Consider the following 105,321-nt stretch of genomic DNA (forward strand, 5'->3'; position numbering starts at 1 on the left):
ATGTATATGTGCTCATAATATTTTAAAATTTAAAAACATTTTAAATTACGTAACATTTTTAGACTTACAGTAAAGTTGCAAAGACAGGATAGTTTCATAAACAATTTCTCTCATTTACTAACATGTTATGCTATTATATGATCCTCATTATGGTTCATGGTTCATGAAGCAACACTGTGTATCAGCTAGAGCCCATATTTCCCCAGGTCCCCTTAGATTTTTCTTATCCTGGATCTCACCAAAGGAATGGCATTACATTTAACTTGCACCTTTTGAGCATGGTTGAAGAGAGACAGTGTCTCTTCCCAGATTTCCATTGGTTTTAATAACATTAGCAGTTTTGATAAGTGCTGGTCAAGAATCCTATAGAATGTCATTGGGGTTTGAGTAATTTTTTGCATTTTAAGTGTTGCTAGAGACTTATGATTGTTGTTTTTCAAGCATCTTCCCCCCCCCAAAACATATGAATAGAATATATACCATAACATGTGCTTATAAAGCTGCAGTTTCTATCAAAAACAAACTCAGAATCATTATAGGCATGCCATTCTACCATTCAGAGTTATCTTTCTTCCTTCCTTCCTTCCTTTGTGTTTTTTTTTTCTTTTTAATTTTTCAAGACAGGGTTTCACTGTATAGCCTTGGTTGTCCTGGACTCACTTTGTAGACCAGGTTGGCACCGAACTCACAGAGATCCACCTGCCTCTGACTCCCTGGATGCTGGAATTACAGGCGTGTGCCACCAGGCTGGCTTCAGAGTTAAGGGGAAAGAAGGAGGGAGGGGGGAGGCTGGGAGGGAGAGAGCTCCAGCGGGAACCCCCACAGAGCTCAGAAAGCAATCCTAATTTGTAAACTACAAATCACTGAAAACGAGGCAGGATCAACCACACACCCCAATCCGAACCCCCAATTCTGACTGAAGGAAGCCAATACCCAAGACAGTCCCAGTCACCTTTATATGAAGCTGTGGCTCAATCATCAGCAGCAATAAAAAAAATGTTCAACTAATTTCCTGTGGTTTCTAATAATTTTAAAAGTCTAAACCAGAACAATAATCAAACTCTCTCTCTGTCTCTGTCTCTGTCTCTGTCTCTCTCTCTCTCTTCCTCTCTTTCCCTCTCCCTCTCCCCCTCCCGCCCCCCGAAAGGAGTAAAGCTCAAATTCAGGAACAGAAATAAGTTTGATTTGCAATGACTGGTACCACAGGAGTGTTCTAGAAGAACTGCCATGGACTTAAGTAAATCAGACTGTACAAGTTATAGACTGAGTTGGTCAAAACACCTTTTCAAAGTCTGCTCTATTATTACCATGAGAATGAAGTTCCTAAGCCCTTAAATGCTAGCAACTTTGGAGCACGCCCAACAATACCAGCAGCAGTGGAAATGGCAAATTATTAGCTCAACAAGAAAAGACAATACTCAGTATAGCCTTGGAGCTCAAAAATTAAATAGTGGCATTGGAATACAGACAGGCCAGAAGGTGTGTTCTGCGAACAGAGAGGTACTCACCGTACTGGCCAGTTCTAGATAGCTTCCGCCTGGAGAGGTGCCAAGATGCAGGGACTGTGTGAGAAGCTTGTGGAACACAGCCTGCTGAGGCCAACAGCTTCCGCCACACTCCAGCAGCTTCTGGAGGGGCAGCTGGCTCTGCAAGTCGGGGCTCTGGAGGTCCCTGGCACCAGAATCGTACTCCCAGCTCTCCCTGGCTGCTGACAAGAGATGGAGGGAAAAATAAAAAGACATTTCTTTCATTAGCCTGTGGGTGGTCAATAAGCAATGATTTGAAACCTCTGAGTTTTCCCAGTGCCAGCATCTCAAAACACATGTGGCTCCCAGGCTGCCTGCTAAGCGCTTTCCCTTTCAGATCGACACACGGGAAGTATGAAGATGAAAGCAATTTTAAATGAAGAATTCGGAAATAGTTATGCAATGAATATGCACACCCTCCCCAACACTAAAGTGGAGTGTGTGTGTGTGTGTGTGTGTGTGTGTGTGTGTGTGTGAGAGAGAGAGAGAGAGAGAGAGAGAGAGAGAGAGAGAGAGAGAGAGAGAGAGAGAGAGAGAGAGAGAGAGACGCACAGGAGAGCAAGTAAGAAAAGAAATCCAGACCAAAGCCACATCTGTCTGTGATTTGCACTTGGTTATTGTGTTGGCCTTCATGCTTGCTGGTGATCCTGAGGAAGAAGAAGGAAGCAAGAGAGAAGACAGAAGGCACAGACATGTTCGCATCATGTCACCTGGAGGAAGCTGGGCTGTGTCCATGTTGGACGCAGCCATGCAGCTGAGTTCAGGACACTAGACTGAACAAACTAGCAAGGCTCACTTCCTGGTCTCCTCATGAGCCCCTTGGGGTGCGGTTCTCCATGCCCTTTGCCTTCTGGTAGGGTTCAAGTGGGATCAGCACTGTGGAAGCCACGCAGTGCAGATGGTAGAGCTGCAAGATGAAAGATGCCTAGATCTCCGAATCATCATCTCTTATGGGGAGTGGTCTGCTTACCCTAAATGCCCTGTGTGTTTACTTCATGTGAACAGGCACTCAGCTTCCATTGCAGTGGCTCTCAACCTTCCTAACATTGCGAGCCTTTAATACCGTACCTCATATTATGGCGATGCCCCATCCATAAAATTATTTCCGTTCTTACTTTACAACTGTAGTTTTGCTACTGTTATGCATCATGATATACATGTCTGTGTTTTCTGATGGTCCTTGGCAGCCCCTGTGAAAAGTTTGTTTGACCCTTAGAGGGGTCATGACCCACAGCTTGAGAACTGCTATTCTATTGTGTTTGATTTACCTTATCTTTTGATGTGTTGGTTAGCGGACTTAAGTATTACCCCATTACAACAGATTAGAATCGAGTTGTACTAATGACTGTAATACAATGCAAAAGTGTAATGAAAAGTTGATCTAGAGGAGGAGCTAAAATCCTCAGCTCCCGTTGTTGCATTTGCAAGATTTGTTTGTTTGTTTTTCAAGATGGGGTTTCTCTGTGTAGCCTTGACTGTCATGGACTCACTTTGTAGACCTTGATGGCCTCAAACACATAGAGATCTTCCTGCCTCTGCCTTCTAAATGTTGGGATTAAAGGCATGTGCCACCATGCCCGGCTGCGTTGGTTAGAAAAGTTAGGCTAGGAGAAAAGCCTGCTTCCTCATATTGTTCACTCCAGAACAGAAGTCTCTTTCAGGTACATGTGGTAAGTGGAACCTGAGTTACATGCGTCTATCTTAGCTGCCAAGGAGGCTGGGAAAATGTTATAGGGAAGTAGGACTTTGTTAGGTAAGTCAGTTTTAAACAGAGGAAGAGTGCTCAAAGTTTTGGGTGGTAGACACGTGACCAAAGTTGACACAGGCACAGTAGAGGTGCTGGGGATTCAGGAGGAGCATGCTGAACCCTGACTCTGGAGTTCTGCAATCTTTAATATAGGACTTTCATATAAATGAGATATTCTGAGACTTGAGTACAGTAATGTTCAGCAAACTACAAATTGTGTACTGAGGGTTCTGGCATGAACATATAATCTTCTTCTTCCACAAGTTTCATGCCGTGCTGTGTGACTAAATGCACTGTCCACTTTGTATCAAAAGCACAATCCTGCCACTGTGTTTGTTCAGGGTCTGTTTTACTTTGCCTGTCTTTTGGGTGATGGTGGTGCTGGGGTTTGTTCAGGGTCTGTTTTACCTTGCCTGTCCTTTGGGTGATGGTGGCGCTGGGGTTGAGCATAGAGCCTCCCAAGTCCTAGGTAAGGAATCCAGCACTGAGCTACATATCCAGTCTGCAATATCTGTTTTAGTAAACAGTCTATCATTTATTAATTTTTAAAGATCTTACTTATGTGCATGTATTTGCATGTATACATGCCTGCAGGTACCTTCAGAGGCCAGGAGAGGGCAGCAGATGCCCTGGAGCTGGAGTTACTGGCAGTTGTGAGCCACTCAACATGAGTGCCCAGAACCAGACTCTGGTACTCTGCAAGCGACAAGTGCTCTTAACCAAGCTACCTCTCTGGATCCCTATCAGTCATTTTACAAGGCAGGCTTTGCTTCGACACAGGTTTCAAAGCATCTGTCCCTCTTTCCTTCCCTTTCTCTTTAATCCTTTGTTAGTTGCCTGATTACCTTAAGGTTTTTACCATGGCCCAGCCAGCATCATGTGACAGGAAGACTCAGCAAGTTCAGAGTTGAAAAGTGGATCTCTTCTATGGGAGTGAATGTCAGATGGCCTTCACACGTGACACAGACGTGCACAGAGTTGGGCTTTCTCCTTAAATCTCCATTATCCCTAACACTGTGATATATCAAACATTTAATAAACATTTAGTGAACAGATTGCTGAATTATGCATGGCTGCAGTGCCCTGGGGCAAATGTGTATCACTTTAAAAATATCAAAATAAATTATACACACATTTGTTCCTTATGGCAACTGAGAGCCTCATTTTAAAATAAAGTGTAATAGTATTGGGATGAGCCAATCAAAGGAAGCATTAATTCTGCCATGCTGATAGGCCCCGGCACGGTTGCTAGCAGGTCTGTCCAACTGCTTAGCCATGCTTCAGATTCATCAGAAGTTCAAAAGGCCTTAATCACTCTTCCATAATCACTTCTGCTGAGGAGATGCTGAGCAACTCCGACTTCCTGCTGAGGGGCAAGTCAGTCATAGTGCATCCACACAACATAAAAGAGGACATATATGTAAAATACAGTAGACTGCTCCCATTACACCCTTCTCATCTATCCTCATTATTAGATCGTCTGTTAGATTTTCTTGGAGAAGAACTACCTCTCTCAAGACAAAACATGAGCCATATATTTGGGATGATTCCACTGAAAAACTTCCAAGGAAAAAGTATGATATCTGTCTTTCCAGCCTTTGCATCCATGGTGGTCCCTGATGGCTTGAGCCCCTTGCCAGCCCCCACTCAGCTCCTTTTTAACTTCTGCTGGTCCCCGTGCATCAAGAAAACAAAACAACAACAACAACAAAAAAGACTGAAGGTTCTCTCCCCCTTTCCTCATGGTCTTCTTTCTCTCTTCTTCCCTTCCTTTCTGTCGCCTGTCCCTAAACAGCTGAAAGAGATATTAATGCACTAATTCAATGCAAAATAAAAGTCTCCACTGTAAAGGGCTTGAGTTATGGCAAAAGGCTGAAATGGGGTTTAAGACATGGCTGGAGTGTTGGGAGTACTCCCTTCTTCTTCTACAACAGCATTAAGGAGGAGGTTTATTAGTTCACTCTTTCACATCTCATTGTCATTCTTTCTACAGTGTCAGGAGAAGAATCCTTTATTCTCTCTGCAATTTGTATTTGTGTATTGACATGAATCTTTTTCCGTCACAATAGCTACATTGATTCTCATGAGAAAGAGTTTGGTAAATGTACCATTAGGCTACAACAATCCAAGTTCTTAATATTTTAACATTTATCAGAACTGTTAGGTCAAGGAAATATATTGAGAAGGATTTTAGACTGGATTATATTCAATTGAGATGTTGGCCTAAGATGTCACATGGGAATCCCCAAACAAATCAGGCTATTGCCAAGACAGTCTGTTGCTCGTCCCAAACCTATAGTCAAGCCCTGTTGTTGAAAAGAACACCCACATTGAACACAGAAAGGTCAAGCTGGTGTCTACATCGACCCTTTATTCCTCTGAACTATGTTCTAGTGTCTTTGGTATAGAAGCCTTTATTCCTAGAACTATGTTTGGTGTCTTTGGTATGAGAAAGCACTCTGCAGGTTACCAAAAGAGACATGTAAAAACAACCCAGCCACAAACCCTTTGATCTACAATGCTGTCCTGCCCACAAATTATGCTAGGGCAATGGTGGCACAAAGCTTCTGGAAGTAGTCAACCAATTCTGATTGGATTTAAGAATCACTCCATAAGATGGACCGTATGCCCAACACTACTTAGGCGACCAAGAACCTAAGACTAGATAGCTCAGGGACCTAGGGTAAACCCAAATACTACTTGTCAAAAAAAGTTTTTTTAAAGTGACAAGAAAGCCAGGTGCAGTGGCACACACCTCTAATCCCAGCACTCAGGGAGGCAGAGGCAGGTGGATCTCTGTGAGTTCGACGCCAGCCTAGTCTACAAAGCAAGTCCAAGACAGCCAAGGCTACACTGAGAAACCCTGTCTAAGAAAATATACAACAACAAAAAAGTAACAATAGGAATGACACCTAATGATATTCTTCTATACTTATAGACCAGTGCCTTATTCAGCCACCGTCAGAGAACCTTCCTCCTACAGCAGATGGGAACACATAGAGAACAACAGCCAGACATTACCCACACACAGAGACCTTGGAACATAGCATTGAATGGGATGTCTCCATCAACTGCCTCAGAGCCTCAGGATCTTAGAACTCCTCTGGCAGAAAGAGTATAAGAGTCAGAGGGGATAGAGGACACCAGGAAAACAAGGCCCTGTATGTAAGTCAACATGATCAAAGCTCACGTGAACTCACAAAACCGAGGCAGCATGCACAGGGCCTGCATGGGTCTGCACTTGGTCCTCTGAGTATATTATTATGACTTCCAATTTAGTGAGGGTTTTTGTTTGTGTTTGTCTGTCTGACTCCTGAATGTAAGAATGAGCGAATGTAAGAATGTGCATTCTCTCGAGTTCTTTTCAGTTTGTTGGCTTGCCTTGTCCAACTTCAATGAGCTGGTTCTTCTTTTATCTTACTATGTTTTATTTTGTTATGCTTTGGCCTTACCTCTTAGAAGCTTGTTCTTTTTAAATGAAAGACAGAAGGGGAGTAGATCTGGAGGGGAGGGGAGGTAGGGAGGAACTTGGAGAAGCATAGCATGGAGAAACTGAAATCAGGATATATTGTAGGAGGGGGGGGGGAAGCCCATTTTCAATAAAAGAAGGAAAAGTATGATTTTAATATGATGTGGCTTGTGTTCTATGTTTACATATCAGGTCAGCTCAGGAGGAGAATGATACGAGGACAAATGAGCATTCTTGTATAAAATAACTCACAAGCCACTGGCCAGATAGAGTTAAATGGACCCACTCAACGCTGATGAGATCCATGTCATTCAGCATTACCAGGTGCCCAGAAGGCAAGAACCAGGATATGTAATGAGTAAATATGAAGTAAATACCGATTAGAATTCTTTGTGTTCTCTCAATTGTGATAGCATCTGAAGATTCTGAATCTTTCCCCTTTCTTTTCTTCTGTGTGCCAGGATCACTCCAGGGCCTTGCACTATCACTGAACTATGCACTGTCTCCCTTTCTTTTTTTTTTTTTAATAACATGTTTTTTGTACTAAGACTGACCTACCATTCAACATCTAGAATGAGTTGACAGACATTGTCCTTGGTTTGTTAAAGCAGCGGGGACACATTCTTTTGTTCATTCGTAGAAAAACTATTTAGAAGAATTTCATTCGGGCTTGGGAATTTTCCTATTCTTACAATATGTATATATTATAAAATTATAAGTTACTCTTCCTCCTGTCATGATACCCCAGATGTTGTCTCCCACAGGAGTAGAGAGAAAGAGATCAATAGAAGCCATCTGGGTCATCATGCTGTGCTGTTCCTTTTTGTCACACTCCCCAGTGAGGTAATAGCTACCATATTGGTGGGAGCAGTGGTCACGGTCATTATCAGAACAGACAACATCATAGCCTGGGTAGCTTAAACTGCAGATTTCTATTTTCTCACTGTTCTGGAGGCCGGTAGTTTTGGACTTAGTGCCAATATGGATGCCTTCTGATGAGGGCTTCCTGTTTCATAGATGCTCACCTTCCTGACATGTCCTTATATGGCCAGCACAGGACAAGGGCAGGGGACACCAAACCAAAGTTACACTCTATATTCATTTCTCCACCTAACTCTATTTACCCCCAAAGGCCTCATCTCCTAACAGTACGTGGGAGAATGGGGGTAGTGAATCATTCTACAAATGGGGGAGGTACAACACAAATGTTCAGGAATCTGACTGTATGGTTTCCCTGCATTGAGGTCCAGTGCCATCCCTGTGTATGCAAAACCAAAGGAAGCCATCTTACCTGCCAGGGCAACTCAACAATTCTCTGGTACTAGAGCTCTGTGCATTCTTTACAACAGTAAAATTGACTAATGAGTGTTAAAGTTAATCGAATGTGTAAACATTTTGTTAATCATAAAAGTGCAAGCATGGATATGTAGCTCAGTGGTGAAGTATGAGCTTAGCAATTAAACCCTGGGTTCAATCTCTGGAGGCCCTATTCCCTCAAAAAGCAAAAAAAGCAAGCATCCGTTTGGCTTGTTTATTAAATGCATCACTGGAAAAGCCCGGCTCTGGGAGAAAGCTGGAACAGAAAGAATGCCAAGTGCTGAGATGCTAGCACTGTTGGGACTTGGCAGATATAGGCTAGTACTTTAATCTCATCTTCAAAATGCCACCCAGGTTGGGCTCCAAGGCCTGCAATTATTGTGCTCATTCACCAAAGGCATTCTGCCACCTTCCCGGCACACCTCCGTGAACAAAGCTTTGGAAAGATCTACAATTCACCTTAAAGGCAGTAACAGCATCCTGACTACACACAAATCCCACTGCACAAGGATCCTCACACTATTTTAAAAATTATATATATATATACACACACATATTTATATATAAAATCTTACTTTGTCCTATATTATTCTGTCTATGAATAGAAATTATTTTTCCCAATTTTTGAGGGGGAGGGGCTTGGAATCATGATTAAAGAATTAAAGTTATGCCACGTGTAGTGGCCAATGACTTTAATCCCAGCACTCAGAGGCAGAGGTAGGTAGACCTCTTTGAGTTCAAGACTAGCCTGGTCGACATAGTGAGTTCCAGGACAGCTAGGGCTACATAGAGATATCCTGTCTGAAAGAAAGAAGGAAGGAAGGATGGAAGGGGTAAAAAGATATAGACTCAGGGTTTTTAAGTTACATGGCTTAAGGTCAAATGAGAACTTAACCAAGTTATTTAACCTTTGGGTCATTCTCCTTGTTTTTAAAATGAGGATTGCCAGAAATAAAATTAAAACACATGAAGAACCTAAGACAATATCTGTAAATGTTAGCAGTTGTGTGGTCACATTTGTTTGAGTCTGTTTTAAGCAACAGTGATCAGAGAGATGGGAGACATGCACTTGTTCAGCCCCGCAAGGGAGGTGTTATGATCACTAATTTCTAGGAAACAAAACCGCTGGCCCAAAGTTTCCAATGATGGTAAATACTAATATAAAGTGGAATAGCCCATTATGTCAGTGCCAATAGTTGCTTTACTCTGATTCTGGCATTTTAATATGCTAGCCTTAGGCTGGAGAGATAGCTCAGCAGGTAAAGGGCACTTGCCACCTAGCCTGATGATGTGAGTTCAATCCTTGCATCCCACCTGGTAGAAAGAGCTGACGCCTTCGGGTAGTCCTCTGACTCCCACACTTTCCCCTTCCCCTGCCCACTCATACACCAGATAAACAAATGTAAGTAAGAACTGGTCTTTGGGTCTGGGTTGGATAGGCTTTTCTTCCACATTCTCCTTCGGCAACTCTTACTGGAGAGGAAGTTCACTGGAACCCGAGGCTAGCTCAGCGAGGAACGTGCCCGGCCCCGTGATGGTGGCAGCTTAGAAGCTGAGTAGATATGATAGACATATTGGACCAGTGGCCAAGACCCCTCTGCTTTCCACCTCCTGTTCCTTCCTGTCCATCTTTCATATGAAGGCTTGCTTCTCTCATCCCAATGCAGGAAGAAGACAGTACAGGGTCTTAGGGACCTGATGCCTCTATTAACAATACCTCATGATGCTGACTTTGGTAGTGGTTGTTTATCTTTCAACTATGTGGATGGTTCAAAGAATATTGGTTCATTTATTACCTTCGGTGGCAAGAAAGGAAATCCTCTTTGCCAAATCCTAGAAGCAGCTACCCCTTTGAGTCGAGAGCTAACGCAAGCGGAAGAATTACATGAGAACACGAACAAATTGGCTTTTAGGTGTCAGGCTTTCTCCTTTCTTGTCATAGTACGCTTACTGTGTCTCAGTAGTACCACTGTCAACAGTAGCAGCGGGAAGGTGCTCAGTTCACTACAGAATCAACACAGACGTTGCTCATTTACTAAACTCAATCAACGCTTAGTACCAAATTCAGGATCCTGGTTCCCAGAAAGAGCACAGGCCTCCCTGGCCTCAAATTAGATGGCAAATACAGGCCAATTGTCTGAACATCTATGTCAGGGCCAGGGGGGGGGATAGATAAATATTGTTTATTTATTCTCTTCCAGAAAACAAAGACATAACTATAATTCAAAGCACTTGCTTTGCTCAGGGGACGGTTAGCAGTTTCACCTCTCGGGTGATAATTTAGTTGTCTTTGCTCTAGGCTAGGTTTATATGGTCACTCACTGGTGTCCTGTTCTGACCCTGTTTTGTCCTATGCATTCTTGCTAGGGGCAATGTCTTAGGTGTCAACATAACCGTGGAAATAGAGTGGAAGTTGTATTATTAGGAGCTGCAAGTCTTTCCCCTCCATCTCCCTCAAACTGCTAATGGGTGACTAGAAAGGGAAGCGAGGAAGTGCATTTTTCTTACTCAAGTGTGCTCATTACACCGTTGTCATCGTCAGCATTAGTGGATATTTTTTAATGCCCTGCTGTGCGCAAGCAAGTTCAACAGCCCTTGATGTGCTTCTCCCCAGGCCGGGGGGGGGGTGCTAATGGGGGGATTTCAGAGACAACTGAAGGGGCAGCTGCAATAAACACTTTGTAATTCTCCAGCTACAGCTTCTATTGTTCTCTTCTGCACCAAATGTAATACAAAAGGCGAAGCGTGTGCCTTCGGAGGTTAATAATTTAGTTATGAAAGTGCAGCTGAGACTAGCATCTCTTAACCTTCTACAAAACAATTAAAATAATACTTGGCAGCTTATTATCTTGGCTTGTCTAAACTAGATGAAGGAAGTAAACAGGAGGGTTGAGTCAGGGCTAAAGAATTCAGAGAAAACTTTAGGGAAAGAGTGTTTAAAAAAAAAAAAAAGAGGAGCCTAAAGCACAAAGAAGCGTTAATTGAGCTTTGCTGGAACGGTACCGAAGGCTTGGTCGCTTAGACCCCTGAAACGGCTTGGGAGATTACACATACACACGCACGTGCGCGCGCACACACACACACTACACACAAATTCAACATTTCTATTTATTTTGAAAAATTTGTCTTGTTGCTAGAATGTATATCTTTTAATTCAATTTCTCTTTCTTTTACAAAGACTGTAGACTGGGTATTAGCTAAGCCTTGGTGTCATTGCTTTTAACTACTGTTGATGGGAGGGTTTGAATAGGGACATGGCTCATCCAGGCTTGCTCGCCTGTGAAGAGAAGCATGCCGCACAAGCCCTGGCTGGCATGCCCAGAGGACCTGCCCTACTTCTTGGCTGAAACTAAGCCTAATCCTAATGGGAACTGCCAGGGAGGAAAATATGTAAATAGAAAAAAAAAATTCTTATTCCAGCTTTATAGCAAAAAGAAAAAATAAAAGGATATTATCCTTTATTCCTGAAAGGTTGGGGTTTTTTTTTTTTCATTTGCTTTCTTAATGTTATGGATTATATTACTTAATTATATATGATGTTAACCCACCTACATTTCCAGCAGTAAAGATGCATGGCATCTTGGGTATACACTACTGTTTATGATTTGCTGGTATTTATTTATAATTTTTATATCTCAGTTGAAAAGCAGAGATGGTTTGTGATTTTCCTCCCTCACAGAATCCTTATGAAGCTTGATTTTTTTCCTTTTTTTTTTTCCCCCCCAGAGACTGGGTCTCACTCTGGAGCTTTGGTTGTCTTGGAACTTACTATGTAGATCAAGCTAACCTCAATCCCAACAGAGATCCATCTGCCTCTTCCTCCAAGTGCCGGGACTAAAGGCACCATGAAGTTTTTAAACTAAGGTGTGTGTGTGTGTGTGTGTGTGTGTGTGTGTGTGTGTGTGTGTGTCTATATAAAAGTGCAATTACTTGTTTGTTGGGCATTAGGTAGATTACAGCATTGGAGCTGTCTGGGCCCAGAGTTTTCTGTGGGAAGATTTCTTTTAAATTGCTGCTACAATTTTATCATTAGTTACAGAATCTTCCAAATTTCATATTCTTTACTAAATCACTTTTATATTAATTTTCTGATACGGACACATGTTTCTTCTAAAGATTTAACAGTGTTTTCAGAGAGCTGCTCCCTTTTTGGTTCAGTCCTGTAGCATACACAGCTGCATCGCCTCTTTCTCCTGATACTGGCTAGGAAATTCCTGTCTTGGCCTCATGGCCTGCTTGCTAACAGTACACTTGGCTAGCTGGCACAGTCTTGACTCAACCATCCACGTGTGAGTAAGGAGCTGATGTCCTACGATTGCTATGCCTGTGCAGTCACATGGCAAAGGACCTCTGACTGGTCCAGAGTACATCTAACCAAAACTTCCAGACATTTCCAACAACTGTGCCCAGGAGCTTTGCAGTCCTAGTACGAAGTGCAGCCACTGTGGGATCCCTGTTTTCTCCTCCAGTCTTCTGCCTGGAGCAGACTCCTAGACTACACTCTGTAACAGATTGCCTGCTCATCAGTAACACTTTCCCATTCAGCCACCAGTTCTGGCTTTCTAGTGGTCACTCCCCGCTCCCTCCCTCACCTGCCCTTAACGGTGATGTGTGCTAGGCAGCATAGCATACTGTTACAGTCCCAGCTGCCTGGAAACTGAGGCAGGAGGGTTCAGGAGTCAGAGAACAGCCTGAGTAATTAGTGAGATGTTGCCCTCCCTAGACAGCAAGGAATTTATATCTTGTCTTTTCTTTCTTTTTTCTTTTCCTTTCTTTCTTTTTAATTTTATGTATTACTTATTCAGTATTCTGCCTGCATGTATGCCTACACACACACACACACACACACACACACACACACACACACACATATATGTATGTATGTATGTATTTGTTTCCTGTTCCTAGCACAGGTCCTACAGTCTTTGCACTTGAAATCTCAGGGCTGTCTGGCCAGCATAACCTAACCAGGGAGCCTAGGTTCCAGTGAGAGAAAGCCTTAGAAAACAAGACAGGCAATTCATAAGGGAAGACACCTGTGGTCTCCACACCACTGTGTACATGCCCACACAAGTGTACTTTCTGTGAACATACACAAATATGAAAAAAATCTAAGCTGAAAAAGTAGAAGGTCAAAAAGATTTAAAAGAGAAGCAACTGAATGGCTGAGATAAGGATATAATGAAATAATAATGAACTTAGCTCATCAAGCTTTGCAGCGCGCATCTTTACCCACTGAGCCATCCTTCCTGATGTACATTAGGATGCATACATCGAGAAGGATGCCTTTCTGTGCAAAGGGAATTACGACACATTTTGCTGATCTCTTTCCCTCTCTTTTGTATGTTTGCTCTCCCCAAACTACTATTTCAGTGATGCAGGTCCCATCCAGCCCCAGAGCCGTTCTTTACGCTGTCACCTGTGCTCTCCTCCTGTATCCTTTGCTCCTTCTTCTGGAGGACATTCTTGTGTTCATTTCTATCCTTCCCATTGCTTGCTGTCCGGCGTTGTGAGAAGTGGTACCTTTCGCGGTTCTGTCCTCTGTGGATATCATTTTGCTCAGCATACGCTACCTCAGGGCATTTGTCGTGCTCTTTCTGGGAGTCTCCACGTTCTTTCCTTTCCACTTCTCTTGGAGGAACTCGAAAGCTCTAAGATCATAGGTGTGCACCTGTGTGTGCCTGGGTGCGTGCATGTATGCATGCGTGCGAGCATGAGCATGGCACTGGGGATTAAATGACAGGTTTTATACTTGCTGGGCAATTGCCATACCCCTGAACTATATCCTCAGCCTTTTTTTTTTTTTTTAAACCATTTTATTTAGAGAGAGGGAGAGAGAGTTTCACTAAGCTGTAGGCTAGCCTTGAACTTGCAACCCTCCTACTTGGCCTCCTGAGTATAGAGGCCTGTGCCACTAAGTCCAGCTAGTGTGCATTTTTTTGTACTATGGTTTCCTACTTGACTCAGGTTAGGAAACACTGATCTTATATGAAATTAATGGTGTCAGCTCCCAGGCAACCAGAGTTACAGATAGTAGTGAGCTGCCCTTTGGTTGCTGGGAATCAAACCCAGAACCTCTGAAAGAGTAGCCAGTGCTCTTAAGCACTGAGACATCTCTCCAGCCTTTTAATGTTAATGTTAATTTAATTTAATTTATTTTTTAGATGAGAGAAAAATAGAAAAATATGATTTCATAGGCCTTTCCCCTTCCACCTTCTTCAGCCTTTTCCACAGCTCTCATTCTCCCTCTGCCTTCCTGTAAACGAAGGGGTTCTTTCTCTTCCTCATTTGAATCAGTTCCAGTAATAAAATTTGATCATTTTTTTGAACATACAAAATGAATAACTGATAAAGATAAATATGTTCTCTGATTTTATTTCTAATGTGTATTAGTGTTTTGCCTGCAAGTATGTGAGTGCACTGCATGTGTGCCTAGGGTCTGCAGAGTCCAGAAGAAGGCACCAGACCCCTAGAAGTGGAATGACAGATAATTCTGAGCCACTGTGTGGGCACTGGGAGCCAAACTCAGGTCCTCTGCAAGAGCAGCAGGTGCTCTTAAACACTTAGCCATCTTTACAGCCTTCTGTTATTTTGGATTAAAAATGAAGGACACATGTGTTTCTTGGAAATAAACCAGAGTAATGGACTGTGAGGATAAAACTTCCTTAACATTAAAAAAAACCCCACATGTTCTCTTAATGAAAGTAAACCTACAAGCATTTTCACGTTCATGATTATCCAAGCTGGGCTATCTGTGTGATCATGGGTTTAGAACTGTCCAATGGATTCTGCCCTGGAACCCAGCAGGAGACACTATTTCAGAAGAAACAGATAGGGGCCCACAAGTCCCTTCACAGCCCATGATTGTCTGTGCAAGCCCATTACAAGACAGCATTTTACATTATCTACGCCATCTTTCAAATCTTACAGTCTCTCTACTCCTCTGAGATGATCCCTGAGCCTTAGAGAGTGATATAAATGTCCTATTTGTGGCTGAGCACTCAACTGTCACTCTCAGTACCTTGAACATGCATGCCTTTTTTCCCCACTGCCACTAATTGCAAAGAGAAGCTTATCTGACTAAGGCTGAGACTGGCACTTATCAATGGGCATAAACATAAGTATTCAGAAGGAAGTTTGGTGTTGTAACAAGTTGGTTGGTCAGTAGTAAATTCCTCAGATAGAGCCAAAGAACTTCTTAGCCATGGGTTTTTGGTTGGGTTTACATTACCAGGCATGAATTCCCTCTTGTGGGGTGGGCCACATGTCCAAGCAGGCTGTGCCATTAGTACACTAATTTGAACATCTTACCTGGTAGCCCATTTTAGTTAATCAGGTTCACACAGCTGGGTAAGGCCATTGATAGCTTTTCTACCTACGCTGCATATATAGCACCTTTTGGCATTATGAAAATGAGGCAGCAGAAAGGAGACTCCCAACACAGTTTCAGCTTGATTTATCCAAAGTGTGCGGTGTCTATAAGCAAGTGGGTCATACTATCTAGTCTAGCTAGCAACCAAGAGCTGTGCCAACAGTCTTTAATGTTTGGGGATCCTTTGGGGTCTTCCTGGTCAATATCTCATAGAGAGACATCTCACACTTGGTGTTGAGATTTATTTTTTTTTTTTTTTTTTTTTAAGCATATGGCTTCTGAGAGAAGTATTAGCCAAACGATTCGGAGCACTTCTCTTCGAACTCTTTTCTTCCTTCCTTCCTTCCTTCCTTCCTTCCTTCCTTCCTTCCTTCCTTTCTTCCTTCCTTCCTTCCTTTCTGTTTTTCTTTCTATTGTGTGTATGTATGTGTACATACGTGTACATGCTACAGAACACACATGAACTTTACAGGGACAACTTGTAGAAGAAGATGGTTGTCTTCTACCGTGTGAATTCTTAAAAGTGAGCTGATGTTATTAGAATGGACGGCAAGAACCTTTGCCCACTGACGAATCTAGTCAGTCCCCGACTGTGACGCATAGTTCCATGTCAACTCAACAGAAGCTAGAGTTAGCTGAAAGGGAGGAACTTCAACTGAGAAAATGTCTCTACAAGATTAGGGCTGTGAGGGGGGGCCAAGCCCATTGAGAATGGGGCCATTCCTGGGCTGGCGGTCCTGGGTTCTATAAGAAAGCAGGCAGAGCAAGCCATGAAGAACAAGGCAATAAGCAGCAGCCCTCCATGGACTCTGCATCTGTTTCTACCTCCAGGTTCTTGTCCTGTTTGAGTTCCTGTCCTGGTTTCCACTAAAGTGAGACAGTGACGGAAGTGCAAACCAAATAAATTCTTTTCTCCTCAAGTGGCTTTGGTCATGGTGCTTTATTGTAGCACCAGTAATCCAAACTAAGAACACATATATATGTGTGCGCGCGCACCAGGCAGTGGTAGTGCATACCTTTAATCTCAGTACTCAAGAGTTCAAGGCCAGCCTGGTCTACAGAGTTAGTTCCAGGAAATCTAAGGCTACACAGAGAAACCCTGTCTTGAAAACTCCACCCCCCAAAAAAAGAGCTTATAAATTCGTATGTTTCAACATAGCTTTTCTACACGTCCTTGGTTTTGGTTCAATCTCCATGCAACAAGCCTCACCTTTCTCCTGCTATGGTTTAAGCCTCTCTATTATTATTCTCCCACCTCCACCCACTTTTACATCACATGTGGTTTACCATTTTCCCCTTATGACCTCTTTCTCATTCAACCCACCATGGTCCTTTCTAGTTTCCTGGCTTCTGTGAATACTTAGTACATCTTAAACATGGAAATATAACAACTTGAATTTGCATACAAGATAGGATATATAAGCATGTGTCTTTCTGGACCTAGCTCTCTCACTCACTATAATATTTGAGAATTCTCCCATCTTCCTAAAATTGCATTTTCCTTAAGTGCTGAAATGTGTATCAATATATTGGTTATATATCAATATATATTGATATTAATTGCATATACATATATACATCACATTCTCATCATTCATACATTAGATGAGAGCCGTCTAGGCTGACTGTATTTCTTAGCTATTATGAGGAGAACAGCATGGAGCATGAATGTGCAGCTGTCTCTACTGTAGCATACAGAGGCTGACATCTTTGGCTTTGGACTTCCCAAGCTTCCAGAGAAGTAGAGAATAAAATTCAATGGTCCATAAACTGCCCAATCTGTGATGTTTTTATGTCAGCCCAGACCACAATATAAAGGAAAATATAAGCAAAATAAAAACGATTTTTTTAAAAAAAAGTGTAATGTGCTAGAAAATTACAAATATTTTGAATGTTTCTTATTTTGCTATCAAAGCAACCAAATAGGTGACACTTAGGACTGTATTGACTCTTTAAGAGTCTCGGGCAATATTGCTAGAAATCTCTACATAGAAATCCCTAACACACACGCACGCACGCACGCACGCACGCGCATGCCAAGCAATTTTAAAGTCCTTAGTTCTTGAGTTTTGTTCACACAGCAAAAGATGTGGGGAGAAGGAATACAGCAGTGTGCTAGGAGAAAGACATCTATATTAGGAGCCAAGTCTGGTTCCTATTTTTGCCCTGTCCCTGCCTCCTACCATGACCTAGCAAATCCTCTTCAGGCCTCTGAACTACACTATGCAGAGAGTGAAACTCAAAGACCTTTAACAGAGCCTCTGGGATGTGATCTTGCAAACAAGGGCAAACGTTTATCAAAGTCTGAAGTCATATCCATCAAAGACGGACCTATAAATACTAAGAAAGAAACCATCGTGCTAATCTTTGCATGAAAATGTGGTCTAGAACTGGCAGATACGCATCTCTGAGAGGACACTTTCATGCACACGCAAGGTACCAGATTCAGTGACACTTGGGTACAAGCAAGAAATGTTCTCCTTGTCTCCGGAAAACTAACATAGATCATCTGCAAGCCATACAAAATTCTTGCAAAACAGCTCTGTCAATTTAACTGATTTAAGCACTAATCAGTTAATGCTCTTTCATCTGTATTCTCCAAAGAATCTGCAGCCCTCTTTCGGGAGATAAGAAGGAAGCAAAATAAAGCCTTCCCGAGGCTTAACGAGTAGATGGTGATTGGCAGACTCTTCAGAATGAATAATGGACAATAGAAACGTCTAGCCAAACCAAACAGCTTCTGTGAGCAGACCCAGCCTTTATCTCAGCCAGCGATCAGTTTTCCCTCCATGAAAAGCATCTAAAACTGTGCCAGGTTGTACAACTGCCACTGAAATTGGAACGGCTGATTCAACAACCCATAAAAAACAGTGACAGTTAATGAATTGCTTCAGTTAGATCAGGTCGGAGAGAGAAGATAGGTGAACTGTTTTATTGTGTTGCGTGTGGTCCAGAAGATCTCATCAACACAGCTAATCACCGGTGCCCTTCATGCCAGATTCACACCTGAGAGACACACACCTGGAGTCTCACGGCCCTTCCCACTCCTGCTGGTTAAAACAAACGCCACTAGGAAACAGCTAAAATAATAGAATCAAAAGGCAAGCAGGGGCGAAGCAATGAGAAACAGGCTGGAAAGGGGCAGAATGAAGCGAATTGTGGTAACAGTTTGTACCTGAGACATCATTTAAAAAGAATGTAGACTGCCACAAATAACATTAAATCGCACAGGAAAGCAACCTATAAGACAAATGTAAAATATTTGACATCTCAAGAAGCATTTGAGACTCCAGGGATCTCATAGCGCCTACTCAGCAGCTTTAAAAAAGAGATATGTTTTTTCCTTCTTATCTATTGCGCTATGATTTTCCTTGTTCGGCAGTGAACACAAAATAGAGAGCTACCCTGCATACCAGCAATGAAATTGGACATCACAAATAGGGAATCTAAAGCTCACAGTAGGCAACACTATTTTAAAATAAATAACTGAACGTGAATATACTGAAGACAAACTTTTCAGTAATTCTGATAAGTAACATGCATCTGACTCTTGGTTATTCTTATTTAGATGAGGTCAAAGTAATCTACTAGCATTACATCTATGAGATGACTGCACTTACATTTTAGTATATGGACTCAAGTACCAAGAAGCCACAAACCCTCAAATAATCAATGAAGGTAGGTTAGTGGGCCGGGACATGGGGGTGGGGAGGGGCAGGTGGAGTTTCCCGCTTTATTTCCCAAAATCTCTTAGTGTGTCTTCACGACAGGACTTAAACTAAGTCTAAATAAATTCGCTAGTCTAGTGCTCCATATTTTCTTTGGTTGTGAGAATAAAAATACCCAGTTTTAATGGCTGCTGCTGATCTTGCAGGTTATAAAAGCCTTATACTTTATTAAGGATATTGTCTTGAAACCTTTAATTATGCTCATATTTTGAAAGCAACGCTTGCCACTCATATGAATTACCTCTGGATAAATTGGATTCTTCTGTATTAATGTATTTGTACTTCATAATTGCTTCCCTATATATGTTGAGTGGGACACACACACACACACACACACACACCACTCACATGACTTAAAAATACTGCAACAGCTAAAAAAAAAAAAAGCCTTTGCTGGTTTTTTAGCAGTGTTTGGGCAGTCCCAAATTCTTTTTCCTCCTGACTCAGATGGGTTTTATAACTCATTGCCTGATACCAAAGCAATGCTGAGTTGAGCTCTACTGTCGAGATTCCTAATGGGCAAGTGATAAAGCAGAAGAGACATAAGCTTTGAAGCTTGTGCTTTTTGGGGATCCTTCAAGTCAGTGAGTGCATACTAATTTTTTCCACTAAAGCCCACCAAAGCCGAGAGTCAAGAAGTCTAAGAGATAAATGCAATCACCTCCAAACTAGATATTTCTTTTGAAGTCTCATGCCTTATCTTGAAAATTCACTTGAATTTTCAATTCTCCTGATATGTCAGCATTTGCTTTAATCCATTTTTGAAAGCAAAATACCAATGTGTGCAATTTTCAACCAAATCATCAGTTAACTCGCTGCTTGAGAAAATGAACATTTTCATCTTCCGGCTTTTAGAATTCTTCATCCTTAACCACTGCCAAGAGCCCCTACATGGCCCCAAGCTTTATTGTGAGGCACAGGAAACTTAATTGGTTACATCTCCTAGTAAATTCTTCTGAGTCTTTGCTGCTACGTGAGCATATCCCTTCATCTCTACATCCTTACGTTTCTTTGTAGTTACTTCCTGAATATTCACCCTGGCTTTACGTCTTCTCATAATCTTCATTACTTCTGACAGTGGTTCTGTCTTTTCTACTTTTTCACATCTTCTTGGCATCACCCGTTTCCCATGTGATGACTTTCTTTTAATGCTCTATCAGTTGTAGTCATATCTTTCTGTCTTGATGCCTACTAATTTCACAGACTTCTAAAGGGTAATTCTCATGTATATCATATTAACTGCTTAATAACAAGCCACTATAAAACTCAGTGACCTAAAAGAATAGCTAATCATTTGTCACAGTTCCCAGGCCACAAGTTTACACCAGTCTTCTGTAGGTGGTACTTTGGCCAGCCCCATCTGAGATCAATAATGCAATAATTCATATCCTGTAATGGTTTGACAGGTACTAGAGAGACTGAGAAGTCTGCACTCACAGGTTGGGGGTTGGGGTGGAGGGTGATGACTTTGTTCTCCCTGTTAGCTGAGCCTCTATCTTAGTTAGGGTTACTACTGCTGCGATGAATCACCATGACCAAAAGCAATTTGAAGGCAAAACAGGTTTGTTGGTTTGTTTGCTTTTGTTTTATTTTGGCTTATATATCCTGAGTCGGGGTCCAGTGGGGGAAGCCAAGGCAAGAACTCAAACCAGGTGGGAATCCAGAGGCAGGAGCTGATGCAGCCATGGAGGAGTGCTGCTTACTGGCTTGCCTCTGGGGCTTGCTCAATCTACTCTATAGCACTCAGGATCACCAGCCGAGGGGTGGTACCATCCACAATGTGCTGCCTGCCCCCAGCTCCGCCATCAATCAGTAATTAAGACAATGTCCCACAGGCTTGCCTACAGCCTGATGTTATGGAGGCATTTTCCCAATTGACATTTTTCCCCACTCTGACAATTCCAGCCTCTGTCAGGTTGACCTAAAACTAGCCAGCATAGCCTTTTTTTGTATGGATTTCTGTCACTTGTTAGTCTAGTTTAGTTAGACTAGACCACCACCAACCACTTCCTGGTGGTAGTCATGTTTCAAGAAATGGAAGAGAAAGCTGCTAAAAGTCTGAACCCTCAGCTCTAGCATGTGTAGAATTTCCCACAACTTATGATATTCTACTGGCAAAAGTATATGACAAGGCTAGCCTAGACTCAACAACAGAGGGAAAGGATTTCCTCTCTAGAGAAAAGATAATGTAAAATGCTCTGGGTGTGCTTTTCAACTAGCCACTGGCCACTGCAAGCCTGCTTTTGTCAACTAAGGAGAAAGTGTCGCAGTGAAGGTACTTATTAGATACTAGCTGAAGTGAAAGCAGTGTTATTATGTTTGATTTCATCTAGCCTGAGACTACAGCCTGAGAGTGAGAATAGATTTGGGGAGAAATTAATATTGAGCTATAAGTTGCACTCAAACTCATTTTTTTTTTCCTTTTACAGAGTTTGCCCAGACCCAAACATTAGATGCTTTTATTTTGAAAGAATATCTATAACTCACAGAGAGAGGCCTAGCTAGGTGAGAAGATGGCACATGGCCATAAGCTCAGCCATCAAGAGACATAGGCAGGAATTTCATAAATTTGAGGCCAGTTTGTGTTCCAATATTCTGTCTTAAAACAAAAAAACAACTGAACAAACCAAAACACACACACACACACACACACACACACACACACACACACATACACACACAATCTGTGCCTTGGTGGTTGACAGTAAATTATAAATGGTTGCTGTCTTAGTTTTCTATTACTGCATAGAGGCGCCATGACCATGACCATGGCAATTCTTATAAAGAAACGCATTTAATTGGGGCTTGCTTACAGTTTCAGAGGCTGAGTACATCATCGTCACTTTGGGAAGCATCATGGCATGTAGGCAAACATGGTGCTGGAGAAAGAACTAAGAGTTTTACATCTGGATCCTCAGGCAACAGGAAGAGAAAGTGACACTGGGCCTGGCTTGGGCATTTGAAAACCCAAAGCTCAAGGACAGTGACACACTTCCTCTAACAAGGCCACACCTCATGATCCTTCTCAAGTAGTGCCACTCCCTAGTGACCATGCATTCCTATGAGGGCCATTCCTATTCAAACCACCACAGCTGCAATCCCCAAACACTAGGTGTATAACTGTTAAACAGTCTTGTTTACTGATATTTGTAACCAGCGTTTGCCACTCTATGGGTTCTTCTTTCTTCCACCTTTCTCCGCCCCTTTTCTTCCACCCTTTCAACTCCCTAACATTAGATAAAAGAGAAAAAAAGAATAGAGAAGAAAGGAAAGAGATCCCCCAATAGAGTCAAGGGTCAGAAATGAAGCAACATTGTTGTAAGACTACTTCCTGCTGTGTTGAGTTCCTTGGGGGCAAGTTTGATCTTCGCCATCAGTCAGGATATCTAATTTCTTGTTGTTGTTGTCTCTTGTTTTAGCACGACTGCTAACAAACCACAACCAATCCCTTCTGAATGGCCAACAACCACCAACCCCACCTATGGGCCTCTAGCATTTTATACACCCTCTGAAAAATTCTCAGAATTCCAAATGTCACACAATTGCAGGAACTATCTGCAGCTGGTAAAACCATGCCTCTGCTACAGCATGAGGAAAATCATCGTCAGCAGCTTCAGAACAGGCCCACATCCCCACACCTGGGATTAAAATGAAAACAATCTTAGAATATTTCTATGTTTCTTTAAAAAAAAAAAATCAAAATTCCAAAATTCTCACTACAGATATTCCCATTTTTGCCTAACTACTCACTGACCACTTGTCAGGAGCAAAGCTTTTTGCTATTTTCCCGGAATTCATGATCTACTAGATAAGATAAAAACAGAAATTAATAATTGAACACAACACAATTCAAGATTACAATGCATGCACAGAATAGAATAAAAGCACAAAACCCATAAGATATCCACTTGTTCACTAGAAAACCTAGTAATTTAGTTATATGACATGCAAAACAGGTATCTTTCAGTTCCCTATTACATATGTATATACATCAGCACTATCCATCATTATTATAGTCTTTTGAGGATTGTGGGAGAACATATACAAAGAGGAGAAAGTAGGCTTTGTATTTACGGTCTTGCATTTACATTAAAAGGCCGTATGGTGAACACCTGTTATTTCTGCCTGCTCAGCATCCATTCTCCTTCAAATAGTGACAGGACCTTGGCTTCCTGGACCTTTTCTGCAACTCTCAGTCCATATGGTAACACATTACCCTACCAAAATTAATCACAGATTAATCATGCGATCTAAAGCCTGGCCAATCGCTTGACTGCATTCTTCTGGCTAGAGTAAGTTTCAAGTGTACTGTAGTTGGACTTAAGAAAGGCTAGTGAAACCAATTTCTAGTACTATTATGATAATGGTTTTGAAGAGAAAAATCATCTTTTCATGTTACTCCAGAATGGGTGCAAGCTTGGGTTTGCTAGAGGGCCATAACAAGGAGGTCAAGAAGATAGCCAACTCTGAGGGCGCAGGCTGAGCCACCAGATCATGAGTGTGTGATGGCATGTGAGCCTCTGAATGTAGCCATGTGGGGGTCCAGTTATCCAGATATAGATATGGCTAATTGTTTGTTGCTCACTTGGTGCTCAGAGGGGATGTAAATCACTTTTGACATTGATTTGTAGGCAGAATTTTACATTCTAGGCCAATTCAATTAGAATGAAAAATGCCTTCTTGTCTCAGACTGTTTTAGGAATTAGAAAAAAATTGAACTTATAAAAAAAACATGTACCTAGAAAAAAATAATGAATGGTAGGAGTAAAGTTCATCTGGAAAACTATGTCAAGACTAGATGGATATTTGTGGGGTGTGGATGATGGATAATTTGGGTTGTCAACTTCACTACTTCTGGAATCAGCTAAAACCCAAACAGCTGGTTATGCCCATTATGGATTTTCTTTATTGGAGGGGGTCTAGGAGGGAAGACCCACCCTAATCCTGGAACAGGCAATGCCATGACACCCACAATTATTGAAGACACCTCTGGTAGCATGGAGACCACCGGAAGCCAATGGATTGAAATGTTTGAAGAGCTTATCGTGGGGAACAAGGAACTTATTGACTATAAAACTTTTGACAATTTGTGTAAAATAAGGAAAATGACATGTTAGCTGGTTGTCTCGAGAAGCTCCAGATCAAATGGCAAATGAAAAGTATAAACTCAGTGAAAATACTAACCAGCTCCAGAGTCACATAAAGTCTAAAGGTTTCCAAGTATAACCTGGAAGAGAATCTTCTCGCCAGCATTCATAGAGCTCAAGTTGTGCAAAACCAAACTCAAGCTGGTAAGATTGGCAAAAATTCAAGTCTAAGCCACAAAGAGCACTGGTGGTTAAAGTGAAAGCACTGGTTGGTAAGGAAATAGGATCCCGTAACTTGAGATGGTGATGTGTGGGGGAGGACACCGAAGCTGAGGACTTAGAACTGTCCTATCCTGAAAGCTTATCTCACAGGAGGAAGTAGTCTCCATCCTTCACAGACAGAGGATGCCTCCACGATCCTCACTCACATCCTCTGCAATGTCTCCCTCTCCACCTTTGCCTGACAATCCTTCATTGTCTGTCAAAGTGGCAGTGACTTTCTGCGAAGGAGATGCCAGGTAGGACAATATTTATGTCGCCCATGCCTAGGAATAGCTGCCTCTAGACCTAAAACCAGACAGAAGGCAAAGAAGATGCCTAGAGGGGAGGTAGAACGTGTAGTCCACAAGATGGTGTGTTATACCACTAATGAGCTTAATAAATTTGTTAATCCACTCAAGCAGAAGTCTTGGGAATATGTGTGAGGATAGATTTCTTTTGTAAGGGTGTGAGATGATGGCGGGAGGAACATAAAACTGCATCAGGCAGAGTTTATTGAAAATGGCACAATAAAGATTCTAGGTTTACTTGGCAGCGCACAGTAAAAAAATAAAATAAAATAAAAAAAAGTATCAAAACTTTGGTTAGCTGAAACATTTGCCATAAGACAGCCTACTGAAAAGGAGCTGGAGATGCCTGGTATCTCTTAGCTTGGTATTGATGAAGGAGTCTTATGGCTCAGAGACACTGTGATGCCAAAGTGGGTATGCTGTGCAAAACCAAATCCTCCATAGCGGGAAAGCCTGGAAGGCATGCCCTTCACTAATGCTATAAGACACAAAATGGTGAGAGGGCACTGGCATACTCGGAGAGAGCTTTGTTGTCACTCTTTTCCTTGTGCCAGATCTTAAGATTGCAGATGGTGCTGCTCAATTGGATGTATTGAATACAATGGGTTTAATTGGGCCCCAGGGTAGCAGGGGCCAGGTGGCAGCAGTGAACAGCCACCTGGCAAGAGCAGGTACCACTATAGACAGCACAGACAAGGTAACCCGTGTGGGCCTTTGGTATTGGTTAACCTCTCCGGATGTTTTCACGAATGAAATAGATAAGCCTAGTAAGTGTTTGTTTGATCTCTGTAAGCAGAAAATTTCTCAAATAAAAAAATTTAAAGGGCTACATTGGATTCAATCTTAGCCTGAGAGTCAATTTCTAGACTTGAGCAAATTTGCAGATCCAGAGCCCCTTGAATGAAGGGATCCCTCTGAGAGACCTCACTGAAATACCTGAGATTTTTACAGTCAGCCTGTAGTGGAAGTTTGGGTGTCTTTAAAAATCTCGTTATGTTATATAAATACTTTTTTTTTTTTTTTTTGTATTTGTATTTTACTTTCTCCACACCTGTTAATGATGATTGCCTCATGCGGCTCTGAGAAGGGCGTGACCTTTGCCAGCTGAAGATAGCTTAATTCTGAAGACTCTGAGAGGGGATCAACACCAAGGTAAGGAGAGGAAAGGGAGTCTGAGGATGGAGAAGGCTGCTGCTGGTTCGTCCTGCTGCTGTGCTTACTGGTTAGCTGGACTGCCGGATATACTGGCTACAAAGATTGGAATTGCCTCGTGGAATTAAGTCTAAAGAGGTTGAAGTTCCCTTTTCCCTCTAACCTTTCTCTCCTACCTAGTGTTGGGGGTTGAAAGGAAGGTAGAGGTATAAGAAACCCCAATAAAGTAGACAACAAGTTTTCCTACATCAGTCTTTCTTCCATCGTTCCCCAGGGAGATCTACAGCCAAGGAGAAGGAAATCCACGTGGTATACAGAAAACTCACAGCTGTTTTTCATATGGCAGACCAGTCACTTTAATGTCAAATAAATGGGCTTGAACTAACATGAGTAGTCCTTGTATCTCCTCTCAAGAACCTGGGGGCCACACGCCTGCAATTTTTTGACACGTCCCCAGACAACAGTGCTCATATCTATCTTGGTCATCTAAGATTTTGTGTTAAAATTACTGGGAACTGGGATGGTGACGCACACTTATTGTACCAGCACTCACAGGCAAAAGTAGTTGATTCTCAATTACTTGGCAAGCTCAGTGATAGCCTGGGCTGCATGAGATTTCTGTCTAAAAACTGACATTGCTAGGGACCCAGAGAATTATCTCATTCATCAGACAACTTCTTGGTGTTCTTCACACCTTTGTTTTGTGGCTTAGAGCCTGATTCTGATTCCTCCTTTAAGGAAGGAGGAGCCTATTGTTAATCACCATAGGAACTCTCACTTATTGAGAGACTACTGTGAACAAGCACAGCTTTACAGATGGTAGCTTACTAAATTGCCCCAACTACACACACACACACACACACACACACACACACACACACACACACGATCTAACTTTAAGGTTAAGAAAGCCAAAAAAAAAAAAAAAAAAAAAAATCAGGATAATTAAGCACCCACCTGGAGTCCCACAGAAACTCAGTGGTGACCTGGTATCTTTCAAGTACATAACACAAGTCAATTGCTTAAAAGTCATCTGGGACACACAATAAATATTAGCAATTTTAACCATTTCTTATTGTCATTGCTGTAACTATCAAACTACACAGCTGATGTCTGCTGGTGATAAGGATTTAAAAATATTATTTTAAGATGATCTTAAATGGATATGAAAATGTATTAATTTCTAGTTGTTTAGGAATCTTAATTTTTCCCCAAAGCACATTTGAGCAGAGAGTTTTCTGTGTGTAAAAAAAAATCTACAGTCAATTGCGCTAGGGAACTGTGATGTATTATTTCTCTCCTGGAGAGTCCTGAGAAGCATTAGCACATTAAAAGCTCTGAAATATCTTGCAGGAGAGAAAACTATTAATCTGCTTTAACCCAAACTTTTCAAATTCTTTGACAAAGGAATTCTTTCTTCTCATAATATTTATGATCATCCCTTGAAATCACCGTTCCACAGAAAACACTCAGGATAAATGAATCTGTTGAAATTCCTCTTCCAAGTTGAGCATGTAATGTTTTGACAGTTCTTTTTCTGCCAACTCGACTCCCTGCATGGATGTGCTGTGAAATGTCAGAGCCGACAATAAAGTTTCTTTGGCAGTTAATCATGAAACTGAAGTTTTTTTCTTAGGCTTTTCTCATGACAGCCCAACATGCTTTCATTTTTCTTCATCTTTATAGCCACAGGTAAAATCCTTATGTTTTCCTACGATTCATGTTCAGGGCATTTTTTTTTTTTTTTTCAGCTCGGCTTACAGACTGTGTAAGTGCAGTCAGTGTCTCTCATTTTGTAATCTGAACACCATCGCTAGGACTGATGCAGCTCAGCGGTAGAGTACCTGCCCCAAACGTGTAGGATCCTGGGTTCAAACTGAAGCTCTGCAACTTAATTTCTCATGCTCATCTTTTTGTACAATTAAACTGCGTATTTGTCAGTGTCTGAAACTGTACACTGTGCTTCTGTTCATCCTTAAAGGAGCATGCTCACAGCGCAGCCTGAGCTCAGTCACTCATGTACCATCTCCGCATCAAGCATCTTCCCCAAGCCAGGGGCTCTTCTAAGTGTCTGTATTGCTGGGACAAAGAATTTGAAAACAATACATCGAGGGAGGCAAGGTTTATTTTGCCTCACAGTTTGAGGCTGCAGTCCATCATGGCAGTAAGTCGAGGCAGGGACTTGAGACAGCTAACCACACTGCCTCTGCAGTCAGGTAGCACAGAGATTAATGCTGGGGCTCTGAGCTCACTTTATCATTTTTATTAAATCCAGGATGACTCCAAGCCATGGAATGGTTCTAACCACATTCAGCCTTGTAAAAAGTCTCCCATAGACACACCTAGAGGCGTGTCCCCTGAAGAATCCTACATCCTATTAAATTGACAATCAATATGAACTGTCACAGTGCTGCAGGAGTATGGGAGCATAAGAGACAATCAAGTCCCTTAGTACTCTAATGGGAGTTTTATTGTATTCGGGGAAACAGGTAACTGCATGTTCAAGTAAACTCATACTGTAATGTTAGGTAAGGCTGTGCGCTGTGCAGCTCGTGGGCATGAAGAGTGAAAACATGAATGAGAGGAGGCAGCTTTAGCTAAAGAACGGCTGTCCTGAGGACCAGTCAGTAAGCTGAAGTCTGAGTAACAGGAAAAAGCCAGTCATGCTAAAAGAAGGTCACAGAAAACATGGATTTAGAACAGAGGCAGCTGGCTGAAAACCAGAGTAGAACATACAGTGCAAGTCAAGGGAGTCCCTGAGATCAACTCGGAGAAGCAAGCATGGGCCGGACTGTGGTAAGGACTTGGGTTTGTGGAGATGAGGAGGACACAGAACACATGATCTAAGTATGCTTTCATAAGGCTAAGAGACAACTATGACCCCAGAGCAGAGAAGAAAAGGTTGCGAGTAGGAAAGAAGAGAGTGGGAGGCACTTTAGGGTTTCTTTACTGGCACCTGTAGATATGGTGGTTATTTTGACAGCATGGTGCAGGAAAGCAAAGGTTCTGGATCTACTTTGGCAGAAGATTGGTGGCTGAGTTTGGCTCAGCAGTCAAGAGCACTTGCCATTCTTACAAAGCACCAGGTTCGATTCTCGGCACACACGTGGATGACTGTCACTTCGTTGGGCACCAGGCACACATGTGGCACACAGACATACATGCAGGTAAAACACTCATACACATGAAATGATAAAAATAAAATCTAAAAAGAAGGAGAGAAGAGTCAATGGGACTTTCGAGCTTAGCAAAGAGTCAGACAGTGACATTTCCTAAATTCAGCTATTTCCCTGGTAATGATACGTTTAAGAGGAGGCACTAGAGAAAGGATGTGTAGAAGGGAAATAAATTATTGTACTTTATTGTGTTAAGGTTGGGATGCCTACGAATGATGCAGGAATACATATGACCGTTACCTTTTTCTAGACCCCATGGAAATACATGCACAAATCTCTGGCACTAAAATGTACCTGTTTAGACCCATGAGGCCAAATGAGAGCATCTAGGGAGGCCATCACCAGATGCAGCCACACGGGCCTTCACAACTGTGACCTAAACGATTTATTTTTTTCTTTATAAAGCATCTTGTCTCAGTATTTCTCTAAAAGTACTGCACGATGGCCTAAGACGCTTGTAGTCAGCTGTCAGTACGAGCCAGCCATTGCTTCACATGGCCGCACACGTGTGTTAACTCCTGCTCCTGCGAACAATAATTGCCCCACCTTACACTTGAGCAAGAAGAGACACGGAGAGTTTAAGTGATTTGTAGAGCGTTATTTTGGCACTACAAATGACAAAAAGATTCACACTCAGACTCTGAGGCATCCATGACCAGAATAAAGTGGTAGTGGGCTTCACAACTTCTGGTTCTTACTCAATTCCTGACATGCATTACGATTCATCTCTTTTAAGTTACCTCTTCTCTTTCAGGAATATGAATTTATAACAAAGACTGAAAGAAAGTTATTTTCAGCTTTTCTCTTGGCTGAGCTAATCTTGTGAGCTGATAAAACCAATATGATGCTACCATCAGTTCTTTTCAAATTTCCCATTCAGAATTTGCATAAGCTTCTACTACAGACATATTAGAATAAATATTAGTCTGCTGTAGTGTTCTGATGCAGTGGCACACACCCATAACCCTAGCAGTGGGCAGGAAGTCAGGAGATTGCTGAATGTTTAAGGCTAGCCTCGTCTATATAGTAAGTTCTAAGCGAGTCAGGCCTATAAAACAGAACAGAATCACACAAAGATCTTTTAACAGTCCATATTCAGATTGAAAACACATTTATTCATTATTTTAATGACCCTACAGCATTCAATCATTGGGATGTTTCATGGTTTACTTAATCCCTCACCACCCCCCCCCCACGCATGCAGAGTGTGTGTTTATGTATTTATACAATAAATCTATGTTCCTAGGGAGGAAAAGGACAGTAAGCTAGGCAGAATGAATCAATTTCATTCCTTTACTTGATATTTATTTAGTGTCATTTTATGTCAGGCAATCATTGTAAAGTGTGCCTTTAAATACTATATAAAAGTAAAAAGCAAATGGAAGGAAATACTTTAAGAGGCCATATGAAATCTCTATGTTCAGTCTCAGTATCAAATAAATGGGAGGGAGGGAGGAATAGAGGAAAGAAGGAAGAAATAAAAATAAGCAGAATAAGTAAATAAACGAACCACTCACAGAGAGACATAGTAGAGAAGACAGTGTAAGAGGCAATGAGAAATGAAGAGACAGAAATCAAGTAAGACTTCAGAAGCCAGCATACCAAATACATCAGTGTTTATTATTCCTATATGGTGGATTAAGATGAATTTTCCTTTCTTTTGTTTACCTCTCCCTACCCTATTTTCTATAGTGAATACATATTACCTTAATGTTAAGAAAAATATTTCATAATAAAATATCTATACAAATTTTTTTCTGAAAGCGCATACATTACTGCAATCGCCTTTGGCACCTCAGTGTCATTCATTATGGTAGGAATGTAACATTGAATGATTCCACTGTGCCCTCGTTTGTTTTATATTGCTTCGATAAAGACCATGACAAGAAGCAATTTGGGCAGGAAAGGTCTTATTTCATCTTACAGTTTACATATCATTATGAAAGAATATCCCTGCACAGACAGGAACCTGGAGGCAGGAACTGAAGTGGGGCCATAGAAGAACATGGCTTATTGGATTACTTCTCCATGGCTTGTTCAGTTTGATTTCTTATACAGTCCAGCACCAGCTGCTGAAGGGTGGCACTGGTCCCAGTGAACAAGGCCCCGCCACATCAGTCATTAATCAAGATAACTCCCCACAGACTTGCCTGTAGGCACTCCGATAGAGGCATCTCATCAACTGAGGTTTCTCTTCCCAGATAACTAGCTTGGGTCAAGTTGCAAACCCAAACCTCTCAGGACATGCTATTAGGAACACTGACCTGCATGTATCTCCCTCAGCCCTCTGTGTGTGGGGGCAGTACACAATTTTCTGTGCCAACTGAAACAAATTGTGGGAAAGCATCACTTTCTGGCACTTTTCTTGGGACTTGTTATACATATCAAAGCATGAAACTAAGAAAAATCTAGGAGACAGTTTCTAGGTTTAGAAAAAAAAAAAAAATCCTGAAGGGCCAGGCATGGTAGTGCACACTTTTAAGTGAAGCATCCAGAGAGATCTCTATAAGTTCAAGGCCATCCTGGTCTAAAACAAAGAAAATATATGTAGAAGATATAGGTATTTTTCTCTGTGCCATTGTTCCAGCTACTTTTCAAGATGCTTTTTTGCTTTTTGGCTGTGTAAAAATTCAAACAATTAAAATGCATAGAGATGGGCCTGGAGATATGGCTCAGCAGCTAAGAGCACTGGCTGTTCTTCCAAAGGACCAGGTTCTATTCTCAGCACCCACATGGCAGCTCACAACTGTCTGTAACTGCAGTTCCAGGGTATCTGACACCTTCACACCAATGCACATAAAGTGAAAAAATAAATTAAAAATATACATATAATTGAGTACTCTAAAATATGTGTAACAAATCAAATATTTATCATCCAGGTTCACCAATTATCAAAATCATTAAGAACATTCATTTTATCTTCCTGTCTTGTACCAGAAGAAATTATAACAGACATGAAAGGAAGAAATAATCTCAGCATTCGGGAGGCAGAGGCAGGCGAATCTTTGTGAGTTTGAGGCCAGTCTGGTCTACAAGGTGAGTCTAGGACAGCCAAGGCTACACAGAGAAACCCTGTCTTGAAAAACAAAACAAAAAAAAAAAAAAAGAAAAAGAAAAAAATAAAAAGATTTTTAACAACATTTACAACTGCTCCTAGGACTATCGATGCAGTTAGCCCTTCTCAAGCTTTTGCACTGTCTATACTCATTCCCCTTTCCTCCCTCCCTCCCTCCTTTCCTCCCTGCCTCCCCCTCCCTCCCTTCTCTCTCTCTCTCTCTCTCTTGCTCTCTCTCTCTCTCTGCCCTTCCCCTCTCATCTAGACATCAAACTCATGATCCTCTTGTCTCTGCCCCTTAAGTACTGGGATTACAGACCTTTGGCTGCACACTTGGTTTTCCAAAGCTATTTAAAAGCATTATTACCATTGGAAAATGTGAGAACAGAACTGGGGAAAAAAAAAAAAAAAGAAGCAATAAGCCATTGGAGAGAAGCAGTGGCCAGAAGGGAAGTCCCACGTAAGCCGAGTAGAGGACTGGGGTGGCAATTTAGAGGTAATGCAGCAGGGACAAAGGGGTATAATCTCACTGACACTTGGCCATACCTACCCAGACTGTTGTCACTGCTCGTGGGCCAGGAGGTGATTCTGTCCCTCAGCTTCTTTTTACTGGACTTATCTGACTTCATGGAAAGGCCTACTTCCTCCTTCCTGATTTCTCGGACAAGCTGCATGTGGCACCTTGTGAAGTCCTGAAAGGAAATCTTCCCGTTTTCATCTGTGCCCAGTTGGTTCATGATCTCAGCCACAGACTCTTCCATATTAAGCTGTCGGCAGACCATCAGCAAGTCATTCCTGCAGTGGGGATGGGGGTTTGAACAAAAGAAAGCCTGTCAGGAGGGATAGAGAGTACTAGAGAGAGAAAATAGTTTGCTAAATGCACTTGCTACAGCATACGTCTCTTAGACATTCTCGTGGCTTCCAGAACGGAGACACAGTGCGGTAGTGCACAAAGGCATCTGGCTGGGTTTGTGGGCTCATGCTTTTAATCTTAACACTGGGGAAACAGGGGTAGGTGGAGCTCTGTGAGTTCAAGCCCACCCTATCTACATATCATGAGCTACATTGTGTGACCGTATCTCCCCCAAAACAAAAATCTGTTTCATCTGGGCTTTCTAGACAAAAGAAAGGGTGATGGAACTTGTACTCTTTTGCTCTTTTTTCTTCCTATCCCCCCTAGCCCTCCTGACATGTTTTTGTTGTTGTTGTTTTTGTTGTTGTTGTTTGTTTGTTTACTCCACCCCCTTGCAGGAATGATTTGTTGACGGTCTGCCTACAGCTCAATATGGAAGAGTCTGTGGCTGAGATCATGAACCAACTGGTTCATGAAAACAGAAAGATTTTTTTTAAAGGAAGAAAAGTAATTTTCAAAGGAAAAACAGAAACAACAACACTATATCCACCACAAACATTTATCCGCCGGATGGCATTTTGGTCCTTGACATTGAAGACTTGTCCTTTCTACCATTATCTTCTGGGAAACAGTTTGCTAATACCACCTCCACCGTAAGTTATAGTAAAGTCAAAGAATCATAAAATTTAAGAGTTGAAAGAGATTAAAAAACCAGCCCATAGTAACAAATAAAGCTAATAAATGTCTCTTCTCACTATACCTCTGAAGTGCAATTGTCTTGAAGACTGGACCAATATGATGTTTACTGATTGATATCTGCCACCTCCGCTCTCCCAGGCCATCCCTCCCAAGTCGCATCTCCTGACCAATGCCACCATGACTTCTTGAAGCTCCCTAGGCCCATAGACTTATGTACATTTTAAAACCTTTTGAATTCACTCTACCTCACCCTTAGTTTCCCTTTGTCCCTTTTCCCTTCCCCAAGTTTCTAGTATCTAAACACCATCAAATGTCAGTTAATCTTGTCCCTGAGATATTGAAGGGATTAAAGACATGCCATCTCAATGTATCCCAAATGAACAGATCAATTATTTTAACTTGAAATCCCCAGAGGAACTGCAACATCAGAAATGGCCACTGTCCCATGTCTTCCTGCATGTAGCAAATCACAGACATTCTTTCGAGAGGAACGTCTTTCCTATACCAAAGCTGGAAAAGAGCCTGGGCCATCAGAGACTGGTAACCTGGGCTGAGGCAAACATGAATAAATGCTTTTTAAAGTTACATTTGCTTTCCATTTAGCATTTACACCCTCCCCTCCCCCAACCTGGCAACATGCTAGGCCAGTGATTCTGGTGCTGCGGTCCTGTAATTAGTTCCTCAGGCAACCTCAATCTTAAAATTAATTTGTTGCTACATCATAGCTGTGATTTTACTGTTATGAATCATGGTGTAAACATCTGATATATGCGATCCCTGTGAAATGACTGTTTCCAACCCATAGGCTAAGGACCACTGCTCTAGAGTTCACTATGGTGGCCAGGACATCTGTAAATCCTGATATCTCTTCTCAAGTTTATTGGTTTTTGTCTAAAAGGTACAAGAACAGCATACTCTGGTCATTTCTCTGGACTTTAATTTCCTGTAAAGATCCCCATGTAAATGCAAAAGTAATAAAAGTTGCATGTTTTTCTCTTGTTGATCTGCTCTTGTATAAAACTGGTTTTCCATACCCAGTAAAAGCCATATCAGCTGACCTTCATAAAGACTTATTTGCTGGGCAAAGCCCACTTCAACTCATTCTATAATATATGCTTAAGGACATATGTTTACTGTTCAAAACAATGAAATGTAATCAATCATTTTCCTGAAATTTTGTGTTGCATAATGAAATGATGCTTTCAAAACAGCTTTTCCTGTGCTTGTGTTTTTCTTATCGTTCACTTTACACGTCCTAGCTGATGTGTGACTAGACTCATCCAAGATATGAGAGTAGTCAGGACTACAGATGTATAATAAAACATAAAGCGTAGTTCCAGATACTCCTTTGGGTGCACGGAGCATATTTTATTTTCTAGAATAAGAACTTCCTCCTTAGATTTTTAGGCAATAATTTTAAAAACTAATCCTGGTGAGACATGAGAAGGCTTCTAGATTTCAGAGGCTCAGGGGAAGACGCTAACACTGACATTCTCCAGGTGACCAAGTCAGAGTTTCACAATGGGGATAATCATGGTACCTGTTTCATAGCACAGCTCTAAGGTAAATGAGAAAACACATGCAAAGCTCTTAACATGGTGTCTGGCACATATTCCCCCTCACACACTAAATACTAGCCATTACTACGATCCTTTCACTATTATTGGTTGCAGATCTTCTCAGTGACCCTGTTTCGTGATTGAGGCATTTATAATGAAGCAGGAACTGCTCAGGGAAAAGGAAGTCTACTCAGTTAGGCTGGCTTTCTCACTAAGAGGACCATCACTCTCGCTGCAGGTGGCCCACTTACCACACTAGAAACCTGTTGGGAGGCCCAGCTCCTTTCAGGCTTGAGAAGCCCGGTCCTAATGAAATCACTCCAGAAGGCAGATGTGTGTTCTAGAAACGCCACCCCAAAGCAGAATGTGTAACACCAACTCGAGGGCCAGTGAGAGGCTGGTACCAAACGTCAACTCAAGAGTCTGCACATAGGCCTTTAGATAGAAGGACCAATATTTAAAAATTAAATTTAACTGACGTTCTCTCAGTATGGATTTACAGAATCGACCAGGACTATGAATATGCCTGCAAGGGAACTACTGTGCACATTTAAAGATAAGAAGGTTGAAAGAGACAAAGGGATGATGTGTTACAGTCTAGGACTTTAAGCACAGTCGGTCAGAGCCCAAGCTCCTGTCCTTCTATTCTACCACCCAGAGCCTTGGACGGGCAGCTTGCTCATCAAGTGCTGATCATTACAATATGCTATATTAAACCGGAAAATCTACACTCACTCATAGAAGTGTTACTATCCCATTTCAAATGTTCATGGAAATATGGTTCTGTTTATCATCAGTATAATGAATAAAAAAAAATTAGAAGCAAGAGAGAAATTCCCAAGAGCTTTCTTTTAAATGGAGTGAAAGCCTAGCCTGCAGGGTCACTGAGCTGGGCTGGGAAAAAAAACAAAAAACAAAAAACAAAAACAAAAAACCCTCTCCCAGTGAATTGTGACTATCTGATTCCAAGCCTCTCTGCAATGTTTCCCTTTTGTCCCTCCTCATCAGTGCAGGTTATTTCTCTGCCCTCACCTGGGCTAGCCTGGAAATGTCCTCTGGTTAATGGAATTGAGTAGGAGTATCAATCTACTATTTTGAACCAATGAGCTTTTTCAGTTATTGCTTGTTAAAACAGGGTGTTGTGTAGTCCAGGTTGGCCTCCGACTCTAAGTAGCTGAGACTGGCTTCAACTCCTGATCCTCCTGCCACTGTCCGCCAAGTTCTAGGATCTCAGGTGTGCACCACTATGCATGGCTTGGACCACATGAACATGAAGACCTGTTGGAGGTTCTCCCTTCTGCCTACCTCTGCGCAGCACTGTGGTCCACTCCATCTTCCTTCTGATAACATTCAACACTGCACCACTCAGCCTGTGATTATGCACAGCTTTGTGACAGTTATTAAACATTTCAAAATATTAAACACTTTCTTTTAAAAATTGCTTTAACATGTTTAAGACTTGTATTCCTAGGCTGATCTCAAGCTTATAGAAACCAATCTCGGCCTGAAATCAATATCTTCTGAAATACGTGGAGCAGCCAAGGAGCACAGGGCATACCTCCAACACTTTTAATTTCATCAACTGAAGCATAAACACACAGAAATTAGAAACGATCCCCCTTCTGAAGACAGTCTTGCTTTAAGTTTTTCAGGATATACTGCTTCCTCTGTTCCACTAGACTTCAGTCCATGAGATGCTCAGTGACTATGAACGACTTATGGACCCCATAGCAAAACAAAGGGCCCTATAATCTCAGTGCACGAGGCACCTGCTTTACAAAAGAAAGCAAATGTTTTACATGCCCTAAATGCATGATCTAAGGAAAAGTGCATAGGTACACGATTATTGCTTGACTGAATACCACAGCAAGCATGGGTATAAGTCAAGATCCACACCGAGCAACATTGTCTACAGGGGTCATTTGCAACTGAATTATCAGCACATGATACATGATTGCATTAAAAACAAAACACGTAGACAAGCAAAAATAAGAAACTAGAGTTATGTGCATTCTCTGTCCTCAGCAATGAGGACACATGTACTTTGTCTTCAGACAATGCTACTGGGCCATGAGAAAGAATGGCATTGGGTTTATAGTTGAGGAACCAGTCAGGCCAGGCATGCAGTCTTTAGTTGTGTGGAGAACACCGATCACCAGGCAGCAGAACTGAAGACTGCCTGAAGACCGATGTCTAGCTCTAAAGCACAAGGCTTCACAAAGCAGAGCTATTACTTTTCTGTGTGTGAGTCCTTTTTCCTCTGGGCTATTTTTCTTCATTTAAAATACAGAGAAATTGAGGAGGAAGTAAAAATTCAATGAAGCCATTTATCATTCAGGGAAATTTATAGCTCAACATGAGTAAAATATAATGGGGAAGATGAGCTTTGGTCTCTCAAGGCCAGGAGAAAAAAAAAAAAAAACACAATTCTTTCCCACAGTGACAGCAAACCCAGAACCCAGGAGGAACACAGGCTAAGCCAAGGCTATCATCTTTTAAGTAACAATTTACATGTCTCTATTCAAATTTCTCAGGTATCCGAAATCCTTAGACCCATTCAGGAGGCCAGAAATAGATGTTCATAGGATAAACAACAATGACAATAGTCTTAAGAGCTCATTAAGTTCTTAGTTGCTTGGTCTGAGTGACAGAAAAACGTATCTGAGACCAGAATTCTCCAAATGCAAAAAATAAAGACAGTTATTATTAACTGCAATTCTGGATTGTGATTGCTGAATTTTGTAGAGAGGTGCTGTGTGGAACAATTGTGTTTGTCTTTCACACTGCTTCTCAGCAAAATGAAGCAAAGTACAGTGTGGAGGACTGTCTTGAGTGGATGTTACACCTGTCAATAAAGCTCTGTTTAGCCAATCAACTGGGCAGAAGGACAGGAAGTAGAAGAGGGACTTTCTGAAGAGGGGGAGGAGACTGCAGTTAACAGAGTTGACATTGACAGTTGACAGGGAGTTGGGGGGAGAGAAGCCGCTGGAGGACCATTAGTTGGCAAGTGTTTGGGATATATGTAGGTTATGAGGATTAGAGTAGTTTATTTTAGTTTATTGTTAGATTAGTAGCAGTTTAGATTCTGCCCTGCATAGTGCTTGCAGCTTTGAGTTACGTTTCAGACTCTTTGCGTCAGTTATTGGCTTCCTAGGCCCAACAGATACAATTTAATCGTAACACTACAGATGAAAAAAGAAAAATGAGTGGACCCATAGTGAGGACAACATATAGTGAGGGGGGTTATTAGCCTTGAGAGGCTTCCACAGGTTTTAGAAGATTTAAAGGACATGGGAACATATTGCCAGAACATGAGGGTTCTGAAAGTCCATGCTTAGGCTATGTAGCAGGAGCTTCTGAGGAGAGATGGAAAACCATAGCCCTGGGTGTGCACCCAAACTTCTATGGCCACAGTGAGGCCCGAGGTGGAACTTAAAGCAGCAGAGCTACTGTCATAGTTACAGCCTGGGATAAAGAGGCTCTGTTCCAGTCTTAGGTTCAGGAATATATGCATTAACAAATTCAAAATAAGAAAACGAGACTCTTAGGTTTAAAAAAATTACCTCCAAGCCTGTCATGGTTATGCATGCTTTTAATCCCAGCACCCAGGAGACATTGCTATGCATTTGAGTCCAGTCTGGTTTACATAGCAAGTTGCAGGCCAGCCCAAACTACATAGTGAGACTCTCACTCTGTCTCTGTCTCTGTCTCTGTCTCTGTCTCTCTGTATGTATGTATATATGAGTGTGTATATATGTATAAAAATATGTATTTCTAAGGTGTAGCAAAGGGAATGAACAGGAAAGTTGGACAAAGGTTTATGATTATCACAGATTCTTCTATAACATGTTTTGTTTTTAAAATCATCCTATGATCCACACACATATGGTCACTTGATTTTTGACAAAGAAGCCAAATCCATTCAATGGAAAAAGGGTAGCATCTTCAACAAATGGTGCTGGTCTAACTGGAGTTCTATGTGTAAAAAAATGAAACTGGACCCATATTTGTCACCTTGCACAAAACTCAAATCCAAGTGGATTAAAGACCTCAACATAACACCAGAGACACTAAGCCACTTAGAAGAAAAAGTGGGAAAGAGCCTGGAACATATTGGCACAGGAGACAACTTCCTGAACAGAACACCAACGGCGCAGGCCTTAATGTCAACCATTAATAAATGGGACCTCATGAGGCTGAGAAGCTTCTGTAAGGCAGGAGACACTGTCAAGAGAACAAAGCGACAGCCTACAGAATGGGAAAAGATCTTCACCAACCCTACATCTGACAAAGGTCTAATATCCAAAATATATAAAGAACTCAAGAAATTAAACACCACCAAACCGAATAACCCAATTGAGAAATGGGGCTTGGAACTAAACAGAGAATTCTCAACAGAGGAGTATCAAATGGCTGAGAAACACTTAAAGAAATGCTCAACCTCCTTAGTCATCAGGGAAATGCAAATCAAAACAACTCTGAGATTCCATCTTACACCCATCAGAATGGCTAAGATCAAAAACTCAAGTGACACCACATGCTGGCGAGGATGTGGGGAGAGAGGAACACTCCTTCATTGCTGGTGGGAATGCAAACTAGTACAGCCACTTTGGAAATCTATCTGGTGCTATCTCAGAAAAATGGGAATAGGGCTTCCTCAAGACCCAGCTATCCCACTCCTTGGAATATACCCAGAAGATGCACTACCACAGAACAGGGACATATGCTCAACCATGTTCATAGCTGCCTTATTCATAATAGCCAGAACATGGAAACAGCCTAAGTGTCCCTCAGTAGAAGAGTGGATAAAGAAACTGTGGTACATATACACTATGGAATACTACTCAGCTATTAAAAACAAGGAATTCCCGAAATTTGTGGATAAATGGATTGAGCTAGAAATGATCATAATGAGTGAGTTAACCCAGAAGCAGAAAGAATCAAATGGTATATACTCACTTATATCTGCATACTAGCCCAAGGGGCATGTCCCACGAAAGCCTTCACTTACCAGGAAACTGGGACAGAGGGGAAGGCATCCTATTGGGACTCTAAATGAGAGACGCATGGGAGAATAGCAAAATAAAAGGATACAGATGGTCATAGAAATCTACAAGTAGAATAATATGATAGGCAGATTTGGGCCCATGGGTCCCGCTCAAACTAAGGCACCAGCCAAGGACAATACAGGAGGTAAACTTTAAACCCCTTCCCAGATCTAGCCAATGGTCAGAATATTCACCACAGTTGAGTGGAGAGTGTGATACGACTTTCTCACATACTCTGGTGCCTCACATTTGACCATGTCCCCTGGAGGGGGAGACCTGGTGGCACTCAGAGGAAGGACAGCAAGTAGCCAAGAAGAGACTTGATACCCTATGAGAATATACAGGGGGAAGTAATCCCCCTCAGGAACAGTCATAGGGGAGGGGAATAATGGGAAAATGGGGGGGGGGGGAGGAATGGGAGGATACAAGGGATGGGATAAACATTGAGATGTAACAAGAATAAATTAATAAAAAAAAAAAAAGAAAAAGAAAAAAAAAATAAAATCATCCTATGAATGATTTTAGTAAAAATAACAACTTCACATTGAAAAACAAGCCAAATACACACATAGTATAATCGTCAATATAGCAGGAAGAAAGATTATTATTTAGCTATCTAAAGAATTCCTAGGGGTTGGGGATTTAGCTCAGTGGTAGAGCACTTGCCTAGCAAGCACACGGGCCCTGGGTTTGTTCCTCAGCTCTAGAAAAAAATAAAGACAAGAAAGAATTCCTACAGTATAAGAAGGGGGGAAACAATAAAAAAAAATGGTCAAGTAATTTGAATAGTCAACTAAAAGAAAAATTGAGCAGTCAACACACCTGTGAGTATATTATCAGTCTCTCAGATATAAGGAAAAGACAAACCAAACCAATTTTTTAAAAATCAGGTACTATTTCAATATGCCAGTGCTGGCAAAGGAGTGCGGGTTGGCACCTGGCATGGGCAAAAGAAAAGCTGTCACCACATCTTTGGAGAGGAGTTTGGCAATGTCCATGCACTCTATCTCTGGTGGTTAATAGGGACTGTCAAACTGAAAGGATTTAGAATCACCATGGAAACAAATCTCTGGCTACTTTTATGAGGGATTAACTAGATTAAAATAATTGAGGGAAGAACAACACACACACACACACACACACACACACACACCTGCACATCTACATTTAAGGTGGTTCCAATCCATGGGCTGGAGTCCCGGGCTGAATTTCAAAAAGGAGAAAGGTAGGTAGCACAAGAGTCTATCTTTCTCTGCTCCCTGACTCAAGATGCACCACGGCCAGCTGCCTCCTACTCCTCCCACCATGCTTTCTCTACCACAGTACACTATATCCCCTGAAATCATAAGCTGAGCAAGCTATTCCACCCTTAAGCTACTTTTTAGTCAGTCGCTTTAGTCAGAACAACAAGAGGAGAGAGTGACCTGCTCTCTAATCAGAAATCACCTTCCTGCTGCATGTACTAAAGAATCACATGGAGCTGTGTCCTCAGAGGGACCAGCACAGCAACAAGCAACTGGGAGCAGCTGAATCCTAATGCAAACAGTCACACTGACAAAAATAGCTAATGCACATTAGATGTTTATCATGTGCCAGAGCCTTAGCCAGGATTATATGTACACATATGTGTAAGTATTTGAGGTATATACATGTATATGTAATTACACACACACACAAATTAATCTCATCCTGACCATCTCCCTATGAGATTGATACTATTGTTATATTTCTTTTCCAAGCATTACAGTGTGTGTGTGTGTGTGTGTGTGTGTGTGTGTGTGTGTGTGTGTGTGTGTGTTGTATGTAAACTGAGGTAGCATCTAGCACAGAAATACAATGGATAGAGCTTTTGAAAGACCTACATTTGTCATGGGTCATGACAAATTTCCCAAACAGTAGTGAGTAAACATCAAATTGAAGACTGACACGAGCACTGCCGTAACATTATTCTGCCAGCACTCAGAACACTACACGTTGGGTATAGATTTATAGAGAAACAAGTGATAAAATAAGCCCATTAAACATAATTCCTTCCATAAAAAGTGAAGAAGAGGAAGGAAGGGGACTAAGTGGAGATACGAAAGGAGTTTAATATGCATTGTAATGTTTTTTGAGCCAGTGCCTCATGTACCCTAGGCTGGCCTGGCGCTCCCCACTCTGCTAAGAGTGACCTTGAACTCCACATCCTCCGGCTCCCACCTCAAAGTGCTGGCATTGCAGGTGTGCACCTGGATGCATCTGGCCCGCATTTGTAGTGCTATGCTAAAATTACAGGCAGTCTATATTCTACTAGATGATTGTGTGTCAAAGCCATGTAGTCAAATTAAGTTCAGAGTCTTTCACTAATGCATTCATTCTATACGTTTCCCCAAGTTGATTTCTCCTAGCTACACAAATCATGCCATCGCATTATGCATTGGCTAGAGGACTAGAAGCTTCCTTCAGAGTCATCCCACATCCCACACCAAGTCAGCAAGAACTGCTCATTCCACTTCCGCCATTACTCTCCCAGCACCATCTTGATCATCCTACTGCTCCTTCTTTTTTTAAAAATGTGACTTTTTCTCATTATGTAATTACTTTGCGTTATGCGTATTTTGCCTACATATCTGTGCACTAAATTTGTGCCTGGTGCCTGTGGAGTTCAGAAAAGGAAGTCAAATCTCCTGGAACTAGAGTTACAGGTGGCTGTAACCTGCCGCGCGGGAGCTGGGAATTGAACCCAGGTCCATCTGGAAGATGGAGAGTACCCTTAATCTCTGAGCCGTGTCTCCAGCCCCTCTTACTGGTTATTCTTAACACTACCATTGCTTTCTACTTAGTTGACTGTGAAGCTTGCATAGTAAGGCATTTTCTTTGCAGCTGGCAGCTAACAAATTCTGATCTGTTCTCCTGCTCAGAGTCTCTTATTTGTTTCCCTGTGACCCTAAGACTTTCAGCACAGTATCAAGTAGTCCTGCTTCTTAGCTGTAGCCCATCACAGCAAGGCTGGACTTTGCTCACTAGCTCATTTTCCTGCTAAACTAGGTGTCCTTCCCCACAGCCTCACCAGATTCCTCTCAGCTTACATTAAAGGCATCGTTGTTTGAGGTGTTTGCCTTGCTCATTTGTCCCTCTGCTTAGAGCATCCTCTTTCTCCAAACTCTGGCTCTTGCTTCACAGCTCACATGGACATCTCCTTTAGAAATCCTCCCTGTGTACCTCCGTAATTGCCAGTCTAATTTGATGTCTTTTTGTTATTTTATGAAATCGTTTAGGTTCCGTTAGCTCAGTTACCCCACTCCACAACATTCATTGACTTATCTCTCTTCTAATAGAGCAGTGGCCAGCAATGAAGCCTTCTAGCCAAGTCCAGACCATTGCCAGTTTTTATAAGCCTAATTACTGTGGGGCAGAATATTCCTTGATCTATGTGTTATTTGTGACAGCTTTCTGGCTATAATAGCAGATCTGAATAGTTGTGACAGAAATGAAAGGTCCCATAAAATATGGCCATTCAGAGAACAATCTTGCAAGCCTGCGCTAGACTATAAATTCTTATAGGATATGGTACATTTTGTTCATCTTTGAATCTGTAGTTCCTAAGTTCCTAGTATAGGTTAAGTTCTAAATAAACATGGTAAACTAAACAACTGAGTGGACCAGAATATTAGACTTGAAGTAATACAATGGAAAGATAATCTGAATGTTGAAAACCTTTAATCCCATTTCTTCTTTACTTATTTTTTTTCTTTCTTCCTTTTTTTAATTTTTTTATTATTAATTTCTTCAAATTACATCTCAGTTGTTAGCCCATCCCTTGTATTCTCCCATTCCTCCCTCGCTCCCGCTTCCCCCCCATTCCCCTCCCCTATGTCTGTGACTGAGGGAGACCTCCTCCCCCTGTATATGCTCATAGGGTATCGACTCTCTTCTTGATGACCTGTTATCCTTCCTCTGAGTGCCACCAGGCATCTCCATCCACGGGACATGGTCAAATATGGGGCACTAGAGTTTGTGTGAAAGTCAGATCTCCTTCTCCACTTAACAGTGGAGAATGTCCTGTCCATCGGCTAGTCTGGGTAGGAGTTTGAAGTTTACTGCCTATATTTTCCTTGACTGGTGTCATATTTTGAGGAGGACCCTAGGGCCCAGACCCGACTATAGTTTTCCAGGACCCTCTGGATCCTTCTATTTCCTCATTCTCCCAGGCTTCTCACACCTAAAGTCTCAATAGGATGTCCTCCCCTCTGACCCACTTTCCTGTTAGGTAAAGTTTTCCATGGGGACGTACCCCTTGGGCCAGTGTCTCGATATAAGTGAGTATATACCATTTAACTCTTTTTGCTTCTGGGTGAACTCACTCATTATGATAATTTCTAGTTCAATCCATTTGTCCACAAATTTCGGGAATTCCTTGTTTTTAATAGCTGAGTAGTATTCCATAGTGTAAATGTACCACAGTTTCTTTATCCATTCTTCTACTGAGGGACACTTAGGCTGTTTCCATGTTCTGGCTATTATGAATAAGGCAGCTATGAACATGGTTGAGCATATGTCCCTGTTCTGTGGTAGTGCATCCTCTGGGTATATTCCAAGGAGTGGGATAGCTGGGTCTTGAGGAAGCCCTATTCCCATTTTTCTGAGAAAGTGCCAGATAGCTTTCCAAAGTGGTTGTACTAGTTTGCATTCCCACCAGCAATGAAGGAGTGTTCCTCTCTCTCCACATCCTCACCAACATGTGGTGTCATTTGAGTTTTTGATCTTAGCCATTCTGATGGGTGTAAGATGGAACCTCAGTGTCGTTTTGATTTGCATTTCTCTGATGACTAACGAGGACGAGCATTTCTTTAAGTGTTTCTCGGCCATTTGATATTCCTCTGTTGAGAATTCTCTGTTTAGTTCCAAGCCCCATTTCTCAATTGGGTTGTTTGGTTTGGTGGTGTTTAATTTCTTGAGTTCTTTATATATTTTGGATATTAGACCTTTGTCAGATGTAGGGTTGGTGAAGATCTTTTCCCATTCTGTAGGCTGTCGCTTTGTTCTCTTGACAGTGTCTCCTGCCTTACAGAAGCTTCTCAGCTTCATGAGGTCCCATTTATTAATTGTTGACATTAAGGCCTGGACTATTGGTGTACTGTTCAGGAAGTTGTTTCCTGTGCCTATGTGTCCCAGGCTCTTCCCCACTTTTTCCTCTAACTGAATTAATGTCTCTGGTTTTAAGTTGAGGTCTTTAATACACTTGGACTTGAGTTTTGTGCATGGTGACAAATAAGGATCTAATTGCATTTTTCTACATGTAGACATCCAGTTAGACCAGCACCATTTGTTAAAGATGCTATCATTTTTCCATTGAATAGATTTGGCTTCTTTGTCAAAAATCAAGTGAGCAAATGTGTGTGGATTCATCTCTGGGTCTTCAATTCGATTCCATTGATCTACCAGTCTATTGCTTTGCCAGTACCATGCTGTTTTAATTAATGTTGCTCTGTAGTACAGCTTGAGATCAGGTATGGAGATTCCTCCGGAGGATCTTTTGTTGTATAGGATTGTTTTTGCTATTCTGGGTTTTTTATTTCTCCATATGAATTTGAGAATTGATCTTTCAATATCTTCAAAATATTTTGTAGGTATTTTGATAGGGATTGCGTTGAATCTGTAAATTGCTTTTGGTAAGATGGCCATTTTTACTATGTTGATTCTCCCGATCCACAAACAAGGTAAATCCCTCCATCTTCTGATGTCATCTTCAATCTCTTTCTTCAGAGGTTTGAAGTTTTTTTCGAATAAGTCCTTCACTTGCTTGGTTAGAGTTACTCCTAGATATTTTATATTGTTTGTGGCTATTGTGAAGGGAGTAGTTTTCCTAATTTCTTCCTCTGCCTGTTTGTCATTTGTATACAGGAAAGCTACTGACTTTTTTGAGTTTATTTTGTATCCTGCCAATTTGCTGAAGGTGTTTATCAGCTGTAGGAGTTCTCTGGTGGAATTTTGCGGGTCACTTATATACACTATCATATCATCTGCAAATCTTCCTTTTTTTTGAGACAGGGTTTTTTTTTTTTTTTTTTTTTTTGTGTGTGTGTGTGTGTGTGTGTGTGTGTGTGTGTGTATAGCCTTGGCTGTCCTAGAACTATCTCTGTGGATCATGCTGGTGTTCTCACAGAAATCCACCTGCTTCTGCCTCCCAAGTGCTGGGATTAAAAGGAATCCACGACTACCACCTGGCTCTCCTTTACTTCTTGAATGTACAAAATTTATCATAACAAATAAGCTTACATCATTATATCTTAAAAATATTTCATGTTTTATATGCTGGACTCCATGCCCTTCAAGCCAGTAACTTAAACTTTATACATAACTCTGACAACATATTGTAGTCACTGAGGAGGTTCAGCATGAATGCTCACTCACAGGATGCCGTAGGGAAGACATCAGGCTTTGTTAAGACTTCTTTTTTGTTTTGTTTTGTTTGCTCTGTTATATCATTTTTAAAAATTAATGTACTTATTCACTTTATATCCTTGTCACAGCCCTATCCCTCTTCTCCTCCCACTTTCCCTCTTTATCCTCCTCCTCCTCCCCTATTCTTTAGAATAGGGGATTCCCCCCCTTCCCATCTATCCCAGCTGATCAAGTCACATCAGGACTGAGCTTGTCCTCTTCCCTTGTGGCCTGGTGAGGCAGTCCCATCAGGGGGAAGAGTAAATCTGGCAAGAGAGTCCATGTCTGAGCCCCTACTCCACTTACTAGAGGACCCACATGAACCCTGGGCTGTCCATTGGCTACATCTTTACAGTGGGCTTAGGTCCAGCCCATGCAAGGCCCTTCGTTGGTGCTTCAGTCTCAGCAGGCCCCTCTGGGACCTGGTTAGTTGGCTCTCTTGGTCTTCTTGTGAAGCTCCTGTCACCTCCAGGTCCTTTTCTCCTTCCCCCTACTTTTCTGCAAGACTCCCTACATATTGCCCAATGTTTGGCCATGAGTCTCAGCATCTGCTTCGAGGTGTTGCTGGGTGGAGCCTTTCAGAGAACAACTCTGCTAGGCTCCTGTCTGCAAGCATAGCAGAGTATCATTAATAGTTTCAGAAGTTGGTTCTCTCCCATGAGATGGGTCTTGGGTTGGGCCAGGCATTGGTTGAACAGTCCCTCTATCTCATCTATATTTACCCCTGCACATCTTGGATCAAAGTTTTTGTGGGTGGGTTGGTGTTCCCCTCCCTCTACTAGGAGACTTGTCTAGTCAGAGGGTATCCTCTTCAGTCTTTATGGCCTCTGCTACTAGGAGTATCTGCTAGCCAAAACCATATAATGGGAAAAAAAGACAGCATCTTCAACAAATGGTGCTGGTCTAACTGCATGTCTATGTGTAGAAAAATGCAAATAGATCCATATTTATCACCTGGCACAAAACTCAAGTCCACCTGTATCAATGACCTCAGCATAACATCAAATACACTAAATCTATTAGAAGACAAAGTAGAGAAGAGCCTTGAACTCATTGGCACAGGAGACAATTTCCTGAACAGAACACCAATAGCTCAGGCTCCAAGATCAACAATTAAATGGGACCTCTTGAACTGAAAAGTTTCTGTAAAGCAAAGGACACTGTCAATAGAATGGGAAAAGATCTTCACCAATCCTACATCCAACAAAGAGCTAATATCCAAAATATATAAAGAACCCAAAACATTAAACACCAACAAACAAAATAACACAACTAAAAAAAATGAGGAACAGGGCTAAATGGGACAGAGGGGAGGACATCCTATTGGGACTCTAGGTGAGAGAATCATGAGAGAATGGGGAAATAGAAGGATCCAGAGGGTCCTAGAAACCTACAAGAAGAACATTATGACTGGCGGATCTGGGCCCAGGAGTCCTGCTCAAACTATGGCACCAGCCAAGGACAATACATGCAGTAAACTTCAGACCCCTACCCAGATCTACCCAATGGACAGGATATTCTTCACAGTTGAGTGTAGAATGGGGTCTGACTTTCACACAAACTCTGGTGTCCCATATTTGACCACATCCCCTGGGTGGGGAGACCTGGTGGCATACAGAGGAAGGATAGCAGGCTACCAAGAAGAAACTTGATACCCTATAAGCATATACAGGGGGCAGAGGTCCTCCTCAGTCACAGTAATAGGGGAAGGGAGTAAGGGGAAAATGGAAGGGAGGGAGGTATGGGAGGATACAAGGGATGGGATAACAATTGAGATGTAATATGAATAAATTAATAAAATACATTTTTAAAAAATAGAGATTTCTCAACAGAGGGATATCAAATGGCTGAGAAGCATTTAAAGAAATGCTCAATATCCTTGGTCATCAGGGAAATGCAAATAAAAATGACTCTGATATTCCATCTTACACCTGTCAGAATGGCTACAATAAAAAACTTAAGTTCCAGCACATGTTGGAAAGGAGAAGAAAGGGGAACATTCTTCCATTGCTGGTGGGGGTGCAAACTTGTACAACCACTTTGAAAAATCAATCTGGTGCTTTCTCAGAAAATTTGGAATAGCTTTACCTCAATACCCAGCTATACTACTCCTGGGCATATACCCAAAAGATGCTCCACCACACAACAAGGACACTTGCTCAACTATGTTCATAGCAATTTTATTCCTAATAGCCAGAATCTGGAAACAATGTAGATGTCCTTCAACCGAAGACTGGATAACGAAACTGTGCTACATTTACACAATGGAATACTACTCAGCTATCAAAATCAGGGAAATGATGAAATTAGTCAAGACTTCTTACATCATTCTGAGAACTGTTCTATATCAGCAGCTCTAAGGAACTGGCACTCCGAGGCAACTCAAGAATCTTAGTGACCGAATGTAAACTAACAACAAACTCAAGTTGTGCTAATTTATGTTCTCATCAAGCAAAATAAAATTGGTAATTGGAGAAAATCATCTATTAAAACAGAAACTAAAAGGATTCATGTAGAATTTAATTCTATAAAGACAGAGAATTTTATCTGAGTTCTTAGCTATTGCATTCTCTCAGAGTGGTACCTGGCATTAATAAATAACCAGTAAACAAACTGCTTTCAATGGATCAGAAACTATTGATATCAAATATTCCACGAAAACAAATTAGTAAGTATAGGTTTTTTATTCATCACAGAAAGCTTTAAGTATATAAACACTATATAATTTCTTTGAGACAGAGTCTTGTTATATAGCCCAGGCTAACTTCAAACATGTGATTCTCCTGGCCCAAGCTCTTAAAAGCTAGGATTGCAGGTGTGTGTCACTATACACCCATGTTGTCTTCTGGGCATAATTAACAGTACATTGTACTTATGATTTCAGCAGTGTGGTTACCTGTGCAAGATCAAGCTAGTAACAGTCCAGTATGGATAGGGAGGGGCTCATGAGGCCCCACCCCTCACTGAGGTGCTGCTAGCATTTGATGCTTCTGGGGAAGAAAGATGATTTGTCTTTGTGAGTATGGCCACTCGAAAGTTTCCCATGCTTCAGTGAATGGCCCACACCCAAGAGCATATGAACAGCAGGAATTGGACAGCTGTAACTGGGCATCAGGAACTGGACAGCAGGAACTGGACACAGTGAGTTGTGAAGTTGAGCGGGATCATATTGGGGAGTGACTGAAGGGGAGTTGGAGATGGGGGGCGATCAAAATAAATTGTATACATGTTTGAAATTCACAAAGAATAAATAAAATGTTTTAAAAAGAAAAACAAAAGACACTGCTATGACTAATCCTACCGTGTCCCATTTTAAAAGCCAGTATTTACTTTAAAAGGTCAGTTTTAATCTGAAAATGCTATGAGGACATGAACAGCCATAAAGGACAGCAATGTTAATTGTTACCTAAACAAATAAACTACATACTGCGTGAAAGGCACCCTAAGGAATTAACCAAACACCTGAGCCTCCCCAGGACAGTCTGCAAGTGATTACAGGTCAGAAAGGCAACATGTGAGCCTAGTTTATAGTGGCCCACACATGAGTTTTTTCCCTGTCTGTCTGCTTTCCACAAAATGACAAAAGCAATGACACAGCCCTGTCAAATTCTTATATCTGAAAAGTGCTTTTTAGCTATGCCCACAGACTTGGGAAAGAAAAAACACCAGGAACACAAAATAAGAAGTTAAAATAAAAAGAATGCGTCAAGGCAACTGATTTAAAGTACTACACATCACAAAACTGGAGTGTGCTTCCTCAGGAAAACAGGGAAAATATATCATAAACCTTTTTTCCCCCCGGTGATTTTCTAAGCTTTGGTTTACTCCTATTCACAGGACATGATAAAACGGTCGCTTTTCAGTTAAGGGAATCTTGTCAGATTACATTCGTGTTCAAATCACCACTGGTTTATGAGAAACCTCAGGCTGAAAGATTTATCAGACCTGTGGGGAAATATGCACACTTCCTACAGGAAGCGCCAGCTTTATCTTCATAGATTTGAGTGGTTGCAACACAAATGCCCCCCGCTTTCTAGCCTGAACTTTCTACGAGTTCATGGAAGTAATGAATTGCTGAGATTAATTATGGACATGCTAGCTCTCCCCCTTGCAAGGTGAAAAGTCAGGAATGAGTAAAACCAATATTCAACAAGACAGTGCTGCAAGTAAGAATCATGCTCACATATTTAAAAAAAAACACACATTTTAAATACTTTTTACTTATGCCTGTTTCTCTGACTCTCCATTTTCTGAGCACCTTTTCATTTGGCATTTCCTGTTGATACTCCAGAGGGAGAAAATATTTTCACACCTTCCCCTTTTGGAATATTTCTTTAAACCAGTGACATTTTATGCTAAGCAAGATTCAGCTTATCTTTATGAATGATTTGTAAAAAAAAATCTCAGAAGCAATCTCTGCCATTCCTGTTGTATAGGCTGGGTGCTGTACTCTCTTAGGACACATGCATCTCAAAGGTGTTTTAGATCAATTACTTCACCTATTTCCCATGGTAATTTAGGTATCCTCTATATTTTCCATGGTTGATTAGTGCTTATAAATGGAAGCTGTTTTATTTCTTGGAACTATGCTTGAGACTCAGTAACGACTTCACAGGGTTGCTACATGCATGAATGGACAAAGGGCATCAATTTGGTAACCATAGTGACAGATGTGAAACGTTGCAGTGAGCACTCAGTGTATACCAACTCACTAAATATTTGAGCAAGAGGCGTCAGCATGACAAATGTGTAAGTCATTCTTAGTATTTGGAAACCTTGCCAACATTTGAAACTTTATTTCTAAGAGTTGTTAAAATAACACTACCATCTTATTAGCCCATCTAGGGCCTACTTTTCTGGGAAAATGACATATTGCATCATTATTATGAAAAAGGTAATGACATTCTCATTTATTTTTCACCCAAGCAGGAGCTCATTGATTACTACTACTACTACTACTAGTTTTTTCAAGACATGGTTTCTCTGTATAGACTTGGCTGTCCTGGGTTGCTTTGTAGACCAAGCTGGCCTAAAATTCAGAGATCTACCTGCCTCTGCCTCCCCAAATGTGCACCACGGTGTGTGCTACTGTGCCTGGCATCACTTTTACTTTTTATCTCAAAAATATATTTATACTAAAAGATGTAATTAAACTACAGAATATTGCAACCTGTTATGAATTATAAACTTGAAGTCGAAGCTGGGTGCAATGGCACACACCTGTAACCCCAACACTGAGGGAGGCAGAGACAGACAGATCTCTGTGAGTTTAAGGCCAGGCTGGTCTACAAAGCGAATCCAGGATAGCCAAGGCTACACAGAGAAACCCTGTCTCAAACAAACAAACAAACAAACAAAATCCAGAACAAAACAAACAAACAAAAACCCAAACTAAATAAAATAAACTTGAAATTATATTTACTTTTCTTTGCAGATAGGAAATAGCTAAATAAGATAAAGGCTAGCAATGTGGTTCCATGGGTAAATATGCTTCCCATGAAATTATGATGCTCTGAGTTTGGTCCCTGCAACCCATGGTAGAAGAAGAAAAATCACTGTTGAAAGTTGTCCACTGAACACTACAGGCTGGCCATGGAGTACATGCTGCCCCCTCCCTCTTATACTAATAACAGTAAATAAAAATGTAAAATATTTAAGAAGCAGAAGATAAAACAAACCTTTTACTAAATGCTATTTACCTAGTAGACAAGGCAAAGGCATTATTTTAATGCTCAGTTCTAAATATACAATGGATCCCTGATTCCCTATTCTTTCTCGTTTTCTTTAGTGCTGGGGATAGACCCAAGGTCATCTGCAAACGTGAGTCGAACTGTGCACTCAGCATCTTGGCTTCTTCTTCTTCTTCTTCTTCTTCTTCTTCTTCTTCTTCTTCTTCTTCTTCTTCTTCTTCTTCTTCTTCTTCTTCTTCTTCTCCTTCTCCTTCTCCTTCTCCTTCTCCTCTTCCTCCTCCTCATTATTATTATTATAGTTTATTCAGATAACATTCCAGTTGCTATCCCCTGGCTTGTATCAGCCCATTTGCCTCTCCCTCCCTCCCACACCCTATTTCCCTCCCCTATACCTCTGACAGAGGGGTCCTCTTCCCCCACCATATGACTATAGCCTATTAGCTCTCCTTTAAAAAATATTTTATTAATTTATTCATATTATATCTCAATTGTTATCCCATCCCTTGTATCCTCCCACACGTCCCTCCCTCCTGCTTTCCCCTTACTCCCCTCCCCTATAACTTTGACTGAGGGGGACCTCTTCCCCCTGTATACGCTCATATGGTATCAGAGGGCCTGCTATCCTTCCTCTGAGTGCCACCAGGCCTCCTTATCCAGGGGACATGGTCAAATATGGGGCACCAGAGCTCGTGTGAAAGTCAGTCCCCACTTTCCACTCAACTGTGGAGAATGTCCTGCCCATTGCCTAGATCTGGATAGGGGTTCAAAGTTTACTGCATGTACTGTCCTTGGCTGGTGCCATAGTTTGAACAGGACCCCGGGCCCAGATCTGCCCATCATAATGTTCTACTTGTAGGTTTCTAGGACCCTCTGGATCCTTCTATTTCCCTATTCTCTCTTGCTTCTCTCACCTAGAGTCCCAATAGGAAGTCTTCCCCTCTGTCTCACTTTTCTGGTAAGTGAAGACTTTCGTGAAAAATGCCCCTTGGGCTGGTGTCCAGATATAAGTGAGTATATACCATTTGACTCTTTCTGCTTCTGGATTAACTCACTCATTATGATCATTTCTAGTTCAATCCATTTGTCCACAAAATTTGGGAATCCCTTGTTTTTAATAGCTGAGTAGTATTCCATAGTGTAAATGTACCACAGTTTCTTTGTCCATTCTTCTACAGAGGGACACTTAGGCTGTTTCCAGGTTCTGGCTATTATGAGTAAGGCTGCTATGAACATGGTTGAGCAAATGTTCTTGTGTGCTGGAGCATCTTCTGGGAAAACTCCAGGGAGTAGAATAGCTGGGTCTTGAGGAAGCCCTATTCCCAGTTTTCTGAGAGAGCGCCAGATAGATTTCTAAAGTGGTTGTTCTGGTTTGCATTCCCACCAGCAATGAGGGAGTGTTCCCCTTTCTCCACATCCTCACCAGCATGTGGTGTCACTTGAATTTTTGATCTTAGCCATTCTGATGGGTGTAAGATGGAATCTCAGAGTTGTTTTGATTTGCATTTTTCTGATGACTAAAGATGTTGAGCATTTCTTTAAGTGTTTCTCAGCCATTCTATATTCCTCTGTAGAGAATTCTCTGTTTAGTTCTGGGCCTCATTTCTCAATTGGGTTATTTGGTTTGGTGGTGTTTAATTTCTTGAGTTCTTTATATATTTTGGATTTTAGACCTTTGTCAGATGTAGGGTTGGGGAAGATCTTTTCCCAGTCCATAGGCAGTCACTTTGTTCTGTTGACAGTGTCTCCTGCCCTGCAGAAGCTTTTCAGTCTCATGAGGTCCCATTTATTACTTGTTGACCTTAAGGCCTGGGCTGTTGGTGTTCTGTTCAGGAAGTTGTCTCCTGTGCCAATGTGTACCAGGCCCTTCCTCACTTTTTCTTCTAACCAGTTTAGTGTCTCTGGTTTTGGCTCTCCTTTTTAAGATAGAAGTTAGTTCACCCACAGGGGCTTGAGGCTTGAGGCTCTTTTTTTTTTTTTTTTTTCAATTTTTAAATTTTTATTTCTTCTCCCTTGATATCTCTCTCTCTCTCTCTCTCTCTCTCTCTCTCTCTCTCTCTCTCTCTCTCTCTCTCTCTCTCCTCCTCTCAAATATCTCTCTGTTTTTCTTGCTTCATAAACTTTGAAACTGTATGGCTGACCTTCCCTCTACAAGCTCTGATGAGTGGGATAGCTGTCCTGTGATTATGCTGCCTCCTACGATCACAGCACAGCCTGGACAGAAACATACTTCCCTCTGTGGCTGACTCTGTGACACTAGTAACATCCCCAGATTTTCCTAGTTTTTCCCCCCTAATATTTCCTATTACTTGTCGCACACAAACTCTACAAACTTTGTTGCTGTTGCTGTTTTTCCCATCTGAGACAGAGTTTCTCTGTGTAGCCTTGGTTGTCCTAGAACTCATTGTGTAGACCAAGCTGGCTTTGATGTCAGAGATTCAGCTGCCTCTTTCTCTTCCTCTCTAGTGCTGGATTATAGGTGTGCGCCAGCACCATGAGGCTTTCTAAAGACTTTACAAAGCATGAAGCACACAGAAATGTTGTGGTTCTTTGGTCTGCTTGTGTGTGTGTGTGTGTGTGTGTGTGTGTGCGCGTGTGCAGTCATTTCATTAAAATTTTCCTTGATATCTTCAGAGCACGCTGCAGTTTTAGAAAATGATACTAAGGTTATCCCAGATTTTCTGAGAATCAGCATAAAATGTCAATATTTGGGAAAATAAAATATAAATGATTGTTGGAAAAAAAGAGAAAATGACAGGACAAAAGTAATATGGGGGAAATGTTGCTTACCTTTCCATGCATAACTTCCCTTCTTATTACACTCAGTCTCCAGGAAACCTAATGAAAAAACACTGACATAAAAAAAAAAAAAAAACTGGGGAGGCTTTGGAATCTGATAACAGAAATAAGGAGATATAATCTCAGTCAGTAGTAGCCTTAGGCAAGAGACCCTACCACTGTGCCTCCCTTCCTCAAGTCACACAGGCATGCTCACCTGTCATACTTCCAAAGGAAAAAAAGGCAATAGCTTCTATACAGCAATGAAGCTTCTTTAAAAGCTACTAAAATTTGAAGAACATTTTAAATTGTTTAAAATATTGAATATGGATCAATTAATATTTTGTTGAATAAAGTAAGTTATTAATGAAAGGATTTTCTAAAGCATAGAAAATACAAATTCATTTTTATTAATTTATAAAAGTAAATTAATTTAAAAATGGGAGTTTTGCTTCTACATGTTTGTCTGTGCATCATGTTATGTCAATGTTTTCAGAGGCCACAGAGGGGCCCTGGAGCCTTAGGGACTGGAGGTACAGTCTATTGTTAGCTGCTGCATGGCTGCTGGGAATGGAACACAGGTACCCTAGCCAGCAATCTTAACTGCTGAGCCATTTCTCCAGCTTCCATATTCAATGTTTAATACTGGGTCCAGTGCTGCCAGAATGAAGTGACAGTTTCTGAGTGCTTCCAGTTCATGTCCTTACCTTCTTTATAGACAGGCAAGAATAGTGCTAGTGTGGAGCCACCCTGACTAATACTATTCTAGCTGGCATGAGCCAGGCCAGATCAATTCCTTCCTCCACAAATTAGAGACACCAGTAATCAGATGTGGGGAGGAACAGGAATCCAAGGAACCCACGAAGCCAGGATCGTAGGTAACATGTCATCTTTATTTACCTTGACACATCTCTCTCAGCAAAGTAAATATACACCAGAGTAACACCCAAGTATACAAACCCTATATGAGGATGCAGCCCACAGAAATGTCACCAATGTTCCTTACTTAAAACCCCAAATCCTTATCACAGCATTATATCCCTCAACAAGTCACGTCATAGACATAGTGAGCACTGCGAACATGCACTGCGCGGTTGAATAAAAAGGGCTCTTTTCACTTTGGAATTCGGAATGAAAACAGTATCACAGATCATAAGACACCAAAGGCAGAGAGGGGGAATCTATAGATAGAAAGTTCAAAAGGGGCTGGCTGTGCTGTAGTTCTTTCTTATAGCTGAACTGCATTGCTAGCACAGCTCAGGCAGAGGTGGGAGCACTCCAGCAGGAGTAATCAGAACCACCTGGGGAGGAAGGAGAGGAAAAACAGATGTGGTAGAAGATGAGGGAGGAAGACACAGAACCAGCTGCTGTCAGGAGTTCATTCCTACAGCGAGAATGTGGTGGCTGGTTCGCAGAGCAGCTCAGAGGTGAAATAGAAGGTACAGCCAGCAAAATGCAAAATGCCGGCATGCCTCTTTATTTGAGGACAGAAAGAACCCTTCTTATGATTTTTCAACCCAAGGGAAAACTGACTGACCCCACAAAACATTACACACTGCACCATGGGGCTGGACCATCATGTAGCAGCGCACACTCCCCGCCCCCGCATGGATATTAGCTATCATTAGCTAAAAAGCAGGCTTCTGCACTACCACCACCTCTTTTAATCCTCTTTTCTATGAGTCAACCCAGTTGAAGTAAGTTTATTTCCTATAAGCGATGTCCTCAAATAATTGAGAATGGATACAGTGTTGGAAAATTGAGTCCTCAGTATAATTTAAAACGTCACTAGTGTAAGTGAGCCCATAGATTCCACACTGTGCTCAATATAAAAATTAAAAAAAGCCAAGAACAATAAAACACGGAAAATCTGTTACTGTCAAAATCCAGGTCTACACCTAAAAGTGCATGGGCCTCCATTGCCAGGCTGCTCACAGCATAACTCATTATACTAATTAAAGTTTGCGGCATTTGTTGAAATTTTAAAAAATGCATAGGTAGTCTTGTGGAAAAGTGGAGGGGAAGGAGAAAAGGACCTGGAGGTGACAGGAGCTCCACAAAACCAACACAGCCAACTACTTAGTATTTAACACGACCATGATTTGTTCAACTAACAATTAGCTTGTATTACTTAACTATCCGAAATAGACTGCAGCACCACTTTCAAGGTATTGGAAGTAAAACTTGTACTATAGTTGAGTTGGATGAGTATAATACTTCACATTAGAGTGTATATATATATATATATTGTGTGTGTGAAGAATACATTTTAAAAAGGAAAAAACGCATGTATCTTTTGTTTCATTTATTAATTTTACTTATAAATGTGTGCCCTATTGATATATTGATGTTTACAAAATAATGAAGGAATAACTACTAAACACAGTAAAATATTAGACGTTAGCCAAATATCCACCAGTGGGGAAGGAGCTAAAATAAATGATGGTTCAGCCATATGGTGCAATGAATGAAGACTAACCTTTAACAGAATGTGGCAGAGTATAGAATTGCAGCAGAACCTTCAAAAATGGTAAATTTTAAAAGAGAAAACTAAAATTGGAGCATAAGGCAGTGACAGTGCATAGGAAGAAGTAGAGGCTCGTCTCTGGGGATGGGACAGGGACAGAACAGAAATCTGCTCATCAATCTACCTTTTTAACAACAACAACAAATTTATTTCATTTACACTGTGTGTGTGTGTGTGTGTGTGTGTGTGTGTGTGTGTGTGTGTGTGTCCGTATCTGTGGGTTGGCAAGAGTGACACATGCATGTGGAAGTCATCCTATCCTTCTATCATGTGACTCTGGGGATCAAAGACAGCACTTTTACCTGCTGAACCAGCTATCACTGGCCGCTGGCCATCTATCTTTTTGGGGTACAGTTTGAGCCTTCCCTCCTCTGTTTTATAAGTCAAACCTGGGGGCAGTATACATCACGTTGAAAAGCTGCTCTATGCCATTTCTATGATAGGAGCCAGAATCCCCATATCCAATGAGCAACAGTAGAGAAAATGACCCCAGGAGATTAGCTTTGGCAGCCAACCTCACCAAGCGGAAACCCAGATGCCTCTGTGAAGGGGAGTCAATGGTGGTTGTTCTGGTTCTCATCCTTCTAGAATTTTCAGTGGCTTGCAGTTCACACTGGGCCATGAGCCTAGCAGTGCACAACTATCCAAAACAATTCCAGCTCATCTTTGCAGGTGAGTTACTTAGGTAATAAAGCTGACACTATATGATACTTTAATAAAACCTAATGAATTACCTGGCGGTTGGGAGAATTTGAATGCTTTTCACTTCTCAAATGTAGATAGAAAGTGTTCACAAATTGACTAGGCAAAGTGATTGGAGGATAAAGGTAAGAGTCATAAAATATGCTGTGGGTTTTGTAACATGAAGCTATTTGTTGATGTTACTCAAGACTATTATGTCCACACAACTATGTTTCTGAATACCGTGTTATGATGGTGGATACAAAGCAACCTTTCCACCCAGAGAATCAGGATGTTCTCCAGACTCCATCCCTTTTGTAAATAACTGCATCTCAAAAGCTAGGAAATTCAATGATTAATTACTTCCAAAGCAATGTATAAATTAAAAGTTCACTGGTTTATCTTCAAATTTACTACTGGCGTGTGTGTGTGTGTGTGTGTGTGTGTGTGTGTGTGTGTGTGTGTGTGTGTGTGTGGTGTGTGCGTGCTTCCCATACGTTAAAAGCCCTGCTTCCTCTCCGTGCTTTCTAATGTGCAATTTGTTCATCCCGTAGAATTATGGTGATGCTAAAGGCAAACAGTACTTTTCCAGTTAATTACAGACAAATCTTTCCTACAATTAGCATCTTAGAATCCAACTCTAGGCTGTTTCGTTTCCTCTCAGCTTTAGGAAAAGGGTTGTGAGTTTAAGACTTCCATGCATGTGGAGATATGATTTTAACTGGAAAAAAAAATCAGGACAACCCTAAGCTCATTTACGCTGCAGAGTGCCAACTCAGGTCCCATGGAGTTTTCTAAAATGACCCAAAAAAGACACATTGTAATTGCAACTTAATCGTGTTGTGTAAATACAATGCAAATTGCTCTAGCTCAAATTCCTCTTTGGTATTCTGCCCTCTCCCCTACTGCCCTACAGAAAGAGGTCCTTATAGTCCTATTTGTCCCCTGCCTTGGTTCCACCAGTGAAACCATAATTGAGCCAGTTTTACAAATCAATCTAAATATGGCTGGGTGCTCATTCAGAATAATGTTTAAAAACAGGAAGGAAAGCCTACAGTCCGTGGCCTTATGTTGGCATATTTAATTCTTATATAGGGAATGGAGAAGATCCTACTACATAGGTTCGAGCAGAAGAGCTACATGAATAAAATCTCAGGGAAGTACACCTGCATCCTAAAGAACTTTCAAAAGGGGGAGTAAGGTTTTGTTAAGTCTGCTTAAAGCCCTGCCTCCCTGGTACAGTGCAGAAAGAACTAACCATATTAAAGATGCATGATATAGCTGGCAAAGCATTGGGGCTTTTATAACTGTTGTTTGTTTGAAGATTAATAAAGATTAATCTTCAGCTCAGCCTGCAAAAGCGGGTACTGTTATTTACAGCAAGCCCAGACAGCTAACTCATGGCCAATAGCAACAGCATTAGAAAACTGAACTCAAATATGCTCCTTAAAAACCACTGTTCTTTTATATAGTAATAAAATAAGAAATAAAATGTAAATATGGCTCATAGAGTAGATGAATAAATAACTGTATACTCTGTGAAACCAGATATAGCCCCAAAACATGAATGCGAAGATCCAGGACAACATAATAAAGGTTTGTAATAAACACTTAAGAGTAAAGCAGAATTGAAAATTATATATACTGTGACTTTAGCACCCGAAGAAGTCAACATAATTATTATTTACTCAGCCCACACTTTGTGTTCACCACTGTATACAATCTCTATAAGAAACGGGTGGGGGCTCCTATTCCCTCCTTTCAGCTGGTAAAGAGACTAAGTGTTACAGAGCCGGGTAAGATGTCAGCTGTAAAGCAAGTGAGACTTAGTCCAAAACTCACTCAATTTCAAAGAACTCGAGCAAAAGTTACGAAGTGAAAGCAGCTCAAGAGGCTGGAAGGTGAATCTGTTATGACTGTGGGTCAGGCAGAGCGTATTCTCTGCACTCTGACCGGGGCCACTTTCTAGATGTGGTACTTTATTATGGAATCCCTTTCAGTCTCTGTGACTTTGTCTGCAAAATGCACACCCTAATTTGCTCTCTGTTGTTGTGACAAAATGCCACGCTCAACGGCAACTTGGGGAGGAAAGGGCTTACTTTGCCTTAGAACAGGCTGTCATCAGGGAAGTAGGGCAGGAACTCAGGGCAGGAAGCTGGAGGCAAAAACTGAAGAAACACATAGGAACATTGCGTATTGGTTTGCTTCCTACAGCATGCTCAGCTTGCTTTCCTCTGCAACCCAAGTGGTTAAGAGAGCTTCCTGGTCTTGCAGAGGACCTGGGTTCAGTTCCCAGCACCCACATGGTGGCTTTCAACAACTTATAAACCCAGTTCCAGGGGGCCTATCACTTTCTTCTGGCTTTTGTGGGCACCGTCATACACCCGATGCATATGAACTCATACAAGTACATATACATACACTAAATAGTAAATAAATAAATGCATCTTTAAAAATGAGTGCACTCTTAGAATGATTGCTCTGGGTAGCTATCTAAGTATTGAGAGCTATATTTACACAGATTTACATTTAGATTATGTATATGGTATATGTTCTGGCGTTTGCTTTTCTAATGATACATCTGTTTCTATCCCTGCATATCATTGTACTAAATTAGATAATATGGAAATGTTTTATAGACCATGCATTCCATGCAACAAAAATTATAAACATCTTGCCATGGTATTACCTATAGTTGCATATGTTTTTAAATCTTTGTAGTTGCAAAAGTTATATAGGTATAACATGAGACAAGTTTGGAATCTATTCAATTGTGTGCAACATTTTTCTCTTGTGAAAATGCTCTGACAAGTATCATTAAGAACCTTTCTGATTCTTTCCCTTATGGAAACCTACTGGAGATGGAATCAGTGTTACCAAGAGAACCAGGATTACAAACTCCCACCTGCTAAGCTACAGTATAGAAAGACACTGCTTTCACTGTTACCAATTCTAGATGATACAAGTCTCGCTTTTATCTCACATCTACACCCACAGGGAATTGTGCTGGTTAGTTTCTGACAACTTTACACAAACTAGGGACACCTGGAAAGAGGGATCCTCAATTGAAGAATTGCTTCTAGCAGATTGGCTGTGCTAACTGTTGTAGGCGGGCTCAGCCTAGTGTGGCCAGTACCATTCCTGAAAAGGTGGGCCTGAGCTATGTAAGAAAGGCAGGAAAAGCAAGCCAGTAAGCAGTATTCCTTTATGGTCTCTGATTCAATTCCTGCCTCTAGATTCCTACCACACATTCCTAGTTTGGCTTCCCTTGATAATGGACTATAACTAGTAAGCTAAGCAAACTCTTCCTCTCCAAGCTGGTTTTAGCCAGTGTTTCATTACACCAACAAAAAATCAAACTACAGCAATAGACAATCGACAAGCCAGTGTCCCTTTCACAGTCTCTTTAGTGCCGAGTCTTTACATCTTTTATAGTTTTTGTTATTGACATCATAGTTTAGAGCAGCCTCCACGCATAGTGTCAAAGTCCTGTCTGGTTTCCTGGGGCTACATGGACGTGTGCTTAGATGGTCATCATTCAGGAATGGGTTGTAGTGCTGTCGGCTATGAGCTCAATGCCAGTAAATCAGTAATGTATATTAAATAAACTATATTTAAGCAGAAATGCATATAATAGGAGGTTATGTATTGACCAGGAGCTCACAGATACCTCTGTCTCCTCACCATTTGCTGTAACTGCTTTTCTCTTAGGTAACAAGACATCTGAGTAGTGATCTAATACTACATAATTATTAGTAGTATGCATAAAGTGAAAGAGAGCACATGTTTTAAGGAAGATGCTAAATTCACTTTTTTAGTAGAACTCAACACAATTATCTATAATTAATGAAAAGTAGAAGAGAAAGTAACATGAGAAAGTTATAGACTATAGGGGCCAACATGAGACAACAGAACTTAAAAGTTTGATTAAGAAGACATAGGAAAGATGGACATGAGAGTGCTGTTTTCATTAAGAATTTTGATGTTGTGTAGGTGTGTAATGGGAAAAAGATGAGTAAGTAGAGGTCAAAGGTCACAAGAGTGCTGGTACTCTGAAGCCAAGCTAGTGTGCATTAGCCTGGAGGAGGAGGGCAAGTGAGAACTAGGCAAGCCAGTCCCCAAGGAGCTGAATGGGTTTCTAAGGAAGGGACTTAGGACCAGGAAACAAGGCCATGGGAGACTTGGTATCAGAAATGAGATCAGAGCCTGCCTGGCAGCCAGCACAAGCTGGCATTGAGGCCCAGAGGGTAAAGCATTCATTGTTTACAATTCCCCTTGACCCATGAATCAGCATCCGGCTGAACGTAGCAGATGAGGACCAGAGAGGAACCAGAACTGAAAACCGGGAGGCTTGACAAACACTGAGTCAGCAGTGGATGCTGTATGGAAGAGCCCCAGGTCATTTATTTCCATCAGAATGTTAGTCCTCCATGGATGCCAGACATAGCACCCTAAAGTCTGGGACTTTCAGGACTGCTTTCATTGTGACGCATTTGCTCCCCAAAGCAATAGATACGATGAAACAAATATTGAAGGATCCTAGGGAAATAATCTAGTGTCTATTTCATCCCTGTGGCATGGTACCTGGAAATGTAGAATACCCATACAGGTAAAACCACCTGGCGACCTTGAGGCAACAAGTGTGAGGACAAGCCTGACATTCTCAAGATGGCTCAAAAATGGGGAAAGGAGAGGGATCTGATGTGCTTTGTGGATTGCTTGTCTGATACAAGAGAGGCTTTGGTTCAACTCCCAACACCACAAAACAAAACAGAGTAAAACAAAATGATGTATTGAAGGCATCATTAACTCCCTACCACTGCTCATTGACCTTGAACTCATGATAACCCTGCTTCGGCCTCCAAGTCTATGGGATTGAAGGATCAGGCCTCGTGTCAGGCTCAGTTTGGAATTATTGATCCCTCAGATAAAAGAAACCTATTTCTCAATGTGATCGAAATGGATTTCATTAGAAAGTACAACTTCTAATCTTTTTAGTGTTTTGAAAGCTCAACACTCACTCCTCTGTATCTCAAGGGGAATGCAAAATGAGTTAGATATTCTCTCTCAGGACTCCCGTTTGCAATAATTACCATGCTGGAAACAAAATCCACAAAACTTATCCTCAGATGCAATTGCTTTTGAGGGCTCCAGAGAACTCAGGCTCTACACACTTAATTGCATATCACTTTACCACATCCTAATTTGCATTTTTCCAGTCCTATTGTACAGACACACAAAAAATTGAGGGACATACCTCCTTTGGGACAATTCAGCAGGATAAAGAATTATAAACCACTACCTTGAAAGTTTGATTAAAAAAATCTTCTTGAACATATTACTAAAGAACATTCACAACCAACTTAAAGTCCTTATCTAACTTAAATGAACTGCTTATTTTTAAAAAGCTATAAGAAGTTTGTGTCATTTCACTAATATGCAATTAGAACAATTAAAAACATTTCCCAAATGCTTATGCGAGACTACTGCTGATCCAAGCTGCTGCTGCTCTGCAACGGGTTGGAAAGTTCCCACTGATTTCTCTACATGGAGGAAACATATTGTTGACATCTTGCAAGAAAATCAAGTTATTCAACTTAATGGATCAGTACAGAAAACAAAACTCTTGTCTGCCAAGCAGAATATTTTGCTGTGTTTGTGTTTCCTTCAGATCTAATTTTGTTAGCTTTAGATGGCGCTTTTAGATGAATATACACAAATGGCATCCAGAATGGCCTGTTTAATTCATTTGTCCAAAGCAGAGATCATTATAAAATCGGTTTGAAAAGTATTTTGGGCCTTCTTATTTAATTAATCCATCACACATAACCTTCCAGGATTTTACTCTCTGAAACTATTATTAACACTCCACAGATACGTTTTACATTATTAAATTTAAGAATTTATACTCAATAAACTCTCAGCAGGAATATAGTTATTAAATGAGTTCATTAAAGCTAACCACACTAATTAACAGCTAAATATTGAGGGGGCACTTGTACAACAGTGGGCTGCATTCCATCTTCCTAACCCCTCCGATAATTCTACCAAATAAACACAAACCTTGGGTGGGGGTGGGGGGAATCCAGGAAGGTTATGGAAACCACACCTATCTCTGTGGAAATAGATCCGTCCAAACTATGTCTAAAGCTTGATCATCACCAGCTCACCTGTTGGTCACTTTCAATGATGTGTGCAATTGGTGCTAGTGTCTCCTCTCCTTATACCTGTAATGGCATCACTGGAACCATCCTGCATTTGAGTTCTACTGGTAATAATTACTCTTAGACAGCACACGCCCACCTCTTCGGGGACCACCTCTACATAAAATCTGCAGCCTGTAGCACATGATGACCTTTTAACCAGAGAGGGACAAAGATCAGTTGAGAGGACGAATCCTAAGTAGAAGATGTCAGTGGGCACCTGACATCTCTGTGGCCCCTGACACTGTCCTCTATAGTGGATCCTTTTGGCCTTTTCTTGGTTTTTGTTATTCAGGGAGAAAGGCAGAAAGCTGAGAGATAGCAGGCTAAGTTACCAAAAATGAGAAGGGAAGAAAGAACAAAAGTCTTTTCCACAGAGTTGATAGCAGCTGGAATTAAAAACTTATTAGTTGCAAGGTGTTTGTCAGCTCTCTCTGGAAAGGGTCCGCCTATGCAAATTAGCAATAACTAAACTCAAAAGAATGGTGGACAGGGCTTCGTTACTGAAGCCTAAATTGGCGCAACTGACCCAAGACTTAGAATTTTTTTGTTAATTCTTGAATATTACTTGAGAATTTTGAAGATTTTGACTGGAATTGAGATGAAATATTTGTGCAGGGCAGTGGTGGCATACACCCTTAATCTTAACACAATGGAGAAAAAGACAGGTGGATCTCTGTGAGTTCTAGACTAGCCTAGTCTCCATAGGCCGTGACTCCCTGCTAATAAGTTACTTGCAAATTCAGCCTAGGATTCAAACCGACAAATTTTCCTTAAGAGGCATGCAAACTGCATGCCTCCCATATCGAAAAGCCTTTGTATGCTGAGTTGAGGTGTCACTGCTCCGGCAGCTGGCTTATCCCTCTAAATGTGAGCTACTTTTGTGGGGGACAGGTGGCAGTCCCACCAGATACAAAAAGACACTGAGGACTCACAGGTGACAAAGTACACACCAGGCTAGTTAGGTCCCGAAAATTCAAAGGCTAAAATTCATATACTTAAAAGGGTAACCTTAATGTCTTTTCTTTTGTTCAGGGCAACTGGTTTGTCTCTAAAATGGGATATATTTTCTCAGGAGACAGGTAGCAATCTAGCCTATCCATCAGGCACCATAGAGCCTAGCGAAGGACATTTAGTTAAAAGGTGGAAGTGTCCACCCCCTGTGGAGAGAAGGGGTGAGACAAAACCACATGCAACAAATGTAAAAACCCAGGTACAAGATGTCTAGGGTATGCATAAACTCTAAAATGGGAGTTAATATAAGTGAAAACCCAGGTACAAGATGCCTAGGTATGCATGAGTTTATATAAAGCTTAATGCCTCTTCTTTTGCTCAGGGCAACTGGCTTGTCTCTAAAATGAGATATATATTTCCTCAGGAGACAGGTAGCAGCCTGGCCTATACATCAGGTGCCACAGAGCCTACAGAAGGACATTTAGAACTATACAACCTTGTTTTTATTTCAATTAAATAATGATCGTATGCTCTTTGGCAGTGGTAATGTTATACTCCCTCTTTGAAAGAGGTAAAAATAGAACAGATCTGGATGAAAGGGAGACTGCTAACTTAAGTCAGTCTATACATACATAAATTCAAACTACAGAACCAGCCTTGATTTTTCTGTGCTTCCAGCATACTTCATGCGTTTATAGTTTTAGGACTGTATAATGCTTGTGAGAAATTATATATTTTCAGAACAAAGTACCAGACATTGATGCTGGATCAGACCCTACAGGATTCATCCTCCAGCATGCTGAGATGCTGACATCCTGCGTTCCTCATGTTCCATCCATCGGTTGCTGTTCATCATCAGAACAGAACATCTCCCAGGACAGCTTCAAAGAAAGCTCCTGATTCCAATTGGGCCAGAATTTCAGACCATCCTACACAGGATTTTTATTAAGCCTGAATTTCTCAACATTTAGAGCATGGACCACAAATGCTATCTCTAGCTTGTTGAACCATTTTCCCAGTTTTATCTGTGCCCCTACATAGGTATTATTTGTCCCAAATCAGCCTAAAGAAGCCTTAAAAAGAGAATGCCATCCCATTTCCCTTAAAGAGGGGGCTGGGTAAGATTTTGGAATACGGATGTTTATTTTCATTGGGAATTGGTTGTTATTATTGGTCTATTCAGAGAAAGAATGAGATTGGACTCGTGATTTTTCTCTGAGAATATAGAAATATATAGTGATGATAAGACCAAAGGTAGATCATTGAACCTACTCTTCAACTTAAGGCCTTAATTGTTACTCGTAAGGCTATTTTTAATTCATTGGTATAGAATATTATATATTGATGTAAAATAAGTTTTTTTTAATTCATTGTACTATTCAATTTTATCACAAGAATATACATCCTAGGTTCAATAGGTCTTCAAAAACCTCAGAGACCTACAGAATATGGTATTTAAAGCATTTTTTTTTTATTGTTTTGAGGATTCTTTGAAAATGAGACAGGTTGACTCCTGTCAAAACCCAGCCTGCCTCAAAAAAGAAAATGAACACCAAGCAACCTCCTTATGGAAATGGCTTCAGGGTGTGGCAAACCAGCCACTGGGCAAAATGTCCTTGTTTTCTGTCACAAACAGAATTCTTCCTGAAATGGGCAAGCTTGGATACAGATGGAGTTGAAGGCCAAACTCTGCCAAGACAGGGTAGGCAAGTCCTCAATAGTCCCTGCTACACAAATATGTCTGTCAGATATATACTTTAGGTGTGAGAAGCCTGGGAGAATGAGGAAATAGAAGGATCCAGAGGGTCCTGGAAAACTACAGGCAGGTCTGGGCCCTGGGGTCCTCCTCAAACTATGGCACCAACCAAGGAAAATATAGACAGTAAACTTTGAAGCCCTACCCAGACAGGACATTCTCCACCGTTAAATGGAGAAGGAGATCTGACTTTCACACAAACTCTGGTGCCCCATATCTGACCATGTCCTTTGGATGGGAATGCCTAGTGGCACTCAGAGAAAGGATAATAGGTCATCAAGAAGAGACTCGATACCCTATGAGCATATACAGAGGGAGGAGGTCCCTCTTAGTCACAGACATAGTGGAGGGGAATAGGGGGGAAGCGGGAGGGAGCGAGGAATGGGAGGATACAGGGGATGGGCTAACAACTGAGATGTAATTTGAATAAATTAATAATAAAAAAGGGAAAAAAGTTTTTTTTAATTACACTAAAAAGGGGACTTGTGGAGGAATATCTTGAGTGGATGTAACAACTGTCAATAAAGTGCTGTTTAGCCAATCAGCTGGGCAGAACACAGGAAGTAGAAGGTGGGACTTCCTGGAGAGGGGGAGGAGCCAAGAATTGGGGCGGATCCAAGATGGCAGTGAGCAGTGTGAACCATGTTTGGAAGCTCCAGTGAATTTCACAGATTTTTGAGCCAGGAACACCGAGGTCCCCACACCATGGCAGCGGGAATGCTCGACGGTTTGGAGGGATCAGGGTGCGGAGGACCTGCATGTCCCTGCACATGGGAGGAGGGCGGATTTTCTCGGATCGGAGCAGCAGCGGCAGAGGCAGCAGCAGCAGCAGTGGCAGCAGTGGTGGCAGCAGCGGCGGTGGCTGAGGTTTGCAGCTCAGAGACTTCCGGTGGAGGTGATTGGTGTGGTGGCCGGTGGGAGTTGCTGCGGGAGAAGGGACTCTGGGCAGGATTTGGGTTGTGCGGTGCCTTGAGACCCAAACTGGACTCGGCGGACATTTCAGACCTAGAGTCCCCGGTTCAGCTCAGTATGCAGTGCCGTGGAGATGCTGGCTCAGCTCAGCAAGCAATTCTGCCCAAGGCACTAGCTCAGCTCAGCCACAGCTCCCCTGCTGTGATGCAGGCTGGGCGGAGCACTCAGTTCCACCCTAGGCGCTAGCTCAGCTCAGCGAGCAGTTCTGCCTGAGAAACTAGCTCAGCTCAGCGTGTAGTTCTGGGGTGCTGATGCAGGCTGAGGTCAGCACGCAGATTCGGCCCAGAGTCCCTAGCTGGACTTGCCGGGCAGATTGGGCCCAGAGACTCTAGCTGAGCTTTGCGCACAGGCTCGGGTGGCCCTAAGACTCTGGCTGGACTCTCCACGCAGTTTAGGCCTGGAGTCCCAGGGTGAATTCAACGTACAGAGGGGGCCCAGAGTCCCTGGCTGAGCTCAGTGCACAATTCCGCCCCGGAGACTCGGGTGGAGCTCGGTGTGCAGTTTGGGGCCACAGTCCCTAACTGTGCTTGACATACAGATTGGGCCCAGAGACCCTAGCTGAGCTTTTGGCACAGTCCCGCCTCTAAGACTCTGATTGGACACAGTGCGCAGTTTGAATCCAGAATTCCTGGCTGAGCTTGGCGGACGGTTTGGACCCTGGTCTATAACTGACCACAGCATGCACTTTGGGCCAAAAGCCCCTAGCTGAGCTTGGTGCGCAGTCCCAGTCCAAAAGTTCTGGCTTGACTCTGCATGCATTTTGGGGCCATTGTCCCTAGGGGAGCTCAGAGCGCGGATTGCGCCCAGAGTCCCGAGCTGAGCTCGGCAGACAGTTCAGGCCCTGAGAATCTAGCTGAGCTCGGCATGTGGTTTGGGCCCAGTGTCCCTGGCTGGACTTGGCAGGGGACACATAAGGCTGTGGATACCTTGGCCTGACCCAACGCTCATTCAGAGACCCAGAACGATTGCAGGACCCACAGAACAGGGGAGCTGAGGATCACTGGCTTTGAGAGTCCAAAATGACAGGGCTAGCCTCATGCCATCCACACCAGTGAAGCAGCAGAGCTTCCAGCCTAGGGAAATCATGAGAAAACAAGTGAATCTATCATCAGACTCCCTCCACCCAACTCTGGAAGCTACCCAACAAAAACAGAGACAGCAAGATGTCTAAAGGACAGCGTAAAAGCATACGCAAAAAAAACCAAAACAACATGGCGTCTCCAGTTTCCAACTATCCCAAAGAAAACAACCCAGAGAACTCAAATACAATGGAAATACAAGAAAATGACCTCAAATCCTTAGTAAAGAGGATGATAATGGAGGAAACAAATAAAATTCGTAATCACATGCAGGAAGACGCAGAAAAACAGGCGAGAGACATAAAAGAAGCACATTGAGTGGAACTGGAAATTTTTCAGGAAAATGCAAACAACCAGATGAAAGAAATAAACAAAATGGTTTAAGCTCTGAAGACCTATAAAGAGGCAATGGAAGAAACTCAGGAATATACAAACAATCAGATGAAAGAAATAAAAAAATCAGTTCAAGATCTGAAGATGAAAATGGATTCAGTGATAAACACACAGACAGTAGAAAAACAACAACATGAGACCTCAGAGAAGAAGGCAAGCAACACAGAGGTGAGCTTTTCTAACAGAATTCAAGAGATGGAAGAACGAATCTCAGGTCTAGAAGATACAATCACAGATCTTGAATCAACCATTAAAGAAAATGCCAAATCTGGAAAACTCCTGATAAGAAACATCCAAGAAATCAAGGACACCATGAAAAGAAGAAATCTGAGAATAATAGGCATTGAAGAAAGAGAGTATAAGACTCCAAGTCCCAGAAACTATTCTCAACAAAATCATAGAAGAAAATTTCCCCAATCTAAAGAAAGAGATGCCTATAAACATACAAGAGGCCTACAGAACACCAAATAGAATTGACCAGAAAGAAAAACTGCCTGCCACATAATAATCAAAACATAAAACATACAGAACAAAGAAAAAATATTAAAAGCTGCAAGGGAAAAGGGCCAAATAACATTTAATGGTAAACCTATCAGAATTACACCCGACTTCTCAGAAGAGACCATAAAAGCCAGAAGGGCCTGGACAGAGATCCTGCAAACCCTAAGAGACCACAGATGCCGGGCCAGACTACGTTACCCAGCAAAACTATCAATAACAAATACAAACAGTACCTATCCACAAATCCAGAGTTATAGAAGGTACTAGAAGGAAAACTTCATCCCAAAGGGTCAAGCTACAACCAAAACTACTCAGGAAATAGATAACTATCCCATGGCAAAAACACAACTACACAAATGCTCGAATGGAACCAACATCAAAATTAAGACTCTGAACAGTCACTGGTCATTAATATCTCTCAACGTCAATGGCCTCAATTCTCCAATAAAAAGACACAGACTAACTGAATGGGTACATAAACAAGATCCAACATTCTTCTGCATTCAAGAAACACATCTCACTCATAATGATAGGCATTACCTCAGGGTAAAAGGTTGGAAAAAAATATTCCAAGCAAATGGTCACAAGAAGCAAGCAGGCGTAGCCATTTTAATATCGAACAAAATAGACTTTCAACCAAAATTAATCAAAAGGGATGCAGAACGACACTTCATACTTATCAAAGGTAAAGTCAACCAAGATGACATCACAATTCTGAACATCTATGCTCTCAATACAAAGGCACCCACATTTGTAAAAGATCTGCTAAAAAAGCTTAAACCACACATCGATCCCCACACAATAATAGTGGGAGACTTCAACACCCCACTCTCACTGAAGGATAAGTCATTGAAACAGAAACTAAGCCGAGAAATAGCATCATTAACCAATGCCATGGGTCAAATGGATCTAACAGATATCTATAGAACCTTTCACCCAAACAAGAAAGAATATACCTTCTTCTCTGCACCCCATGGAACCTACTCCAAAATTGATCACATCATAGGTCACAACAGATACAAGAGGATTGAAAAAATACCTTGTATCCTATCAGATCACCATGCTCTTAGGCTGCAATTCAACAACAACAGAAATAACAAAAAGCCTACACATACGTGGAAACTAAACAACTCTCTGCTAAATGACACCTGGGTCAGGGAAGAAATAAAGAAAGAAATCAAGGAGTTTCTAGAATCCAATGAAAATGAAGGAACAACATACCCAAATTTGTGGGATACATTGAAAGCAGTGCTAAGAGGAAAATTCATAGCACTAAGTGCCTTTAAAAAGAAATTGGAAACATTGCACATAAGCATCTTAATGACACAACTGGAAGCCCTAGGAAAAAAAAGAAGCAAAAACACCAAAGAGGAGTAGACATATGGAAATAACCACACTCAGGGCTGAAATTAACAAATTAGAAACTAAGAAAACAGTCCAAAGAATCAACAAAACCAAAAGCTGGTTCTTTGAGAAAATCAACAAGATAGACAGACTGTTAGCCAAACTAAAAGGCAGAGAGACAGTATTGAAATCAACAAAATCAGAAATGAAAAGGGAGACATAACAACAGACACTGACGAAATTCAAAGAATCATAAGATCCTACTTTGAAGGCATATATGCCACAAAATTTGAAAGTCTAAGGGAAATGGACGATTTTCTTGATAAATTTCACTTGCCAAAGTTGAGTGAAGAGCAGATAGTCCCATTGCCCCTACAGAAATAGAAGCAATCATTGATAGTCTCCCAACCAAAAAAAGCCCAGGGCCAGATGGTTTCAGTGCAGAATTCTACCAGACCTTCAAGGGCGAGCTATACTGATACTCTTCAAGCTACTCCAAAAGATAGAAATGGATGGAACATTACCAAATTCATTCTATGAGGCCATAGTCACATTGATACCTAAACCTCAAAAAGACTCAATAAAGAAAGAGAATTTCAGACCAATTTCTCTTATGAACATAGATGCAAAAATACTAAATAAAATACTTGCAAAACGAATACAGGAATACATCAAAGATATCATTCATCATGACCAAGTAGGCTTCATTCCAGGCAAGCAAGAATGGTTTAATATATGGAAATCCATCGATGTAATCCACCATATAAACAAACTGAAAATAAAAAACCACATGATCATCTCTGTAGATGCAGAGAAAGCATTTGACAAAATCCAACACCCATTCATGTTTAAAGTTTTAGAGAGATCGGGGATACAAGGCACTTTTCTCAACATAATAAAGGCTCTATACAGCAAGCCAATAGCCAAAATCAAAGTAAATGGTGAGATACTCAAGGAAATTCCTCTCAAATAGGGAACAAGGCAAGGCTGCCCACTCTCTCCATATCTCTTCAATATAGTACTCGAAGTTCTAGCCAGAGCAATAAGACAACAAAAGGAGATCAAGGGTATCCAAATGGGAAAGGAGGAAGTCAAATTATCCCTGTTTGCAGATGACATAATAGTGTACATAAGTGACCCTCAAAATTCTACCAGAGAACTCCTACAGCTGATAAACACCTTCAGCAAATTGGCTGGATACAAAATTAACTCAAAAAAGTCTGTAGCCTTCCTATACACAAATGACAAGCTTGCAGAGGAAGAAATTAGGAAAACTACACCATTTACATTAGCCACAAGCAATATAAAATATTTAGGAGTTGCTCTAACTAAGCAAGTGAAGGACTTGTTTGAAAAAAAATTCAAAACTCTGAAGAAAGAGATTGAAGATAACATGAGAAGATGGAATGATCTTCCTTGCTCATGGATCGGGAGATTTAACATAGTAAAAGTGGCCATCCTACCAAAAGCAATCTACAGATTCAATGCAATCCCTATCAAAATACCTACACAAATTTTTAAAGACATTAAAAGTTCAATTCTGAACTTCATATGGAAAAACAAAAAACCCAGAATAGCTAAAACAATCTTGTACAATAAAAGATGCTCCGGAGGAATCTCCATACCTGATCTCAAACTGTAGTATAAAGCAATAGTAATTAAAACAGCACGGTACTGGCACAGCAACAGGCTGGTTGATCAGTGGAATCGAATCGAAGACCCAGATATGAATCCACACACATATGGTCACTTGTTTTTTGACAAAGAAGAAAATCCATTCAATGGAAAAAGGATAGCATCTTCAACAAATGGTGCTGGTCTAACTGGAGTTCTATGTGTAAAAAAGTGCAACTGGACCCATATTTGTCACCTTGCACAAAACTCAAACCCAAGTAGTTTAAAGACCTCAACATAAAACCAGAGACACTAAGTCACTTAGAAGAAAAATTGGGGAAGAGCCTGGAACATATTGGCACAGGAGACAACTTCCTGAACAGAACACCAATGGCCCAGGCCTTAATGTCAACCATTAATAAATGGGACCTCATGAGGCTGAGAAGCTTCTATAAGGCAGGAGACACTGTCAAGAGAACAAAGCAACAGCCTACAGAATGGGAAAAGATCTTCACCAACCCTACATCTGACAAAGGTCTAATATCCAAAATATATAAAGAATTCAAGAAATTAAACACCACCAAACCAAATAACCCAATTGAGAAATGGGGCTTGGAACTAAACAGAGAATTCTCAACAGAGGAATATCAAATGGCTGAGAAACACTTAAAGAAATGCTCAACCTCCTTAGTCATCAGGGAAATGCAAATCAAAATGACACTGAGGTTCCATCTTACACCCATCAGAATGGCTAAGATCAAAAACTCAAATGACACCACATGTTGGTGAGGATGTGGAGAGAGAGGAACACTCCTTCATTGCTGGTGGGAATGCAAACTAGTACAACCACTTTGGAAAGCTATCTGGCACTTTCTCAGAAAAATGGGAATAGGGCTTCCTCAAGACCCAGCTATCCCACTCCTTGGAATATACCCAGAGGATGCACTACCACAGAACAGGGACATATGCTCAACCATGTTCATAGCAGCTTTATTCATAATAGCCAGAGCTTGGAAACAGCCTAAGTGTCCCTCAGTAGAAGAATGGATAAAGAAACTGTGGTACATATACACTATGGAATATTACTCAGCTATTAAAAACAAGGAATTCCCGAAATTTGTGGACAAATGGATTGAACTAGAAATGATCATAATGAGTGAGTTAACCCAGAAGCAGAAAGAGTCAAATGATATACACTCACTTATATCTGCATACTAGCCCAAGGGGCATGTCCCACGAAAGCCTTCACTTACCAGGAAACTGGGACAGAGGGGAGGACATCCCATTGGGACTCTAGATGAGAGAAGCATGGGAAAATAGCAAAGTAGAAGGATCCAGAGGGTCCTAGAAACCTACAAGTAGAACATTATGATAGGCAGATTTGGGCCCAGGCGTCCCGCTCAAACTAAGGCACTAGCCAAGGACAATACAGGGGGTAAACTTTAAACCCCTACCCAGATCTAGCCAATGGTCAGAACATTCTCCACAGTTGAGTGGAGAGTAGGATATGACTTTCTCACGTACTCTGGGGCCTCGTATTAGACCATGTCCCCTGGACGAGGAGACCTGGTGGCACTCAGAGGAAGGACAGCAGGTAGCCAAGAAGAGACTTGATACCCTATGAGCATATACAGGGGGAGGAAATCCCCCTCAGGAACAGTCATAGGGGAAGGGAATAAGGGGAAAATGGGAGGGAGGGAAGAATGGGAGGACACAAGGGATGGGATAACCATTGAGATGTAACAATAATAAATTAATAAAAAAAATTTTTTTTTAAAGAATTGACAGTTGTAGGGAGGAGGAGAGACATCTCCAAGGATCAGAGTGGCAAGTGATTAGGATATATGTGTGTCGTAAGGTTTGGAGTAGTTTATTTTAAATTACAAGTAGAATAATATCTACCCGGTGTAGTGCTTGCAGTGCTCTTTAGGAAGGTGGGCTTTGTGGGAGGAAGATAGGAAATGGGGCTTCCTTTGAATGGGATAGGAAGACTGAAGCTTCTTTCAAGCGACTTCCTCCCATCACCCCTCCTGCTTCCCAACTGCTATGAGGTGAGCAGCCTCCCCTGCCCAGAACTCTGACCATGATGCTTCACCTGCACAGATCTGAAAGGAGTGGACCAACTGACCAGGGTCCAAACCTCCAACAATTGTATTCATATTGAAATAAACTAAAAAAAAACAAAAAACAAAAAACAAAAAACCCAAACTTTTCTCTTTATAAGGAGATTTTTCTCAGATATTTGCTACAACAATAGAAAGCTGATAAATATCAAGAAAAGCACAGATTTTAGGGGAAGTAATAAGATCTAATTGTAGTGTGGGAAAGAGAGTGGAAAACAATTTTTGTAAACAACCTGAACTATAGTAAAAACAGTCTTTAAAAAATTGAGCATAGAGGGCCATCTGTGACATCTGTCACATTTCTTACTTATTTTTTATATAATACTTTAAAATGTAAAAAGCATGTGTAATTTGGTTGCAGACAAAATTTGCCTGACAGATCACGGAAGTCCAACCCTAGGAAGAGGAGGAATAAAGAAAAAGAAGGGAGCGAAGAGATTACTCAGTGTTTAGAGCACATATTGCTCCTGAGAGGACTGGCATTTAGTTCACAACCACCCATAACTCCAGTTCTAAGGGATCTTACACATTCTTCTGGGTTCTGCAAGCTCCTACATGCACATGGTACGTATTAACTCACACAACACACACACACACACACACACACACACACACACACACACACTAAATGACCCTTTATAAAAGGAACAAGGAACCTGACAGCATGTAAAGAGTTCAAGTTTAGAAATGAAAATAAGGAAAAGAAGAGATAGACGGGACAGTAGTTACCAGCTGAAGGAGCCTGTAACCAAGGACGGGTTTGTTGTTCGTCTTTCCCTGCATCTCTACAGTCCATCATCAAAAGGGAAGTCAAGGCAGGAACTCAAGCAGCTAGTCACATCACACACACACAGTCAAGAAGTAAATGCACGCAGGCCTACTTGTTTACCTGCTAGCCTAGTCTCAGCTAGCTCGTCCCTCTCTGTTCAGGACCCCCGTATAGAGGATGATGCCACCTACAGTGGACTGGGTTCTCTTACATCAATTAACTAGACAGTCTTCCACTAACAAGCCCATAGGCCAAGCTGATCTATCTAGAAAATTCCCCACTAAAACTCTTCCCAGTTGCTTCTAGGTTGTGTCAAGTTGACAGTTACACCAAACCAGCACACGTGGGTAGCTCTTTACATGGCACTGGTACTGCTTTCATAGCTTGGATGCAAAGACCAAGTGTCTTCTCCATTTTTTGTGTTTATTTTTGTTTGTTTTTATGAGACAGAGTCTCACTATGTAACGTTATCTATCCTGGAACTCACTCTGTAGACCAGGCTGGCCTCAATCTTGAGAGGGCTATCTGCCTCTATCTCCTGAGTGCTGGGATTAAAGGCATGCATCACTATGCCTGGCTCCAAGTATCTTATGGCTATGGATTCCTATCTGTGCTAATCATGTGCATAAGAAACAATGTTGTTGTTTATCAATTGTCATAGATCCTTTAGGTTAATTGATCATTTACCATTATAATTCTCTACACTGAAGGCCTTCAACCAACTTCAGGCTGAAATAATAACTAATTTGTTATTAATAACAATAATAGTGACAACAATTTGAAAGTGGCCTTTGCATTGCTTTCTGTAACTTACTTCTGTAATAACCCTACCAAGGAAATACTCCTATGAATAGGGAAACTGAATTTCAGTTTAAGGGTCTTGGCAAAGACAGCCAGCAAAGAGCAGAGCTACACACTTAACTGCTTCATCCTCTGAAAAAGTCTCATCATGACACACACATTTACACACTCAAGAATCTGATTTTTTAAAAACCCTAAGCCAGAATCGATAATGTTATATTCAAAGGACCTGGAAGGTAGTGGGGTGTGTGTGGCTGACTTAACATTATGAGACAACGGACCTCCAAAGATGCCTTTGAGTTCTACCGTGTGATGGGTTGTTTCTCCAGTAATACTCACTTGGATAAAACTAATTTTTCACTTACAAGTGGCCATCAGGTGGAGATAACTTCTGGGTCTCCTTTTTTGATTTTCTGAGTTTATTAGAGTTAAGTTGGAACATACATTCTGGAGCATGAGCAGTGGATACACCATTGAACAAAATGATACGCCATCTCTCCGCAATCAGTAATGGATAAGTGTTCCTCGGGTAGCGTATGGGCCATTCCACTACCCATGGATGCCCTACTGTTCTCTGCATTGCTAGGATAAACACCATAGCCTAGAGCAGTTTGAACCATGAAGAGTTCCTTTCAGCTTACAAGTTAAAGTCCATCATCAAGGAAAGCTGAGGTAGGCACTCAAGCGGAAACCATGGAGGCACAGTTTCCTGGCTTTCTGCCAGCCTCACACTCAGTTGCATAACACCTTCCAGGATAGTGAAAGGAAGGAGGAAGCTTCCAGCTCCAGTCCAGCTTGAAGTCTCTATGCCCTACAACCGACGAGTGTAGAGTTGTGAGCCGTAGACTCTCACCATGAAGTTCTGATGGGCCACCAAGAGTTATGGCAAAAGCCTGGTTGTTCTGCGAACTGCGAGGACTCCCTAAACAACTCAAATAGAGTAGGGAATCTCTCTCATGTCTGGCCCTGTAATTATTGTTTAGTAATCTATAACTTCTAGGATTATCCACTCATGCAGGATACTAAGGAAGAACATTTGAGATAGGGGGCCAGCTGCTCCATCTGTGGGCAATCCCCAGGAGAGAACTACTGAATACTAGTCTTATCTACTCAGGAGGCTGAGGCTCCAACGTCTCCTCCAAACAACGAGGGCAACAAATAGCTGTGGCTTCACTGACCTTCAGGAGCCAGACAGGGCCTGAATCTGGCCATTATTATGAGGAGACAAGGAAAGAGGCTGGAAAAGGGGGAATAGAAGCAGGAAGGAAAATGAAATCTACAATGGGAACCATAAGTATTAAGTGTAAAGTCACTGTCACTCTAAATAAGATATAGCACACGTATCTCACAGTAGGATTTTTCTGCCATGTGTCTAGCCTCAAATGCCAAATGTTTTTGATTATGAGAAGCCCCTGAGCCCCTTTCAGGAGATGAGTGGCCATGGGGTGGGCGGGCGCCACTCTGTCAGTGGGGTGAGTTGTTTCTCCTTTCTTCTCCTTCCGGTGCACAACCTTTGAAGGGAGAACACATGGGGAAGAGCTATGAGTCTGGGGAGGATACATAAATTGTGAAAAGATCACGGCTGCAGACACAGCTGGCTTCACATCAGAAAAACCTTTCCAGGGTAAACATTTTGTTTGAATATTAAGCTTAAGCAAAACCAGACAGCAAGAATTCAGGCAAAATAGCAAAGAAAGGCAGCAATGTTCTCAAGTGAAAGGGGGACTAGTAAACGCTTCCCCAGACAGACAGGCCCTCCTGACAGAGCTGTGCCCTGAAGGTCCGTGCTGTCTTCCACCCTTCCCATTTGATGCTCTGTCTCCCTGGCTGGGATGCTTATAGACCACATTGGTTGCTTTATAGCTATGCCTTAGCTCTTGTATTGATGACAGGAATAAGCAGCTCATTATGCACTAGGATATTCTTCTCCACTTTTTTTTTTTTTTTTTGCGTTAAAAAAATTATCCTCAACAATGGGTACCATAAAGCCCTCAGATTTCAATGACAATGAGAAAGAAGGTTCTCTAAAAACCAGAGATTCTTCAAGATGTCTCCAGGGCAATTCCAGAAGAGAGAGCACATTTGATTTTGATCTTATCAGTCTTGTATTTGATTTATTCCCCTCAGTGAAAGTTTGTAACACGGATTCAATGGTTCATCAATCTGTGCTGTATTTTATGCAGGCATAGAGAGAGTGCAAATGTGAGAGGTGCTAGGGCACACGGTTTGTTGTGTGGTCTGACTGGTAATTAACGTTCAGCTGCTCACTTCAGAAATCCAAGAAGGCCAGCTTGCCTATGACTGGGAATAAAATAGCACAAATGACCCGTAAACTAATCAATTGCATAACTACTTCTAGGTCAGGGCAGATCCTTACTGGAAGCCAATTTAACAATCTCCAATTCCAAAGAGTCAAGTGAAAGAACAGCAGCTCATTTTAAAAGCTGGAGAACAATCACTGAAGGCTTCATGCATCCCTCCCCTCTCTCTGGGGATTTATATGCAGTTAATGGTTGACAGGGAAGGACATTTTCTTCAGGGTGTAGCCACTAGTAAGGTGTCCATTCTCCTGTAAACAACCCTAATGAAACCCACCGGAATACACACACGCACGCACACACACACACACACACACACACACACACACATACACACACACACACACACACACAGAGAGAGAGAGAGAGAGAGAGAGAGAGAGAGAGAGAGAGAGACAGAGACAGACACAGACAGACACAGACACAGACAGACACAGACACAGACACAGACAGACAGACAGACAGACAGACAGCGGGCATGAAAAGCAAAAAGGCAATGATGAGTTGGGAAGAGAAACAGGATTATTGGGAGTGGGATGGTGAATGACTGAAATCACTATGTACAAATATGACAATAGTATAACGAAACCCATTTTTATACACAATTAATATATGCTGATTTTGTTACTCAATAAAAACTTCATCAACAACAACAAAGCTAAGATCCTTTGAACAAAGTGAAGAGCAGCAAATTCCTTAGCATGGGGATGATGTGGCTGAAGGATGATTGTGTATGGGCTGGTTTATTCTAATTCAGGGATATACATTGACCACTCACACACCTTATTTTGTGTGTTGCAGGGGGGATATGTGAATGTGTGTGCATGTGTGTTCTGGCATGTATCCCTATGTATGCACATGCAGAAGCCAGTTTGGTGTCTTCCTCTCCTATTCTAAGCCTTATTTTTTTGAGATAGGGTCTCTCACTGAACCTGGAGCTCATCAATTGGACTGAATTTCTGGCCAATGACCCTAGGACCCTCCTGTCCTCACCTCTCAGTCCTGGGATTCTAGGCACAATCTGCCACAGCATGCCACAGGTCCTGGGAATCCAAACTCCTCATGCTTGTAGAGTCAGCATCCTTACCCACTGAACCATCTCCCTAGCCCCACCAAATGTCTCCAAATTAAACTTTAGACACATAAATTCAACATTTAAATAGGAGGCAAGTTTATAGGAAATATCTAGAGAGGTAATTTTGATGTCTAAGCCACAATAAAGGCCATTCGATGGATAATAAAATACGTTGAACCAACAGTTCTATTCTGGAAAAGATATTAGCAGTAAAGGTAGTTCCAAACTGGCGAAAATAAGTAAACTCAAAGAATGTCTTAACAATGATATTTCTGTATTTTTGAAAAGCAGGAATGGGTTGACCTTTGTATTTGGGAGCTGAAAGGGCCCTTTCACTGCTTTAACAGTACGTATAAAGAGCACACTCTCAGCAGAAACCAAGGACCCTTCGCAGGATGATTTTTTTTTTTGGTTAGGTCTCATCCAAAGAAAGCAGGACCCACAGAAAGCCAGCTTAACAGAAATTATTTCTTCTCTTTTGGACAGGACATGGTGGAAAAAACCAACAATATTATAGTTTTTTTAAAGATATATTTATCTATTTATTATTTCTACTGTATTTTGTCTGGGTGTATGCCTAAACACTAGAAGAGGGCACCAGATCTCATTATAGATGGTTGTTAGCCACCATGTGGTTGTTGGGAATTGAACTCGGTACTTTTGGAAGAACAGCCAGTGCTTTTAACTGCAGAGCCATCTCTCCAGCTATGAGAACAGTATTCTGGTTGGAAGCAGCAATGGGGCAGCTTCTATGATAAGGCTGCTCATGAGTCACAGCTGCTAAGCCCAGGAAAGTGTACCTATGGGTTTCAGAGGTAAAGAGGGACAAAATAGAAGTGTGTTTTTATCTCTATGGAGACTGTATCCTCAGCTTAAACCTGGAAGTGTCTTCAAACCACAGCAAAGATGTGATTTTAAGACAGAATATAACCAAATTAAAAATCCTTTTTTTTTTTTTTTTTTTTTTTTGGTTTGCGCAAACTTATAGTCCTATATGGAATGAAGAAAACAAAAACAACAAAAACAAAAACAAAGGAACCAAAAAACCAAGAACACCTACCTATTCTTGGGCGGGGAGCACTGGTCTTCTGCAAGTTGAATATATGCTTTCATTTAAAGCTTGACATTTTATATTCTGAAAGTTTACTTTCCCTCCCATATTTGTATAATGTACAGTTTACAAAATATACTGTTGATATTATAGTGTATTTTTAAAGCTGTTTTTTTATAAGGCCAGGCATAGTGGTGCCTACCTTGATGCTAGCACTGGGAAGGCCACAGAAGCAGGATATGAAGTTCAAGGCGAACGTGAGCTACGTAACGATCCTCTGTCTCACACAAAGAGATCTTACTTTATAGACACTGGAGGTTCCTTTACTGGGGACACCCTCCTTCGAAGTTGCAAAGAAGGAAATTTCTTTCCATTATTTTCCAAAGTCAGCAAAATCTACAGTGAAAATCAAATGTGGAGTTGAGGTGAAATAACATTAAATGCTACCTTGTTAAAAGTTACTTGCCTTGAGTTGGAGCCAAAAGAGCTGCCTTTAGCAACCCAAGAAGCCACAGAAAGCCTAGGAGTGCTGAGAATTCCTGGGGGATGGCAAAGATGAGCCCAACAGCTGCCGTGGGGTTAGCTGCAGGCCTAGTCCTGGTGGGCCCCAGCAGTTCTTCTGGCAAATAGCCATCAGCAATGGCATCATGAGTGGGAATGCAGGAGGACCCCAGGAGATTGGCAAGGACCATTTGCTCATCATGACCCGATGGGACCCAAAGGCTTTGAAGCAGTTTCGCAGACATTTGCACAGCATATGCTGTACTTAGAAATGCTGGTAAGGTAGTTCAGAATTTCCACTCTAGAGTCTAGAGCTGATTCAGGGTTCCTTTTCATGTGTGTTCTAAAACACGCTCCTCCCAAGCTGCCTCTTTTGGAGTGTGCATGCACTATGTGCCCTGGAAAATGCTATAGTATATTTGTTGTAGCTGAGGACCCTTGATTTTTTTTTTTTTTTTTTATTGCCAAGATAGGTAAACAGAGGGACTTTCAGATTTTACCTACTATCTTGGGAGCCTTCTTCCTCACACATCCTTTCTGCTCCTCTTATTTTCATGAATCCTTTTCCACGATTGTCTATTTTTTTCCTATTCATAGGCCAGAACATGCAATCACAGCTTGCTCCTCTCAAGTGGAATGCATGAACAAAAGTAAGAATTCTTATCCATGGAATTCTTTATGGGTGTTTTACCCTTCCCCCCTTTGCAGCCCACTAAGATGAAGCTCATCACATAGGAAGCCTGGGGACTCACAGGTCGCAACTCACAAAGATTGTATGCGCAGAACTCAAGGGAGACAGGGGAGTTAGGATAGTGCAGAGAGTACTGAAAGGGATTTATTCCCAAATTATCATACTAGGAATTTGCACTTAACTGTGTTCCGCACACTGTTCTGTGTCGTTTACATTTATGTAACTTTGAGGTTTTCAGTGAAAAGCAAATAACAGTGTACACGCTTTATCAAATCCTGTTATTATATGACTTTCATTAAATAATTTAGAGGAGACACTTTCTACATTTGTAATTCTTCTACATCTGTAAATAAACTATATATATACATATATATTACATATCAAATTGACAAGAAGAAAAGGAGGAGTTGAAATAAAAGAGGAAAAAAACACTGAGATTAGAAAGATGGCTTATTAAATAAGAATGCTTGAGACGGGTGAAGGTGACGCACGCCTTTAATTCTAGCACTAGGGAGGCAAAGGCAGATAAATCTCTATGAGTTTGAGGCCACCCTGGTCTACAAAGTGAGTTCAGGACAGCCAGGACTACACAGAGAGACCCTGCTTCAAAAAAACAAAAATAAATAACAAATAAATAAGAGTGCTTGTTCTGCAAGCATGAAGACCAAGGTTCAAATCCCTAGCACCCATGTAAAATGCCAGACATGGCTCTGTGTGCCTGTAACCAGCAGTGGGAGTCATAGACACCCTTTGCTATTGCTTATTATTTGTATTTACATATAAATGTGGGAAGGTAACCATGGAAATCAGAAGAGGGCATTGGATTCCCTAAAGCTCGAGTAATAGATGGTTGTGAGTCACCCAACATGGTTGCTATGAACCGAACTTGTGTCCTCCGGAAAAGCAATAGATGCTTTTAAATTCTGAACCATCTATCCAGCCCAATTTCTGCTGTTTTGAACCACATAGTTTAGTGTTTTGTAAAACTGACCAAGTTAATAATACAGTATATTTGCAGATAATCTACCACATTACACAACTGGAACTTGGACGTGGGACAATACCACTCGTCCACTAATTCTTTAAGGCCATGGTTGTGGTTGCATTACAGACACATACACAGGTGCAGGTCTTAGGTGATGTCTTCATCATCAGCTTTATTTTTATGTATGCTTTATTTGGAAGGCAACAATGTATATATATGGAAGGTTTGTGTATAACTGGTATTAATTTAATTTAATAACCTGCCTGATGCCAGTGTCCCCAGTAAAGAGCACGGATCATGTGATCAAGCATACCCCAAGCCTCAGTAACAACTGCCTGGCTGAGGCTACGTGCTGATAACTGTTAATGGCAAGGGTCCACTTGGCTGAGAAAGCATGAGGAAGAGCTTTATAATTGACTCGGCTTTATTGAATCTTACAGCTTAAAGGCACATTGAGCGGGGCACCCATTTAAACTTTCTTTTAGAAAGACACACTGTTACTTCTGAGATGATTTTAGGTATAAAACTCCTCCAATGCCTAACTCACCTAAAACACCCAGATATCCCCAACTCTTAGGCATACATACACCCACACCCACACACACAGACACACACACACGTTCCTGTACACACATGAGTATGTACATGACCTCTGCCGCGCTAAACAATGTTGTAAAGTAGCTATTTTAATGAGTGAAAAAAATTGTAAACAAATTTCTTGTAACTGGACTCCAAATGGACTGTGAGCCCTGGCTGTCACCACTACGGCTTCTCAGCCATGAGCACACAGCAGAGGCCATGACTCTGACCTTCCTCAGCAGAAGCGTTCCTTCTGGCTCTAAACCTCCTGCGGAAGGCATTTAACTTCTGAGCTCCAGCAGGCCTGCCTGAAGACATTCTCCAGATGTCTTTCCATTGTTTCTTGTGTCTCCCCAACTCAGATGGATGGGGTGGCAGGAGGAAGTCCCCAGGAGAAGATCCCTGTGGTGATGGTACAGTCATTTCAGGGGAGTTTGGGATTTACAAACCAATACTGAATTTTGGTTGGTTATTTAAATGATTGTTAATAATATAACTTAAGAATTGCTAAGCTAATAAATAATGTTTAAAGTACCCTTAAATCATCCATATTGCTCCTTATTAAAATTAGATGTCTTGGGCTAGAGAGATGGATCAGTGGTAAAGAACACTGGTGCTCTTGCAGAGGACTGAGGACTAGGTTCAGTTTCCAGCACCCACATTGTTGCTCACAACCCTCTGTAACTCCAGTTCCAGAATATCTAATGCCCTCTTTTGGCTGCCAGCAGCATTGCACACTTGTAGTAATATAGATACATTCAGGTAAAACACAAATGCATATAAAATAAGTAAATTTGAAACACACACACCTTTAAAACACAAATTGCTTGCTTTTGTTTTCACATAAGTTGGAAATTTGTTACAGAAGCAAGGCTTTAAGACAGGGAGATGGTTTCCTTGGTAAGGTCGCTCTTTTAGTAAATGCCAGACATAACATAACTCTAAGCAAGGATACTTTAACTAACAGCTGTAAAGATTCTTGTTGTCTGAGCCTGCCTCAAGGGAAGAACTGATAGCAAAAATTATAAGAAGTGCATGTAAACCCCAAAGATGTTCCTGCATCATCAGGAAGCTGGCTGGAGTGTTCAGCTTTAGGAGACAATTTAAAGAATTCTACTGCCTATAAAATGACTTGAATATATATATATATATATATATATATATATATATATATATATATATATATATATATATATATATGCACATGTTCACACACACACACACACACACACACACACACACACACTGACTTTGCGTTCAGGATTTTCCTGTTTCAATTTCCCTAGTGCTGAGTTTGCAGCTAGAGACTGTCACCACAACTGACTAATAGGTTGATTCTTGGTGGCTCTAAATGTTAGCTTCTGAGTGAGGGCCAGGAGATACACAGTTATGACACCACTCATCCATAAATAGAAAAAATAAATCCTTTAGTAACACCAAGGGACCAATGATGGAGTACAGTATGATACTATGTGCATCTCAAATGCAAAAACGATGCAATTTTTGAATGAGGGCACTCCAGTAAAAATGTAACTGTGTAAGGGTACAAGACAGTACAACAGGAGCATGGGCCTACTGATATATGGACCAGTTACTAGGAGTTAGAAATGAGGACTTGAGGGGCTGGACACAGAGAAGGGACGTAGGGCTCTGGTTAGCAAGGATATATATACAACTTCATTGTGAGAGGCCGCACTCACATTTGCCATTACAAGATGGCGCTGACATCCTGTGTCCCAAACTGGTAAACAAGTAATCTGCGCATGTGCGAAGGAACTTTCCACTTGTGCTCTGCCTCTCCCGTGGCGTCATATCGCCTGATGAGTAACAGCCAATCAGGGACTGACACATCCTAAGCGGAGAACAGTTTCCTATATAAGGGATGGGTTTCTGCTGTTTGGGGTCTCCATTTTACTTGTCGTAAGCTTATGCTCTCCCTCTTAAGACGCATTAAAGCTTTACTGCAGAAGGATCCTGTGTGTGCAGCGTCGTTCTTGCTGGCGAGACGGTAACGCGAGTCACACTTCATTGTCATCTGCTGGTAATGACAAAGCCAAGAGTTGAGCTCTGGGAAAAAGCAAATGCAACAGGGAAGGAGCTGTGCTGGTGCCTGAGTGGGGAAGGAGCTGGCTTCAGGAAAGTGGACAAAGAGGAAGAGATCCATGGAAACTGAGTCCTGAAAAATTGAGAAGGTCTTCATTGAGAAGACAGGTAAGGAGCAGGGTATTTGCAGGGGTGGGGGTGGGGGTGAGGGCTGGGGGGGCTGCGTGTGCTGAGCCTGGTGCTTGGAGCTGCCTGGTAGCACTGAAGGCTGGAGGGTGAGAGGAATGTGCGGGGAGATAGTACAGTCGCTGCGCAACAGGCAAAGACTTTAAATTAAGCGCCCAAGAAGGAGTCTGAACTTATCTTTAGAGAACAGGCAAAGGCTGAAGGATTTTAAAAGATGTCTGTTCAGTTTCATATTATAGAAAAACAACATTAGTGTCAGTAGAGTGGCCTGAAAGGGGCAACCCAGAGGGTTAGAATAATACCACAGTAATTCTGGTTAAGAGATAAAGTTTAAGAAACCAAGTCGTGAATATAGAGATGAGCCCCACAATTTTCACCTATTGCCTATAATACATATAAAACCTCCATCGCAGTGTTTATAAGAGTGAACGCCCCACCAGCAATGTTCTCACAGCAATTTTCTTCTGTTTATGACTATGAAATAAGCTCAGGTTAAGACACCTGCCTTTTTGCTTCCCCCATCAATAATCAATGGCATGAGTTTGGTAATGGCTCATTTACATATTTAAACTGACATTTTGAAATGACAATGAGAAGCTGGCAATTAAGTGTTCTCTGAGGATATGCCCTTTCCCCTCCATATGGCTTCCACTTTGGGACTAGGACTTGAAGAGCTTTTTGATGGAGACTCTCTCCAGCTGAGGTCCTCACGTAATTTCATTTAGAACGCAAATGCCTGCACCAAGATTGTAAATGGCCTTTCTACCGATGCCAAGATGCCAATTAGGACATGGAGTCATTCTCACTATAGCAGGCTAGAAATTAAAAAGTAAAGGTCCTGAAGGATTTGGAAGAAGACAAGCTCTCTTGTCTTAGCTGGGTACATGATAAAAAGGCTCTCAAAAAGCATAGGGTGGCTTTGCTTCTCAGTTTCAAAAGGAGATATTGGTTCCTGCTGCTAGGAACACACAAAGGAGTGACTCAACCCCAATGTCCAAAACACACACCATCATTAGACTACCCTAAGAAAACGGAAGTGCATCTTAGTGCTCGGTGCTCAGTAGTCCCAGAACTCTGGGTTTTATCTTTGGCAGCATGATATTTTCAATGTGAAAAAATAAAAGAGGACGAGCGAGACAAATCAGAGGGTACCCAAGAGGACTTAGATCCCCAGAGGGAGAGAAGAAGAGAAATTACCACCACAAATTTTTATCTGATCTTTCACACAATCACCATGGCATGTGTGTGTGTGCGTGCACACACAAACACACACACACACACAAAACCACTTTTTAAAAAATTGGATTTAGGGACCACTGTATCAGACAGAACCCATACCTAACATACCCAAAGTGGCCAAAACCCTGGAAACTTACCACTGCTCCTCTGCTACAGGAACATAGCTGTGAAACAACTCCCAGGGACATGGTCATAGCCACAGATGACTGCCTCAGCCAACCCTCATTAGAGAAGTTTCTAATTGCAGTAAGTGGGAATTAACAGAGACCCACAATTGGAAAATGTGCAGAGTGAGAGGCTTTGGAGCACTCAGCCCTAAGCAGTATGTGTTTATTAAACCCTCCTCTCACAGGCTCAGGGATCTATGAGGAAGAGAAGATGATGTCAAGGAAACAGTGACTTCCAGACAAACACATGTGAACTCACAGAGACAGGGATAGCACACACAAGACCCACCCAGGTTCAGACTGGACAAAATCAGGACAAGTAAGTGGCTTTGTTGAACAATGATTCGCACATTAGAAAATCTATCTCATTAAAGTACATTTTTTTTTCAGTATATTCACAGAGTTGAATTTGCACATCAACTTGGGTAATTAGCCATCTTAAAAACACTACTTTGCTTCTGGGTGCAGTGGCACAAGCTTGTAATCCCAGCACTTGGGGAGGCTGAGGCAGGCTGATCGCTGCAAGTTCAAGGCCAGACTGGTCTACAAAGTGAGTCCAGGACAACCAAGGGTACATAGAGAAAGCCTGTCTCAAAAAACCAAATTTTAAAACAACCCAAAAAGCAAACAAACTTCCCTGTCCACAAGCATAGTACATTTTTAATGTACTAGAGGAATGACAAGATATATATATGTCACTGTAAGAACAAATGATACCTTTGGTGATGGGATCACGGCTAATTTGAATTTTGTTTTTGTACATTTGAATATTTTTCAAGTTGTCAAGAAGAATATCTTCCATATATCAAAAGAAGTCATCTTAAAGTAAAACATCCCTTCATCAAATAGATGCAGTAAATAATCATGTGATTTACAAAATGAAAAGAGCGTTTCAGAAAACAAAGTTTGGTGCTATGATAGAGAATATCAGTGGGATAGAATGAATCCATTTTAATAAAATAAATCTACTTTCTTTTATAAAGATTAGCTTGGGGGGCTTTGCAATTCTATAACTCAATAACAAAAAGACAAATAACAGAAACCTAAACCGGGTCAGGCATTCCTCCAAAGATCATCTACAAATAGCCAATAAGCACGCAGTGAGATGTTCAACACCGTTAGCCATTAGGAAAATGCAAATCAAAGCTAGTATGAGGTACCACTGTCTACCCAGCAGGGCGGCCACAGATAATGAGTGCCTGTAAAGATGCAGAGAAGCCACAACTGCTTATAGGGATGTAAAATGCTGCGGCTACTCTGAAAAGCTGTCTAATAGTTCTTCAAAAACTTAAACATAAAATTTCCGTGACACTCAAGAATTCTACTTCTAGGAAGACACCTAGAAATAAAAGAGAATATATACATAGAAGAATTTGAACATGGAAAAAAGAATTTGTACATGAATATTCATGACAGCATATTCACAGCAGTCAAAAGATAGAAACATTCAAATGTGCCTCATCTGATGAACAAACAACATATGTTGTATTCTTACAATGAACTATGATTCAGCCACAAGAAGGAACGAAGCATCGATACACATGAAAACAGGAGGAACCTTGAAAGTGTTAGTTAACTGATAAAGAAACACCACAATCACAAAAGAGCATATATAATTCCATTTATATGAAATATCCAGAAGAGAGACATAAAACTGATTAGTAGTTGCTAAGTTTTGGAGCAATGGGAAGAATAGGGAAATGAGAGCCAAACAGAACAGGTTTGGTTTGTTCGGCTTTTAATGCACCAAAGTTTGAGCAGAGATTGTAGGGTGAAGGTTAAAAAGCAAGTAGCAGGCTTTAGCTATTTGTCAAAGGTATGCTCAAAGTAGGCAGCTTCGTGCTCTGGAAAGACAGATGCCACAGCTGATAGTGTTCATGATGCAAGCACGAGGACCTGAGTTTGGCTTTCCGGTACCCATATAAACAGCACATTCTTGAAGCTCCGAGGTTTGAAGATGTACAGACACTAGGATCCCTGGATATCTTACCGTCCTGACAGTTTGGTAAATTGATGAGCTCCAGTGTCCCTGAAAGACCTTGTCTCAAGAATAAGGAGGAGGGGCCAAAGAAAAAGGCTCAGCACAGAGCACATGCCCCTTTTCCAGAGAACTGGACTTCAATTCCCAGCATCCATGTCGGGTGGCCCACAACTGTGCAGCTCCTACTTTAGTAGGTCTAGTCTCTGCAGGCGCTTGAACGTATGTGCACGTACCCACACACAGCACATGTACATAGATAAAAACAATAAAAATAAAAAGCTTTAAAAACAAATTAGTTAGAAAGCAATTGAGAGAGAAACCTGATGTCAACTTCTGATTTCCATGTACGCGAAAACACACATTTACATGCACACGCACACGCGCGCGCGCGCTCACACACACACACACACACACACAGAGAGAGAGAGAGAGAGAGAGAGAGAGAGAGAGAGAGAGAGAGAGAGAGAGAGAGAGAGAGAGAGATGTTAAAAAGTAACCCTGGGGTCCAGAATTCACTACTGTGGAACTCAAGCTTAAGTCATGCTAATAATGAAGTGTACTAAAAGAGCCCGCTGTGATGTCATTCCTATCTCGTCCCAGGATAAGAAGATTGATGATAGTTTCGTGGACCATCTCAGATACTGAATGGAGTTCTACATTCTTTTGACAGCTTAGAAGCTCCTTGTCAGAATCACCACTTCTGGCACTCTTCAGGTAGCCACATCCTTTTCCTGGTGAGGAAGTCTAGCTCCAGAGAACAATGACACCATGAAGTCCCATCTTTTGTCTCCCTGACATTCACCCCCACTGCTTCTCGCTTTTCTTTTTCTTTCCTCCAGACATAAGGTTGCCAGCCCACTCCAATTTAGGGCGAGGACTGGAGCTAGTATAGTCAAGTGAAGATTACTGTGGACGAGGGCAGCTTTGTCATAGGGACTGGTTACTACTTTCTCATCCGAAACTACTGCTTGCTCTTAGTGACAGAACAACTCAGATTTTGTTCAGGGAGCATTGTACCTAGCAGGATTACAATTTCATCCACACTCTGTTACAAACAGAGGTGTTGAAGGGTTGTAATTTGAACAATAAAATATTTGTGTAAGACTTGTTATAATGATACAGGCACTGCATATTTCAACTTACATCTTCCTCTAGAACTTGGGGGGGTTGTTTTGTTTTGTTTTTAGCTGGAGTTACTGCAATTATCTTTGCGTTATAGGTGGTTTACATGAAGAATTGTGCTGGAGAAAGGAAGAGGAAATCTGGGAACTGGTGGTCCCATAGAAATGTTACGGTTTCAGTGTAGAAATTCTGACTTTCATGTTTAATAAAATTTTCGGCCTTCAAAACAAAGTCCTCAAATTTTGTTTAGAGAATTCATTACTCTCAAGGATAAATAGTTCCATTATTGAAACTAAAATGAGCATTTATACAGCTAAGAGTAGTTCAAATAAAGTAGGCCAAATTAGGAAGGGAAAGATAAGATGTTGCTAATTTCCCATATGCACTCTTGCTTGTGTGAAATTAAATTCCTCCTGTGTTCCAAATTGAATGTGTATTGCTTTTTATTATTATTACAATGAGAAGATGGCCTTCCACATAGGCAAATCCCTAAACCACAAACTATAATAAACTTTTAAAAAAATCATAGCACTAAATTCAAGCTAAAAACAAACAAACCCCCAAACCCAATGTGTGATATATCAGAATTACATGCTGGTTTCATTTCAGAACAGAATTATTCTATATATTTTGGTTTTTCAAGTTTTTCTCAATGAAAATTTGGAAAAGTAATAAAAATTCACCAAGATTGATAAGGAATCAAGTCTCAAAAAAAAAATGCTGATTTTTGTACTTGCCAAATTGTTATTGGTTAAATGGCCTACTTCAGAACGCTTTTCAATAACGTAGGGAAAATATTTCTTGCTTCCTATTTCATTTAAGTAGGCAAGTACAAACAGCAAGCTGGCAGTCTCAAATTTTCAGAATGGATATTGAGCCTACCCAAGACGTAGTCTAAAGAAACAGACTATACAAAAGTTAGAGTGTCTGGTTTGTTTAAGGCAACTAAAAATTCGGTGCATATTTCTTCATTTTCAGATGTCAGTCTTTCATAGAGCATATTGCAACTTTATGAGTGCTCACTACACCTTCAGCTTCTAAGGCTTACACATTTGGGAAGTACTCATCATTTGGCCCAGTGCTATAGGCTAAAGCCACACCACCAGACTTGAATCTGCAAGCAAACACCACAAGGACAAAAGGAGGTGCCAGGTTCCTGCAGCGACACACCTCCAAACAGGGTGGAGAGCAGGCGGGGGGGGGGGGCGGGGGGGCGGGAGAGGTCCAACCTTCTAGACTCATCTTCAAACCCTAGATCGCTCCTGGTCGGTTCCTGTGGTCCAGGACAATGTGCCCTCTTTCTGAACTCTTAGGTACTTTTCCTAAGCTAATTTCCTATAGGTGTCTGTCACTGACAGGGTTGGCAGCCCGTCCACCACAACGCATTAGTGCCTGCGGTATCTCTGCAGCCCTAGGAGAGCAGCGCCTCCTACCTGGGACCCACCGGTACCGCCGGAAGGCAGCCAGAGCGGCCCCTGGTCTATGTTAGTCCAGCCCGAGACAAGCTCTCGAAACCACACCAACTTTCCTCGCGGGGCGAGTGCGCGAGCAACTTGCTGGAGTTGGGCCAAGGGTTGCCTACCTGCTAATATAGCCATCGCCGTCGCCATCGCATGTCTGGAAGAGCCGCCGCAGACGCTCCTCCTCGCCGGTGCTGGACGTGTCGCTACTGCCTCCGCTGCTGTTGCAGGCGCTCACAGCCGCCATCGCGCGCCCGCCCTGGGTAGGAACAGCCAGGACCTGCACGGCTAGCAGCCGCTGACTGCCCTGAACCTGCCCGACGACGGAGCATGCCCAGTGGCCGCCTGGGCGTTCCCGGAGACCGATTCCACCTCTCCGGGTTTTGCCGGGGCAGAGAAGATGGGTTCTCCAGAATCGTTCAAGTGGCACCTGCGGAGCGAGAGTGGCTCTGGGAATCAGAGAGCCCAGGATGCCTACCTGGACACCAGAGGCGGCTTCGGGCCGGGTCCCTGACTCTTGGAAAGCGTTCAGGCAGAAGGCCGGTGTTTCCTAGCACTAGTGTGCAGAGTAGGGGATTCCTTTTCGCTGGGGCGGGGTGGGGGATGGAGGGCACCCGTATTGCAGGCTCAAAACTTCGTGTGATCCTGCTTTCCAGAACGTGCTGGGAATGAGGCCCAGATGGCTAGCATTTAACGTTTACACCTGGCAAGCCACTTAGCCCTTATTTGTCTTCCACTGGAGCATTTTCTGCCTTTCAGTAGGACTATCTGTACGTTGGGTTGGTTTCTGATAACAGTGCTCTGCTGACTGGCTGGCTGCACTTTATGCCAACTGCTTTGATCACATCAGCACTGAACATAACAGATCGTTTCACTTGATCCACACTACAGACCTAGAAAATCCCTCGTTTGGGAAGTTGAGAGAGTTATGGGGTTATATTTTAAGGTAAAGGAGATAGTGCATAATGCAGGACAACACCTCGCCTCAGCTGTGTGCTCAATGGATACTAATCCTCATCTGCTGGTAGGACTCCTGAGGTACTGAGCCTTGCTCCAGGTTCCGAGCCTTGTGTCAGCGCAGAGGCAAGCCTAGGCAATCATAACTACACATCAGGAGCTCTTAAACACCACACTAGCCTATCATAGCAAAAGGCAAAGGAACCACAATGAAACAATTTGTGGTTTAGTGAATGATTCATTATTCTGTTCCAGGCTTTCTGCCAGAGGTCTGGGAAGTCCTGGGGTGGTTTAAAAACATGCCCCAAAATTCTTTGGTGCACGTCTCATCAGAAGGTGGAGTACACTGTCTCCTCTTAAACCTGACGGGACTTTGTAACTGCCATGACTTCTAAAGCTAGCTTTAAAATGGGAGCAGATTCTACTTGGCGGCTCTCTTTTGGGATAAAAACCTTGCATGCTACAAGCTTCTCTGAAAGAAGTTTGGCTACCCAGAAGCTGCTGTGTTTGAGAATTGCATGCGAAGAGACTGTAAAAACAAGAGAGCTGTGGAACAGACTCCAGATGTTTGAGCCTTCTCTGACCTGGATCCAGACATGAGTGAGATATGATGCTTTCTCTAGATACTGCAAACCCATAACCAAAACCAGAGCCTCTGAGAGTCCAGCCAACATTCCGGGCCACTAATGATAACCACAAAAGGGCTGCTGTGGCTTAAGTCACTGGGTTTTAAGGTGATATGTTTGCTCAGCGGTAGGAAGTTGGAGTGAGTTCATCTGTCTTAGGACTGTCTACAGGTCAGCAGGAAGGGATCTTTGTTTTTTGTTTTGTTTTGTTTTTTTCTCTCTCGTTTTAAATCCGGTTTACCTAGTCCTACTTCGGTTCCTTTTAGTTCTGCAAGTTCAGAGTATTTCAGGTGTTTGGGGGACCCTTGTCATCAAACAATGGATGCGTTAGAAATTAGTCTGGGGTCGCAAAAAGTAACCACACAAACCAAAACTTCAGCAAGGAAATTTTTTTTACTTCTGGGCTGAAGAGATGGCTCACCCTTTGGGGTTATTTGCTGTTCTAGCAGAGGACCTGGGTTTGGCTCTGAGCACCAACGTGGCAGCTTGCAACCATGCTTGGATCCAGTTGCAGAGAATCTGTTTCTTCCTCTGGCCTCTGTGGACACCAGCCATACGCACAGTGCACACTGGTAACATGCAAGCAAAACACGCAAACACACAAGCAAACAAACATATCTTAAAAATAAAAACATTTTGCCTCTGCGACGGGTGTGCAGACACATACAAAGGGGTTCTGGGTTTTTATTCTGAATGCAAAGGAGTCCTGTACCTCACTATGAGTAGTCAAAATTTGGCCTCCTATGTCAGCACAGATGATAACCAAAGCACAACTTTTGAGAGAATATGGGAAGCCTTGAACACATATTTTGATCTTAGAAAAATACTGAACAGAGAAGAGTTTTTTTGTTTTGTTTTGATTTGTTTTGCCAGATGGCATCTTTATGCATGTTTTTAAAGATGTGCTTTTTTGTCTCATTTAATTCTTTGAAGGAAAAACAGCAAATTTCATTAGTAGTTCTCACAAATAGAAGACCTTTCTAGAAAAATTTTGCAAATATACCCAATAATATTTGCCTAAAAGATGCTACCAACTCCATTAATATTCCTAGGGAGAGCCCATACTTACGTTGTAAAACCTTTAAAATTTTTATGTTCCTATTTTTGCAGAATAAAACATTTGTTATCAAAACAGGAGTTGTTTGCCCTTGTGTTAATTCTGGTTTTAATGCTGTGAAGAGACACTGTGACCAAGGCAACTCTTATAAAGAAATAACATTTAATTTGAGCCTGCCTACAGTTTCAGAGATTTAGTTTGTTATCATCATGGCAGGAAGCATGGCAGTGTACAGGCAAATGTGGTGCTGGAGGAGCCTAGAGTTCTACATCTTGGTCTGCATGTAACAGGAGACTGTACCCCAGAATGGGCATAGTTTGAACACAGGAGACCTCAAAGCTCACTCCCACTGTGATACTCTTCTTCCTATAAGGCCACACCTACTCCAACAAGGCCACACCTACTCCAACAAGGCCACACCTCCTAATAGTGCCACTCCCTATAGGCCAAGCATTCAAGCACATGAGTCTGTGGGGCCATCGCTATTCAAAACACCATAGCCCTCAAATCCACCTTGATGAGATCGAAAAGCGTTTTTCCCTAAGTAGAAAATATATAAAGGGGCCTGGAAATTCAAATATTTTTCCCAAGATTTGAGTGGGTCTTTCTATAACTTCATATCTACAGAAAGTGGAGATTTAAATGTTAACTGATACTATTTCTAGGACAATAATGTTTTTCTTGTTAGAGAATCTGTACAATAGCTCTTGAGATTTACATTTGAACGTTCTTGGACTAAATCTGAATACTCTAAAAGAAGATCTTGAAATTTCCTAAACACCATTTCCCCATGCTTGGATAACTTAGAAATGGCTAAACAAATAGGTTCAACTTTTTAGAGAAGAATTTGTTTCTGAGTTGATGTAAAGCGTTTGAAATGTACATTGAAAAGGTGCTGAGAGAGGATGGTATTTGCAGAATACAGAAAATGGAGATGGCATATGAATATAAAGATGATAAATGTAAGGTGAGAACTAGGAACGGGAGCGATAACCATGGTCATAAATCTAACAGGATTGTTTATATCATAATTCCTAAGGCTCTGTGTATTTATTCAAAATGGCTGCATAGCCCCACTTCCTCCCCCCCCCCACCCCTGGTTTTGTTTCTATTCTCAGGTTCTACTGGGTTGTAATCTCCTTTCATATTTATGTAGTGCATTTCAGTGTATCTTGCTATACATACTGCAAAACACACGGAGTCATTTATCTAAAGTTACCGGTTAAAGGGAGCAAGCAAAGCACTTTGCAAACCCAATTTTCTTCTGCTCATGCTTCCAAACTCTTAAATGCACTAAGACTACATGCAAATGCCGGAGGAGGGCTCCCTGGAGCCTTGTGCCAGCCTTCTCTCAGGAGGGTTTTTATAAGCCCTGCTGAATTCCCATACCCTTCCAGGAGTCACCTCATTCCAGGGCTTCCTTGGCTTGAAGAACACACTTTGTAAAGAAGAATCCTGTGGCGAAATTGTGAGCTGTTTCCCTGTCTCCCTTTCCCCTTGGTGTCAATTATTATTAAATGAGGCTGCAAATTTCTGAGAGAAAATACTGAAGTAAAGTTAAAAAAAGAAAAAGATAAATCCACTTTTATGGAGTTCTTGTCACAGGTGACTGACACCTTTTGAAGCTTCCTTAAAGCTACGTACGCTTTTAACATCTTTTTAATTTTTTTTCACACTTTATTATTGTGTGGGGAGTAGAAGAGTATGTGGGAGGTAGAATATGTAATACAATCCAAACAGGCTGTATGGGGTGCCCAAGTAAAGAAAGCAGCTAGAGTTGAGCCCATAACCACCAGTCAAAGCCAAGGCAGAGTTTCAGGTACAGAATCCTGAGAATTGAGTGTCCTGAGTACTCCAACCTGTGTGGAAAGAGCATAGGAAACAGGATGAGGCACAGGGAGGAGCTGCCCAGTGGCACCAGCCTGAGAGCACCCATGTCTGATCATATGAACTGTGACAGAGGATTTCCTTCTGTATTTCAGATTAACTTATTTTGTGTGCATGAGTGTTATGCCGTATCTATGAATACATATGGACGGATATGCACCACGTTATGCCTGATACCCACAGTGGGCAGAAGAGAGTGTTGGATCCCCTGGAACTGGAATGACAGCTGGTTGTGAGGCACCATGTGAGTGTTAGGGAGAGAACCCAGGTCCTCTGCCAGAGCAACAAGTGCTCTTCAGCACTGAGCCATCTCTCTGGCTCCTTGCAGAGAATCCTAAGGTAGTCTGGATTCATTTTCTATGCATGCTGGAACAAATCTCCAGAGCATACTTTTATTATATTAAATTGTTATTTCTTTTCTTCTAATTCTGGATGCCCAAAGTCTGAAATGACTCCAGTTGGGCTAAAAAAAAAATCAAAAGGTTGACAGACATGTTCCTTCTGGAAGCTTCGGCAGAGAACTGTTTTCTTTTCCATCTGTCGAGGATATCTGTTTTCCTTGACTCCTACAATCTTCAAAGGGAGCTGATGAACATTTTCAAATGTGATTTACTTTGTGTCCTCTTACGAACTAGACGGCCCCATAAACACTCATCTCACCCAAGTAATTGAGGATTATACGTACTTCAAGGGCAGCCAATTAACATCTCTGACTCTGTCTGCAGTTTTGCCACATGGACATTCTTATAGATTCCAGGAGTTAGGATGGAGATGGCAGAGACTGCACCAGTCTGCCCAATCCACCAGGTTGTCCTTCTCTGACACGGAATGGCTAGGCCTTTACACGCATGCCTCAACTGACCACCAGACAGAGAACCCCGAGACACTAGACATACAGCGCAAGAAGGGTGTCTCTCCCCCTCGCGTGCTGAGTTTCCCAAGGGGTCCACAGTTGAGAGTCCTTCTGACAGCACTCCTAGCAGCTGAGACGCAGCTCATTCCTAGTGAAGAAAACAGTGAACCCCAATGAAAAGAGATACACTCCACCACTGAATGCAAAGCCCAAGCAGTGGTTCCTCCATTTCATATAGGGTGTTTTGCATAGAAAGTTCCTCCTGTGTGGTTCTCCCTCCCGTCTCCCCCTTTAATGTGTATCTCTTCAATGTCACATCACATGGAAAAGGAAACAAACAAACAAACAAAAGGTGGGGGAGGGTGGGAATGGCAAGAACTATGAGATCTGAGGAGATTGTTTCAAATCTCTCCCCAGCCTTCCCCTGAAGGAGATGACACGTGCTCAGTCAGCTACGCTGTGCACTTCCTAGCATGTTGTATTCACATTTTGGAGCTGGAATTTTAGTGTTCAAAATACAGTTTAAGGGTAATTTATATATAACATTATGTTAAAAAAAACACAATTTTAATGTTTAAGGGTAAAATATAAGAAACTGTGTCTGTTGTCACTTTTTAATCTGTGGAATATACTAATTTTTGATGTTTTAAATGACATAGTAGTGGATGAGAAAAAAAGCAAGAACACAACCAGTTGTATAGCATATTCTGAACAATCTAGTTTTATGGTTTTAAAAATGTATTGCTTTATCCAATTATGGCTATCTTGACTTTTTTTTTTTTTATATATATAGTTACTGCTAAAACAGTTCACAGAAGTTCTATGTGGAAATCAGTGATGTAAAACAGGACTGCTGGCAAAAGGCGGCTTTCTACTACCACCTTGTGGCAGATTTAGTAATGTGTGTTTTCAGGTTAATTGCTACAGAGAACAGTTAGTAAAATTACATTTTGATGTGTCCATCGTTATACACACATCAAATAAGTTAGAGGTGGTTTTACAGTTACTTCAACCTTGGACAATGAGAAAACCTTTGTCAGATATAAATAGGGCAGGACTCACATTGTCTGCAATTAACTTAATCTGAGATCATTTCAGGGTCCTTCAGCTCATACTTAGGTTTGCTTCTACTTTCTAGAGGAGTTATGGCCCGACAAGGCATTAGGTAGTGCATTTCTGAGCCTTTGTGTCTGTATAGGTCAATGTTAAGTTATGCACTGCTTATGCCCAACTACAAGACTCCACCTGCCTTTGCCAATTCTAAACCTCTGTACTGATGTGCCTCACTATTCTTTCCAGGCATCACTCTAGATCTCTACTTAGGAGAGCACCTGTTTTAGTCCATTTTTTACTCCTAATACAAGATTGAAAGACTGGGCATATTATGAAGAAAAGAGGTTTCTTTTGGCTCAAATTTGTAGTCTAGGGCCAAGGGACCAAACTTAGGTAGGGTATCCTAATGGCCGAGTCTATAGGCAAGGAAGAGAAACACATGGCGATATGCTCAATCCTCCCCTGCACTATTGTGGCTAGAACGGAAAAAAATGTTCCCTATTAGTTCATGTATTTGAAATTTTGGTTCCTTTAAAAAAAAAAAAAAGACTTATTTATTTTTCTATACAATATTCTGCCCACATGAGCGCCTGCCCCGCCTGCCACAAGAAGATACCAGATCTCATTACAGGTGGTAGTGAGCCACCATGTGGCTGCTGGGAATTGAACTCCTTATCTTTGGAAGATCAGCCAGTGCTCTTAACCTCTGAGCCATCTCTCCAGCCTCAAAATCTTGGTTCCTAAGTGGTAGCACTGTTTGGGAAGTTATCAAACCTTTAGGAGGTGCAGCTTTGCTGGAGGAAGTGCATCACTGTGGGCAGGCTTTGAAGGATTACAGGACTGTGGCCACTTTCTGCTCTGTCTCTCTCTGTTTCCTGTATGCAGCTGACATGTGATCTCTCACTTTCATGCTCCTACCATTATGGCTATCTACCCATCTCCCACCCCCAGAACTATAAGCCAAAATAAACTCTTTCTTAAGTTGCTTTTGGTCATTGTAATTTATTTCAGCATCAGAAAAATAAAGTAACTAATACAGGTCCACTCAAACTCTTCTCCCAGCTGATTTATTTAATCTGGCTTCTCTATTGGCCTGGAATTGCTCTGCTTGGCCTCAAACTAACTCAGCAATCTGCTCTAATCTTCTGGCTTCTTCTTATTTTCTGGCTCATTCGGTCTTCACTCGATTTTGCTCTCTGCAGCCCATCTCTCTATTACTGTCCTGGTAAAACTTCCTCCTCTCTCTCTGAAAAACTGCCTCTTAAATAGCTTCCCTTTCCACTCTCTTCTCCTGAGAGTTTGGTGTATCTTATTCTGTCAAATCTTCTCTTGATTCATCACCTTTTCTGCCACTGGATTAGACATCACTTTCAAACATGTGTGCTTCCTTCTACAAACTAATTTTACCTTTGTTTGGGATTAAAGCCATGTACCACCATGCCTGGATCTAAGCTTTTCTTTGCCCAAAACTTGCTCTATACCAGGCTGACCTTGAATTCAGATCGGTTTGCCACTGTCTCCTGGATTAAAGGTCTATTTGTACTCCAGCCAGGTCACATAGACCTAGAAGGTCTTTGGATGTGATCTCTTGCCAGAATAGCCATGTTCTGAATTAACATTCTTCTACAGACACCACCAGTGCTTGGGTAACTACAAAGAAACTGGAGTTGTTCTAGTCAGTTTTCTTGGCCCAGTTGTTTCTGGACAAGATAGCCCTTAACTATATCTGTCTATAATAGTAAGAACACACTACTTTTTTAAATAAAAGATTTCATGAACTCTTGTATGTCCTCAAACTCTTTACTACAGCTCCACAAGACCAGCTCTGGGAACAGTGAACAGGAGAGAAGGGAGGTGGATTTGTGGTAGGGAGAATTGAGCAGGCAGTGAAAGGCTGGTTAACGGAAACCAACTGTTGGTTGACCAGCTAGCTAGAGGAACCAGTTGTTCAGGAGCGGTTGAGGAATGGAGGAAAAAGAAATACTCAGAGACTCAGACATATGCGGTACAAGCCCAGAAGAACTTTTCTTCTGGCTCTCTATTTGTCTCCATCTCTGTCTCGCTTACTGTCTGTCTGACTCCTTGCTCCTTGCTCCTAGCTTGCTGTCTTTCTTTCTAACTAACTCTCTTCTTGTTTGCTGTTGCTCATCTATCTCTCTTGCTGTTCCTCACTCTCATGCTAGCTTACTCTCTCATGTCTGTTACTTGATTATCTCCTTTCCTTGGGCCAACCCCAGTATTTTATTGAAATGAAATTCAATTTTTTCATTACAGATTACGTCATGATTTTTTCCATCTTTGCAATCACTAGGGTAATTAAAAATCAACAGAGTAAAAGGAAATACAAAAAGTTCTGTAACCTACAACAGAAATCAATCAATTTTCAAGCAATGATCAGCAGGACCTGATTGTTAATCTTTTAAACAATACACAGGAAAGCCCCTAGCTAAAGTCATAGTATTTACAAGATGGTCATAGCAACATAACTTGATCTAAATATTCTCTAAATAAAAAACTTGACCTACTTCCATTCCCGCACCAACAGGTGTGCTATCCAAGCCTGGGCTAACTGCCAAGGTGTCCTCTATTGTAAAATATCTGTAAAGCATGACATTTCAAGTCCACTTTCTAGTGCTCTCAACGTAGATTTTAAGGAAACGTTTTTACAAGTAACAGTATCTAGCCAGGTACTGTTATGTCTAGGTCTTAACTTTTGTACATGCAGTTTCTGCTTGGGTGCTCACAGTCAGAGCAAAAAAAAAAAAAAAAAAAAAAAAAAAACAACAACAACAAAAAACTTTATCATTGTCTCAAGCCTTTGGCCAGATGCCCTCTTTCCATGTATGAATTTCCTAAGGGCTAAGAAATAAAGAAGAAAAATAGCTTTAGGATTTCTAAACAACATTACATCTGGACCATACATAATATTTAGGGGCAGTGGTGATCAGTTGGAGGTGTTTGAAACTTTGTCAAGCAAAGTCTCAACAGCTGTTCGGTATGTCTAGAGATCATGCTGGACAGTCAGACATCTCTGGAACTTTGTCAAGCAAAGCTTCTACAACTTATCCTCATGTCTGCGACACTTTACAAACTCTTTATGTAGCTAAAGCTGGTCTTGAATTCCTGATTCTCCTGTCTCCAAGTGCTAGGATTACAGGCATGTGCTACTGCCCAGAAAAGAGTAAGTTAACTTTTTATTTATTAGCTCTTGTTGTATAACAGGCCAAACCTAAAATGTATTGCACAGTGCAGTATGCATTTTATTTGTTCATGGATTCTGTGGGTAAATCTTGGCCTGTGTGGCAAAGAGAGTGTTTTGCTCTTAACTCTGGGCCATATATGTGGCTGCAGTGCCCCTTCTCCTCTCGGCAGCTTGTTGGAGGCTATATTTTTCCAGGGTGTTTTCTTTCACATATCTAGGCATTGTTGTTGACTAATGGGGTGTCTCTCAGCCTTTAGGCTAGCCGCAGCTTCCTTCCATGGTGGAAGCATATCTCACAAATAAAGGAGAGCAAGTATCATTCACACCTCTGTTCATAGATGTCATGATAGTGAAAGGTAAGTTCATAGCTGAAGGACAGAGTCATGAACAATATAAAGATTTGAGTACAAGGAAGTGTGTGATTCATCAGGAGCAATTCCTATAACAACTGCCACAGTGCTGTAAACAAACATTTGCAACAATCTCAGTGGCTCCCACAGTCAAGTACTATTTCTCACTGATATCAAACGAGGTTGGTAAGAAGACTCTATCACAACCATCGCGGACACCAGGACCTTTCCATATAGCATATCTATCATTGTCTAAGAACTTTCAGCTAGCCAGGAAAAGCAGAAAATAGAGGGATAATGGAAAGGTTTAGAGACAAAGCCCGGAAGCAGTGTATATTCCTTCCAGCAATATTCCAATGGATAGCATTTATCCATGTGGCTAACAGATAACTTCAAGAGAACTGAGACTAATATAATGCCCAAAAGACAATAGTTTTTTTTTCTTGTATCCATTGGTGAGCACTGCAATTAGCTGACATAATTAATAATGACAAATTAAAATAAAAACCAACAACACTGTTTGAAACTCAGTTCCTGCGCCAGAATCCAACAAACCAGAAAGTAAACCAAAATAAAGTTAGATGCCACCAAACCAAAGCTAAGGTGCTCTCTGGTTTCCTGAGAAGTTATGAGAGGGGTACATGGGACAGAGAATCTAAGAAGGAGGAGGAGCAAGAAGGGGAGGGAACGCAGATGTGGAGTGAGAGAGCTAGCAAGCACATTTCTGGGCAGGGTAGTTTCACTTGGCCTGAGAAAATTTTTGCTACCTTAGTCTTTATGCCTAAATCAATCAAATAAAAAAAGAATGATAACAACAACAAAATAAAAGAAAACACCAGAAATTAGGCATGTCTATAATCTCAGCACTTCAGGAGGTTAGGGCAAAAGAACTATGAGTTTAAGGTTAGCCTGCTCTACGTAATAAGATCTTGTCTCCACAAAATAAATAATAATAAAATAAGCTGACATAACCTCATACAAATCAGTCAGTTTGCCATTGTTGTGTCCCTCCCTTCTTGCCTTACAAAGCAATCTGATTTTGTTCTTTGTTTCTACTGTCATTCAGTTCTTCAGTTTTCATAAAGCTGACATCCTCTAATTTATGAGCTAAGCTTTTGCTTGATTCTAGAAGCGTAAAGAAAATTAAAATGTTTCAACAAAAACCTGTTGTAATTTTGTCTTCTTGCCCACTATAGAGCACACATTCCCTGACTGAGAAATCCAAAGTTCCACTTAGTCACTGCCACCAGGATCTATTGTTAAGTCACAGTTCTCTAATCAGGTCCAAATGTTTTACCTCCTGGTCATTTGAGTTATAAAATGTGTAAATATGTACACCGTATGTCTCTACCCACATGCTACATGCAAAATGATAAGCAGAGCTAGAATACCTGTATTAAAATTTCCTATTTAGAAAAGGGAGGCATGTAAGACACAGTAAATACTCAGCAATCATAGTGCTCCTACACCACTCCTGACACACACGGAAGAGGCCTTTTCCTGGCGTGTGATGGTTAATTTTGACCATCAACTTGGCAGGCTTTACAATCACCCAGGAGACAAACTTATGGGTGTACCTGTGAAGGTATTTCCAGGGAGATGTAATCAAGGTGGGAAAACTTACTAGAATGCATGCAGTACCATCTCACGGGCTTTGGTCCTAGACTAATCCAGATGGAGAAATTGAGTCTAATGGCAACATGCATCTCTCTGTGTAATTGTTGTTTTTATTTCTTCAGAAAAGGGGATGATATGACAGACATTCCCAAGTCTTTCTAGCTCTCTATAAACTCTCAATGGCTGGTTCAGCTCAGCTGTTCTGGCCCAAACTCTCCAAGCTGACTGACTCAATCTGGCTTCTCTTGTATTCTGACTGAATTGCTCTGCCTGGCCTCAAACTAATTCTGGCAATACGTTCTAGTCTTCTGGCTTCTTCTCATTCTCTGGCTCATTCTGTCTTCACCTGTGCCTAGCTTGCTCTCTCTTCAACATATCTCTGTAAAACTGTCCTGGTAAGAAACTCTAGGTTAAAAACTCTTTTCTCTGCCTGACCTGCTCTGAAGCAGCCTCTCTTTCCTGTTCTGTTTTCATCAGAGTTGAGCATATCATATCTGTGACTCATTCTGTTAAATCTTTCTCTGACTTGTCACTTTGCCCCTCAATTAGATATCACTTTCAAACATGGCTGCTTCCTTCTATAAGCTAACTTTACCTTCATTGTTTGGGATTACAGGTGTGAACTAAGGGTGTGTCTGTATTCCATCAGATCATATGCACTTAGAAGGTTTTTGGATGCAGTCCCTTGCCAAGCACCCAGAGCAGCCATGTTGCTGGATTAAAATTCCTCTACATCTCTCTGCTTCCTGACTGTGGAACAATGTGACCAGCTGCTGCACATTCCTGTCACAAAAGCAGAGCTGTTCTCACCACTGACATGAGGGACTGTTCCTGCAAGCGTTGAGTTGAAATGCACTCTTACTTCCTTAAGTTGTTTTTTTTTTTTTTTTTTTGCCAGTAATTTTATCACAGCAATGAGAGAAGCAGTACAGTGATTTGCAATGGAGTGAGGCTGCTTTATAGTAAACATGGCCATTCGGGTCTTAGGTATTCAAAGGAAGGATGTGGGTAAGTTCGGAGCTTTAGGCTAGAGAAGTTCTAGAATGCTGCGCACAGAGCTAAATGGCTCATGCTGGTAGGAGTCTGAGAAGTCAGAATGCTAAGAGAAATGTGAACAGTAGAGGCCTGGTGTGTTAGGTTTCAGAGGAGAGCAAGGTTTGGCCAAGAACTGAGCTAAAGACCATTTGTATTACATCTGGAAAGAATCTGCCACCATACTACCCACATCCTAAGAAACTGAGACTAAATAAGAAATAAATGGACTCATTTGTTTAGAGGATGAACTTTAAAGACAGGATAACATTCAGGCTGCAGCACAGTCATTGCTTACTGCTCTCATCTAGATCTACTGCGTGTGTG

General features: G+C 41.6%; 1 protein-coding gene across 3 annotated transcripts; it reads right to left on the reverse strand.

Moving 5' to 3' along the window:
• Positions 1 to 1,193: 1,193 nt before the first annotated feature.
• On the reverse strand, positions 1,194 to 92,706 carry LOC127204698 (uncharacterized). Of its 3 annotated transcripts, XM_051163937.1 has the most exons (4): positions 92,483 to 92,706; positions 55,258 to 55,305; positions 32,749 to 32,993; positions 1,194 to 1,708 (listed from the first exon to the last, which is right to left on the reverse strand). In XM_051163937.1, exons 2-4 carry the CDS (start codon positions 55,263 to 55,265, stop codon positions 1,437 to 1,439), a joined length of 525 nt encoding a protein of 174 aa, XP_051019894.1. In that variant the 5' UTR covers positions 55,266 to 55,305; positions 92,483 to 92,706; the 3' UTR covers positions 1,194 to 1,436. The 3 variants fall into 3 exon arrangements, with proteins under 3 accessions (XP_051019894.1, XP_051019892.1, XP_051019893.1); XM_051163935.1 differs by lacking the exon at positions 55,258 to 55,305 and having other exon boundaries at positions 1,197 to 1,708; XM_051163936.1 differs by lacking the exon at positions 55,258 to 55,305 and having other exon boundaries at positions 1,200 to 1,705.
• Between the last annotated feature and the right edge of the window lie 12,615 nt (positions 92,707 to 105,321).

This window comes from Acomys russatus, chromosome 20 (assembly GCF_903995435.1).
Source record: "Acomys russatus chromosome 20, mAcoRus1.1, whole genome shotgun sequence".
In the NCBI taxonomy this organism is placed as follows: Eukaryota; Metazoa; Chordata; class Mammalia; order Rodentia; family Muridae; genus Acomys; species Acomys russatus.

Excerpts from the sequence above, each read along its gene's own strand:
- LOC127204698 (XM_051163935.1), bottom strand. The coding sequence starts at position 92,607 with ATGGCGGCTGTGAGCGCCTGCAACAGCAGCGGAGGCAGTAGCGACACG. Across the intron at positions 32,994-92,482 it reads GGCGATGGCTATATTAGCAG|GAATGACTTGCTGATGGTCT; the intron begins GTAGGCAACCCT and ends TCCCCACTGCAG. Across the intron at positions 1,709-32,748 it reads GAGCAGTGACAACAGTCTGG|CAGCCAGGGAGAGCTGGGAG; the intron begins GTAGGTATGGCC and ends ATCTCTTGTCAG.